The sequence below is a fragment of the Saimiri boliviensis genome, chromosome 19 (genome assembly GCF_048565385.1).
Source record: "Saimiri boliviensis isolate mSaiBol1 chromosome 19, mSaiBol1.pri, whole genome shotgun sequence".
Classification (NCBI taxonomy): Eukaryota; Metazoa; Chordata; class Mammalia; order Primates; family Cebidae; genus Saimiri; species Saimiri boliviensis.
Genome location: NC_133467.1, coordinates 33,437,624 through 33,550,614, shown reverse-complemented (window position 1 = coordinate 33,550,614; position 112,991 = coordinate 33,437,624). Strand labels below are relative to the sequence as shown.

The 112,991-nt window shown below is 41.3% G+C and overlaps 3 protein-coding genes across 13 annotated transcripts; all 3 read right to left on the bottom strand.

The window, feature by feature from the left end:
• Window positions 1-4,401: 4,401 nt before the first annotated feature.
• FCRL5 (Fc receptor like 5) lies at window positions 4,402-37,995 on the bottom strand. 3 transcript variants are annotated; one of them, XM_039460079.2, is made up of 17 exons: window positions 37,793-37,995; window positions 34,321-34,341; window positions 32,928-33,173; window positions 31,185-31,433; window positions 30,632-30,916; window positions 29,224-29,502; window positions 25,488-25,766; window positions 22,384-22,662; window positions 16,936-17,214; window positions 13,659-13,937; window positions 9,920-10,198; window positions 9,353-9,469; window positions 8,670-8,697; window positions 7,622-7,704; window positions 7,346-7,420; window positions 4,749-4,780; window positions 4,402-4,671 (listed from the first exon to the last, which is right to left on the bottom strand). In XM_039460079.2, exons 1-17 carry the CDS (start codon window positions 37,968-37,970, stop codon window positions 4,582-4,584), a joined length of 3,078 nt encoding a protein of 1,025 aa, XP_039316013.2. In that variant the 5' UTR covers window positions 37,971-37,995; the 3' UTR covers window positions 4,402-4,581. The 3 variants fall into 3 exon arrangements, with proteins under 3 accessions (XP_039316013.2, XP_074245991.1, XP_074245992.1); XM_074389890.1 differs by having other exon boundaries at window positions 31,185-31,394; XM_074389891.1 differs by lacking the exon at window positions 29,224-29,502.
• FCRL4 (Fc receptor like 4) lies at window positions 37,862-90,735 on the bottom strand. Of its 6 annotated transcripts, XM_074389899.1 has the most exons (13): window positions 83,669-90,735; window positions 81,798-81,818; window positions 75,971-76,225; window positions 74,620-74,871; window positions 74,033-74,317; window positions 72,931-73,218; window positions 66,943-67,056; window positions 65,743-65,770; window positions 64,232-64,362; window positions 63,984-64,052; window positions 60,689-60,720; window positions 57,559-57,684; window positions 37,862-37,942 (listed from the first exon to the last, which is right to left on the bottom strand). In XM_074389899.1, the coding sequence occupies exons 1-12, from the start codon at window positions 83,955-83,957 to the stop codon at window positions 57,589-57,591; spliced, it is 1,860 nt and encodes a 619-aa protein (XP_074246000.1). In that variant the 5' UTR covers window positions 83,958-90,735; the 3' UTR covers window positions 37,862-37,942; window positions 57,559-57,588. The 6 variants fall into 6 exon arrangements, with proteins under 6 accessions (XP_074246000.1, XP_074246002.1, XP_074245997.1 ...); XM_074389896.1 differs by lacking the exons at window positions 37,862-37,942; window positions 57,559-57,684 and adding an exon at window positions 57,702-60,600; XM_074389897.1 differs by lacking the exons at window positions 37,862-37,942; window positions 57,559-57,684 and adding an exon at window positions 57,702-60,600 and having other exon boundaries at window positions 75,971-76,222.
• Window positions 90,736-90,875: 140 nt separating this feature from the next.
• Window positions 90,876-104,514, bottom strand: LOC120360188 (Fc receptor-like protein 5). 4 transcript variants are annotated; one of them, XM_039460209.2, is made up of 7 exons: window positions 104,379-104,514; window positions 101,046-101,066; window positions 99,640-99,894; window positions 98,103-98,351; window positions 97,534-97,818; window positions 91,989-92,303; window positions 90,881-91,301 (listed from the first exon to the last, which is right to left on the bottom strand). In XM_039460209.2, exons 1-7 carry the CDS (start codon window positions 104,407-104,409, stop codon window positions 91,171-91,173), a joined length of 1,287 nt encoding a protein of 428 aa, XP_039316143.1. In that variant the 5' UTR covers window positions 104,410-104,514; the 3' UTR covers window positions 90,881-91,170. The 4 variants fall into 4 exon arrangements, with proteins under 4 accessions (XP_074246015.1, XP_074246016.1, XP_074246014.1 ...); XM_074389915.1 differs by lacking the exon at window positions 97,534-97,818 and having other exon boundaries at window positions 90,878-91,301; XM_074389913.1 differs by lacking the exon at window positions 98,103-98,351 and having other exon boundaries at window positions 90,880-91,301.
• Window positions 104,515-112,991: the final 8,477 nt, after the last annotated feature.

The following is a 112,991-nucleotide window of genomic DNA, read 5'->3' as shown; positions in this document are numbered from 1 at the left end:
GTTGAGTGTGATGCTATTTTATGCCCTCTTCCTGGAGCATCCTCCCCCTGACACCTGTAGGCTGTCCATATGGCCATGGAACATTTCATGCCTTTGTTCACATCACCTTCTCCGTGAGGACTTCCCCGACCACTCTCTTTATTGTTGCCGCCTCCCCTGGGCCTCCTCATCACTCTATGTGCCTCTACTTCCTCTTTTTCATGGCACATGCCACCTTCTAAATTATGACACAAGTTACATATTTATCATGTTTAGTGTTCTCTGTTTCTCTGCTAGAATGTCAGCTCCTTGAGGGCAGAATTATTTATATCTGCCTTGTTTACCAGTGTATTCCAAGTGCTTAGCACAGCAAGCCCCTGGCTCAGTTGTAGGCACAGAATATGAATACCTGTTTCATATGAATGTGAATTCTCAGTTATAGGCAAAACTGAGGATGTGCATAGTGGCAAGGTGGGTCTTCTTGATGACTTCTCAACAATTCTCAGTTGTAGGCAATGAATATGAATTCATACTAAATAAGAACACATACTTGGGGAAGGTGTTTGCGAACGGAGGTGAGAGTGGAGGAGCTCCCACGCTGCCTTGCCCCACGGTTTAGCTATTGACGGTGACACCTGGAGGAGGCAGTGTGGCGGTTAAGTACAGGGAGCACACTCTTCTTAAGGGTAAGAGTGACAGGGAGGTCGCTTTCAGAGTGCAAGAAGAGTGACAGGACACATGAGCATGAACGAGGCCTGAGAGTCTCAAGGGCCCCTTCCCGTTCTAACCTTCAGGGATTTCAGGCCTGGGGAGGTGCTGAGCTTCCTGGCCCAGGAGGCATTCCACCATAGGCTGCCTGATGTCTCAGCAGGGATGCTGTGGAGGGGCCCAAGTGTGAGAAAAGTACAAGAAGTGGGTGCCCTTCAAGGTCTTTTCTAATAATAAGACTTGAAAATGAGCCAACTCGCTCCTCTCTGACCATTCCCACACCCTAAAGCCCGAAGCCTGGAGTCCCTGGGTCAGCTGAGGAGGGTCCTCCTGAGCCATTCCCTGGCCCTCCCTACACCCCTGTTACCCCATGGTTATGGTCACAGCCCCTCCTCCTCCTTCCCTTCCCATGAAGAGCTCATTCTATTTTTGGTGAGGCCAGGTGACAGTGACTTTGACAGAGAGCGCAGCCTGGACGAATGGGAGAGAGGCCAGTGAGGGGCACCTGCCTCTCAGTCTTACTCTCCCATGTCTTCTCCCAACTCTCCCCAAGTCACCAGGTGTAGGCACAAGGCCGGCTCTGCACCAGACCTATCCATTGGGTTTGTTCTGTGGTGCTCCACTTAAAGACACAGGTAGATGTGACATTCAGAGGTGTGGGGCAAAGACAAAAGATGGAGAGAGCCATGGTGGAGAGGCGGGAAGGGAGGCTGAGGCTGGGCATGGAGGAACGACCCTGAGGCACCCGGCAGCCTGAACACTCTCATTTCATCTCTTTTCATCATAGTTCTTCATCTTTAACTGCCTGATGCCAGGAAATTGAGAGCTGCAGGATATGCTGGGTCCCACCCAGGAAATTCATATTTATTCAAAGCCTGCTTGTAAGCAAACATGTTCTTTCGTCAATAAGTGACCTGGAAGAGCGTCTCTGGGGACATCACCCCTTTGCTTTTATTTCTCTGGAAAATGACTACAGGACATTCAAATCAGAAAGATTTTATGAAGTTATATAATCCCTGACATGCTGAATGTCTGTATTCCCATACCTCCCACTCCCTTCACATTAAAAAGAAGACCAGATTCTTTTCCATCATTTTCTCCTGGAGTATGCTTTTGCAATTCAGCAGCTGCTCCACTGTAATGATGGGAGAGAAACCAACGAAGGCAAACAGAAAGCAATGCAAACTTTGTAACAAACACAGGTGCTTCCATGAACACCTGCATGGTGTTTACGCAAACCTTATCTCCTTCCAGATGTAATCCAAGCAGCTGTTAGTTCTTTCCCAGTTTTACAGACCAGGTAACCAGAGCTGAGAGAGCTTAACAGCAACGGGTAGTGGCCTGTACAGGAACCAGGCCTTCCGGCCCCAAGTCTCATGTAATGTTTTCCTGCTTCACAAATGTCTCTGCCCAAATAGGACTCAGTGGCCCATGATATCCACTGAGGACATTTGGTGAATTAATTAAGCTTGGACTCTGGGGATACACAGTTCTAGCTCTGACTTACTATTGTGTGGCCTTAGGCTAAACTAATTCCTTTAAGTCTCACTTCCCTCATCTGTAAAATAGGAATGCGGCAGGCCAATTCTCCCTGACAATCACACAGACGGGCCTGCATAGCACCCAGCTACAACAGACAAATGTCCACCATGCTGCCTTAACATGAGCAAATAGTTAAACCTAGGAAAATCGGGGCCCAGACACCAAAGCTGGAAATGAAACACAAGGTCAATAGGAGCTTTGCATGGGCTTCTCCCTAACCTGGAGCAAGCCAAAATAAAAGGAACAGTTTTACATTCCTAGTGCCAGGACCTGGCTCTGGTCAATGAAATCTAAGACGAGTCAAGGAAACAGAGGCAACTGTTTGAATAGATTCATTAGAGAGTCTATGAGCTGTAAAGGAGAGAAGATGGAAATAATCACTCTAATACCATAGGAGACAGGCCTTGAAGGTACTGGGGTCCTCTTAATCAGATTTCTATTTTTTTTTTTTAATTTTGCCTCTGACCTTCTAGTTGAAACAAAATTAGTTACCAATAGATCTAGGCGAATGCTATACTGCACATAGGCACATAACCCCAACCTATATAAGCACTAAGAAAATTGGAACACTTTGAGTTGGTCTGGTAGGATTATCTCTCGCCTTCTCACTGTATCCGGTTAAAGCAATACATTCCCTTTTTCCTACTTTATCTGCTTCTCATTATTGGGCCTTGAGATAACACAGCCGGACCCAGCTGGGTTCCAGGAACAGGGACAATAATAGATACGTGTTGCATAGGCCTGTTGTGCCTATCAGATGATTTATGCAAAAAGCCTAGCATACGGTCTGACACATTAATTCTTTAATAAGTGGTAGTTATTCTTATGGCTAGCTCTCAGCTGAGCAGGCAGTATTAATCAGGGGAGACGGGAAAAGGGGAAAGACAGTAAGGTTGGCTAGCTGAGGTGAAATTAGGAGACATGAAACAGGTCAGCCTCTCCACGGATCAGCAGCATCAGCATCCCCTGGGAGCATGTTAGAATCACAGTCTCAGGCTCCACCCAGACCCACTGAATCAGTATCTGTATTTTCTTTTTTTTTTTGAGACGGAGTTTCGCTCTTGTTACCCAGGCTGGAGTGCAATGGCGCGATCTCGGCTCACCGCAACCTCCGCCTCCTGGGTTCAGGCAATTCTCCTGCCTCAGCCTCCTAAGTAGCTGGGATTACAGGCACGCGCCACCATGCCCAGCTAATTTTTTGTATTTTTAATAGAGAGGGGGTTTCACCATGTTGACCAGGATGGTCTCGATCTCTTGACCTCGTGATTCACCCGCCTTGGCCTCCCAAAGTGCTGGGATTACAGGCTTGAGCCACCGCGCCCGGCCTAGTATCTGTATTTTCACAGGATCCTCAGGCGATCCACAAGCACATGAAAGTGTGGGAAGCCCTTCCTCTTGCTAAACAGTTTTCCTCACTCAAGCTCCTTTTCTTATATTATCTCTTATAAAGAGAAGCCAGGATACATCGTGGACTTCCTAGAGAGCACACTGGATTTTATGCCATTTTGATTACCCGCAGTTTTCTTCCTCATTCATTCAGTCAAATAGCCATTGACTACCTCCTATGTTCCAATAGTTTCCTTCCTCATTCATTCATTCATTCATTCAGCCAAACAGTCATTGAGCACCTCCTATGTTCCAATATGTGTTCTATCTGCACCCCGGTCCTCCTGGCCTTGACTTGCTAGGTTGCTTCCGTTAGCATGGGAGGTACCTGTGACCTGGTGTATGAAAGCCACTTACTTGGGCAGGTAGAAATTGGCACATGAGCAGGAGAGACCTTATTCTGGTGTCAAATGCTGACCTCAGACTTTGAGACAGGTGGAGGAGCGTAAAATACAGCCCACGTGGGGAGATCCATCACAAGTCCTGTGCGCACGGGATGTGTGCTGTCTCGTTTGACTGCACACTGCAGTAGCTCCGCCAGCCTGATGGCAATTGAGAAATGCATCCACCAAGCGCAGGAATTCTGTGTCGGAGTTTAGGCCAGCCCCGCGGCTCCTGAAGGCCCGCTCTCCGTTTGTGCATTAAGACCCCCTCTGTCGGGGTGTGATGGGAGCAACCACAGCTGAAGCCCGCTAAGGAAGCCGGGAAATGGAAACGGGCTGCACCCTGGGATGGGAGTGCCTCGCCATTGGATGAAACAACCCGCCAGGCAGGGCTGTAACCAGGAATAGACGGGAGTGGGCGGGGCCCTGCGTTCCGGTCAGACTGAGCATGAGCACATGGAAACGAAGGCCAGTGGTTGTGGCCTGGGGGGCAGCCTAAATCTTCCCGCTTCAATGCTGCTTCTCCCACAAGGGGAACTTTGGGGTGCAGAGGCTGAGACAGCAGCTGGGGAGACATGTGGGCTCATCCGTGAGGAGCTGAGGAAACGCAGAGCGGGGACCTGGCGGCCGGGATTGACGCCACCTTCACTTCGGAGTAGATGACGGGGGAACCCTAGGAGACAAGAGCACCCGCGTGAGGACCAGGGCGGGCCTGGGGGTGGGGGAGGCCAGGCGGAGGGGGAGACTCACCTTGTTCCTGAGCTGCCCGGGGTCAGAGGCCGCTGTGGAAAGAGGAACGTGGTCAGCTGTGGAAGATTGGCGTGGAGCTCTCCCGCTGCACCGGCGCCGTCAGGCCAGCCCTGAGGCTCCTGGACGCCCGCTCTCCCTCCGTGCGGTGAGTCCATCGCTGCTGTCGCTTGGTGCCCACCCTCTCCCGTGCCATTCCTAAGACCCTCTCTTCAACACCCCTTCACACTTCGTGGCCCACTCGGAGCTGCTTAGGGGCGCTCCAGAGAAAGACGTTTGTCTTTTGTTAGTTCTTTGAGCATAATTGGTGTTATGTCTTCTGGAGAGGCGGCGTGGCGGGTGCAAATTTTAGCACGCTCCATGCGGGTCTAGACCGCCTAAGACTGAGCCTGCAGCCTGCCTTGCCACCTCTGCAGCTAGGGGACGTCACTCAACATCTCCTGCCTTGGTTGCCTCATCTGTATGATGGGAATAAATATCATCTGCCTGTATAGTTTTGGTGAAGCTATACGAGTTTACACGTATGTGTGTGCTCATTTGTCTGTGCATATACTATTTCTATCATCTATCATGTGCTGAGCAGTTTTGATGTGTCAGGTGCAGTCCTGATTGCTATATTCAATACATTTTCTCTCTATTATCATATGTATGCGTGCCATAGTTCTATATATGTGCTACAGGTACAGTTCTAAGAGCTATCCATACAAATATGGTGTATTTACTTATTGCACTTATAGAACTGTACCTGGCACATAATAAGAACTGTTCAACACATGATAGATATTAGAAATTATTGTTATATTATCATCAAACTGGAGGAAAGTATGACATTCTCCAGACACAGCTCTCCCCTTTTGGGGAATGAGCCTTGGAGTGGCTTGGAATGAGCATCAGGACTCCCTGGAATTGCACTGAGAAAAGCAGAGTTTGGTCCAGGGTTTGGACTCTGGAGACAGACTGCTTGGTGATTGTCTGTATGATTTCAGGCAAGTCATTTAAGGTATCTCTTCTTTGGTTTCCTCATCTGTAAAAGGTGGGTAGTAACAGCGTCTACCTCAAAGGGGCTTTTAAGAGTGAATAAGTTCACATGTCTCAGAGGGGTGCTATAGAACCAAGAATGAGGCACAAATAATTCACTTGACTTTATATGAGAAAAATTGGAAAACCAGAGAGGGAAGCTCACTGGCTAAAATCACGCAGCACTTTTAATGAAGCAGAGGTAGAAAGAAAAGCCTGCCCCAAAGGACTTTGCTTCTCTTTCCTGCTCCTAGTAAGGAGGCAGCCAGGCTGGGATTCCCTCATTTCAAACCACTGACTGTGAGTGAGGGCTGATGACACAGCCAGACCTCCAAGCATGTAATCCTCACCACAGCTGCTCCACCCTCTGCAGTTTCAACAGCATTTCCACACGGATTTTCTCATTTTGTCCTCACAGTAACCCTGGGAAACAGCGTCGCTGTGATAATGTGCCCTCAAAGATGTCACACCCTAATCACTGGAACCTGTGAATATATTACCCTAAAAATGGAAAATAGGCTCTTTCAGATGCGATGAGGATTTCAGACCCTGAGATCGGGAGATTAGTCTGGGTTATCCAGGTGGGCCCAATATACTCACCTTGAGAAAACCTTCAAGGACTTTTCTCAGCTGAGGTCAGAGGGAGACCTGACTATGGAAGAATGGTTAGGGAAATGTGACCTGGCTACTTGGCTGGCTTTGGGGAGAGAGGAAGGGAGCTCCAGCCCAGGAAAGTGGGTGAGATCTAGAAGCTGAAAAGGCAAGAACACTTTCACCCCGGGAGCCTCCAGGGATGAAAACAGCCCTGCCAACCCCCTGTGAGACCCATGTCAGACTTCGGACCCGCAGAGCTGTAAGACGATACATTTGTGTTGCTTCATCCCACCGAATTTATGGTAATTTGACACAGCAGCAATCAGAAACTAGTACAGGTAGGTAAGTACTGTGGACTAAATGTTTGTGTTGCTCTCCAAATTCATGGGTTAAAGACCTAATCCCCAATGTGATGGCATTTGGAAGTGGAGCCTAGGGTGACAGTTACATCATGATGATCATGATGATGAGACACGAGTGACGATCTCTCCCTCTCTCTCTGCTGTATGGGGGATTCAGCAAGGAGTCACCTGTCTGGAAACTGGGAATAGGGCGCTCATGAAGAACCTGACCGTACTGGCACCTTCATCTTGGACTTCCAGCCTCCAGAACTGTGAGAAATAGATATTTGTTCTTTAAGTCACCTAGTCTATGGTACTCTGTTAGAGGAGCCGGAACTGACTAGGCAGTAGGAAAGTAGTCACAGTTTATGGATAGAGATACTGAAGCTCTGAGAGATTAAGGGAATGCCCCAAAGGATGCTTTTGTTACTCAGGTTATACTGAGGCCTCTGCAGAGAATGGAGAAAGGAGAGTGCAGGGGAGGCTTGGATTCGCCTGAAGTGGCTTAGGCGCAAATTAAGAAGCCCCATGACCCAGTGGGAGGGGCGGCTTTATGCCTGGCTGGTTCAGAGCTGCTGAGGGGCTGGAAATGGAGCTACACTATCTAAGTTGAGGGTTGGCCAGAACAAAGACTTCCTTGGGTCTTACCGGCATGTTTCTTTTTCTTTTTCTTTTGGATGCTCCGTACTTCTGAGTAAACCACGTCTTCTCTTCTAGGATTTACTTAGAAAGAAATTGAAGTTTCAGAGGCTGCTGAGGTTCTTGCCTCTTGTTAGAGATACTTCCTCCTCCCCCAGCAAGAGTCTCTTTTCTGGAATGACTAGAGCCCTGCAGGCCTAGCACAGTCCCTCCCCATCTCCTGCCCCACCCCTTTCCCACACCAGCCCTCTGGCTTCTGCCAGATGTGGGGTCCTTGGGCCTCACCATTGCTGTACACTGGTTGCAGCTCTGCCCAGGCTGGTACATTGCGGTAGGTGGGCTGCTGGGAGTCTGAGTCTGAAGGACTCCTGTGAGACAGGGAAATGTGGATGTTTCTTAGGAATCCTGACAAAGTAGCTCTAAGGATTACTCCTAGGAAGTGATTTTTTACTGCAAGGTGGCTGCCAAGCCTGGAAGCATGGAGGAGTACACAACAAATGGCCCATTGGCATTTTATCATGAATCATAATCATATTATCTATGTTTCCAGGCTTTATGCTCATCTAGTATGTAACAGGCATTGTGCTGATGCTTATAACAACATGATGTTCTATTTCATCCTCATTTTGTAGTTGAAAGAAACAGAGGCTCCAGGAAGGGACTTATGAATATCATGTAACCAGAAAGGGGATGAGCCAAGGCTCAAAGCTGGCGCCAAAGCCTGCATGCTCAGTGATCAGATGGCTCCGAGGCGCTCTGCATGGTTTGCATGCTGCTATCGTGGGCTTGCCCAGGGATAGCGGCGAGCCTTTGTGTGTCTCCTAAAGTCAACCTTTGGGATACAAGATGGTGACCCCTTCTTCGTAGGGACTATGTCCTGCTGGCAGATTGACCTCTCTGGGTGGTCAAGTTGTGTGGCTCCATCTTGTGATAACCAGTTGTTATCACAAGAGGTGCTGATGAGATCAGCATCTCCAGAGATTTCCAGGTTGACTGATCTAAAGTCATCTCAAGATAAGGAACGACTTGGTGGTCATAGTGGTCACTCAGACAACCAAGCCAAGAATGGTCCAGGGATGTGGGTTAATAAATGAAAAAGCAATTCACACTTGATGAGCAAACAGCCTATACAGCTAAGGGGGTGGGTGCAAAGGTGTTGGGAATTGCCTCGAGATATCTCCGGGGAGGTACAACAGGAAGTGGGCACAGCCCATCTCAGCAGCACCTGGCAGAAACTGTGCTCTCTGCTCTCTTGGTAATCACCAGATTCAATTCAATTTTTCCACTCTGTGGACATTTCATTAATCGCAAAGGAATGCAGCTCAGGTCTTACCTGGAGGGGTCAGAGGCAGGCTTTCTGTCTGTAAAGGAAAGCAGAGGAGTATTAGACTGAGGAAGAGGAGACCCTCAGAGGGGCACAGATCAGAGAAGGGTCACTTAGAAACTGCCAGGAGTTGCTGTCACTGAAGGTTGAATCCTTCTTTGTTATGCCCCAGGGAGGCAGCAGACTGGGCAAAAGCTACTGACCCTGCCAGAGGGGTATGTTATGATGTGAAATGGGAGTCCACATCTGTTATCCTTTAACCTGGAGGTTTTAAAGATAATGATTGGTAGCCACAGGCAAGAAAACAGACTTGATCAGCTGTAAAAAGAGTGTATATTTAAAATATCAGAAAACTACTGGATCCTATCTGGTGCCTATTTTCTGTTTCTCAGAGTTTTTCTCCTCCTCTTCCCATTCCTTGGGGGTCTTGTAAGCTTCCAGAGGAAGACACTGCAGTTTATGATGATAGATAAACTACATCTCATCAAGATTTTCCACCTTATAGGTCTGTTCTGGAAACCGTATTTGGTAAAAGCAATTCTGGAGAACCCAGCGGGAAAGGCAGAGGATTGAGGGACAGAAGGGAGGAACTCTTGTGAGCCTGGGGATGGCCGCAAAGGCAGCGTGAGGCCCGAGGGAGCGCTGCTGGGAAGGGCATGAACTCAAGTCAAGGTGTACCCAGAGTTACCCACCTGCTTTTCTCGAGAGCCAGCAGTAGAGCAGCAGTGCCCCAGCAGCAAGGCCTGCCATGCTGAGCAGGCCCCCGGTGACGCCTGTGGCAACAGAGCCACTTCTGTTTCCGGTTAACCCTGTGGGGAGACCCCACACATGAGCCAGAGGAGAGGCTATGGTCTCAAACTGCCCACCCCCGGTAGCTGCTGCCTGGGCCTGAGGGTGAACCTAGGTGAGCAGGGTCCCAGCAGCTAAGCAGGGGCCCATGTGGCACAGAAGGTGGCTCCCGCCTTTGTGAGGAAGTTGTCTCTGGCCTGAGGCAAGGGTCGAGGGTCAGGGTGGGTGGTGGCTGGCAAGAGAAGAGGCAGCCAGGTGAGGAGCTCTAAAGTCAGTGGTGCTCTTTGCCTCTTGCCACCCTGTGCTCCAGGCCCCTGCATCATCATTCCAGAAGCACTTCAGGAAGTAGCAATGTAGAGAGCCGCCAGCTGTGTTACTTGTCCCTGAGGAGTGCCGTTCTGGTCAAGCACCGTGAGGGTTATCAGAGGGTCCTTGGGTCTCTGTTTGTGGCCCAGGCATGGGAAACTTACCTGTGATATAAAGTGTCACCGCCTCACTGCGCCGGGCCCCTAGGCCATTGTCGGCCTCACAGGAGTAGTTTCCAGAGTGTTCTGCAGTCAGAGAGAGGTTGAAGGAGGCTCCTCCTCCAGAGGGAGCCGAGCTATTCCCCAGGGTGACATCCTCATAATAAAACCAGTACAGGATCGGGGGAGAGCCTCTCAGGACCTCACAATGAAGCTCCAGCAGGTCCCCCACCACAGCCTGGGGCTTGGGAACCCTGAAGGTGAGGACCGGGCGAGACACCAGAACTAGGGAGAACAAAACGTCAATAGCAGTTTCCGCTTCTAACATATTTGTAAGAAACAAAAGGTATTATCAACAAATGTAAAAAGTCATATCTCAATCTCGGAAAGTAGATTAAAATACAGATGATAAAGCTAATTAATTTCACCTACTAATAGTTTTCAGTGTACAAAAAATCCAATAGAAAACTGTAAAAAGATATAAATCACTGAAAACTTCAAATAGACAATAAATATATAAAAAGATTATCATCTTCATTACTAATTAATGAACTACATCTAAAGACAACTATACAATACTATTCTTTTCTCTGTTTTTCGGGTTGGCAAAGCTTACATGGACTAATCATACTGATGAGCTTGTGGATAAACAGGCATCGACATTCGCCCTAGGTGGTAATACAAATTTAATGAACTTCCTTGAATGATTTGTCAATAGCTACAAAATTTAAAGTGCCCATAAACTCTGACCCAAATATACTTGTAGTGGGCCAGGTGCAGTGGCCCAAACATGTAATCCCAACGATTTGGCAGTCTGAGGCAGGAGAATCACTTGAACCCAGGAGTTCAAGTCCTACTTCTAGAGCCATCTCCTTTAGGGATGCTGGCGTAAAATATGCCAATATATTTGTACAAGAATTTCTACTGTAGCATTTTAATAAGAGCTAAAAATTAGAGACAGCCTACTGGATTGGGTAATGAAATACGAACGCTATCCAAGATGTGTTTCTTAAAAGTCGAGATATATATTTCAGTTAAAAAAATGCAACTGGCATAACTATAGGTATAATATTATTCCAGCTTTGTGAAAATTAAATGCCTTTAGGTTTATAGAGTATTCCTAGAAGCATACACATGAAGCAGTTAACAATGGTTATGTCTAGAGAGTATGTGCATATGAATTGATTATGAACAGGTAGAAAGGGACCTTTGCTTTTCAGTATTGGCTCTTTTGTATTGTTTGATCTTTTTCATCATGAAGATTCATGTGTTCTTTCAGAATAACAAATTATTAGAAACTAAAAGGTTGTGTTAAAAAGTGGCCACAATGGATGAGGAAATGTCATAATGTCTCAGACTAATATTAAGAGTTAAAGAGGACCATGCTTCAACCTGGCTTTACCCTTGCTAGCTGTGCATCTGCAAGCTAGTTACTTCACTTCTCTAAATCTGTTTCTTTTCTGAAATAGGGGATAAAATGGCTTAAAATTTATCCTCACAGGTTTATCTTAATGATTAAATGAGATATTGGATATTAAGCACTAACCACAGAGTCTGGAGCCTGATGAAGGCTCAGTGAGTGTTGATGATGACATTGGTCATGATGACAATAAGAAATAATATTTCCTTTTCTGGCAGTTTCTGGTCCCTATGACCTGTGTCCTAGTTTCAGGACTTGGACACAATTTATTCAAGCTGCACAAGAAGCTCTTTAGCTGTGATAACAGCAGCAGCAGAAATAACATGCATTTATCATAGGGAATTATAGAAACAAAGGAGTGAGGATGAGCAGAAAATCATGAAATCGGAAGTACAGAATGTGGGAGGTATGATGTGTTGGCTTGCTGTGTTGCAAGGAGAGACGTAGCAGCCCTCGGTCAGTGCTACATACCTGTATGTCAGCTCTAAGGGATAGGTGTATAAACTGTGTGGCAAGAGTCCCTGCAAATCTCAGGAAAATGGGTTGAGGTTGGTGCTGCTTGTGGGGGAAGAAGAATGGGCTTACCTGTTGGGAGCAGGCCCTAAGCCTGGCATAAACAGGCCTTAAAGATACTGGCCATAAACAGGATATCTATAGCACTGTAACATCCTTGTGATGGCAGTGACACACATTGCTAGAGGTTGTTGGTTTACTGGAGCAAGGGAAAGAAAGACCTAACCCATTCTTGCTCGGGGGCTTCTGAACCACAAACGTTAGAATGAGTGACCCATGCCTTAACGACATGTTCTAGCTGCAGTAGATAAACAGACTGGAGCCTGTTTCTTGCCACTAGTAAAGAATGCTTTGTTCCCTGAGAAGAATGCTTTTAGTTAAATGATGATTATCACTTGCTTGCTGTCAATAAATGTGTGGGTCAAACGCTATTTGAGGCTCTCAACTGGGAATGCTGTGGTCCCCTGTCATCCCACCTTTTGCCTCTATCTCTGTGTCTGTTTCTTAATTCCTTCAGCACCACCTGAGTTGGGGTCTCCATGACCAAGTTGGTCTTGGCACTTACCAAATAGGAAAATCTGAAGTCATCCTCTCTTGGATGCCGATGAGATGGCTGCACTGGCTACCTTGTGAGATGCTGGATCCTAGGTTAGCATGCCCAGATCAACCTGCTTATGTGGCTCTGTCTCTATTCCTATGATACCCAGGCATCTTGCCAAGGGGAATAAAAGCATCAATGTATATTTTGCTTTAAATGACTAGTATGGGGATTGCATACCATTGTATGGTCTCCTGTTTCTCCAGGATATATTCCAAAAGCAGGGACAACCCACATTTACTTTTGTACATCTCCTTCTAGGAACCTGTAAATCTGCATAATCCATATTCCCTGTCTGCCAAAATCATAGAATTCTAGGACAGGGGATGATATGATTTTCATCTAGTCTGATTTTCCCACTTTTTCATCTAGTCTGGTGTGGAAATTGAGGTCAGTATGGGAAAGGCACTTGGCCAATGTCACACAGCTAGTTATCTTCAGAGCCAAGTCTAGAACATTCATCTCATCACCCCTTAGCATGCTTTTGCTAAACCCCAGGTCTCTCTAAACAGTTTGGCTTGTAGGAGGTCATCACCAAAAATATTCAAAGCTCACTAGAAGCAGCTTTCCTTGGGTTATTGCACTTAATTGCATGGGATCAAAGAACAGCTTTGAGAATGGAGGAGTTTGGTTGATAGGTGGCCGTTTCCATTCCATGTCATCCTGCTCCCCATTTTCTGCCCTGGTCACCTGTGTCCCTTGCCTTAAAGATCACTGAGTGTGTCTCCTGAAGAGCTGTGCACATAGCTTATGTTAACATAGGATTTTTAATGTGGAAATGTAAGGAACATTTACATCCCCAGTAATGCAAGAAACTCAAGAATAGAAGCTCGTTGGAAGTCAGTGAGGGAAGAATCTGGACAAGAAGCAGCCTAATATTTTCTAGGGCAGAGAAACCTATATTTAGAATTCTTTGGTTTCACTATCATATAATAATTTCAGTTCAGAATATAGTTTATGTTCTAAAAAGTCTTATTTGCATTTTTAGTGAGGGGCTTTGATCACATTCAAGAAGACTGCTGGGGAACTTCAGATTCCTGGAACCATACCACAAAGGATCCCAGATTTTCACAGGGAGCTTTTGCAGGCAGGAAGTGTGCTAGGATGCCACACAAGCAAACAGCCCTGAGGAGCTCTGTGGCTCCATTGTCAGCTGCGGGAGAGCAGGCACAGTCAGTTCTGGGCTGTGTGGCTGATGGGCTTGGCTCACTCACCTGCAACTTTCAGTGTCACTGTCTCACTGCGCTGGGCCTCCAGACCATTGTCTGCCTCACAGGAGTAGATTCCAGAATGTTCTGTAGTCAGAGAGAGATTGAAGGAGGCTCCTCCTCCAGAGAGGGCCGAGATCTTTCCCAGGGTGACATCCTCATGATAAAATAGGTACAGGATCGGGGAGGAGCCTCTCAGGGCCTCACAGTGAAGCTCCAGCAGGTCCCCCACCACAGCCTGGGCCCTGGGAGCCCTGATGGTGAGGATGGGGCGAGACACTGGAACTGAGGGAAGAAAAACAGTTAACCATCAGCTGCTTCTGCGGAAATATATTCCTTCATGCTAAAGATATTTGAATTGGAAAAATGTTTTTCTCAGTTTTTAATGCCCTTGCGATGTTACTCAAAACTCAGCAATATTTTCAGATCTCCAGAAAGAATAACATTTGTGTAGCACGATAAACAGTTTGGAATACTGAAATACACAAACTCAAATGTGTTTGAGGATTATAAGAACAAAGATTAAACTGACAGGTATCTTAGAAGTCAAAAGACAATTGGAGAAAGGAGGAGTCAGTCCAACAGAAAAGGAAGAACAAGAGAGACTTGCGGCTTATATCACCAGGGATGTAATTGCATTTGGGCTGCATCAGAAATAGGGCCTACAAGAGAAAGAGTATTGTCATGTTATTTGCTCATTTTTATATTCATTCACCCATCAAAAATTAATTGAACAGAAATTTTTATAAATTTGAGCAAAAATAAAAATTAATTGAGCATTTAATAAGTCCCTAGAATGATATTATATCCTAGGGAATCAATGGTGAGAAAGACAGTTCCTGCTCTCATAGAGCCTACCATATAGAAGGATTAGAGGCAGAAATTAAATAAAAATGCAGTAAGTATAGAATTAAAATTGATAATTGATAAAGGACAGGGTGCTATGAAATTTATGTGTTGTCAAGGAAAGCTTCCTCACAAAATGACCTTTGAAATTAGCATTGAAATTAGCCAGTTGAAGAGAGAGGTATAGAGTGCACTGGGCAGGCAAACTGTGTGCAAAGGCCCTGAGTTGGGAGTAAGACTGGCACATTTTAATTATTGAAATAAGGTAGCATCACACTGAGAAGAGTCTGCAAACTACCATGAAATAGGAGGCTGGAAATCTAGGCTGGACATCATAAGCCATGCTAAGAATTTTGATCCTTCTTCATAGAGCAATGGGAAGCCTATAAGTCTATCTATGCAGGGGGGTGAGATGATCAAATTTGTTGCTTTTAAAAGACCATTTTGACCATTGTGCACAAAATGGACTGTGGTGGAATCGAAGTGCAATTGAGGGGTAGAGTAGATGAATGGCATTGCGGTAGTCAAAATGATGGTGGGCTTGTCTAGATAGAGGTGGTAGAGATAAAGATTTGAGAAATATTTAGGAAGTCAAATCAGCAGGACTTAATGATTGACTGGTTGTGAGCAGTGAGGAAGAGAAATGCTGAGGAAGACTCTGTTTCTGCTCTGTGTATCTGATGAGGGGAGATGTGTTTCACAGAGGTAGGAACCTTTGAAAGAGGAGGGGAATGTCAGCAGTTCAGTTTTAGAGATATTCAGATTGACAAGCTTTTGAGGTATTTGAGTGAAGATATGTCATGTGCAGATGCTCAAGTGGAAGGTCCCCTTTAGAGACAGAAGTTTTGAAATCATTATTTATAGATGCCATATGCAGGATCATACAGACAAAGGATTTATGTAAGAGAAGAGAGCATAAGTCAAAGTTCTGGGACATGCCAATGCTTAAAAGTTTTCTATAAAAGGAGACGTCAATGAAGAAGACTGAGAAGAAGTGGCCAGGGAAAGAAGAGAACCAGAAGATGGATTCCCTAAAGGGAGGGCTTCAAGAAGGAAGAAAGGTAAACAATATGGAATATATCCGAGATGTCAAGGAAGGTGAGGATTGAAAGATGGCCATTGGATTTAAAGCCCTGGAGGTCATCGGTGACTTTGGTGAGAAACATTTTGGGAAAACCTAGCAGATTAGAGCCTAGTGGATAATGGGGACACGGGAACAACCTGGGTAGCTATTTTTGGAAGTTAAGCCATGAAGCGGTAGTGTATGGAGGTATAAGTGGGATCAAGAGAGGGTTTTCCTTGGATATGGGAGAGATATAGGATGTGAAATGCCAGTGGGAAGGATCCTACAGAGAGGGAGATGTTGGGGGCCGTAGAGGAGAAAGGGGTAATCGGTTCTATAGCTTCTGAGAATGCACAAAATGATGAAATCTAGAGTCCAGATGGAGATGTTCACCTGTAGGGAAGAGAGTCCTCTATAACTTAGGAAAAGGAGAGATGAGTTTCTGGGTGAATACAGAGCTAGACACTCAATTTGTTGGTGGCAGTGGAAGGAGTTACTGTGATGGAGTAGGGAAGGAGTAGAGGTATTAATGACCTGGGAATTCTGTTCAGGTCTGAGAATAATAGTGATAGGAGAGGTTGATGCAAATAGAAGGATAGAAGTTGTTTTCAGATAATAAGGGCTTAAATGGTCATTTTGGAGATTAAGTAGTATATGTATGTGGGAGTGGCTGACTGGTGTGGAGAGAATAGACCATGGTGTTAAGGGAGTCATACATGTGGCCATGAGAGTCATGAAATGATGACAGATTGTGGGGTAGGGAGGAAGACAAAGTGCAGTGCCAAAGCCTTCACTGAGAGTGGGCGTGACTAGGAGTCAGCCTATGACAAGGATGCATGGAAGATCATGATGTTGTTTAATGGAACAGGAAAAGGTAAGGAGGAAGGAGAAGGATGTCTTCTAACAAGGGTCTTGGGTGGGAACCCAAACCACTCTGGGACAGGGGCAGGAGAGGCTAGAGAAAAATGTGTGAGCCAATAAGAGAACTGTGTTGGTCTTTTTATTGATTGGCAGACAGAGAAAACCACAACTAAATCTCTTCTAAGGTGAAGCACATGGAACTTTATAACTTTCTTACTATCACTGTTGGCAAGAATATAGTTTGTATTTTGAAAGCCTTTACTCCTATGTTAGGGGAATTTTGGTCACGGTGGCTGGACTGCTGCTAGCAGGAAAAGTACAGCAAGAGAAGGGAAGGTGCAAGTTCCTGAATGTGTAGGATACAAAAGTCAGAGATGGAGACTGTGCAGGTGCCAGGCCTAGCAGGATGTCACACAGCAAATGGCTCTGGAAACCATAGCTCCAATCTTAGCTATTAGGAAATTTGGGGGAGGTGGTCTGTTTCTTTTTGTGCTGCTGGTTGGGTCAACTTACCTATAACACTGAGTGATACTGTGTCACTGTGCTGGGCTATCAGGCCATTGTTGGCCTCACAGGAGTAGTTTCCAGAATGTTCTGCAGTCAGAGAGACATTGAAAGAGGCTTCTCCTCCAGAGGGGGCTGAGTTGCTCCCCAGGGTGACATCATCATGATAAAACTGGTACAGGATCGGGGGAGAGCCTCTTAGGGCCTCACAGCGAAGCTCCAGCAGGTCCCCCACCACAGCCTGGGCCCTGGGAACCCTGAGGGTGAGGATAGGGCGAGACACTGGAACTGAGGGAGAAAATGAGTTAGGGACACATGTATTTTTAAAATTAAAAACAGCTGTCTGTCCTAGCCAGAACAATCAGACAAGAGAAAGAAATAAAGGGCATGCAAATTGGTAAAGTTGCTGTTCACTGATGATATGATTGTATACCAAGAAAACCCTAAAGACGCATCCAAAAAGCTCCTAGATCTGATAAATGAATTCTGTAAAGTTTCAGGATACAAAATCAATGTACACAAATCAGTTAGAACTGCTATCCACCGATAGTGATCAAGCGAGAATCAAATAAAAAAATTCAAACTTTTAAATCACACGAAAAAATCAAATACTTAGAAATACACTTAAACAAGTAGGTGAAATATGTCTGTAAGAAAAACTACAGGACACGGTTGCAATAAATCATAGATTACACAATAAAATGGAAACATCCCATTCTCATGGATGGGTAGAAACAATGTTGTGAAAATGGCCATCTACTAAAAGCAATTTATAAATTCAATGCAATTCCTATCAAAATACCATCAACATTCTTCACAGAACTAGAAAAACCAATCTTAATATTCATATGGAACAAAAAAGAGCCCACATAGCCAAAGCAAGACCAAGGAAAAAGGGCAAATCTGGAGGCATCAAAATACCCAACTTCAAACTATACTATAAGGCTATAGTTACCAGAACAGCATGGTAGTCACATAAAAACAGAAAGGAAGACTAGTGGAAGGAGAGAACCCAGAAATAAAGGCAAATACTTATAGCCAACTGATTTTGACAAAGCAAACAAAAACATAAAGTGAGGCAAGACACCCTGTACAGCAAATGGTGCTAGGATCATGGCAAGCTACATGTAGAAGAATGAAAGTGGACCCTTATCTCTCACCTTATAAAAAAATCAACTCAAGATGGGTCAAAAACATAAATCTAAGACCCAAAACCATACAACTCTAAAATATACCAAGAAAAAAAAAAAAGCTCTTTTAGATGTTGGCTTATGCAAAGAGTTCATGATCAACAAACCAAAGCAAATGCAACAAAAACAATAATAAATACATGAGTCTGAATTCAGCTAATAAGCTTCTGCACAGCAAAAAACAAAACACAACAAAACAAAACAAAAAAACAAAACAAACCAAAAAACCCAGCAGATAAACAGACAACCCACAGAGTGAGAGAAAATATTCACAAACTATACATCTGACAAGAGACCAGTATCCAGAATCAACAAGGAACTCAAACAAATCATCAATAAATAAATAATCACATCAAAAAGTAGGCATAGGGCATGAATAGACAATTTTCAAAAGAAGATATGCAAATTGCCAACAAACACATAAACATGTTCAACATCACTATCAAGGAAATGCAAATCAAAACCACAGTGTGATACCACCTCATGCCAGTTGCAATAATGGTGTGTATGAGTTTCTGTTTCTTCTTTCCCTGGTCATTTATGGTCATATCAGTGCACAGGTTTATTTTTGTCATTTATTTTGTCAGTCCTAATATCTATGGTTGCTCCACTTGAAGAATTCACTTGTTTTATCCTATGTGACCCTACAGGCTGCTAGTTGGTTTTCCATGAAATTTTAGTGAAGTATAAACTATTAATGATGAGTTACTGTTAGCAAATTATTCACAAACGATTTACAAAATGGATATTTTGAAATCTGTCATTAATTTTTAAAAACTGTCAATTCTTTTTGAATTGTGAAATAATTCACAATTTACTCTGAAATAATAATCATGAGAAAATGATTGTTCCTTTACTTACTCTTCTTCCTCCGACCAACTGATTTTTCTTTGTTACAACTTTTTACATCTTCAGTGTTTACACTAGTTACTTTCTATTCTGTCACCATAATTCTCACAATTGATTAGCCTTTGTTTCTATATCTAAATCAGTGGTTTCCAATCTTGTTCACACAATATTCTCACCTGAGGATGTGTCAAAAAATATCAATTCTGTGGCCCCATCTGTGAGATTCTGAATGAATTAGTCTGGAGAGGGGCTTAGTAATGTGTCTTTTACAAAGTTTTTGGGTGACTCTAATGTACAGCCAGGGTTGAGAACCAGTCATCTACATAGATTCAGAACTGGCTTTTCATAATGCTGTTTCCTCATTATGAGTCCTGTATGTTCATTTGCATCTTGTTGGGCTGGATTTTGTCACTAGGTGATTTTTTCAAGAAGGCTTAGTGCATTCTCAGTTTCCTGAATCCCTGTATTTTTGATAATGCTTTTTTGATTTGATATTAAAATCTGTGATTCCTCCCTCTGAAGGTCCAAGTCTGGATATCATTGCTCTCTTTGGCATTGAGTGCTCTGCAAAATCTAAGACTAACTTAATATTTTTATTTCTGAGATGATTGCATTTTTCCCTATAATCATACACACATACATATATATATATTTTGTTGCACTTTAGGTTCTGGGGTACATGTGAATAACATGCAAGATTGTTGCATAGGTACATACATAGCAATGTGGTTTGTTGCCTCTATCCTCATCACCTATATCTGGCATTTCTCTCCATGTTATCCTTCCCCAACTTCCTACCCTCCACTGTCGCTCCCCTAGTCCCCTGCAACAGACCTCAGTGTGTGATGCTCCCTTCCCTGTGTCCATGTGTTCTCATTATTCAACACCCACCTATGAGTAAGAACATGTGGTGTTTGCTTTTCTGTTCTTGTGTCAGTTTGCTGAGAATGATGGTTTCCAGGTTCATCTATGTCCCTACAAAGGACACAAACTCATCATTTTTTATGGCTGCATAGTATTCCATGGTGGATATGTGCCACATTTTCCCCGTCCATTCTATCATTGATGGGCATTTGGGTTAGTTCCAAGTCTTTGCCATTGTAAAGCACTTGCTAGTGCTGCAGTGAACATATGTGTGCATGTGTCTTTATAATAAAATGATTTATAATCCTTTGGATATATACCCAGTAATAGGATTAATGGGTCAAATGGAATTTCTATTTCTAGGTCCTCAAGGAATCGCCACACTATTTTCTACAATGGTTGAACTAATTTACACTCCCACCGACAGTGTAAAAGTGTTCCTGTTTCTCCACATTCTCTCCAGCATCTATTTTCTCCAGATTTTTTAATGTTTCCCAGTCTAACCAGCATGAGATGGTATCTCAGTGTAGTTTTGATTTGCATTTCTCTAATGACCAGTGATGATGAGCAGTTTTTCATATGTTTGTTGGCCTCGTATATGTCTTCTTTTGAAAAGTGTCTGTTCATATCCTTCACCCACTTTTGAATGGGCTTGTTTTTTTCTTGTAAATCTGTTTTAGTTTTTGTAGATTCTGGATGTAAGTCCTTTTTCAGGTAAATTGCAAAAATTTTTTCCCATTCTGTTGGTTGCCAGTTCACTATAATGATTGTTTCTTTTGCTGTGCAGAAACTCTGGAGTTTCATACATCTTCTGATCTACATATTCAAGTGTTCTTTACTTTCCAACAATGTCTACTACATGTTAGAGTTTCATTTTACTCTTGAGTTCAGGTTTTCCAGAGTCTCCATTTTAATTATCCATATAAGTGGATAACTGGGGGGCTCCACTGTCTGATTTCCATATTATAATTCTTTTTTTTTTTTTTTTTTTTTTTTTATGAGACGGAGTTTCACTCTTGTTACCCAGGCTGGAGTGCAATGGCGCGATCTCGGCTCACCGCAACCTCCGCCTCCTGGGTTCAGGCAATTCTCCTGCCTCAGCCTCCTGAGTAGCTGGGATTACAGGCACGTGCCACCATGCCCAGCTGATTTTTTGTATTTTTAGTAGAGACGGGGTTTCACCATGTTGACCAGGATGGTCTCGATCTCTTGACCTCGTGATCCACCCGCCTCGGCCTCCCAAAGTGCTGGGATTACAGGCGTGAGCCACCGCGCCCGGCTGCCATATTATAATTCTTGCCTTTATTTCTCTGCCTTTCTACTTTGCATTCTGTATTATTTTCTCACACTGATTTTTCATTCAATTAACTGTTTTCAAAGGTTTCCCTTCTATTGTTACTGCTTCAAATTGGTATTTCATTTCTAAAGTAGCTTGTTTTTGTTTCCTCTTGGGCTTTGCTAGTTTTTTTTAAATCCCTTCTTATCATCTTGTCATATCATCTGTTTACTAAATTACGAATGTTGACTGAGGATCTACTGTGTGCCAAACACTGAGTAGGCACAGGGAGGTTATGGAGACCCAGATGGATGCAGTTCTGTTCCCATGAAGCTCACATTCTGTTGGCATTAAGGGAGACAGTCAAGAAACTGAAAATAAAGAGGCTTAAGATGCTGCCAAATATGAGAAGAAAGTAAAGCATGGATAAAAACCTGGTAATGGGATAGAGAATGCACGAAGTCAGGAAGCTTCCTAGATAGATTGCACTCTGACTTTGGAATAGTCTCAGAACATTTACATTTTAAAAATAGCCTCTTTACTCAAAATAGCCTCTTTACTTATACTAGGGGCATGTCTGACACATCAGGCTCAAGATTTTTCTATCATACCATTTTGCTTCTCTGTAAAGAAAATAAACTTTCACTTTCTACTAAATAAAGATTCAATTAAAAACGGAAGCCAAATCATACACATGTAATTTGCACGCGTTTCTTGAATGTATGTCACACTTCAACAAAAGTTTTTAAATAATGCAACAAAATGATACTGATTTTAGTGAGTTAGACAACAAGGGATCATAAAAACTCCGGAGGTTTGAGGAGCTGGTTCCTAGGGAGCCATTTCCTCCTTTATTCACAAGCAGCCTTCTCCAAATCTACTGTAAGAGTTCTAACTGTTTGGAAATCCTTTGGAGAATTTAAGGCCTTGACCAATATTTATCTACAAGACTGTGCTTGTAGCTGAGTTAATATGTAAATGTCAGTAGAGAAATAGGACACACTCTGTGCATCAAGATAAATTGGTGTACTGATGGAACACATGAGGAATGAGAAGAAAATACAATCCATAAGTTCATTTGGTAAAACTTGGGGAATCTACTGAGCTATTTGGGGGGTCTGGCTGAGCCAGGACTGAATGAGGACTGAGAACCCCAGCTACTTGTTGATGAAGAAGCCAAGAAGGGGAGAAAACTGGACAGTGTAAGCAGATTTCTAAAGGAATGGGTGAGAGAGAACTCAGCCAGGGGTGGGTGATTGGCAGGAACCCAGCACTTACCGGTGACAAAGAGGCTCACTGCCTCACTGCGCTGGGGACCAAAACCATTATCAGCTGTGCAGTAGTAGTTCCCTGAATGCCCTGCAGTCAGAGAGAAGCTGAAGGACACTCCTCCCACAGAGGGTGTTGAGCTGCTCCCTAGGGGCACATCCTCATGATAAAACTGGTATAGGATCCGGGGAGAACCTTTCTGAACTTCACAGTGAAGTGTCACAGTGGCTCCTTCAAAAGTCAGGGCCTCAGGAGAGCTGAGGGTGAGGACAGGACGAGACACAGGAACTGAGGAAGAGAAAAAATCAGCCAAGAGTTGCTTCTGCCTCTTACTGTAGATTTCAGTGCTTAGCCATGCAGATGCCCAGTCTCCAGTCCAAGGTCTCCAGTCTTTACCTGCTCTCAGGGCAGCCAAGCAACTTCCCAGGCTACTCTCACCAGCTCCCCTACCCCCATGCTGGTCTTTCCATGTCTGTTCATTTTCCACCAGACCTCTAGTCTCTTCTTTTCTCATGGCTCCCCTTGTGTGATCTGCCTTCCTTTTGCAGAGGAGATGATAATTTCAAGGAAGAAATTCCTTGTCTTGCCACCACCAGACTCACATGCACCAGCTCCTCACTCCTTCCTGCAACCATGCAGGGTGTCCTGCAACCATGGAAGAGCCATGCCTGGCCTGCCCAAAGGGGATTTTCCTGTGTCTTTTGACCTTGTACATACCTGCCTCTGACCTAGACATAGAGTCCTTGCCTCTATTGGCTTCTTCCAAATACCATTTTGATGTGTTTAACTATCTCCATATAAGAAAAACTATCAGACAATACAAATACAACCCTATTTGCATTTGAAGTTCCTCACAGTCTGTTTCTCTACTTTTCTGTGGTCATTCTTCTGGAAGAAGTGACCTACATTTATCATCTCTACTTCCTTATCTCATATCTCATGTGCATATTTTGTCCATTACAACTTGGTTTTTAGCCCTAATAATCTACTAAAGCTGATTTTTCTTGATTACAAATGTAGTTACAAGAATAATGCTGAAAATAAAATAGATGTTTGTTATAATGACACTATAGTGTCCGTAACTAAGTTCTGCTGTGTGTATATTTGTCACATATAATATGTAAACCTTTGTATGTATGCAGAGACTAATTTAATCATCACAACAATTCATTGAGGTAGGTGCTATCGTTGTCCTTGTTTCACAGATGAAGGTGCTGAGGTCCTAAGTGGTTGAGTCACACAGCTAGTAAGTGAAGAGGCAGCACCCAAACCGAGGTATTCTGGTCCTAGTCTGTGTATTTCTGCCAAAGAATACTTTGTGGCTAAATTGACTGGCTGTGATTCAGTTTTTATCTGTGATCATCTTGTAGCTTTGCCTTCTCCAAACCAGCTCACTCTCTCTTACTCAGACCACATTCTGGCCTTGGTGACAGTGGGACACACTCTCATAGTGTCTCTTTTCTCGGCCAGAGTCCTTCCTTCTCATATCCCATCTCCTCTACTGGGACTGGCCTAGGGGTTCTGTCCAACTGGACACTCTCTTGTTGGACCATCTCCTTTACTCCTGGCTGCTTCCCAAACTGGCTGCTCTATGACCCGTTTCTCACTGTGCTGCTGGAGTGGTTTTCCCCAACAATGAAACCATTCATGGAGCCCAGATTCCCCTGCAGATATGGCCCCAGCCCTTACTCTGCTTCTAAGTATGTTCTAACCATGTCTTCTTGCCCAACCTCATCCTGCATTTCTCCACTGTTCAGTCTATGCTGCAGTCATCAAGAACTGACCCCTACTCCAGTTCCTGGCTTGTGTCCTCCCTCCGTCACCACAATCCTCTTCTCCTGCAGGTCTCAATTCACATATGAGCTCTTCCAAAAATTTTTTTCTCACTTCCGAACTCAGGCTGGTGTGCCCCTCCATCTGTTCCTGCAGCCACCAGGGACTTCTATCCTAATGTTGATGTTTTCTCTATTGTCTGCATTTGCTATTAGCCCCGAAGAACCATGTGGGCCGGGGTGGGTTGGTCTAGTCTTAGATGCATTCTTAGATGTCAGTATAGTCTGGTCCATTGAATATATGCAATCAGTATTTATTAGGTAAAGAAATGAGCCATTGAATAGGACTTTGTACATCTCTGAGTGTGTTTGATCATGATGTCACTGTCTCCACTTAGGCCTCTGAATGTTAGGGGCACTGTTTTCTTTCTATGTTATTGGATGCCTCCCCCCAGCCTCCCAAGTCCTCTCTTTTATAATCTCACACATCCATGTTGGGGGGGTGGAGAGGGGCAACTAGATTCTTGTTTGTCTTCCAATCTGGTATTATTGTTTTATCAGAGAGAAAACTGAGGCTGCTTCTTTGTCCAGCTAAGACTGGACACTCTGTCACCAGCATAGGCCCAAATGACACTGTCTCCTTAAAACTTTGACCTGGCATTTAGCCATATATGGATGGTCCAAAACAGATCCAAGCTCAACAGAAACCTTTTTGACGTCCTATTTGACAGCTACCTGAATAGTCATGAGAGCATTAAGCCAAGCAAGCAGACGTAAAGCTGTCTCCTGGCCTGCCCCCAGCTCACCGCTGTCTGTGCCTTTCTTAATACTTCCCAATCAACCCTAAGGAAAAGCTTGAGCAAGAGGGATATGCTGGAGTTACTGTGATCCAGCTAGTTGTTATTGTATCTTACATGACTTTGCAGATGGTTATTCATTAATGTCTGATATTAACTGGACAGGGGACATTTCTGTGCTCCTGGGAACTGAAGCTGAGTCTATATCTACTAAGAACAATTTAGTGAATGAAAATCAGGCATCTAGTGGATGTACAGGACAAGTGGAGAGCACAAGAAAAGTACTTGGCCGCTCTGAATTTGATGAGCAGGGAAGAGAAAGCTGCTGCATCAATAGGAAGGGATGGGAAGGCATCCAGACTACAATGGGACAAGGCTCAAAGGGGCAGACAGCTGGTTCAGTGAGCCAGAGGGTGAAGGAGGACATTAGGTTGTCCCAAGGAAGAAACCCAGGAAACTGGAAGGTACGTGCAGAATTCTGAACGGCTGGGTGAGAGAGGACTCTTGGCCAGGGGTGTATGATTGGCAGGAACCCAGGGCTTACCAGTGATGAAGAGTTTCACAGCCTTACTGCGCTGGGGGCCACGGCCATTGTCAGCTGTGCAGTAGTAATTCCCTGAATGCTTTGCAGTCACAGAGAAGTTGATGACCACTCCTCCTGCAGAGTGGGCCGACCTACTCCCCAGGACGACATCCTCATGATAAAACTGGTACAGGATGGGGAGTGAACCTCTCTGGGCTTCACAATGAAGTGTCGCCTTGGCTCCCTCAAAATTCAGGTCCTCAACAGAGCCGAAGGTAAGGACAGGACGAGATACGGGGACTGCAAGAGAGAAAAAATTAGTCAAGATTTGATTCTGCCTCTTGCTATAGATCTGGTAAAAAGGTAAATAAATCTTGGGAGTCCCAAATCACTAAGCCAGAGAGAAAAGTCAAGCTGGGAACTGTGTCAGGCAAATCTGCCTTTCATTTTATTCCTTAATAGGATTGCCACAAAGACTTTTTAAAAAGCTACATACCTCCCTCACAATTTGTCCACTAAAAAATTTCTTTGTGGACCCCAAGATCTTTACTGTAAATGGTTCTGTCTTAACTGGTCCTGTTTTACCCTAACAATGTAAATTGAGAGCTGATTTTCACAGGTACAGGACAAAAGACAGAACTCTAAGTCACCCCTGCTGACAGGAGACAAATACATGCTGGTTGTTTCTTTGATTTTAAAATGCAGACTCACTGGGCTAGAGGAAGACAGAAGTGACTATTCCTCTACCCTCTTGTTAAATATAAATTGTGTATTCTGCTAAAGGCTTATCAAAGACTCAAAAGAATGAACACTTTGTCTCCTATTTACTCATACCTTTAAAAATTTCTCCAATGTCTGTCATTTCTCCTTTAAATATTAAAGCCCTCAGAATCATCTTTGGAGAAGGCAGGGGGCTGAATCTGCGGCACATGTCCTTAACCATGGCAAAATATACTTGACAAGTTGACTGAGACCTGTCTCAGATAGTTTTTAGTTCACACATTCAATATTTAGCCAGTGCAGATGATCAGTCTCCAGGCCACAGTCTCCAGGCTCCACCCACCCACAGGGTGACCGAACCACTTCCCAGGCTTCTCTCACCAGCTCTCCTGTCCTCCATGCTGCTCTTTCCCTGTCTGTTCCTTTTCCCTCAGACTTCTGTCTTTTCTCCTCTTCCAGCTCCCCTTGTTGTATGACCTGCCTCTCTTCTGCAGAGGAGATGTTGCTTTCAAGGAAGAATCCCCTTGTCTGGCCACCAGCCGACCCACACACCCTTACCTGCACCAGCTCCTCACTCCTTCCTGTGTCCTGAGACCACGGAACAACCCTCCTTGGCCTGCCCAGGGGCGGGGATCTTCTGTCTCTTGACCCTGTGCACACCTGCCTCTGTCCTAGATATAACATTCTTACCTCTACTGGCTTCTTGCAAACTCCATTTGCATGTGCTTAACCCTCTCCATGATAGAAAATAAGCAGACGATAGAAAAACAACCCTATTTGCATTTGAAGTTCCTCAGTCTGTTTCTCCACTTTTCTGTGGTCATTCTTCTGGAAGAAGTGAGCTGCATTTATCATCTCTACTTCCTTATCTCATATCTCATGTGCATAGTTTGTCCATTACAACTTGATCTGTATCCCCAACAATGTGCTATAGCTGATTTTCATGTTTCTGAATTTAATTATGATAATGATAAAAATAATAAAATAGACATCTGTTATAATGACACTATAGTGTCTGTAGCTAAGTTCTGGTGTGTGTGTATTTGTTGGATGTAGTTCATAAATATTTATGCGTATAGAGACACTAGTGTAATAATCACAACAATTCATTGATGTAGGTGCTATTGTTGTCCCTGTTTCACAGATGAAGGTGCTGAGGTCCTAAGTGGTTGAGTCACACAGCTAGTAAGTGAAGAGGCAGCACTCAAACCCAGGTATTCTGGTCCTAGTCTGTGTATTTCTGCCAAAGAATGTGGCTAAATTCACTGGCTGTGTCTCAGTTTTTATCTGTCATCATCTCTTAGCTTTGCCTTATCCAAACCAGCTCACTCTCTTCCGCTTAGAACACATTCTGGCCTTGGTGACAGTGGGACACACTCTCATAGTGCTTTTTTTCCTGACCAGAGTCCTTCCTTCTCATATCCCATCTCCTCTACTGGGACTGGCCTAGGGGTTCTGTCCAACTGGACACTCTCTTTTTGGACCCTCTCCTTTACTCCTGGCTGCTTCCCAAACTGGCTGCTCTATGACCCGTTTCTCACTGTGCTGCTGGAGTGGTTTTCCCCAACATTGAAACCATTCATGGAGCCCAGATTCCCCTGCAGATATGGCCCCAGCCCTTACTCTGCTTCTAAGTATGTTCTAACCATGTCTTCTTGCCCAACCTCATCCTGCATTTCTCCACTGTTCAGTCTATGCTGCAGTCATCAAGAACTGACCCCCACTCCAGTTCCTGGCTCGTGTTCTCCCTCCCTCACCACAGTCCTCTTCTCTTGCAGGTCTCAATTCACATATGAGCTCCTCTAAGAAATTGTTTCTCACTTTCCAGTTCAGATTTGCGTGCCTTTTTATCTGTTCCTGTAGCCACCAGGTATTTTTATCCTCAGATTGATGTTTTCCCTATTTCTTGTCTGCATTTGCTTTTAGCCTCTGAGAATCATGTGGGCAGGGCCAGCTTTGTCTAGCCTTAGATGCATCCTTGGCTGTCAGTACAGTCTGGTCCATGGAATATAAGTATCAGTATATATTAGGTGAAGAAAAAAAATGAGCCATTTAATAGGACTTTGTACATCTCTGAGTGTGTTTTGATCATGATGTCACTGTCTCCACTTAGGCCTCTGAATATTAGGGGCACTGTTCTTTTTCTGTGTTATTTGATGCCTCCCCCGGCTTCCCTGGTCCTCTCCTTAATCTCACACATTCATAGTGGGGATTGGATTCTTACTTGTCTTCCAAGTTTGTGTTAATGTTTTACAGGCGAGGAAACTGAGGGTGCTTCCAGGCCCAGCTGAGACTGGACTCTCTGTCTCCAGCATAGGCCCAAATCATGCTGTCTCCTTAAACATTGGACCTGACATTTAGCCACCCATGGATGATTCAAAACTTTGATCCAAAGCTCAGTGGAAATCTTTTTGATGTCATAACTATTTGACAGCCACATGAATAGCTGTGAGGGCATTACGCCAAGCAAGCAGAGGTGAAGCTGTCTCCTGGCCTGCCCCCAGCCCACTGCTGCCTGTGCTATTCTTGCCTACTCCCAAATCAACTCTAAAAAAGGCTTGAGCAAGAGGGACATGCTGGGGTAACTGTGATCCAGCTACTTGTCTTTGTGTCTTACATGTTTTTGCCCCTGGTTTATTGATTAATGTCTGATATTAACAGAACAGGAGATACTTCTGTGCTCCTGGAAATTGAGTCTGTATCTATTGAGAATAATGTAATGAGTGAAAATCAGGCATCTGGGGAACCACAAGACAAGTAGAGAACAAGAGAAAAGGACTTGTCTTCTCAGAAATTGGGGACCAGGGAAGAGAAAGCCACCGCACCATCAGATAGGGGTGTGAAGGCACCCAGACTGCAGTGTAACAAGGCTCAAGAGGCAGACAGCTAGTTCAGTGAGCCAGAGAGTGGAGGTGGACATTAGGTTGTCCCAAGGAAGAAGCAGAGGGAACTGGAAGGTGCATGCCGTTTTCTGAAGGGCTTAGTAAGAGAGGACTCTTGGCCAGGGGTGGATGATTGGCAGGAACCCAGGGCTTACCAGTGACAGAGAGTCTCACAGCCTTACTGCCCTGGGGGCCACGGCCACTGTTAGCTGTGCAGTAGTAGTTCCCTGAATGCTCTTCAGTCAGTAAGAAGCTGATAGATTCTCCGTTTGCAGAGCGGGCTGACTTGTGCTTCAGTAGGACATGCTCATGATAAAACTGGTACGAAGTGCCCTGAGAATATCCCTGGGTTTCACAGTGAAGTGTCACGTTGGTTCCCTCAAAATTCAGGGCGTCTTTAGGGCTGAGAGTGAGGACAGGAAGAGACATGGAGACTGAGGAAGAGAAAAAATTAGTCAAGAATTGCTTTTGCCTCTTACTGTAGATTTCAGGGCATGGTCAATGCAAATGCCCAGTCTCCAGTCTCCACCCTTACCTCACCATCATCAGAATCACACACCCTTACCTGTACCTACATCTGCTCCTTGCTCCTTCCCTCTGCCCTATGACTGTGGAAGGTTGTCCCTGGAGTGCCCGATTATTCCGAGTCCTCTTTCCCATTCCTGTTCATTTCTCCCTTGACTTGTGTTGGCCTCAGAGATTGATTTGCCATTGACAGTTTTTCCTTAAAGATTAGCATAGTCCTCTAGAGCTTTTTCCTCAGCTCCTACTCTCTCTCTTGGCCCAGACTGACTTTCTTTATTACAGGTGAGAAAACTGAGTCAGACAGAGACTAGGAGAACTGCCTGTGTAGGTTTTCAGGGCCAGCCAGGACCAGAGTTAGTGTTCTGACTCCTGGTCCGGTGATGATCACATTGTCTCCTTAGAAGTGGGCTTGGAGTTTGCCATGAGTGGAGGGGTGACACAGGGCTCCACATAAACTGTTTTGCCCTCATCACCATAATTACTACAGTAGCTTTGAGGTAAGGATGGTGCTGTATACTAGTAAGGGAGGTGATGTAATCTGGGATGCATATTTATAACCCGTAACTAGGGAATGGTAAGCCTCCAGAGTTACATATTTGGAGTAACTGTGATGTTGCTATCTGTTTTTGTATCCTACAGAAATTTTCACATTGGTTCTTGCCAGTAAGTAATGTTAATTGGGACAACAGATACCTCTGTACCCCAGAGTCAGAGAGCTCTGCCACAGCCCACAGCTTATCCCTGTGGGCCTAGAAGAAAAAAAAAAATGATGTCAGAGAAGAGAGCCCTGTGAGAGAAAAGAAAGAGTAGTATTCAATGGCATTGAAAGAAATAACATAGACCTTTCTTTCCTTGGATTTTCCTGGGTCTAAGCTCTTCTAAGATGTCCATAAGAGTAGGGGTCTCTTTGCTTGCACAACTCCCATTATTGCAGGTAAGGGTTCTTTCTACAGAGGCTGCTGACCCAAGCTGATGTACAGCTCTGTCCCACTTTTCCAGCCCTATCCTCAGCAAGCCTCAGGTCCCACCAATACTTACTCTGCACCTGTATCCAGGATCCTAGGCTGTCAGATATGATGCTGTGATTCACTGTTGCTGCCTTACACCGGTAGAACCCTGAATCTTCACTCCACATGGTAGCAATCTCCAAGTTTGGGGATCTGCTCCAGCCTGATCCCAGGGTCTGGCCATATCTGAAGAAGCGGAACTGGAGCTGGGCGTCTGACCTCTCTAGAGAGAGCTGGGTCTCACAGGTCAGGGTCACTGGGCTCCCACTGATGGGCTGGGAGGAGCTTGCTCTCAACACTGGGCGTGAAAACAGCTCTAGAGAGGAGAATCACAATAGTCCCAGAGCAATGAGGTTGGAATAGCTTTGGAGAGAAACACATTTCAAGCAGCAGCACATCCAGAAGTAGGGAAAGACAAGGATGCTATCAATCCCTAGCTTCTTTTTGCCCAAAGCACTGCTGTACTTCCTCTGGTCCTTGCAGGAATGTGCCCTGTGGCGCATCCTTTTCCTCCTCTTCTACCTCTATGAACCCAGGGAGTCTCCTTTTGACCAACTCACTTCACAAAATAATGAAGGCTTTACCTTGGACTTGGATTTCGACTCTGTTGGAAGAAACAGAGCAACACCCTCTCTTATGTCCAGTACAGCGATATTCACCATTATCCTTGAGACTTGCACGAGGAATATGGACATCAGAGCTTTTCTTAAGAAATGCTAGGACATTATCATCCTTGTAAATAGTATTCGGTGTTACTTCTTCCTTTGCCCGGCACCTCAGAACCACATAGTCTCCTTCAAACACAGAAAACGGAGCTTGCAGGATCAGCGAAGCTATGGGAAACACAACCGCAGTTACTTGGTTCATCTCATTGTTTCCCTTTTTATTGTTTTTCCAAGTAGATTTTATTTTAAAAGATGGGTTGGGAAAAAGAATTCTTAAAGTAATTATCATTTCATTTTTTTTTTCTGATTTAAAAATGAATGCATACACATTGAGAAAAGTTGAAAAGCAGAAATGTAAGTAAAATCACCTACCACCTCACCACCTGTATTTTGGCACATGTTTTTCCAGTTTTCTCTTCCACTTTCAAGTATTGAGAGTCCCTGTGTATTTTTTTTTATGAAATAAAAATTGTACTTGTAGATTTGATGACTTTCCTTTCACTTACTATGCTATGAACACTTTCCTACGTCATTAGTATCGTTACTGAACCTGATTTTTAATGTTCACAGTTTTTCTTCACTGGCGGTAACATAATTTTTTTAAATGAGTATTCTTTTTTTTTTTTAAACCAATTTAGGGTCTGCCGTTTTCAGGGATGTATGTCTATGATCGTTTCAGTAGGCAAATTTTTGAGAGGGTATGTTAAGTCAAAGAGCTTAAGCATTTTATTTATTCCTTGCTAGTACACTGCTTCTACTATGTTCAAGGATGCTATGACTTCAGTTTCAAAACAGGTGGCTTTAGGGCAAAAGAGTAAATGTCTCTTACTTCATCTTTCTTTCTCTGTATAGTTATCTGCCTGTGCATTATCTACCCATAAGAGTGAACAACCCTTCTGCCACATATTATTCCAAGGAAATAATATGACTTAAAACTATACATAGAGGCCGGGTACAGTGGCTCATACTTTTAATTCCAGCAGTTTAAGAGACCCAGGAGAGCAGGTAGCTTGAGCCCAGGGGTTCAGATTAGCCTAGGCAACATGGGGTAACCCCGTCTCTACTAGAAACACAAAAATTAGCCAGGCATTATGGTGGGCTCCTGTAGTCACACCTACTAGGGAGACTGAGGTGGGAGAATCACTTGAACCAGGGAGACGGAGGTTGCAGTGAGCCAAGATAGTGACACTGCACTCCTGCCTGGGCGACAGAGCGAGACTCCATCTCAAAAAACAAAACAAAAAAACTATACATAGATTCAGGAACCATTCAAATGAATTACTCCTCAGACTTTCTGTTACCTGAGAAGCTTGTAAAAAATACAAATTGCTGGGCCCCACTCCTATAGATTTTGATTCAATAAACATAGGGTAGGCCCTGAGTATCTGTATGATTAAAAAGCTGCCCAAATCAATCTTTAAGAACCACAGGTTTAGAGACATTAATCCACTCAAGTAAAAATTTTCTTCATTTTAATGTTTAAAGTTAAGCAGCTAATCCCATTCCCTGTCTGGTTGTATTCCAAGTTTTTTACTCTCTCCCTGTCTTACCAGAGTGTGAAATAAAATTGTCCACTCACGAAGGGTCTGAAGTCATAACAGCTAGAGAGAAATATGGGCTGAATTGATTTCTCAAGTCGGTGCGTCTTTCACGCTCTCTCACCTGAAGAGAAGACCAAGTGCACAGGGCTACTGAGCGAGGAGCCCTGGGCCTGGCATCTGTAATCTCCAGATTCTCGAACCTTGAGGGTATTTGCTAGAGTTTCTCTTGTTATTTCTTTCCCAAGGTACCATTTTGTTTTCTGTTGTGAGTAGAAGGGAAATCCCTTGCAAGTCAGAGTCACTGTCTCTCCTTCGAAGACTGTGGTCCATGGAGGCTGGAGGGAAATAATGGACTTGTGTGTCCTTGCTGAGGAGGAAAGAGAAAAGGAGTCTAAGGTGGAGGCGCCCGAAGGCCCAGCCTCAGGGCCTCCTGCTGCATAGCCTGGCCCTCACCTCACCTAAGGGAGAAATTGCCCAGGGGATGACAATGAGCAAAATGATTTCAGGAAGGTGACACCAGCTGGATTCACCATCAAACGTCACAGTTAAGTAGCCTTACATGGAAGGGGGTCCCAGAGAAAACCACCACTGCACTGCCATTTCATCATCTTCATACACTCACAAGAACCTCCAAAGGTGATGTTAAAATTACAATTTTGTACTTTCCCTAAAAGAATAAATCATATTATCTTAAGATTTGTCACTGAAAAAACCTTGGCAGCTCAACTTACTTAACATCTTCGTTTTGTAGATGATGATTCAAATGCCCAGAAAAATCCCATCATAGCTAATTGTGGCAGAGCAAGGAAGGGACAAGTCACTCACTGGCATCCAGAGGTGAGCAGGACAAGGTTACAGCTTTGGCACTGATTTGGACAAGGAGAGGGATTGTAGAGGGTTCTTGCTCTTCATAGGTTCTCAGTTATTCACTCTGAGCCAAAGGAATGGCAGGAAGAGCCAGAACTAATTAAATGTGGGATGCCAATGACTTGTCTTCTCCCCTATCTCCCCTTTCTGTGCCTTTCTTTTTTTTCAAGGACCCAATTGTTGGATTTTCTGTTCCCCACACATTTCCTGGAGGATTTTACTCCAAAGCTATAGAGAATGCAGCATTCCTGCTGACATCAGCACAGTGGGATGTTTTCAGAGGGATTTTTCTGGCTTGCTGATTGGAGAGGATCCTATCTTGAGTCCAGCATAATTGCCATGGAGTTGAAGATGTCCTTCCTGGCTAAGTGGAGTCTGTTGGCAATAACAGTAAATGCAGAGCCTAGCAAAGGCCAGGAGCTGCTTGTGCATTCACCACTTCACCCAGGAAGGGTCAGAGAGTGACCAGGCACTATCCTAGCCCTTGAGCAATGCCAAAAAACCAGGCATCACTTTGAAATCCCTGCTGACCTCAGCAAGAAAACAGGAGATATTAGAGAACTCAGGCAACCGTCACAGATGTTTTCTGTTCACTAGGAAGAGATACTCTTATCCAGAGACACTGAAGTGCTAAAGACAGAACTCACCAAGCTGTCTGCTGACAGGAGCTGCAAAAAAACAAGAGCCAGAGATGAGCGCAGAGCCAAGATTCTTTTGCTTTAAGATGATTCTCTTTTTTCCCCATGCATATATTACTTCTCCCATTAAAAATGCATTTTTAAAAAATCCAATAATTTTTCATCAAATGTTTATATATAAATACTAAGGTATGGTGCTTGGACCTTTAAAATAAACTTTAAAAATGGTATCTGCTGTTGAGAAGTTGGCTGGTGGAAAAATAGAAACACGATGTAAAGTAATATAATTATATCACAGGGTGTAAGTGCAATAACAGAAATACACAGGGGTATCTTGAGGGCATAAGGGCCACGTAGTCTAGTGTGTAGGATATATGTGTGTGTGTGTGTGTGTGTGTGTGTGTATAGAGTGTATGTTTGTTTGTATGTGTGTTGAAGAGGGCGGATGGATCTTGGAAGGTATCTGAAGGAGATGATACTTCAGAAAACTGGGAGTGAGAACATAAGAGTCTGCAGGTGGATGTTAGCTTTTGTGTGTGGTGAGAGGTGATGGGAAGGGCAATCAAGGCAGAAAGGGCACAGAGGTGGAGAAATGACATTGGTCCTCAGGAGTTGGGAGTGTTGGGGAAAATAAGATCAGAGAGACATACAGAGCCCCAGTAAATGGCTCTAATTTTATTTTAAAAGCCATAAGATGTCATGGAAAGGTTTCAAGGAGGAGATTGACAGGGTTAGAAGTTGAACTTTGATGGAACACTCTGTCACAGGACAGACTTCAGTGGGATACAATAACAAGGAGGGAGATTGATTAGAAGGCAGGGCAAGGAAATGGTCATGCATTACTTTGAGAGGCCCAGGTGAACAGATCACTTGAGCCCAGGAGTTCAAGATTAGCCTGGGGAACATGAGGTAACCCCATCTCTACTAAAAATACAAAAATGGCCACGCATTATGGCAGGCTCCTGTAGTCCCACCTATTAGGGAGACTAATAACAGAGTCCAAACTATACTCTCTTCATGAAATCATTGACTCCAAAGGCTTGTTATCCTGCCTACATTTTTTTTTTTTTTGAGACGAAGTCTCACTCTGTCACCCAGGCTGGAGTGCAGTAGCATGATCTTGGCTCACTGCAACCTCCGCTTCCCAGGTTTAGGCAATTCTCCTGCCTCAGCCTCCTGAGTAGCTGGGATTACAGGTGTGTGCCACCACTCTTAGCTAAGTTTTGTATTTTTATTAGAGACAGGGTTTCACCATGTTGGTCAGGCTGGTCTTGAACTCCTGGCCTCGTGATCCACCCGCTTCAGTCTCCCAAAGTGCTGGGATTACAGGCGTGAGCCACCGCACTCGGCCAATGCCTAATTTTTAAACAATCAACTGAGGCTTAGGTCGTTTAGACCTGATGCTCTGACCAAGAGATGGTAATGTTTAATTTTTTTCAGAGTATTTATCCAAAATGTTCTTCATTATCTGTTTATTTTCCCATCTCTAGAATGCAAGCTCACCATGTTGGTCAGGTTGGTCTTGAACTCCTGACCTCATGATCCACCCGCCTCAGCCTCCCAAAGTGCTGGGATTACAGGCGTGAGCCACCGCACCTGGCCCATGCCTAATCTTTAAACAATCAACTGAGGCTTAGGTCGTTTAGACCTGATGCTCTGACCAAGAGATGGTAATGTTTAATTTTTTTTCAGAGTATTTATCCAAAATGATCTTCATTATCTGTTTATTTTCCCATCTCTAGAATGCAAGCTCTATGAGACCTAGAGCTTTTCTTGTGTTCACCATATGTCCTCTAGGACCTGTAACAGTGCCTGCTATAGAAAAGATATTCCTTTAATATTCCCTAAATATATTTTTGTTGTATAATGAATTAATTAAAGAACTAGGTTAGTAATACAGAGATAGAAGGATGGAGATTTGAGAGCTGGATAATGAAGAGAGAGAGGACAGAAAACTGGCAGGTTTATAAATTGAGTAGATATTCTGCATAAGATTCACGTTTGATTTATTTATTCAGAGATTTTTGGAATGCCAGTCATACTCCAGGGCAAGGCAATAGAAATCCAGCAGTGAGTGAGAGACACATCATCCCTGTCCACATGAGACTGTTGGAGGCTTATCCAAACTTAAGTGTTTTACCGAGAACAAATTACTCACCATTCACCTGAATATTTTGATTTCCTTAGTCTTTGTATGGTTTTAAATGAAGCTACTATTTTTGTGAGTGCTGTCTATATGGTATGCATTTACATAGGTTATTTTATATAACCTTGTCAATAACCCTATGAGGTAAGCACTAGGATTAACCCCATTTTACAGGCCAGGAATCTGGTAGCTAGCAGGTGGCAGATTGAAGTTTTGAACCTGGATCCTGTTTGACCCCAGAGCCCATGTTATAAACTCTGCCCTCTCATTGAAAGGACCTGGCTAATGCTCACATTATGTGGGTGCCACACTGAGATGTGTTCCTACCTCAGGAATTATAGTCTATGCACTTTACAACTTTGGGGTCCTCTTTTCTTGTATCATGCCCACTCCATTTCTACTCCTCTAGCTCCTAACTCACCTCTAAGTTTCATGAAGTCTTTACTAGCTATTTTGCTTATAGTTTATTGTCTGCCTACAGCATTCATTGGTAACTTGTCCTGAACAATTATTTAACTGGGATCTTGTTGCATAGCTGTTTGAAAACACACTGGCCTTGTTGGGAGCCCTTCTATGTCATGACCTTCCTGAGCATAGACATGGTGCCTCCTATGGACTCTTACTGTTTAGCACCTGGTACAATACTGCGCATAGCTATTACTAAACATATTTGCTGAAAAAATATACATACTTAATTCTAATATTTAAACTTTCGTAAAAACCAACCAGTTGGCACCTATGAATTGATAGAGACTTATTCATACCCACAGGCACAAAGAGAAAGTCATATGCTTTAGATTTGTCCTTGCTTTGCCCACCTACCCCTCTCCAACCTCCCCCACTCCGTTTCTTAATCAGCCAGTCGCTGCAGTGGTTTGCGATTGTGTCCAAAAGAAACAGGTGTCTTTCCTGTTAGAAACCTTGCCCTCTCATGCTCAGGGCCAGGATCTGGCCTTGTCATACAAGAAGTAAATCCATCTCCTCTGCGGAGAGGAGAGTAGGCTCTTCCATAAATGAGACAATATGAAAAAACAAACATGAAACATTTTCCAGCCTTTATGAAGTACTTTTTGAAGAAAAAAAATTAATGAAATTTTAAGTGTCATGGTTACTATGGTTTCCTCTGCTGTAAGATTGAAGGTTTCTTCCAACTGTGACCATTTTCTTCACCCTCAATAGAAAGCCCTGAGCTACAGAGTAAAATTCAAAAATCTAGTCTCTTCCTGTAGGAAAGATTCTATCAGCAGGGGTTGAGCCCCAAGAAAGAACCAGACCTGCGGTGGAGAGAAGCTGTCTCAACCCCACTCAGGGCCCATGTTGAGCCCGTTTACTCACCCAGGAGCAGTAATGTCACCCCCAGCAGCATGAAGACCTGGACCACCAAAGGCTGAGACCAAAAGAGAAGTTTCATCAGGAATAACCGGTTTGGACTTGATCTTACAGTCAGGACACGGCACACCAGCTCCAGGGAGCATATCTGAGAAGCTACACTTTCAAAAAGAGCAGAATGCATTAGTGAATTAGAAAAAAGGAAGTGGAAGTACTCATATTCAATTACGAATCAAAGTTTCCTGCCCGATGATCAAAGAAGGAAAAAAGAAGTTAAGGTTTTAAAAAATCACATACCCTTGACCCCACATTTCTGCTAGTGGGAAATTACCCTGAAGGAAGCATCTGAAGAGAGTTCTCTAAGAACTTTTATTATAGCGTTCATTATTGCCCAAACACTGGGCACAAAGCTTAAAAACCATGCTACGGGAACTGTTTAAGAATATTCTGATTCATCTGTGCAATGACAAGCAATCATTAAAAAATAAGGTAAATCAGGATATACTAAGAAGGCAAGACCACCCTGTTTGATGTGAAGAGGAAAAAAGTGATATATAGATTGGTTTTGTAGTATTATCCCATTGGGTAGATATAAAAAATAGGATACATGTATATATCAACTCTTTTAAGTATACTTTCTTCTTTTCCTGGAAAGTACACCCAAAAATATTGATTATGCTTGAAGAGCAATAGGTGGGAAAAATACATCTAATTTTATATATTTCTGTACTGTCTGATTTTTTTTAAAAAAATTACCATGTGAATGTATAGCTTTTATAATTTTCTTAAAGTCAAGTTTCCATCCTGGTATACTGGTCAACAGAGGTTCCTAAGACATTAGCTGCCATGAGGAGTGCCAGTTTCTTTCTTTCAAAAATTTTCCCCACCCTTTCTCTCTGGGCCCATACGTTGGTCTTCCTAAGGAGGCATTTAATTTTATATCTACAAATTTTACATCACCTTAAGTGTGTTATGTCACATCTAATCCACTGCATCCTGAGGCAAGAAAACCATACAGGGGTTACAGGGGTGAATAGAGTTGAATCCATCTAAGTCCAGGAGGAGAACTTCAAAGGGAACACAGAGTCTTTACCTATTTCTGGTGCTAAAATAAATAGTGCTGCTATGAACATTCTTGTATACATTTCTTGGGGCACGTGCACATACAATTCTATTGGGTATCTACCTGGGAGTGGAATTCCTGGCTCATAAAGAATGGATATTTTCAGTTTAGCAAGTACAACCAAATTATTTTCCAAAGTGGTTGTGTCAATTTACACCACACCCGCCAACCAATGTATGAGAGTTATCATTGTTCTAAAATTCTTGCTGACACTGATATTATCATCTAGTAAAATCCGGCCATTCTGCTAGAATTATCTCAATGTGGTTTTAATTTTTATGTCTGGTGAATTTGAGACTGAGCATTTTTTCATAGTCCAATTAGTGATGTAGATATCCTTTTTATGTGCAATCTCTGTTCAAATCTTTCCTCATTTTTCTCTTAACTTTACTCTTTCTTTTCCTGTTTTGTAGGTATTTTAAACTGTGAATATAAACCCTTCGTTGGATATATGTATTGTAGATGTCTTCCCTCAATCTGTAACTTGCTTCCTTGCTCATCGATAGTGCCTTCTGATGAACAACTGTTCTAATTTTGACATAGTTCAGTTTATCAATCTTTTCCTTCATGGTTAGAAATTTTTGCATCCCTTTTAAGAAATTTTGTCCACTCCAAGGTCATAAAGATGTTCTCTCAGGTTATCTTCTAGAAACTTTATTATTATTATTATTTTTACCATTGAGTTTATATTTATAATAGCATTGCAATTGATTTTTGTGTATAGTATGAATATTTCTATTCACTTTTAATGTAAATATAGGTAATTTCCCCAGCCCTATTGATTGAAAGTTGATTTTTTTCCCACAGTACAGTGCCATTTCACCTTTGTCTATAAAACAAAAAGCCATGCAAGTCTATTCTTGGAAACTCCTTTCTTGCTCATTATTCTGTCTATCCTCATGCCGATATGACACTGTTCTGATTATTGTTGTTTTATAATAACTCTTATTAACTGGTAGTTAAAGTCATAACTTTTATTAACTGGTAGTTTAAGTCATAAAATGCTGTTCTTCAAAATTGTTATGGCTATTTTTGGCTCTTCGAATTTTTCTATGCATTTGAAAATCACCTTGTAAATTCCTGCCCCCTCTCTCCCAAAAGCCTAGTAGACTTTTAATAACTGGGATTGCACTGGATTTATAAATTAATTTGCATAAATTAGAAAAGATTGAGTCTCCCAGTCCATAAACATAAAATATACCCTCATTTATTTAGGTCAACTTGACATTCTTTCAGTAATTTTCTGGAGTTTTGTCTGTAGAAAGTACATTTTTTGTTAGGTTTATCCTTAGGTTATTGATATGTTTTTGATGAGATTGTAAGTGACATTATCAGATTTTTTTCTAATGTATATTGGTATGTAGAAATACAGTAGTTTTTTGTTTTATTGACCTTCATTTTTATTTTTTTGAGATGAAGTTTCCCTCTTGTCCCCCAGGCTGGAGTGCAGTGGCACGATCTTGGCTCACTGCAACCTCTACTTCCCAGTTCAAGCAATTCTTCTGCCACAGCCTCCAGAGTAGCTGGGATTACAGGCATCTGCCACCACGCCCAGCTAATTTTTGTATATTTAGTAGAGATAGGGTTTCACCATGTTGGCCAGGCTGGTCTTGAACTCCTGACCTCAAGTGATCTGCTCACCTTGGCCTCCCAAAGTGCTAGGATTACAGGTGTGAGCCACCATGCCTGGCCTTGCTGACCTTTTAATATCTACTATAATTGCTGAATTTATTTATTGATTCTAATAGTTTAGGTTCTTTTAGATTTCATGCATACACAATCATATCATGATAGTTGTATTCATTATTTTTAAAACTTAAATGTCCTTTTCCCTCACTTATTGTACTGACTAGGCACTCAAACATGATACTAAAGAGAAGTGGTAATATCAGGCATCCTGTTGTAGTCTCACAGAAAAAGCTCTTTATATTTCAATATTAAATATGGTATTTTTGTAAGTTTTTTAGGTAAATACTGTTTATCAGGTTAAATACCTTTCCTTATATTTCTAATTTGCTAAGATTTTTTCATTTTTTAAAAAATAATGGATGCTATTTCAGTAACTATCTTTATTGCCTCTATTAATATGATCATATGATCATTTACTTTTATTGTCAATGTGGTAAATTACATTGATGATTACAAATATAAAATCAACTGTGCATTACAACTTGGCCATGATGTGTTACCTTTTTTATATATTCTTGAATTTGACTTACACATTTGCTGTGATTTTTAGCATTTGTGTTCATGAGATAGATGGACCAATTTATTTTCTTGATGAATTTTAGTAACAAAATTATATTGGTGTCATAAGCAAGCTCCTCTTTTTCTATTCTTGTGATGTTTGTTTAAGATTGATGTTATTTCTTCCTTAAATGTTTGGAAGATTTTACTGGTAAAGATACTTAAGCTTGAAATTTTCTCTTGGGAGGGGCAAATTATAGATTTGATTTTTAAAACTGATATGAGATTATTCAGATACTTTATTTCTTCTTGTGCCAGCTTTGATATGTTGTGTATTTTTAAAATTTGTTTATCAGTATTTCCAAGTCTATTGACACAACATTATTTTACAAGGTTCTCATTTATTTTTAATATCTTTGAGATCCATAGTAATGATTTTTATTTTTTCACTCATAATATTAATAACTGTTTTCTCTTTATCATTCTGTTTTTTTAATTATTCATCAGTCTCTAGAGGGAATCATCAATTGAATAACGTTTTCAAAGAAACTTTTGGCTTTGTTGATTTTTTTCTATTGTATGTTCATTTTCTCTTATTAATTTCTCCTCTTTAATATTTTATTCTTCAAGTTATTTTATGAAGTGCTTACACATTTAGAATTGTTACCTCTTCCTGATAGTTTGACACACTTGCTATTATTAAATATTTCTCTTTATCTCTGTTTCTTGTCTGAAAGCCACACTAGGAGAGTCTCATCTACCTTTAGACTTGATTCAGTTGATTGGATGCTATACTTAAAAATCCAAATCTGATGCTGTGTTTGCTGTAATTTTATTAATGACCTTTAGCTAACCTCAGTGTCTAGTTGAGCATGATCCATTTGGGTTTTTATTTGTTTGTTTTTTGTTTGAGACTGAGTCTCGCTCTGTCACCAGGCTGAAGTACAATGGCGTGATCTTGGCTCACTGCAACCTCCATCTCCTGGGTTCAAGTGATTCTTCTGCCTCAGCTTTCTGAGTAGTTGGGACCACAGGCACGTGCCACTACACACAGCTAATTTTTGTATATTTAGTAAAGACGGGATTTCACCATGTTGGCCAGGCTGGTCTTGATTTCCTGACCTCGTGATCTGCCCGCCTTGGCCTCCCAAAGTGCTGGGATTACAGGCATGAGCCCTTGAGTTGGGCTTATTCTATCATGCTTAGGAATGCTCTTTTTATCATTAAGTAATAATACAGTTGTCTCTAGTAATGTTTGTTTTAAAATTTATTTTTCTTATTAGATCAAACTTGTGACTCATGTTATTCAAATACACATCTTTTCTAATTTTAGTCTATCTCAACTCTTGATTTCTTTTATAGCATAGCTTTTGCATGCTTTAATTTTATCTCCTTCTTTGCACTTTTTGTAATTGTATCGTTTTCTTTCTCTTGACTATTATCCATTGGCTAGTACTATGCAGTAAAGACATTTACTGCTCACGGAATAGCCATGTGCTCCACATTTTCCAGCTTCCATATAGTAGGGAACCATATGACTAGATGTGTCTTATAGGCTGTTAGTGGAAGTAGTATAAGCTACTTCCAGGATGACATATCAAGAGCAGGCATGAAATGCCCATGTATCACTTCTCTTGCTATTGGCACCAGATAGCCTATGTGATTCAGGTGGTACAGGTACACAATGGTGAAGCCTGGGTCAGGTGCCAATTCATGTTGGGCATGTAACTTGAATTAAAATAAGCTATTATGTGTTGAGTTGCTCAATTTTTAGAGTTGTTTGAAACTGTCTTCTTTCCACTAAAACATACTACCAGAAAAATTCTAAATTACCATTTTTTCGGCCTTACTGGAAACTATTTTGGTGCTCTTCATTAAATGCAAATCTAACTTTTGGCTTGAGATACATAATTGTTATCATATTAAGAAAAAGATCCTTCTAGTTTTAATTTTTGTATGCCTCAGGACCATTTAAGCAGCTTGTAATTATTCATTCTTTGAAAGTGAGAAAGATTTATCTGTGAAACTATCTTGTATTGATAGGTTTCTTAAATTGGATTGTTCCTTGGAAACTGTTTAAAATTCTGCTATGATAATTTATCTGTTTAAATTTTCTATCTTATTCCAGGACAATTCTGTTTTCTGTTCCTTGGCATTAAACAAAAATAGCTCTTTAATTACCAGTTCTGTTTTTTTGTTTTCTAATATATACATTTCTGCTTTTCTTAAGCATGTTTTTGCTTATCTAAATTATTAAATGTTTATGTATTTTCTGTTTTTTCTACTTAGAAATTTAAATGTTCAAGGCTATGAATTTTCTTCAGCGCTTTAATCATGTTCTATAGGTTCTGATATATTCTTTTCATTACAATATGTTGCATATAGTTTATTATTTCAGTTCTGATTTCTTTAATGCAGGAATTTTTAAAATATGAAAAAATATCTAGATGATAGATTTTTCTTTTTCTGATTTTGCTATTAATAGTGACATTTTACTGTGCATTGCATTTTAATACAACAACGTGATATATGTAGTTTCTGGAATTTACTACTTTCTGGAATTTATTGAGATTTTCTTTGTGAGCTAATATGGTCTTCTCCCCCCTCTTTTTAAATAAGTATTCCATGGACCTTTAAAAAGAAAAGAAGGTATATTCTTTATCTTCAGGATAGTATGTTTTGCCTATATTTACTTCAGGATAGGGTGTTTAGCCAGTTATTGAATATTAAATAAATCTTTTATCACCTCATGTAATATGTATTTTTCACTGATTTATAAATTTTTAAAGTTCAGGATCTGATGTACAGAAATTGACACCCAATATTTGTTGCAGATTGTATTCTCTGTAATTATAGAGTCATTTTCTGGGTCTGATTTAATACTTTATTATTCTAGCCAAATTAGACTTATTTGTTATTAATGTGATGATTCTCATTCTTATTTGTTTGCTTGTGGTACGTTTTGTCATTATTTTATCACCTCTTAGGCTACTTTGTTTTAGAATTATTTCCTGCATATAATATATGCTTGGGTTTTGTTTTTACATTACAAATAAATTTCTTTGATACAATTATCACATTTCCATATTCATAAGACAAAAGTGGTTGGTCTTAACTCTGTTATCTAATTCATGTTATCAAACTTATTCTTTTAAGTGTTTTATTTTCTTTCATTCCTTTGTTTGTATTTTAAAAAAGGGTATATAGCATTGCTCATGTTTTAAAAGAATTATAGTTTGTTCTTAGTTAATCTCATAACTCTAGTATTATTATAGCTATCTTTCTTGATTTGACAATATCTACTTATTTCCTATTAAAAAAGAAAGGAATCTGCCTGCCATTACTTTGTTCCATGTTTTCATATGTTCTGCGCCCCCCCAATTTTTATTTTTAGAAAATATAATTTCTGTATTTTCATGGCTTGTAACATTTACACTGTGTTCTATAATCATAATACTCATAATTGCCTAATTTTAGTGTTATATTTAATTGAATTAAATACTCATAGCTTTTAAGTCATGTTTTGTCTTAAGGTGGCACTGTCATGGAGTTCTTACATGTTAGAAAGTATGGCTTTGCTTTATTCCTCAAATATAGCTGGATTTAAAATTCTTGGGTTAATCTTTCTTCTCCTGAGGGTCTTTAAACATTATACTATTGCCTTCTAGTTTTGAATGCAGCTATGAGTTTAAAGACAGCTTTCCCCCTTCTCCACATAACTTGACTTTTTCCTAGCTGCGCACCAAATTCTTCAAATTTTTTTTTTTTTTTTTAAGACAGGGTCCATCTCTTGTCACCCAGGCTGGAGGGCAGTGGTACCATCTCAGCTCACTGCAACTTCTACCTCCCAGGTTAAGTGATTTTCCTGCCTCAGCCTCCCAAGTAGCTGGGATTGCAGGCGTGTGCCACCACACCCAGCTAATTTTGTATTTTTAGTAGAGACAGGGTTTCATCATGTTGGCCAGGCTGATCTCAAGCTCCTGACCTTAGGTGATCTGTCTACCTTTTGGCCTCCCAAAGGAAACCAAATTGTTTTTTAAAAAATCTCTGAAGTACAGTAACTTTATTCAGATTGTCATGTTGCTAATTCTGTATGAGTTTTCTGGATGCTTTCTTGTATTATCTCTTTAAATGTTTTTCATTTGCATTTATTCTGTTGGCTTCTTTCAGAATACCACTTATGGGAATATTGAATATGTTTTATGTGTCACTCATATCAATTATTTTCTCTTTAATAATTTAAACCTTTGTTCTTTCCTATTTTATTTTGTTTAGTTTTATCAAATCCATCTTTCATTACTATATTTTCAGCAGATTTTATTCTTTTCCTGTTTTCTGATTTTATTATGGTTGATTTTCCTCTTCTGTTTTTTGAGCTTTATTAACTTACTCTCAATATTCTTCCATTTCTGCTACATTTTTTCAAGCCCAAAGTGTCATTATATGAAAAGGAGACTTTATTTTTAAAATTTCTCTGATGTCATGGATAAGAGGTTATCTGATTTTTTCTGGGTGGCTGGGTAGCGTTATGCTTCTTCTGTCTATACTCTCTGCCTGCCCATGCTTTTTCATTCTGTCTACATGCCCAAATCCCATGCTAGTGACAGTCTGACTATGGCTCATCTCTCAACAAGGGTCACACTTTCCCAGCTCTCTGTTGACTGAAGAGGAGTGTGTGGGACAAACTGGGGTGTGAGCTGAGACAGCAGACAGTTCAGACTTAGGTATTTTGCTTCTGAACATTTCCTCACCATCTCTGCCGTGTTTTCTTTCTTGAGAATCAAGAGGTGGGCTTCCTGGCTGAACATGACGTCCTGTATTTCACGGATTTTTCCATGTGGTGATTTAGCATGTACTTCTCTTCAGCGAATAATGTTCACACCTGCAGAGTCGAATTGTGTACCATCTCTCTTCATGTCTGCGAAGTGCCTCATTCAGCCTGGATCTTCCTGCTTTTCTGAGGGATTCAGTGGGACTTGAGGATGCTCCTACAGTCTCCACATTCCCACACCTTGTCTTCTGAGTATGAGCTTACTGGTTTGGAGCTTTAGGGCTTTGCCCCTTACTTTGGAAAACTTGGAGCTTTTCCTGTAAATGTGTATTGGAGCCTGTGTTTCCCATCACCTCATTTCTTCCCTTGTTTGGATTTGAATTTCCATTTCACTGTGATTAGAAGCTGCTCTCCAGAGTTTATAAATTGAGGATGTAACTTTTCAAAAGTTTCACTGAAGATAGAATTTCTTTTTTTCTTTTAGTTTTTTTTTTTTTTGTCATTTGTGGTTGGTTTCAGAAAGTAAAATGTGGTAGATATGCCTTTTTCTCAACTGAAGGAGATCCTTATCCTTATTTCAATAATAGTACCATACATTGGAAGATTACTGTAACACAGCATCTCACCAGGTACTTCATAAATATGACCTTATTTAACCTTTGAATCAACGGGGAAAAACACAGGCAATATTCTTTTGGCAGATATTTTAATCCTCATTTTATAGATGAGAAAAACCAAAGCTCAAGGAAATTATATACTTGACTTTCAAGCACCTTGTAAGCCAAAAGATACAGTTAGTGGTAAGAGTGGTCTGACCATGAGCCTAAAAAATTTAATAAAGAGATTCAACAGTCACAGACATCTAAACAGGAATCTAGATGCAAGGGCTTCCTACAGCCAGCTGTAGCAGCAGCAGGGACCATGGTTTAATGGTTACCTCTCAAGAGTAGTTACTAAGGGCCTATTCTGTTGACAGGAAGTGGAAACTTAGTATTCTGAAGTTTATAAATAAACACTGTGCTATTTACAGCACAGAAAGACCAAAACTAAAGGTTCTTGGAGGGCATATTTAAACAGGCAGTGGGGAATTAATCACAGTAATCTCATGATCATGGAGTGGGCTTGGAATAGCTCTCCGGCTCTGTCAGTCAGTTTGGAGAGTGGACAGAGCCTCTCAGGAGCTCCAAGGGAGACATGGAGAATTTTGTGTGCTGACAAGCAAGATGCTGTGGCCACAGTAATTAGGAGAAAAATGTCCTATGGTAAATGGGGAGAGAGAGCTGATACAAGTGAAGAGAAAGTGTTGGCGGTGAAAACAAATCTGGGCAAAACGAAGATTTAACTTCTTAAATGTTAATATTAGATTTTCCTGAGGGACAGTTTTAGGGGCAATGCTCTGTCACAATGGAGAGGTGAAGGAGCATAGGCCCTGTTACCAGAAAAACTCAGGGCTCTGCCACTCATCAGTGGGGCGACCCTGAGCAAATTATTAAACCTGAGCTGAAGTTTCTTCATCCTTAAAATGCAGACCTTAATGCCTTTCTCATTAGGCTTGTGTAAAAAAATCACAGGACATAATTCAATATATTCAAAACCCCAGTCTGTATGACACCAAAATCTGTTGCTTTTTTAAAGTTCTGTTCACTTTCTACACTTTGGCCTTTCTACCAGTTATCTTTACTTGCGGTAATGGATGCTTATTAAAAACCTCTGGGTGACTGCCTATACATTTAACAGCTCTATTGAGGTACAATATTTAATGATAGTATTCACTTGTTTATTGTCATAACCGAATTTCAGAACATTTTCACTACCCCAGAAAGAAATCTGTCATCCATTTGCAGTCCCTCTCGATTCCCATTCACAACCCCAGGCAACCGATTGATTGCTAGTTGACTTTCTTTCTCTATAGAGTTGCCTATTCTGAACACAGAAATGAATTCATATAATTTGTGCCCTTTTGCAGCTGTCTTCTTTCACTGAGTATAATGTTTCCGAGGCTCATCCCTGTAATAGCATACGTCATTACTTTGTGAATTTGTATTTTGCAGTTTAAATCTTCTAGAGCAGTATAATAAGGTTTATTAAGAATCTACTGGAGGCCAGGCACAGTGGCTCATGCCTGTAATCCCAGCACTCTGGGAGGTATAGGCAGGAGGATCGCTTGAGTCCAGGAATTTGAAACCAGCCTGGGCAACATAGTGAAACCTTGTCTCCACAGAAAATACAAAAAGTAGCCAGGCATGGTGGTGCATGCCTGTAGTCCCAACTAATTGGGAGGCTGTGGCAGGAGACTCACTTGGGCTTGGGAGGTTGAGGTGGCAGTGGGCTGAGATTGTACCACTGTACTCCAGCCTGAGCAACAGAGGGAAATCTTATCTCAAAGGAAGAAAAAAAAATCTACTGTAATATTTCGCAATTTTCTTAGGGTACTGCCTATACCAACCTGAGTGTGGTAAGTAAAGGGCAACAGCTAGCGATAATGAGGAAAGATGTCTCGATGTCCACCATAAGCAGCAGCTCAGACTTCCTGGGCAAGCCACGCATGCTTTTGGGTTACTTTGCATTCTTGCTACTAATTTTGCAACTACATTCAAAAGGAATATTTGATCTGATTACATTTGCCCCTTGACCTTTGACCCTGAATGCTGGCCCCCCTCTTTTTGTGTGCTGTGGCTTTGCTTACTTGCGTAGGGTTCTAGGAACAAAAGCGCTTCAGCCTTCAAACTCTGTTAGTTCTCCAATACATGCCCATTTCTCCACCTAAATCAACTCCTGGATATCTCCTGTTATTTTGTTTGTATCGATTTTTTTCTTCCATATTAATTTAGCTATCTGCTTATATTTAGGAAAACAATAATTGAAACTGGGACCTATCATTAGGTTTGTTAAGCAAACCTCCTCCCGTCTTAGGATACATCCTGGGCCTGCCAAGGTGATTCTCCTCTGAAGTCTCTGCATTAAGGCTCTGCTCTTCTTTGTGGTCCTTTTCCCACTCAGCCGTCTCAGTTCAGTATTGGCCTTGTTTATTCAGACTCTGATCCTTGGCAAGGGAGAAGACTTGTTGTATGGAAAGAATATAGGTATTGGTCGGGGAAGGCATGTTAGCCCATGTCTGTAATCCTAGCACTTTGGGAGGCTGAGGTTGGCAGATTGCTTAAGCCCAGGAGTTCAAGACCAGCCTGGGCAATATGGCAAAACCCCATCCCCACAAAAGTCTTAAAAAAATAAACAATTAGCCAAGTGTGGTGGTGTGTGCCTGTAGTTCCAGCTACTTGGGAGACTGAGCTGGGAGCATCACTTGAGCCCAAAAGGTGGAAGTTGCAGTGAGCCAGGATTGCACCACTGCACTCCTGGGTGATAGAATGAGACCTTGTCTCAGAAATAAATAAATAATAAATAAGAGCATAGATTTTTGAATCAGACAAACATAAAACTGAACCTTAGCTCTGTCACCGTCTGGGTGACTATGGGAAAGTTTTTGCAAAATTTTGATCCCAGTTTTTTCATCTTAAAGCAAGTATTAGTTATACTTGCCTTCTAGTCGTTGTCAGGATTAAGTGGAATGTTTGTAAAGCATGTATTACAAGCACATAGCAGAAGCTGTGTAAATGGCAGTTATAAAGTTTATCAGCCCACCACCCTGAACTCTGGGCTCAGCTCTTTTTTACATTCACACAATTACTATTTCATCAAGGTGTTCTTAGTCCAGGGCTTTCAGACTTAGTCGCTCCCTAAGCCCTGCACAGTCATGGCCAGAAATTCCAATGAGAGATTGAAATAGTTACAAAGAATTTATTAAAAGAGAGTAAGAACTTGTTTGGGGCCAGTTTGATTCTAGAAGATCCATTCTCCATTAAAGAGCCCTCCTTCATCAAGTCTCTTGTGACTTGATGAAAATATCCGCCTACAGCTGGCTTCCTGGGATATGATCGGTGTGGTCACACAAGGCCCAGCACCCAGAAGGGCCCTGAGCTTGGTTTAATGCTTGGTTGTTGCCGTGTTGAAATTTGTAATAATTATATCTTTGAACTTGTGTTTGGTATGTAAAGTCTAATGGGACAAGAGTCTGTGCATGAGCTGAGGAGGTATTTACAATAGGCCTGTCTACATTTTCAATATCACATGATCACGGAATTCCAAGTGCATCCACAATGAGTGGGACTTCAGTGAGACTCAAAGCAAGTACAAAGTGAGTGTGTGACATCAATGACTGACAGCTCCAAGAAGGCATCACTTTCCATTTGATGCAGATCTTGCTTCTCATATAGGAAGAAGGCAGTGGTGTTCTAAGAAGCATGAATAGCCAAGGAACTCTGTCATATTTCTCTTATGTTATGTCCCTATATTAGCTAATCACTTTTGTTGAAAATAACAGAAGGAAAGGGAAAGACAGGGCAACCTGGAGTTGTTTTACCTTTCACTGCTTCCATTCTCATCAATAAACCAAAGGTAGAAAGTGTGGTAGAATGTGCACATATCAAGAAATGAAACAAATTGCATTTTAAAAAAGATTTTGTAGCATTTCCACTGTTCTGATAAGAACAAAATGCATGCATGTATAAGCTATGAAGTATGAATTGTCTAATGTTAATAATCCTGCATATTTAAATGCTTTTATAGGGCAACTTATAAAGATAAACAACACAATCCACACTGATAATTTATTATGTCATTTTTTTCTTCTTTTAGAATGACATTAAATAGCAAATAAAAAGCATCATGACAAGTCAAGGGAGAGACTATGGAATAAAGGAAAAAGTACCTTTAATGGCACTTTTTTCTTGCTTTTTGAACAAAAGGCCTTGCATTTTCTTTTTGCGCCGAGTCTCACAAATCATGTAGCCAGTTTTGCATCTAACTGTTCTCTATTCTGTAGTCCCTGGGTAACTGCCGGGGGAGAACTTTGGCTTTTTAAAAAGGTTGTAGGATAGATGTGATCTCAGAGAAGGAAGGCCCTATACATATGAACTTTCTTCCTTTTGTAATGAAACCCCTCATTATTAAACCAGAAAATAGAAGCCGACTGGTTTGAGGCTTTCCCCTTGTCCCCTCAGCTTATGTAAATGTTTGAGGTGTTACTTTTCCATGCATCTGGGAAGTCCGATGACCCAACACACTTTTGCATAAACATAAATGATATATTTATCTTGAGGTTCCTCTTTCTGCAAGTCTAGAACTAACATTTGGGTGGGGGCTGTTTTTAAATCTTATCTCAAGTTCATGCCAGCATTGGAGATTTCATTAAACATGACAAGCGAGAATCAGATGGAGCTGATGTGTACTGAAGGCTGATGGTGTGCACAGGGGAATCACGGAATATGTGGCACAGGTCACAGAGATTATATGGGTAAACTTTCTACCTTGACTCAAGAACAAAGGCAAGAAATTATCAAAGGCAGTTTTTTGTTTTTAATTCAGACACAAAGTGATATTCTGGGAGAAAGAAAGCCGATATGAATCTCAAAGTTTCTGGAAATTGTTTTGGGAACAGATTTGGAAAATTAAATTCTGGTGTATAAAATGCAACATTAATAGAAAAAGGATGAAACCTCAGTATGGCCAAGGAGCTTTTAGATTATGCTACAGTCTCTTGCCACTTACGGCACATCATTCCCCTTGGTTCCACTAAGCCAAATTCCTGGGAATCAACCTAGAAGGTCTCCTTCGCTCCCAATCAATCACTAATTTTACTGAGTTTTCTACAAAACAAGTTTTGCACCCCTCTTCTCTAGCACATCTGTGGCTCTGGCCCTCTTTACCTAACCTAGATGATAGTCACAGCAATCAATCACTCTCCTAGTCTCTCCTACCTTAAAGTTATCTTTTACACAACCACCAGGAGGATCTATCTGAAACACAAACCTGAACATGTTGCTTGATTAAGCACGTCAGTGGCTTTCAGCTGTTACAAGATAAAGCCCCTGATTATGGCACCAAGGCCTGCTAGTGTCTCACCCTCCCTGGACTGACATGATTTTCCAGTAAATAGAATTTTATTCTGCAGATATACTAAACTGCTTGTAATTTCTTGAACACATATTATTGTCTTATGCCTCTGCATATTTTCTGCTTCAGTCTAAAGCCATTTCTTCATTCCCCTGCCCATCTTCTCTGTGTCTAGTCTTCCAACTCCATCTCCTTTTGCTCTTCTTCCTGTTCCCTCCTCCCTTCTCATATTTCCTCCTCTTCCTGAGCACTGAAATTTACTAAATGCTTACTACCTTCCAGATGCTGTGCTTAAGATTTCACACATGTAATCCTCATAAGTTTATAGATTGAAGTTTATTATATTTTACTGCTATTCCCACTATTCAGAGATTGAAAATAGGTTAGAGAGTGTGAGTGACTTAACTAAGGTTACATAGCTACTAATTCTTTTGTGTGTGTGTGTGACAGAGTCTTGCTCTGTTGCCCAGGTTGGCGTACAATGGTGGAATCTCGACTTCTGGGTTCAAGTGATTCTCCCGCCTCAGCCTCCTGAGTAGCTGGGATTACAGGTACCCATCACCACACCCAGCTAATTTTTGTATTTTTAGTAGAGACAGGGTTTCGTCATGTTAGCTCGAACTCCTGACCTCAGGTAATCCACCCACCTCGGCCTCCCAAGGTGCTGGGATTACAGCCATGAGCCACCACGCCCGGCCCATAGCTACTGATTCTTACTTGAATTTGAACTCAGCTTTTCATGACTCCACATGTCACTGTCTTAATGTCTGTGTGCTATCTCCTCCAGTAAAATTTCCCTGAATGTTTCCCTTTGCTGAGTATGGTAGTCACTTTCCAGGATGATAACCAGATCTGTATCCTCTGCTTCTTGGGCCATAGCTAGACTATTTTTCTCGCCCCTTGAGATAGGCAAGGAACCGTGACTGAATTCTGGTAGATGAAAGGTGGGAAAGATGAATGCATGCCACTTTCAGGAATGGACCCTAGAGCCTCCTGGATCATTTGCCGCACACTCTCTCCTTTTGCAGAGAATTTGGAAGCTCTGAAGATGGTGGTACCATGAAATGTGAGGAGCCTGGGATCCTGAATGACCATGTGGAGCAGAGCCTTGCCCTTTACCCTAGGAGCAAGAGGTGGGATGTTTTGTTTTGGAGAGCTCCTAAGATTTCTAGGATCATCTGTTAGAACTGCTAGTGTTATCTTCCCTAGCACATAGGCTTAGTGCCTATTAGTTCTAATGTTGCCTTCATATTATATGGAAATTATCTCTTTATACATCTGTCTCTTCCAGGATGTTACTGGGGAAATTTCACAAAGAGAGACGCTGTTACCCCTAACCTGTGTGTTAGTCAAGAGAGAGACACTTTTTCTGATCAAACTTTGCATTTGGTATACCAAGTGCTCAATAAATGTTAGTTGGCCTAGAAACATATTAGTAGTAAATACTAATACGAATTAACATATATTGAGTGCTCATATGAGAAAGGCACATTATCAGGCACTTACACTTATTGCTTTATATAATCCTTATGACTCATGAATGTTACTTAAGTGCTTACCATATATTGGTTTCTCTAAGATGCAGTGGGCATACATTAGTGAACAAAACAGAAAAAAGTCCCTGCCTTCCAAATGGAATCTAATTAAACTTCAGAACTTCTGTACAGCAAAAGAAACAGTCATTAAAGTGAACCATCATCCAACAGAATGGGAAAAAAATTTTGCAATCTACCCATCTGACAAAGGGCTAATATCCAGAATCTACAAAGAACTAAAACAGATATACAAGAAAAAAACCCACTCAAAAGTGGGTGAAGGATATGAACAGACACTTCTCAAAAGAAGACATATATGAGACCAACAAACATAAGAAAAAATGCTCATCATCACTGGTCATTAGAGAAATGCCAATGAGGTATCATCTCATGCCAGTTAGAATGGTGATCATTAAAACATCTGGAGACAACAGATGCTGGGGAGGATGTGGAGAAATAGGAACACTTTTACACTGTTGGAGTGTAAATTAGTTTAAACATTGTGGAAGACAGTGTGACAATTCCTCAAGGATCTAGAAATAGAAATGCCACTTGACCCAGCAATCCCATTACTGGGTATATACCTGAAGGATTATAAATCATTCTGTTATAAAGACACATGCACATGTATGCTCATTGTGGCACTGTGTACTATATAGCAAAGACCTGGAACCAACCCAAATGCCCATCTATGATAGACTGGACAAAGAAAATGTGGCATATATACACCATGGACTACTACGCAGCCCTAAAAGATGATAAGTTTGTGTTCTTTTTAGGGACTTGGATGAATCTGGAAACCATCACTCTCAGCAAACTGACACAAGAACAGAAAACCAAACACCGCATGTTCTCACTCATAGGCAGGTGTTGAACAATGAGAACACATGGACTTGGAGAGAGGAGCATCACACACTGGGGTCAGTTGAGGAGGACTAGAGGAGGGACAGTGGGGAATGGAGAGGGCGGGGAGGGATAACATGGGGAGAAATGCTGGATATAGATGAAGGGGGAATGGAGGCAGCAAACCACCTGGTTATGTATGCACCTATGCAACAACCCTGCATGATCTGCACGTGTACCCCAGAACCTAAAGTACAATAATTTAAAAAGAGTCCCTGTCTTCATAAAGCATAAATTATAAGTGAAACAGTCAGATAAATAAATGAGAAAAAATTTAGAATATCAGATGGTGACAAGTGCATTGGAGAAATATGAAGTATATAGTAGGGTGAAGGAGGGTGATAAGGGTTGGGGCATGTTGCTATTCTAAACAGGTGGCAACAGAAGACCTCCTAAAAAAGTTGGCATTTGAACAGGCACTGAAGGCTGTGGCTGCCAGGGGAAGGGCATTACAGCCAGAAAGAATAGGAAGTGCAAAAGTCTGGGAGAAGAAATGTGCTCACAGCAGCTGTACAAGGTAGGTGTTACCTTCATTTTGCACAGAAGAAAATTAAATCCAGAAAATGTAAGTAACTTGTCTAAGGGCTTATACTAATAAGTGGCACGTTACGGACTTGAACTAAAATCTCCCGAATTTAAAAATCTATGTTCTATTTCAATACACTCCCTCTGTGCAACTTTTACTCATTACAATAAAAGAATACAAAAGGAATACACACACGCGCACACACACACACACACACACACACACACACATATTCTAAAAGAAACATGGTGGTAGATACTGAAGAGTAACTGTTTCCATAGCAATTCAGGCTCTTTCTAGAGTGACCTCTTGTTCAGTAGGAAGTAGAGAGGTAAAACTAGGGTCTTTGCTTGTAGCCTCTTTTCAACTAAACAGACCACCTACGAGACTCAGAGGTAAGCTTGAGTCTAATGAAGTCATGACAGTGTGGCTCTTTGGGAAACTGGGTGATGCCAGTGGAAATGTTGCTTCTTCTAAGCTATGGCCTTTGGTCAGTCTAATCTTGTAGTACTGAGTGGCAGTTATGCAGCTTTCTGACTTGGGAACTTTTGCAGTAGTAGCAGAGGCCCTGTGGATCTTGTCAGCTGTGGTGACAGCAGCTGCCCTCTTTCTCAGGCCAGTTTGGCATTTCACTTCTAGAAGTCATGCCTAGAGGCTCAGCCTAGAGCCTTACTCTCTAGTCTTTCCACTAATACCCTAAATAAATTCCTTTCTTCATAAATTAGTTAGGATGGCCTCTGTTGTCTGCCACTGAACCCTAAATAGTACAGCAACTGGCATAGAAATGGGGTGAATACGATTCTCTTTGATGATTTTGAGCAGGCTTCCAGTTTACTTTCAGTTGTATGCGTATGGCCAGCTCACCTGTTTTGTTCCCATGATCCACATTCTTGTCCGTTGTAGTTTTGTGAGTACCATTTTCTTATTATTGTAGCCATGCCTTCTTTTGTCTCTGCTACTCCAAGACTCCCATCATAATCCGGGAGTCTACTTCTTTTTTTTTTTTTTTTTTTGAGACGGAGTTTCGCTCTTGTTGCCCAGGCTGGAGTGCAATGGCGCGGTCTCGGCTCACCGCAACCTCTGCCTCCTGGGTTCGGGCAATTCTCCTGCCTCAGCCTCCTGAGTAGCTGGGATTACAGGCACGTGCCACCATGCCCAGCTAATTTTTTTTTTTTTTTTTAGAAGAGACGGGGTTTCACCATGTTGACCAGGATGGTCTCGATCTCTTGACCTCGTGATCCACCCGCCTCAGCCTCCCAAAGTGCTGGGATTACAGGCGTGAGCCACTACTTCTGATGCAATGTCTTTACCTTTGTCCTTGACCTGTTTCTATTATACTTTCCAAAGGTGCTGGTACTTTCATCACTAAAGTATTTTTCAATGCTCTGTGGAAATACCCTTTCAAGATATAGGGTACATGTGAATGTAATGTGTGATGAATCTACTGCAGCAATCCCATCTCTAGAAATCTTTGAATTCTTCCTCTACATCATACCAAGGAATTGTTATTCTCTCAACTTTATTTTTCCAAGGCCATTGTTGCCTACAGATTTTGATCCACCAAGAGAGAAACTAATTAGAATCACTTCCAGCAGCCTGATCTAGTCCACTGAGTTGAGAGTCTCTTCCAAGTGTATCTGCATCAATTTATTTAGCTTCAAATGGAATTATGTTCCTCTATCCTTGGTCTACCATTCTCAGCAAAATATACAGATTTGTGCATTAAAATTAATAATTTAAAGAAATTCTATTAAATCTAATTCTTCCTTTTTTGGGGATTTACTGTGCAATTGGCTGTCTACAACACATTGGGATAGTAAATTAAATTGTTGCTTCTATACTTTTAAGGAAGAAGCCCAACATTTGATAGGCCTCAGGATCTTGGAAGCATCAGACATCACATTTTGTTGCCTTTTCTGATTTAATAACTGAATAACTCATAAACCTACCATCTTTGAGTGGGCCCCTGAGCAACCAAGGGGTCTTTAGTTTGTCTAGGCTACAGTGCAAGCAGCACTGACCTTGGCTTTTAGGATCCAGCATATCTAAAGAGCCCAAAAGTGTTGTGGCTGATCAGCGTGTAGTGTAAAGGTTACAGTAAGGCTCTATAGGAGAATCACAGTTGAGAACTGCAGGATTTTGAAGCGAAGCTATGTTCTCTTCAAGCAGCTTTTTTTTTTTTTTTTTTTTTCACTGAACACTTGAACATGGCCCACCAGAGACCTGAGCTGTTCCCCATGAACTGAAAGCTGTCTGATTCACTAAGCAAAAATTTATGACATATTGAGGATTATTCCATTATTAAGTGGAAGTGATTTGCAGGAGGTCTCACTCCAGAATCATCTGAAAGCAATGGTAAGTTGAATAAACATTGAATAGCTCGTATCCTGCTGCTCTTTCACCTCTGTCTCTGAACCAGCAACTACGACCTGGTGGTGAGTTCCCTAAGACCAATTGAGAGAGGAGGAAAAAAACTATCTGGTTTTATATATGCCCTCATATCAGCTAAGGGCAACAATTGCAGCACTGCAGCCACATTCGGGAATCCCTGGAGGATTGTGACAAAAATGGGTGTTCCCAGTGTTCCACTTTGCCTGGAAGATGAGATGTCCAGAGGTGAGGATCTACTCTGATTCATGAGCAGTGGCTAGTGTATGGAGCTGTATGGCCAGGAATTTGGAAAGAATAAAACTGGAAGATTCGGGAAGAATCATATTGTTGGATGTCTTTGAATGGATCCAGAGTACAAGAATATTTGTGTTTTATGAGAATACTCACCCAAAGCCTTACTGAGGAAGATCTCAGTAATCAGGAGACTGTGATCACCTGCTCTGGCTGAATGTCAGGCAGCCTTTTTCTCCACTTACTCCACGGATTGTTCAAAGGGCTCATGAATGAAGCAGCCTTGGTGGAAGGTGCAGAGGTTATGTAAGGATTCGGTAACATAATTTCACCCAGGCCGCTCTGACCACTGCTGAGTGCCCAATTGACAGACATAGAGGACAAATCAGATCCTCAGAAACCCACGTGCTCTGTGGTAGTAGATTGTTTGCATTGGATCCCGTTCATCCGGGAGAGAGCAATGATTTTCCCCACTGACACAGATGATTCATTCATTTAAAAATATCGATTAAACACCTACTGTGAAATAGGCAGAATTCTGGGTACCTGTGGTATGTCAATGAACAAAGAGAACAAAGGTTGTTGCCCTTAAAAGTAAAAAGTAAATCTGGGTAATAGAGACTGGAGGCACTGAAGATGGGGGGGAAGTAGTTTCCAAATTTACATGTGACTCAAAGCCTTGAGTCACCAGGGCAGACCTCAAAGCCTTGGTGGTTATCTGGGAGGAAGAGCATTCTAAGGAGAGAGGAGCCCGTGCAAAGACCTCAAGCAGGCGTTTTCCTGGTGTGTGTAAGAAGCAATGTAGAAGGCAGGGCTTCCTCAGTGAAGTGCTAAGGGGAAGAGTGGCAGGAGACTGGAGGCAATGGGGGCAACTGGGTGGAGACTTGTGGGCACCTAGGGCCTCTGGCTTTCACCGTAAGAAAGATGGGAGGCACTGCAGGGTTTTGAGCACAGTGACCGCAGTGCTGAGAACGGGCTGTAGGGAGGAAAGGGATAAGGAAGGGAGACACACAGCCACCGCTGTGACAGAAGTGAGCAAGCGGCACCTCAGATGGGTAGAAGCCTGGGGTGGTAAAATGAGGTGGTCTTCTGGGTGTAGATATTTTAACTCTTTATATGGAAAATTAAAAGCATCCAAAAGTAAAGACTAGTATAAGCCTCCTCTTCTTCCCATAACATACCCATCACCCAGCTCCAGAAATGGTGCACACATGACTGATCCTGCTACATCTATACCTATCCACTTCCTACCCACCCTCCACCCTCATCTCATCGGGTTATTTCAAACCAAATCACACCATTTTATCTACTAATTTAATGTACAGTGAATCTACATTAATAACCTTTCATATAATACTTCAGTAAGCTCTAAAAATGAGTATCCTTTTGTTTTTATGAAAACATCACTAAAATAAACTATCACATCCAAAACATATGACAATTTCTTAATATTAGTGTACCAAGTTTCCTTAGTATTTCATGGGTGATTTTTTTCTTAACTCGATTTGAGTCAGGATCCAAACAAGGCCCATGCATTCCTTTTGGTTGATATGTCGCAAGTCTCATTTAATTTATATGCCTTCTCCTTTTCTTTTTCTCTTTTCTTAGAGTGATACATGTGACAAATTCATACATTCATATGATTTGTAAAGATCAAATCAGTGTAATTGTGATATCTATCACCTTAAATATTTTTATGTCTTTTATGTTGGAAATATTCTAATTAACTTTCTTCATTTTTCTTCTCTCTCGCTTTCTTCCTCCCTTTCTTCTCTTCTTTTTTTTTTTTTTCATGTATTTGTTCAAGAAGCCAGGTCATTTTGACCTATAGAACTTTTCCTCGGTGTGTGTTTTGCTGGTTGCAATCCCATGATGTTACTTAAACAAGTTCCTTTTTCCCTATGCATTTTCTATAAACAAGTATTTAGTGAGAACGATTTGAATGGATTCAGTTTTCATACTGGGGGCATGGGTACTTTGTAGGTGGTATTGCACACTTCCATCAGGAGACCTATAACATTGGGCTGCTAGTTTTTGTCAATTATTCAACCAGTAGGTGTTATCATGAAACATCTATACGAAATTGTGATTTCCTATTTCTTTCATTCTTTCTTCGTTTATTGCAAGAATTATTCTCACATAAACTAATTAGTAACTCAAAGACACAGTTCCCACAAGAAAAGCAACTTTATTTCCTTTCAGTAGGGAATGGTATTTAGAGAATAAAACCTCTGCAAGGAGTGCTTATTGCTAATGGGTTGGTAATTATTTCTAGGCCTTTTCAGTGAACAAATGTAAGAAATACTTATCTTTTTTTTTTTTTTTAAGGCAGAGGTCATTATGAGTTTATACTAATATTTTCAATTCAAATTTAGGTTTGCAGAGTTGTTACTTAAGTTTTTAATTTTATGTGTATGTCTCTTTTCTCTAATGTTGCAAGTCTTTGCCCCAATGACATTAACATGATTATCGTTTGCTTTTGGAAACGCAGCCTTGAGCTTGCATCTCCAGCTCTTCTGATGTCCTCTTTTAAATTCCTCTCTCTGTAAACCATTTCAGGTGGGTTCTTTTATCTGCAACTGAATCCTGACAGTGTAAGCTGTGAGGGCAGAAGTGAAGGGGTTTTGCATTGTCTGTGCAGTACCTGTGCAGCCACTCACAGTTAAACAAACGGATACAATTGAATCTCCAGTGAGAGAATTCTTGTAGATGTATTAAGCAGAGATCCAGGTCACCCAGCCTTTTTCATCTCTGCGCAAATCCTAGTTCACCAAAATTTGTGCTTCTGTTTGTCAAACCAGTCCTTCTCTCTATGCCTCATCTCTAAAGCAGACTCTAGGAAATATATTACGTCAGACCCATAGCAAGTAATACAGGGTCTTCTCTTAACTGTGGATCCTGGTCATTTTAGTGAAGTCTTTCAGAGGCCATCCCATCCCAACTTCAGAGTAGATGAATGAGTACTCCTGGGAGTCAATGTATATGGGTGAGAAGAATTGGAAAGCTGGAATGAGTTGCTCATTCCAGGGGCTGTGAGGACTTCACTGGGCCTGGGGCTTTGGATAAGGGACAAATCACATGAGTAGGACATTCTCCTAACTCTTCATTCTCATAACATTCTTCGTCCTTAGAGCTGACCTTTCCAGCTGAGTTATCTGGGTGTTGTGCCTTCACCTTAGTGTAGACAACTGAGGCATCCTGGAATGGAAGAAAGAAGTGGAAACAGACAGGGAGTGTGAGGCAGCAAGTGATGGTGGAGATAAAACAGTGCGGAAATAAAACTCACCTTATCCTCCAGAAGTGCCCTGGAGATATTAGCTGTGGAGAGAAAGAGAATCACTCAACTATGGGCATAAGGATGAAGTTAGAACTCAGTCTGTGAGCTGATTCCCTAGAGTCCTGGAGCCACTGGGCCCTGTCCATTGATTATCATGTTTCCCCACCTCATCCCTTGACATGTCCTTCAATACATTTGACTTTCCATTCTATCATTTCTTAACCCAGCCCTCTGCAAGTTCTTTTCAAGCTCCATTGATCTGTTAAGTCCTCCCTTAGTGCCACGCTAAGAAACCTCACACCCTCCTTCTGCCAGATATCGAGAGATTCTTTTTCTCTTAGTTTTAGTTCTTGCTTCTCTTAGCTTACAATACTGTCATCTCACTACCCCCAGTGGTTTGGCAAGTTCCCTTTACAGTGCTCCATATGCATGCCCTGTGAGGAGAAACTCTCTCCTACATTAGCCAAGTTCTAGTTCTTGATTTTACTCCCATGGTTTCCTAGAGATGGAGCCAGAGTGAGGGGAAAGTTCAGCAGATATGATTTGTTGAACCATCCCTATGAGAAACTAAGAGTCTCAGAGTAAAAGGTAGAATGATCAGAGCAGTGTAGTAATTTTATGGAGAGATAGAGCCTGAAAAAAACATACACTCCGGGGCACTTGATGTTTCTCTGTTTCTTACTGTATTGTTACCATATTCTTAACCCAAACCTTTTGGGATTACAGATATTTTTAATGATATGAAGAAAACTATGTACTCTCCCCAGAATAATGGTCATATGCACAAAACTTTGCGTGTGATGTCAGGGGCGTCATGTAAACCTTGAGGAACAGGTGAGGAAACCATTCTACAGGTCATTAATACTTCAAGTTTCTGAAATATAATGAGTCCATTCACAGAATGCTTGGCTTAAATGGTGTTTTGATAAATATGTCAAGGAAAGAGTGTATTTTGTATTTCTACTAAAAATACCAAAATTAGCTAGATGTGGTGGCTCATGGCTGTAACCTCAGCTACTTGGGAAGCGGAGGCACAAGAACTGCTTGAACCTGAGAGGCGCAGGTTGCTTTGAGCTAAGATCGCACCACTGTACTTTACATTGTAATGTCTGTACAATCCAAGAAGGAATTAGACATAATCCATACTCCAAATCCTAAAACTGAGACACTGACATAGAAAGAGGAAGAGGGCTGTATTTTCCAAATGGAAGTTAAGGTCATAAAGTTTAATGAGTATATATGTATGTATGGTGCAAAAAGAAGATTATTAGAAATATAGACTTCCCTGGAAAACCTAGAAAATTTGTAGAAAATCTGGTCTGTAGTCATTGTATACATAGTTACATGAACACATTGTCTACCTTAATTATAGGACAAGAAACATGCTGTGCCAACCCAGAAAATTTGTAACCTTTGGTATTATCCATTTAGATGAACAGACTAATGAAGAAGAGCAAAATGATCAAGATAGCTCTGTAAGATAAGATGTACTCAATCGACCCAAGAAAGGTAGTGGCCATTCTAATTCTCCCATTCAAAGGGGATCCTGATTCATGGAGGTGGCTCAGGGAACCAAATGAAAGACAAACCAGGGGATCAGGTGATACATGTTGGTCAAATATAGTAATAGACTGTTCATGCAGCAGATATAGCAAGACAGAAGACTTGGTCTTAGCTTTGTCTTTTGCTGGCTTTGTGACCTTCAGAAAGTCCTTCACCTCCCTGAGTCTTATGTATAATATTTCGTTTCCATAGAATAGCTTCAGCATCAGGTTACAACTGAAGTTCCTAGGAGATTTTAACTTCCCAAGCGAGGTGCCATGGGCTAGATTTATACAAGAAATAGAATTGTTTGTTTCCTTGACTCATAAGGACCCAGGTTAATCAATCAAAGCAAGGAAGTGTGGGGATGAAAATTATTAAAAGGTTTGTTGAAGAGATGTCTTTAGAAGGATTGATCAGTTGATGTCCACTGCGTCTCTGCTTTGGCTTTCTGAGATGGCAGCAACAGGTGGAGTTTGCTATTTTATGGCTGCAGCCGGGTGAAGGAGGTCTCAGAAATTCCTCTTGAACTTCTGAAGTGATTTTGAAATGATTTCCCTGATACTGGGATACAGTCCTCCCACCTCAGAAAGCCAAAGTGGACCATCAGTTGCAGTTACTTAGAGTGGTATTTTTCTAAAAACAGATCTCAGTTCGTCAGTGGGTCTTAAAATGGATCTGAATAGGATTAAAGAAGTGAAGGAGAACTTCAAGAGACAACTCAGTTTATTCCGACCAAAATGGACCTCCAGGGACTGGATATATCTTCCCGTTTTAAACAATGAGAATAAAGGACAAAACGGTGGTTTTCACATATTGCACCAGTTTACCACCGAGGTGTGCATGGACTGGGGAGTTCAGACAGATCCTGGCTTCTGGCTTGAAGCTTTGCTGACTTGAAGCAACAGAGACCAAGAGTTCTGCTTTACTGAAGCAGCTACAATTTGCAGGACAGTACCAGAGAGACAGGAGGAATGCAGACTGAAAGCTCCAGAGGTCTGCAGAGAGTTCTCCTTAAGTCTTTGGTTGAATACTGATAGGCATGTTTGTAAGAGGAAAGTATCTTAGGTCAGGGTAAGAACCGCCAGAAAAGAAGAGGCAAAATAATACCAGAAGCTGATGCAGATTTTGTAATTCATGGACCATCTGATGTAGAATCCCCAGAAATGCATCGCTTTACTATCAGGCTAGATTAACCCTACTGTAAAGGTTGTTTGAGACTCACCCTTATAAAGCTTAAAAGCAAGCCTCAAAAGGATCCAATTCATTCCAAATAACTTACTTGCTCCAGAATTAAATTTAAAATTTGACAGTAATTAGAGGAATATAATACTATAAAAATCACAGTTTCCAGCACTTAATTTAAAAATGCCACGCATATGTACATATATATGATATATATGTATAAATATTCTCAGCACAATTGCCTACCACATAGTAGACCTCTTACAAACATTTATTCATTCAGACCTCAGGGCGACCTTAGTACATACACTATAGTGATCACAGTATTTATCAGAAGGATGCTTAATTTTCATCCTGATCATCAGCAAAAGTATGCCATGTGTATTTCAGTGTCTATCTGTCTATCTTTCCTCCTTAGAATCTAAGCTCCCCACTGCAGGGATTTTGGTCTGCTTTGTTTGCTAGTTAACTACCAATACCTGCAATAGTACCTAGCACATAGGAGGTCCTCAGTAAATATTTGTTGAATGAATGAATGAGTGTAGTTTGCAGCCAGAACCTCTTCCCAGAGACGTACCTTCCCCTTCTTCTCCCAGTCGAATAATCTGGATCTTGGAGTATAGCAAATCTTCTTCTTTGGGATGTACTGGAAAGAAAAGGCATTTTCAAGGCTGTTTCTGTTAGTATTAAAGTGCTACAGATGCCTCTTCCTAAGCATCACCTCCACTCTTCTTGGACACACAGTGGAACAATTATCTGGGAATATCTGGATTTGGGACACTTTAGGGAGTCCAGGGGCATTTCCCAGGGCTGAAAGCATATTACCTTTCCATGGCTGAGGCCAGGAACAGCTTCCTAGAGGGGAACCCTCACCATTGACATACAACCGCTGAAGCTCCACCTGAGCAGGGCAAATGGAATGGGAGGACTCTCCTGGCCCCAGAGTGGGAGGGATCCTGTGAGACACAGAAACACATAAAATCCCTGGAACATTGTAACATGCAGGATAGTGAGATGCCCAGGGAGAGAGGCAGAGGAGAAACAGGATTTGGGGAAAGTCAGCAGCCAAGAGGGCACTGGAAACCCTGGATCGTTTAGAGTTTCAATAGGTATATATAGAGTGAGATTGTTCTTTTGAAACAAACCCTGGAGCCCTGGAAACAAGGATAGAGAGTCTCCGATACCATAGTAACAATCGTCGTCTCATAGTTGGAATGATCACTCTTGGTTGGTTAAAAAATAGTGGCTTCCCAGCCTGGGCAGCATAGTGGGATCTTGTCTCTACACAAAATAAAATGAAGTTGGCCAGGCATGGTGGCAACTATCCTAGTTGGCAAGTATCCTAGATACTTGGGAGGCTGAGGTGAGAGGATTGCTTGAGCCTGGAAGGTCGAGGCTGCAGTGAGCTAAAACGATGCTATTGCACTCCAGCCTGGGTGACAGAGCAAGATCCTGTCTCAGATATACATACACTGCCTTCTTCATCATCAGGAAAGAGTGATTAAATGTCTTTACTTTATCGTTGGCCTGGTGAGGTGGCTCATATCTGTAATCCCAGCACTTTAGGAAGCTGAGGTGGGCAGATCACTTGAGGCCAGGAGCTCCAGACCAACCTGGCCAATATGGTGAAACCCTGTCTATACTAAAAATACAAAAATTAGCTAGATGTGCTGGCTCATGGCTGTAATCTCAGCTACTTAGGAAGCTGAGGCACAAGAATTGCTTGAACCTGAGAGGCGCAGGTTGCCGTGAGCTAAGATCACACCACTGTATTTTACATTGTAATGTCTGTACAATCCAAGAAGGAATTAGATATAATCCATATTCCAATTCCTAAGACACTGGCATAGAAAGAGGAAGAGGGCCGTATTTTCCAAATGGAAGTTAAGGACATAAAGTTGAATAAGTATATATGCACGCACGGTGCAAAAAGAAGATTATTAGAAACATAGACTTCCCTGGAAAACCTAGAAAATTTGTAGAAAATCTGGTCTGTAGTCATTGTATGCATAGTTACATGAACATATTGTCTAACTTAATTATAGGACAAGAAACATGCTGTGCCAACTCAGAAAATTTGTAACCTTTGGTATTATCCATTTAGATGAATAGACTAATGTGAAATAAGAAATCTACTATTTTGCATATTGCAAACTATGAGCGGACAAGCACAGTTCTAGAAAGCTTCATTTTTCACCAATTCAAGGAATGTGAAAATGAGGGTATCTAGCCACAGGGCCCAAGAGAAATAACTTGACCTAATTTTGTAACCCCACAGTTTTGCATATTGTGTACTTGGGAAACAAAAAAGGAACCAGTAGAAGCTGAGATCTCACCTGGTTTCATCTCCCAAGAAACCATCTCCTGCAAAATAAAGCAAAGATGCATTTGTGTCAACAGAGAAAGCCATTTCTCAAATACTTCGCATACAGGAGCTATCTAAGAGAGGTCATCAAGAAAGTAAATTCAGACACCTGCCCAGTCCTGAATTTTCTTGAAAATGATGTGAAGAAAGATTGAACAAAGCAGATAACTTGTTGAGGCCAGGATTGCACACTCCTGAGTTAAATATACAATTGTTTGAGAATTTATTAAGACTCAAGTCTGTGCTGAAATCCCTCAGGAAATATTACATATAACCAAATTGTTACTTGCAGAGTAGTGAGCTGTGGGTGAACTTTGAGGAACATCTGTGGCAATGCCCAGAGGAGCATCAAGGTCTGACTCAGGCTCACTAAGGAGATTTGGCCAGAGATCCAAAGCTCCCTACCTCCAACCCAATGCAGGACACACAGAAGGTGCTGTCAGGAATCTGGAAAGTTGAAATTGAATTAAGTGACAGAGTTGAGGATGTGGGTAATTATTCTAGAGCTGAAAAAGGTTCTGTGCTTGTCTTCTACACCAGGTGTCTTGGCATCCAAAGCTAGCCTGAACTGGGCTGAGGTGAGAAGCCTTTGGAAGTATGCAGCAGACAGTGCCTGGGACAAACGTCTCCGTAAGGCAGGGGAGGCTGACCTGGGGAGAGGGGCTCTTGGAGCGTAAGACAGCAGGCTCAAGCTCCGACCCAGAAAAGTCTCTTAGGGGAGAGAAGGATAGAAATTAGCCAGCTCTTATTATTCTCAGTCATTTCTGCAGAGCCCTTCAGTTCATTTGGAATCTCCATTTATGGTGGATTTAGGATAGGCTGAAGTATTCAACTGGCCAGTCTGTATGAACCAAAGAAACTGCCTCAGTAAATAGTTCAGATAAAGTTTTTCGAACTTTTCATTACAAATTCCACTCTCCCTCCCTTTCACTTGATACTTAATCAATCAGACTAGATATGAGCAGCTCTCATTCACAGCCCCTATTTTTTTTTTTTTAATTCACGGACTCTATTTGCAAAACTACCCCTTAAGGAAGGGGCAGACGTGAGTGTGTGTGAGTGATGGGGGTGGTGACTTGGGAGTGGTGGCCTGGTGGCTACTGAGGCTGGCGCATGCTGAGTTCAGGGGGAGGGACGGGGCAGGAACTCTGGCAAAGAGAAGAGCACAAACCTGACTTCCTCTGGCGCCAGCAGTGAAACAGCAGGACCACAGTCAGGAGAAGAGCGCTGAGCAGCCCCCCAATGGCTCCCGCGGTGACAAGGCCATCTGTGTTGCCTGGAGTCACTAAGGGAAAAGGACCTGTGTGAACCTCAGTGGAGAGGTTCAGGGCTCGGAATTGCCTTTTCCTCAGCTTGGTTGGGTACTGAGCCCTGGAAGAGAGAAGAATCTGAAGGACTAGGACTCATAAAGAAATCTTGGGCCTGGTTATGGCCAGAAAAGCTCACTGTGGGTGGGTCAGGGCCTGAGTGGAAAAGGAAAGAGCTCCCTCTACCTTCAGTGAATCATTTTAGAAACTAACAATTTTGGGGAAATCCTAATGTATTCTGGTAACCTGGCTTCCCACGAATTTCCCCCAGACACCTAGAGAGCTACCATGGGACTGTGGCCTGGCGGCACCTAACTCAGAAAGTGAACTGTCCGAGAAAGAATGAAAATTCATCATTGATTAGGGCGCCAATTGAACCAACAGAGACTCTGTTTTAAAGCTCTGCATTAAAAAAGCACATTGGAACACACGATGAAATGACATCAAGCTTCCTTCCTCTTAGAAGCCTGTGCCTTGTGTGCTCTGAAGGGCAGGAGAGAAAAGAACTGATGGAAAAGTACAAACAATAAATTGTTAGGGGCTTTTGATATTTCCATGGGGTCTATTCTATCCTTTCATCCACAGAAAGGGAGGTTTCCTTCAATTTACTCATTTATACAGCAAATATTTACTGAGGCTACCCTGTGCCAGGCACTGACCTAACCCTTGAAGATATAGCAGTGAACAAGACAGTAAAATCCCTGTTCTTCTGCAGTTTATAACCCAGGGAGGGGAGACAAGCAATAAACAAATAAATAAATTTATACCATGCCCTGTGGTGATGAGCTAAAGAGCAAAAGCAGGAGAGAGGAACAGAGGCTGAGGGGTGGTGCTTTTCCTACATATTCTTGGTCCCCAGGTAAACTAAATTCAGACCTCAGACACAGGTACCACAGAATTGACAGACAGCTTGCAGATAGGAGAACAACAGCAACACTGACCGTGATTTCCATTTATCTTCATCTATGATTTCTGGCACAGAGGGGCCATTGGACAGGAGTGGCTGGTGACATTTCTGAAATTATCCTTCTCTTTCTGGCAACACCAACAAACCTGTCCTTTGACCTATGAGTGGTTCTACCTATAGACAGTGTTCACTGGGCAGCTAGCCCAGCCTCCCAACCACAACAGCTGAAAGAGTAGGGTGGAGAGCAGGGGAGAAATCTAAGGACAGAGAAGCTTGGCCACTACATCCTGTATTGAATCTTTCCCCATTGCCTGCTGGGGCAGTCTTTCCCCATTGCCTTCTCTGCAAAATCAGAATCAGCTATGTCCAGGTCTAGAATTCTGGACTCAATGGGCAGGAAGCAAGTTACTCTATCTTCCTGGTAACCCTGTTTCCTAGAATAAATGGCTACTTTGGGGAAAATAATTGAAATCTGCCTCAGTTAGAAAGGCACAGATTGTAAATCCAGATTGTTTGGTTCGAATTCTACCTCCTCCATTTACTCGCTGTGTGGCCAGAGAAAATTATTTAATCTCCCTTTGCCTCAGTTTTCTCAGCGAACTGGGGATAATTGTGACTATTTACTGTTGTAAATGAGTTAACGCATGTAAAGTGCTTTGAACAGTGCCTAGCACCTAAGTGTTATGTCTAGGCAAGTACTAGCTCTTGTTTATTGTCCTAACACCATGCCCTAGGCTCTCAGGAACTTCGGGCTGCTCTCTGATTAGCTTAGAGGACACCTTCATAGGTTAAGCTTGCTCCCCATAGTCCTACCCCAGACAACCTCAGTCCATGAATTGAATTGTGCCCTTTCCCCCCAGATTCATGTGTCGAAACTCTAACCCCAATGTGATGGTATTTGGAGATGGGGCCTTTAAGAGACATTAGATTTAGATGAAGTCATGCGGATGGGGCCCCAAAGATAGGATTAGTGCCCTTCTAAGAAGAAACACCAGAAAGGTTGCCCTTGTCCTGCTTTCTCTCTCTGCCACTTGAGAACATAGCAAGCAGGTATCCTTCTGTAAACCAGAAAGAGAACCCTCACAAGAATCCAAATTATGTTAGTGCACCAATCTCAGACTTCCAGCCTCTAGGATTATGAGGAAATACACTTCTGTTGTTTAAGCCCCCAGTACATGGTATTTAGTTATGGCAGTTCAAGCTGACCGAGACAGCCCACCTTAGCCCAGTGCATGCGGCTACAGCAGGAGTTTCTCTCTTGTTATAAATTCTTCTGTTTCTAAGCACAGGGATTTTGCATAAAGTCCATGAATAAAAAAGATTTAGGATGCTCATTCTAAATTCATATTCATATTCCAGTAATATTCCATCAAATATTACTGGATCTTTGATGTCCGTTTAATCTCTGAGATCATCTGTTTTCTTGACAGATGATCATTAAATGACATTAAGTCATTAAAATGACATTAGCTCAATCTCAGTCCTTCTCTGCTAGGAATTATACCCATTGCTGTTCCCAGACTGAGAGGCAGACTGCTGTGGCACTTAGTTCTGGGGAAACACCTCAGATACCTACTTTCCAGGGCTGCCATGGGAATAAAATGAAACAATATGTGTGGAGTGGCCAGTTCACTGCCTGGATCGGGAGAAGCTGATCCATTGTAATGACCTTAACCCCCAAGGGGAAGAGGAGTAATTTGTACTTACCAACAGATTCACCATTATCTCCTCAGAGATTATAATCTTTGAGCTTCCTGGGGTAAACTTTTCAGAATAAGAGCCTTCCTGCAGAAGAAACACCCTTTACCATCAGTGTTATTCTGGATTTCAGGGCATTCGGGAGTCTTCAGAGGGTGCCCTTGGCAGCTCGCAGTTTTGCTAATGCCTTCTTTTCCTCCCCTAATCTGATTCTTGAAATGCCATTGAGCCCTGGAATTCAAGACCAGACTGGGCAACATAGAACGTTTCTCTATGAAAAAATAAATTTAAAAATAATAGCTGGGCATGGTGGCACATGCCTGTAGTCCCAGCTACTTGAGAGGGTGAGGTGGGAGGGTCGCTTGAGCCCAGGAGGTCAAGGCTACAGTGAGCCAAGATCATGCCACTGAACTCCAGTCTGGACAACAGAGGGAGACCTCATATTAAAAAAAAAAAATCATTAAAATGACATTAGCTCAGTCTCAGTCCTTCTCTGCTGGGAATTACACCCATTGCTGTTCCCAGACTGAGAGGCAGACTGCTGCGGCACTTAGTTCTGGGGAAACACCTCAGTCTCTTAACCTGGTGGGGCCTGCTTGATCACAAGACTTGCCTTGAGGGAGTTGAAGGGAAAGTTGAGCAGCATCTGGGTCATTAGCATAGCAACCCCTTGCCAGAGCCTCTGACTAAACTGTTCAGGTTTCTGTCTCTCACCGTCAAAGCTGACCTCGTATAAACAGTGCGGCTCTCTGCTTATTTAGCATGGTTGACAGTGGATATTTGACTGCGTGGTATTTCTTTGGAGAACTTTGACATGGCTCTCTGTATCTCTGAGCTAAATGACTGCATCAGGGTTCAAATCTAGGCTGCCGTGTGTAAGCTCTGTGGCTTTATACAAATCACCAAACCTTTCTGAGTTGTTATTTCCCTTCTGTAGAATGGAGATAATAATATTTTCAGAGGATTGTTACGATGATCAGTAGAGATGATATGCACAACACTCATTTATTCAGCAGACGTTCACTGAATGCCTGAGTCAAGCACTATTCCGGGCACTCAGGATACAACAGTAGTAAAAAGAAGGATCCACCCGCATGAGGCTGATATGAGACACCTGGGAGAAGGCAACAAACAGCTAAGGGCATTCATGGCCTGGGAGTTGGTGATAAGTCCTGTGATGGGAGAATTAAGCAGGACCAGGAGAGCGAGAGCTGCAAAGAGGACTGCCATGTTACAGAGCTTGGTTGGGAAAAGACTGACAAGTGAGTAGAGTTCTGGAGGAAGTGAAGAAGTGAGCATGAGGATATCAGGGAGGTTGCAGTGTAAAGGCCCTGAGGTGGGGTTGAGCCTGGAAAGTTTCAGGAAGAGACAGAGGGTCAGCATGGTGGGAGTAGAGAAGGCAAGACAAAGTGGTAGGAGATGAGGCCAGGGTGACAGGAGGGTTAGATCATGCAGGGCCTGGATGATCTAGGTGAGTCATTGAGAGGGTATTGGCCATCTGCTGAAGGACATGGGAAGCCAAGGAAGGATTCTGAGCTGAAGAGTAACATGACCTGACTTATTTTTAAGAGTTCCCTCTGATGTTGCATTGAGGATAGACATACAGAAGACCGGTTAGGATGTCATTGCCATGATCCAGCCAAGGAATGCCAGTGCCTTAGACCAGGTGGTGGCAGTAGAGATTGTGAGAAGTAGTCAGATTCTGGCTGTATTTTGAAGGTAAAGCCATTAACACTTGGAGGTGGGTTAAATATGGGGGATGAAATAAGAAGAGGCAAGGCTGATGCTTCGATTTTTGGCCTAAGCAACTAGGAGAAGGGAGTTTTGTATTTACTGAGTGGAGGATTTAGGCAGGAACCTTCTGGAGTAAAAACTAAGAGCTTGGTTTTAGATGAGTTGTTTGAGCTGCTCACTAGCTGTTCTTATGCACTTGATTTAAATACTTGAATATATGAGCCTCAAGTTCAGACTAGAGGTCTAAGTTTCAGTTCAGTTTGGGAGTCACACATAGGTAGAAATCATAAATGCATTTAAAGTCACGAGACTGAATGAGATGTTATGGAAAGTGGTCACAGCTTGTCTGAGGACAGATCCCTGGTAGTCCCCAAAATGTAGAAGTTGTAAATATTATAAAGATTGGGAAAGAAAACTTTAAAAAGTGTCTGGTGAATAGGTAAAATACCAATAGGTTATGTCCCAGAAATTGAGGAGGAAAATGTTTCAAGAAGGAGGGAGGGATTAATTCTATCAAAAGCTGGAGGTAAATCAAATAAAATGGAAACAGTTTTCCACTGGTCTTAGAAACATGGAGATCATTAGTAAATTTGGTGGAATGAGGCAAGCCTGGTGGTCATGGGTTTAAGAAAAAAATAGGTGAAGTAAGGAGAATGAATAGAGACAACTCTTTTGAGTTTTATTATATAGGAAAGTAGGGACATTTAACTTTGCAGTAACTTAATAAAAGCTTGCTTTTTTTTCTTTTTCTTTTTTTTTTTCTTTTACTTTACTTTTGTTTTTGTTTTTGTTTTTTCAGAGCCAGGGAATGCTACTAAATCTGAGATTGAGAAGGGATTGAAGCCCAGTAGAGACCATTCCCTTAGTGCCAAGGTAGCTGAGTGAGAACATAGCTTGGCCCAGTGTGGCTTCTTGGGGATGGAGGAAGAGACGTAATTGAACTAAAACTGTGAGATCCCAAAGTAAGGCTTCTCTTTTCAATGGACAGAAGTGGGCTCTGTATCTGCTCTCCATGCTTTTGAGTTTCCTGACCTATATACAATTTGGCTGCCCAGAATCCTTCAGGATTCTATTACAGTAATGAAGTCAAGGAATGCCTTGTGCTTTTGGTTCTGTGGACCTGAAGCTGCTGGTCTTATGTGTGTGGATGATTGACTGAAAGGAGAGGTGTAGTTGACACTGTGGGGTGACAGAGCTGTGCCCCACCCAGAAACACTGCTGACGAGATAAGGCTCCTCCTGAAGATTAACACGCAATGGATCCGAGCACAGAGAAACAAAATGACCTCCAAAAGGCAAAACGGCTCCTGGCCAGGCCAGCATTACCTCACTACAGGACCTTACTCTGACCTGACCGAGTTATTAATATTCTAAAGAAATTGTTTATCACAGTGGAGCATGGCAAAATGGAAACACAAAAAGCAGAGTCACAGGGTAATGTTCTCTATCCCCACCCTTCATTTGAGGAAGTCTGCTGAGAGTAAATAATTAGGTCAGTAGAGATAAAAGCTCACCTCTCACAGTGACGTTCAGCACCGCACTCCGGACAGGGCCGTAGCTGTTGTCTGCTGTACAGTAGTATCCCCCCGCGTGGCTCTCTCTGATGGCTGGGAGCTCCAGCTCTGCTCTTGGGGAACGCTGAATTTTCTTCCCCAGACTCTCCTGTGTGTCCTCTCGGTGCCAGGAGAATGTGGTGTCCCCTGTGCCTTCAGCCATGGAGCAGACAAGGACCAGTGTCTCCCCTTTAACAGCCTGGCCCCCTGAGGGCTGGGTCTCCAGGAGCACTCCAGACACAGGGATCCCTATGTGAAAATGAGACCACAGGTGGGGGCCAGGTGTGAAGGAGGGCAGGGCTGGGTAGCTGGGGCGTTGAGCAGGGTCACTTTTTATGTGACTTCAAGATATACTCTTCAGCAGGTACCAGCATGGTGGCCAACAGACTATGAATTTAGGGCTGAGAATATCACTAAATGTGAGAAGCTTTCCATCCTGATATACAAGGCTCCAGGAAAGAAAAAAGGACTAACCCAGAGGAAGCATTTGGGTTTTGTCTGACATCTTGGCTGGAGGTCTGAGTTGTTTTGAGGGAGAGGTAATAGCAATAGTGGCCATCATGGCACTTGGCTGGACCACATCTGTTTTTAAAAGTCCTAATTTGGTACCTAAGTGATATTTATTGGGTCCGTCTATCTCCCCTTCTCTTCTGCTGTACACATCATCAGCACTCACATTGTTCGTAGCTACTGAGTAGGAAAAGGTAGATGCTTGCCTTCTAAGTAGTTTCCCCCAAGATCTAGCATTCTAGAATCTGCCAACTCCCTAGCAGGGAACCTTGTCTTCCTGTTTTGTTTTGTTTGCCATAGCTCTCAAACCTAACACCATGAGTCAGCTGTGATTCTGAAGTGATAAGAGTTTCAAAGGAAGACTGAGTTTTTAGGAAAATGGAGGTAGAAAAGAAGTCATGGATTTCTTGTATTATAGTACTTCATTTTTTGGCCTAAGTCTGGTGCCTCTCTGTCAGGATGATAAAATCCATCTCTTCTACATAGTCCCCATGCCTACAGAGCCCAGGGGGCAGAGAGAGGCAGGGAAGATGCCTGGCTCTCCAACACTCACGTTGCACATGGATCTGTAGCGAGGGACTACGCTTGTGGATGCTACCGATCACCGTTTCAGCACCACACCAATAGGATCCCGAGTTTTCTCTCCAGATGGTTGGGATCTGGAGTTCCGGGGACTTGCTCCAGTTTGACAGGATGACCCTGTCATCTCTGAAGAAGATGAAGTGAAGTGGGGTGTCCGCCCGCTCTGGAGGAAGCTGCGTTTCACAGCTCAGGGTTACAGAACTCCCCTCTGTAGGCTGAGAGTCTGTGGCTTTCAGCTGTGGATGTGGAAATAGTTCTAGAGAGAAGAGGTAAATCCATTTCTGAGCACAAGAGTATTTAGCACTCTGTGAGAGACAGGTTTGAATGCTCAGATCCAGGAAACTTCAGACACATAGCAAGACAAACTTATCAAGCCCTCTACCACATTTTTCTTCCACAGGTTTATTCACACCCAATTACCCTACTTTCTCTGCCTTTTAGAGGACTTGTGCCTCTCATCTATTCAGTTTCAATAGTAATCCATGAATTCCTGCCTTACATGCCCAGTTTCCTAACCCTGACATTACTAACAAAATTTATATGAAGTGAAAGATTTACCTTGAATTTTAATCACTTTGTTACTTGATATAAATACAAGTTTGTCTCTATATCCAAAGCATCGATAATTGCCACTGTTATTTGAACTTGCTTGTGGGATAAGAAGATCCGAGCTTTTATTAGATTTGAAAAGAATTTTTTCATTCCGAGTGTATTTCACAGCAGTCAATTTCTCATTCCTCCTTTTCTGGCATCTCAGAACCAATGTGTCACCTTCAAACACAGAATATGGGGCCTGCAGGATTAAGGGCTCTGGAAAAGACACAGAGAGAAGAGATGGTCATTCAAAACACTCCTGCTGCCTCCTTCCTCTGTGTCTCTTAAATTACAAAGGTTTTATTGTTTTCTTCTTTCTTCCACAGGATACAATCTCCTGATCCAAGCTCAAAAATTCCTTCTAAATCAGTATAACATGCTTCAGGTACAATTCCTAAATAAATCCCAGACACGTCTATTTAAGCATTCACAGTCAGATTCCAAATATAAGGATTCTAATGTGGAGAATAAAAGCTGAGAGGAGGTGTGATCAGAATCCCTGACATGATAGAGTATGGCAGAATTTAACACCATCCTGCTCACCGAGTCTCAGAGCAGGAGCTATGAAGGAAGTCACACTTGGAGAACTATGCACGGAACTCTTCCCATGCATATTGGAGTGTGTTTTATAGCAGGATTCTTGTCAGAGACACAGTCTAGGTATCAGGGACAGTGGATGTGGTCCTATGGAAATTCCATGCTGTTCAGATTGTAATAATTTTAATCTAAGATTAGCTATAACCCTTCTGTCTTAGATGACTGTGTTGATGGCTACTACTGTAGACCATGCCCTTGGAAGTGACAGAAATCCTTATCAATCAAGTAAAACTGGACAGGAGGAGATGTGGGAATTTGATGCCAAGCAGAAGGAAAACCAGGAATGAGGAGGGCACACATCACAACGGGTGGGGATGAAAAACCTCAGATTGGAGATTTCCCACCTCTGAGCTCCTTTGATGGTACTTTTGTCCTCAGAACATTTATGTATGTTTAATTTCTCCCTATGAGGCTATTAAAGCCCTGCAGGGCAAGATCTGAGACAGCTTCAGTTTTGTGATCCCTAAAGCTAACTCATTTCCTTGACTGTGTAAGTGTGTGGGCATGGTGTGTGGGGATGTTGATTAATATTAACCATTTAAACTCAAGTTTCAATAGTAGTTTGAAAAACATTTGTCGGCATTGAGGGAGAATGTGAAACTGAAGTAGCTGGGATTGAGTGTTAGAGAGGAATAAAAGACCCCAGTTTGTAGAACCTCCAGGGAGTTAGGATCAACCGAACCCATTTATAAAGTTTCAACTAATTCTTCCTTCTCACCTGAAGAAAAGACCAAGCGCACAGGGTCACTTTGTGGGGAGCCCTGGGTCTGGCATCTGTAATGTCCGGATTCCTGAACCTCAAGGGTGTTTCCTGGGGTTAGGGTCAAAGTTTCTCTCCTAGGGTACAGACGATGCCATTTTGTTTTCTCTGTTGCATTGAAGTGAAATCCATTGCAAGTCAGAGTCACTCTGTCTCCTTTGAAGACTGTGGTCCATGGAGGATGGAGGGAAATCACAGGTTTCTGTGCAGCTGCTGAGGAGGAAAGAGTAATGGGTCTGAGGTGGAGGTGCCTGCAGTCCCAGCTGCAGTGGCTTGTGTGGGTTACACTGAAAGACATGGCATGGGAGATCCCTAAAAGGCCCAAGGACAACTTCTGTTTCCCCAGGTTGCAGGTGAGCTGTGTTCACCTTCTCCCGGGTACAGTGGCTGCTCAGTGGTCTACAGCAGCAGATTGGCCTTTCAGAGGGAGGGCAGCTCTAGCAGGATCCTCTCAGCAGTGATGGCTGATGGGAGGCTCACAAACTCTCTTACTTGTTTCAGGGAACCAGGTCCTCAGGAAGATAGTTGGAAATTGCATTTTTCCTGGACTCCCACCTGGGATCCTCGTGTTACAGAGACCTCTCTAAGATGAGTTCTTGTGTGTGAAGGGTACCAGAAAATGCCATCTTCAGGTTTGTCTCTTTGGCATATAAATTATTTTGAGCTAAAGGCCATGGAGAATCACCAGAAATAGGAAAAGTTCTAAAAAACAAGGCACACATTTTCCTTTATAAATGAAAAAAGAAATTTTCACTTATAAATGAAATTTCCTTTCGTAAATGTGTCTCCCTCTCCCATACCGGGAAGAGGACTACACTTAACAACTTTCCTCAATAGAGAAGGCATTCACTTTAATATTGTTTAAACCTTGTTTCACTTAAACATTCACTTAAACCTTGTTTACCATGGTTTTCCTAGTCAACCTGCCACACCTTTCCCCCGCCACCCGGAAGCCCAAAACTCCTTTTCCTTTGTTTAAGACGGTGTACAGGCTGAGTATACCTTATTCAAAATACTTGGGAACAGAAGGGTTTTGGAGTTCGAGTTTTTTTCAGATTTCGGAACATATGCATAAACCAGAAATCTGAAATCTAAAATGCTCCAGTGAGCATTTCTTTCGATCCTCATGTCAGTGGTTAAAAAATTTCAGATTTCGGAGCATTTTGCATTCCAGATTTTTGAATGAGGGATATTCAACCTGTGTAAATCTCAATCATCTGGCTGCCTCCTTGAGCCATGTTTTTCTTTGCAAACTCCCCTGTGTATGTACACTTGTTAATCTGTCTTTTAGCAAGATAATTTATGGACCCCAGAAAATTAACCTGTAGGAATCAAGAGAAAACTTTTTCTTTGCCCTCTTAAGGTCTGCTGAAAAATCAACTGATGAAAAGCACATTCATAGGAGAAATGGCCTTCAAATTTATCAACATGTACAGGGAAGAATTACAGAGTGATTCCCCAAATAATGCCAGTGGGGCCCAGATACTTACCCAGCCATTTTTAGAGGGGTTTTGGGAGAGGGGTAATGTAGGTAACTCTTTTGAGGGGCAACACATAATGACTAGGGTGAATTAGTGGATAAATGGTTTTATTTGGAAGCTGAATGAGCCTGAAGGATAGACATTTTCTTATGATAGGGTCTGTTCATCTGTGGTTACACCCTTCAGCCTTCTTTTCTACATTAGATGATGATAGCAGGGAGGGGAGGAAAAAACAACTGTTCTTACTGGTGGGTTGGTCTTTAGGTAGATGGGGGAAAGTTTCTTCTGTTGATCTTTAAGGGCCTTTAATTTAAAATACGCATTATACCAGGTGGCTGTATTTGGGGGTGAAATATTTTGGTTCTCTTCAAAACTAAGACAGGTAGAGAGAAATTTATCCCTTCTCTACATATAGCATGAACATGAGATGGGATAGGAGCTGTAGATGGAGTAAGTATAGAAATTTGGGGGTCAATTAGACAGTTATGAGAAGGGGCTTAAGTAACATTTTTACTGACAAGAAGTCTGTATGGGAGAGGTGGGCAGGCTGTATCTGACATAAGAAATATATCCAGATAGCTGCAGAAAATAAGACTACAAGGAGCTAGATGCTTCTAACTCCCCAGACCTCAAAGACACTCTCCCATGACAGTAAAATACTAACCCTACATGAAATTAAGCCCTACAATCTTTGAAGCATTGGTGTATAGAAACTGAAGAATGCAAGGATAATACAAATTAAAAATAAGAGGCTTAATTCTCCCTGCCAAAAGTAAGAGACTTCTCCTCCTCTTTCAGAATTTCTTTCTCTGTCCTTTTCAAATGCATATAAATGTTTACATTGGTTAAATAAGCCTATTGCCTGACTCCCAACCCAGGAAAGTCCTGGGAACCACCTTTTTGAATACAAGCATCTAGAGAGATAGTTACCCTGTCTCTCAGTTCCCGTGGGAGGGCAAGAACCTAACTTTGATGGGCTTTCTCCAATGTGCAAAACTACCTGCTGTTATAAAGATAGAAGTTTGTTTCCGCATGTTTTCACTCATAGGCGAGTGAACAATGAAAACACTTGGGCACAGGGAAGAGAACAACACTCACTGGGCTATGTGGCGGGGGTGTGGGGGAAGGAGACAGCAAACCACCATGGCATGTATGCGCCTATGCAACAATCCTGCAGGATGCAGGATGTGCACATGTACCCCAGAGCCCAAAGTACAATAAAAAAATTAACTCAAAATAGATAAATGACCTAAATATAAGAGCTCAAACCATAGAACTCTTTAAAGAAAACACAAGAATAAGTCTTTATGACCTTGGACTTAACAATGTGTTTTTAAACATGACACTAAAGCTTAAAGAACAACAACCACAAAGAAGTTTGTTTCCCTTCAGTTACTTAAGACAGGTTGTCTCCCCAGTAACCAGGATAAAGTTTAAATGAACTCGTGGGAGGAAAGGTGTTCTCAGGCCCTCTTCCTTGAGGCCTAGTTATTGTTTATCTTGAAAACACATATGAATGGGCTGTATCTAATTGGCTGTATGAGGGGGTGGAATTCCTTTCTGTCTTCGCAGCTTCTCAGCGGATTGCCTGTGATGCTCATCATATTCTGGCTTATTGCTTATTCAATAATACAAATGTTTCCTTTCTCTACTACCCTTGTGGAGAGGATTTCTGAGTTGGGAGAAAATTCTGTTTTTAATTATATATCTTCTAACAAGATGCTGTTGCTGAGGCTCTTTTTAATCTGAATGTTTATTTTCTGAGTTTTGTAGCTCTGACTTTGTGCCGGCTAACAATAACAGCAATTACAACACAGATTATTCACTGTTGGAAACATCACTCAAACAACCTGCCCAATTTAATACTACTATCTAGCCTTCTCCAAGATCAGTGCCTTGGTAGGCTAATCTTTCAATGGGTATACAAATGAAAATTGATTGCTATTTTAGATTCTGCTGAAGATGCAATAATTCCTAAACTTGGTAAAAGTTATGTGGAACCACTGCTCTGATGACTCACAAAATCACTAAAGAGTATGGCAGAGTAAGACCTATTAACAGTTACAAAGGAGAAATCAATCATAGGGAAAACACTCTTTTGGCTTTCAAAAGTCGGTCCCAATGCTCTTCTCTCTAACCTGTTGTTCACTAACGTGTTTGAAAAAATGAAGTACTAACTTTCCCACCTACAGGATCTAGGTCTGAATAAAGGAATGTCAGAGAAGTGATGTAAGGGATGGACTAAGGAATAGGGATTCTGGGAAAAGGTTTTTCTTTTATTTGAAAGAAGATGCACACTGGGAGCTCTTTCACAGCTTCACTTCCCTACACCATCTGCCTCCCCACTTCTCCCCACTTTCCTTCTTAACAAAGGCATGATGGCTGGAGCTGTGGCAGCTACCACATTTTTTAAAAAATTGATATTAGATGCATGCTTTGTCCTACAAATTGCCTACAGTAATGTAACTTCTGTTTTCATTTGTATTAATTTTAAACAATAAAATATTTATATTTCGTTTGTATTAACCTTAAACAATACAATCTCAATTTTGGGAATTACTATTTACTACAAAATTTTAAATAGAATAACCTTAAATTATTTTCTTCTTGGAACCTTTTTTACTTAGACAAGGACTGTCTACATTTAAGAACTTATAGAAAATTGCTTTTTCAAGCTTCAAACTTTAAACCGTCTTGCCTTTGTCCAGAAGAACTTCCCAAATAGATCTTTTAGTTACAGCTAAGTGTGAAGAAAATGCCCTTTCTCTGTTTGGGAGTAGAAAAAAAAAAAAAGAAAACTAACATAACCCGACTGCATGTTTTACATGAAGAAGCTAAATGTTCTGTTGGGTAAGGTAAAACATCTGTGTGTCTCTGCAGACTTTCTTTTCTTTTTTTTTTTTTTTCAGACAGAATCTCACTCACCCAGGCTGGATGCAGTGGCCTCATCTCAGCTTATTGCAACCTCTGCCTCCTGGGTTTAAGTAATTCTCTTGCCTCAACCCCCCAGGTAGCTGGGATTACAGGCACACAACACCATGCCCAGCTAATTTTTTGTATTTTTAGTAGAGATGAGGTATCACCATGTTGGCCAGGCTCGTCTTAAATTCCTGACCTCAAGTGGTCCACCCGCCTCAACCTCCCAAAGTGCTGGGATTACAGGCATGAGCCACCATGCCCGGCCTCTGCAGACACTTTTTAAAAATAAAAATCTGTCCTTAAAAATTTGGACTGAATACCCTATGTCTTCAGTGGGGATGGGGCTGTGTTTCTGCTGAGAGACTAGAAATCCCTACCAGCTATGTTCCTGAGAAGCAACTGGATGTGGGGCAGTTGGGACTTAGACAATGGGTCTTCTACTGGGGGGAAGGAGAATTGATTTCCTTTGTTGTGTGCAACTAGACTCTTCTTTGCTCTGAGGAAGCTGTTCCTGCCATGTGCACGTGGCCGTGTGGCCAGGAAGGGACATAACTTTTCAGAGCCTTTGTGTGTTTGGGACTGAGTTGGTGGGCTCCGAGATTAACCACATCTGTAACTGTAGCTAATACCAGACACTTGTTTTGTATTTCATTTCCCCATTCTAAAACAATTAGCAAAGTCTGCCAGGTTATAATCTTGTCCCAGGAAGGATGTGTGGGAAATAGTCTGTGTCCATGGCACCGACGAGGGGAAGAACAGCAGAGTTAGGAGCTGCAAGTGACAGTGTGCCTCAAGGGGACCAAGGTCCTTGCTTGGCTCCAGCAGCTCCCAGGGTGCTCTACAGGAATGGCCAAAACACCCATGAGGTGGCTTCCTACGGAGGATGGGACTTTCTGCTGACCAGTAGGATAGATGGTGACTCAGAGTCGAGCCATTAACAGAGAAGTGTGTCTCCATGGGATACGGAAGTTTGGGGTAAATTTGTGACACATGGTTAGCAGCAAAGCGGCTGGAGACCCCGCCTGCCCCTCTGAAGTATTGGTTCATGTCTTCCTTTTTCCTCTCGATGCTATGCATTCCATCAGGTTTGGCCAGAATCCCACATCAGGTGGGGTGGCAGCTTCTCCTCCTGTGGATTCTATGATGCATTATCTCAGACCCTGCCATGTTTATCCAGCACAATGGCAGTTTTCATTTAAGAGAGTGACTCCCCAAATAACCTGATTCTTAGAGTCCGAGTCACCACATCAGCAGGTGTTTCCACATCTCTGCAGCCCTCAGGAAAAGGATGAAAGGGACAACAAGGACTCTTGTAAGAATTTGAGATAAAATATAGTTATTAGGATATCTAGAGACACAACAGAGCAAAGAAAATAAGGACTTACCAGATTGGCCACAGACTGGAGCTGCAAGAGAATCAAGAGCCAGCCATCAGCACAGGCAAAGAGTCCCAAACTATTCACCCTGAGGGCCCCATGCTCATATGCTACTTCCAACCAAGAGAAGGAGAAACATGCTCTGTTCCACCCATCCCAGAGAAGTCGGGGATCACCACGACCAGACACTCAGGCTGTGGACCCAAACAGTGTGGTTTGAATTTTAGCTGTATGACCCGGGGCAAACCACATGAACTTTCAAGTCTTAGATTTCTCATTTGAAAAACAAGGCTCATAAAAGCGACCTCATAGTATTACTGTAATGAGTTAGATTAGTAAGACTGTCATTAATTTTTTAGTATGGGGCTGCTGCTGACCCCTCTTCTCTTGATTCAGAACACTTATTATCATAGCTAATTTGGAACTCAAAATAAGATAGACAGTAGGAGGTAGTAGCCAAAAACATAGTTTCCAAAGTTAGATTATGGGTTTGAATCCTGACTCTGCTACTGTCCTAGCTGCATAAATCTTAGGAATAAGACCAACATCTTTGTGCCTTCATTTCCTCATTTGTAATTGGGAGTTATAAGAGTTCCACCTGATCAATAGTTAGAGAATTGGATAAATTTATACGTGGGGTACCCTTAGAAAAGTGAAATGTAAGGCCAGGCACGGTAGCTCACGCCTATAATCCCAATGAAAGGTCTAGGCGGGTGGATCATAAGGTCAGGAGTTAAAGACCAACCTGGCCAAGGTGGTGAAACCCTGTCTCTTCTAAAAATACAAAAATTACCCAGGCATGGTGATGGGTGCCTGTAATCCCAGCTACCCAGGAGGCCGAGGCAGTAGAATCACTTGAACCCATGAGGCGGAGGTTGCAGTGAGCCGAGATCATGCCACTGCACTCCAGCCTAGGCAACAAAAGTGAGACTTTGTCTCAGAAAAAAGAAAAGAAAAGTGAGATGGAGTCAGGGCTCAGCAAAAATTAATTGACATCCTCACACATTAACTATAACTCTTTGTGTAATATTATTCTCATATTGTCAAGACAGATGTTCTTGCAGGTGTAGGTTGATGTTCTATTGAGAATGTCACCTCTTGAGGGCAAAATCTGTGTCTTTCAGGTCTCTGTCTTCTCTGTGGTACCCAGCAGTGTGGTATGCCATGTATACCCATCCATTCACTCCTTAGTTCTTATCATGTGCCAGTCACACTAACAGAACCTCCCTTAGTTGGGGTCTGGGGATCAGGTGGGAACTAGACAAATATGCTTAATAAATATTTAATGTACAACAGACTGATTGTTCCTTAATTCCCTAGCTTGAGCTACTAGGAAATCAGTGCCTCATTTGGACAAACACTGACAAGTAGTACAAAAGCAGGAAGAAAAGCATCAATGGAAAACCTTCTTACTTCTCTTCTCACACTCTTTGCAAACATCAGAGCAGGTTTGATCTCAGAATACAGAGAAGGAAATAACTATTCTCAGCAGGTGATCCCTTCTACCTGAGTTCACAATTAGGATATGGTCCTTCACAAGGAACTCAGTTAATCTTTTCCTCTGGGTCCTCATGATCTGTGTGACTTATGAACTGAACCTAGCCATAGGTTTCTTTTTACATAAACAAGCCCATTTTGGGGTAAAAATGATTTTCCATAGGCAATTAATAGCAAAAGCAGATGAGAAGTTCATCTTTGGAAATCAGTTCTTATCATTTTCCCCCTTCTACCAGTAAATCATTATCTTTCCTTTTTGTTCATTTTCTGCTGCTCTGAAATGGGAGTAAAAATTCATGATTTCAGCAGCTCAGAAAAGAGGCCTTTTGCTCATGGCAAGGCTCAGCTTTGCAGCAAGCAGAGGCCTCTTCTCCATTACTTACCAAGGACCAGCAAGGACGTCCACAGCAGCATGGAAGCCTGCTCCAGGTGGTCAGAGAAGGAGTTCATAGGAGACAAGGCAGGCCAGCCCAGATTGCCCAAGTAGCACTTGGCTACACCTGCACCAGGCAGTGAGTTCAGTAAGCTTCTTCTTTGCATAAAGCTAGGTGAAGTGAAAGGGGAAGTGGAGGAATCTTTCTGAAAACACCAGATAGCAATGTTGTCCAGTGTGAGAAAATCCAGACCACGACAATCAAATTTAATAGAATTATTTAAGTACTGCTGTGACATTCTAGTGCGAATCACTTCTGAAGGCTAAAGTCATTATATTTTCAGAACTCTCTAGCCTCTGTCTTTCAAGGAAATCACAACCTATTCTCACTGCTACCAGAGATAATGTGAGATTGCAGGCCTGTTGAAATGCACATAATCCAAGGATGTCCCTGAATCTCCCTGGAGGGGAAGAATTTTTCATTCAAACCAGAAAAGCCCTCCTCTGAGCCCTGATCCATCTACTGGAACACCTCCAGCAGGCCATCTATATACCTGATGAAACATCTCAATCATGAGACAACTCACACATTGTCTGACATTTATGAAAATATCCTGACTAATCAGTCTCAGGGGAAGCCACAACTTTTGATCTGAGTAGAAGGCAAGCTGAGTAGTAAATTATAGCCCCATTATACTCTTCCTAGATAATATACCATAACATTTTTACTTAATGTCCTAGAATACAAAATTTGCTACAGGAATGTCTTGGCAAATATATATTGATTGAAATATGTGGGCCTGGTATCTGGTAGCAGAGAGAATAAGTTGTGATTTCCTTGAAAGAGAGAGGCTAGAGAGTTCTAAGAATATGATTTTAACTTCATCACTTACAAGCTATGTAAGTCAAGGCAAATCCTTTTGTTACTTGGAGACTTTAACATCAAAACTTAAAAAAAAACAAAAGTTTCTCAGCTACTTGGAAGGCTGAGGCAGGAGAATCACATGAACCCAGAAGGCAGAGGTTGCAGTGAGCTGAGGTCGCACCATTGCACTCCAGCTGTGGTGACAGTGCGAGACTCCATCTCAAAACAAAACAAACAAAACCTTGACATCTCTTCTTTTGCACCAAGAAATCAATGGCAAAACGTATATTTCACAGTGTATGTGCAACACAAGATTCAGCTTTGTATCCTTTGAATGGTGGCAATATTTAGTTTTATTGTTTTATAAAGGCAAACTGCTATTTGCAAATGTAGGCAATCTGACCATGGAAAGAAACTTTGCACAATAGTTTTATATTTAGGATAACTTTTTCTGAGATATTTGTAGAATTCTGGCATTCCTACATTGCCATATTGTTTTTCAGTATTGTCTTCCCTACTTTAATTATTGCTATTTGTAACTCTTCAGCCCCGCTCTCAGCATTAATTGAAAAAAGCCAATTCAACCATGCTGGTTTATTTTTAGATTTTTACTTTCTGAATTCACTTTTCAATTCAGCAATTTAGGATATGCAGTTCAATCCATTCCTTTTATTTCTGGAAACTGATTTCAGTGAATAGGATTATGATTTTCAGTAATTACTCATAAATGTTTATCTGATAAAGATTCAAAGTATTTAAATTGATTTTATTGTTCAATAAAAAGGCCAAGTATTTGATCTAATCTTTGGTAAGGAGCCAAGGCTAAGAGTGTTCATTGGATGAAATGAACAAGTTATTTTCTTTTCATTCACCATGCCACAAGCAAGCCATCTAAAATTCATGTATAGCTGATCGCCATACTTTGCATCTAATTCATCAAGTAAAGTGTTAACCTGTCTGTGCTTCTAACCTTAAAACCTATCTAACTCATCATTTTAATTACTGCATTTGAGATATGTTCTGTTTTTAACTCTTTAGCACAGAGTGATTCTGATAAATAATATAATGAGATTTAAGTTCTCCGTCATTACAAAACATTACCATCTAGAATTTAAATTTCAAAACAAGTTCAATGTTAGCACCAGTCACAATAGGGTCACCTCTTTATTCTGTGTAAGAAGTTGTCCAGACTACATTCAGTTCTTCAGGACCTGTGGTAGATTACAAAAATGGCCACAAATTCTTCCCTTCCCAAAATCCATATATTTGCAATGTGACTTTGTAGCTGTTTATATAGAGAGGTGGAATTTATTTCTCTAGCTTTTGAATATGTTTTGGCCTGTGTCTTTGTGACATGATAAGCAATATGTCTTTGATCTCTGTCTGTGGTAATCAACTTTGATGAGTGAAATCAATATCGCTTATTATTCTAGTCCTGAGAAAATCAGCAGGGCTTAAGTGGTAAGCAGACTCCTCCAGTCCTCAACCCCTGGTCCCTTACCCACATGTCTTCTCCCACTTGGGTCTAGATTGGAAACATCAACCCAAAGGAAATAATTATCATTGCAATACACTGGCTACAGCTGGGCTAACTAGAATAAACAGCTTAGAGAGGAATATAAATTCCTCTCTAAATAATGTTTTGTATTTAAATAAATATAAAGATAAAAATCTCAAGCTGAAAAACAGCACGAGAACTTCGCAAAGCATACACAAGTTTCAACAGCCAAATCGACTAAGCAGAAGAAAGGATATCAGAGATTGAAGACCAATTCAATGAAATAAAATGAGAAGGCAAGAACAGAGAAAAAAGAGTGAAAATAAATGAACAAAGCCTCCAAGAAATATGGGATTATGTGAAAAGAACTAATCAACATTTGATAAGTGTACCTGAATGTGACGGAGAGAATGAATCCAAGCTGGAAGATACTTCAGGATATTATCCAAGAGAATTTCCCCAACATAGCAAGGCAGGCCAACATTCAAGTCCAGGAAATACAGAGAATACCATAAAGATATTCCTCAAGAAGAGCAACCCCAAGGCACATAATCATCAGATTCACCAGCGTTGAAATGAAGGAAAAAATGCTAAAGGGAGCCAGAGAAAAAGGTTGGGTTACCCACAAAGGGAAGTCCATTAGACTCACAGCAGGTCTCACCACAGAAACCCTACAAGCCAGAGAAAGTGGGGGCCAATATTCAGCATTCTTAAAGAAAAGAACTTTCAAGCTGGAATTTCATATCCAGCCAAACTAAGCTTCATAAGCAAAGGAGAAATAAATAAATAAAGGAAATAAAGAATAAATAAAAGAAATAAAGGACAATTGCTTGTCCTTTATGGACAAGCAATTGCTGAGAGATTTCGCCACCACCAGGCCTACCTTACAAGAGCTCCTGAGAGAAGCACTAAACAAGGAAAGGAACAACCAGTACCAGCCACTCCAAAAACATACCAAATGGTAAAGAGCATCAACACAATGATGAAAATGTGTCAACTAATGGTCAAAACAGCCAGCTAGCATCAAAATGGCAGGATCAAATTCACACACAATATTAACCTTAAATGTAAATGGGCTAATGCCCCAATCAAAAGACAAAGATTGGCAAATTGGATAAAAAGTCAAAATCCATTGGTGTGCTGCATTAAGGAAACTCGTGTGCAAGGACACACATAGGCGAAAAAGGGATGGAGGAAGATTTATCAAGCAAATGAAGAGGGAAAATAAAAAGCAGGGGTTGCAATCCTAGTCTCTGATAAAATGGACTTTAAACCAACAAAGATCAAAAGAGACAAGAAGGGTATTACATAATGGTAAAAGGATCAGTGCATCAAGAAGAACTAACAATCCTAAATATATACACACCCAATACAGGAGCACCCAGGTACATAAAGCAAGTTCTTAACGACCTACAAAGAGACTTAGATTCCCACACAATAATAGTGAGAGACTTTAACACTCCACTGTCAATATTAGACAGATCAACAGGACAGAAAATTAACAAGGATAACCAGGACTTGAACTCAGATCTGGACCAAGCAGACTTAATAGACATCTACAGAAATCCACACAAATCCACAGAATATACATTCTTCTCAGCACCACATCATACCTACTCTAAAATTGACCACATAATTGGAAGTAAATCACTCCTCAGCAAATGCAAATGAATGGAAATCATAACAAACAGTCTCTCAGACCACAGTGCAATCAAATTAGAACTCAGGATTCAGAAACCAACTCAGAACCACACAACATCATGGAAACTGAACAACTGGCTCCTGAATGTTGACTGGATAAACAGTGAAATGAAGGCAGAAATAAAGATGTTTTTTGAAACCAACAAGAATGAAGACACAATGTACCAGAATATTTGGGACACATTTAAAGCATATCTAGAGGGAAATTTATAGCAATAAATGCCCACCAGAAAAGTGAGGAAAGATCTAAAATTGACACTCTATCATGAAAATTGAAAGAGGTAGAGGAGCAAGATCAAATAAACTCAAAAGCTTGCAGAAGACAAGAAATAACTAAGATCAGAGCAGAACTGAAGGAGATAGAGATACAAAAAAATCCTTCAAAAAATCAATAAATCCAGGAGCTGGTTTTTTGAAAAGATCAACAAAATAGACCGCTCAGTAATTAATAAAAAAGAGAGAAGAATCAAATAGATGCAATAAAAAACAATAAAGGGGATATCACCACTGACTCCACAGAAAAACAAACTACCATCAGAGATTACTACAAACAACTCTATGCACATAAACCAGTAAACCTGGAAGAAATGGATAAATTCCTGGACACTTGCACCCTCCCAAGCCTAAACCAGGAAGTAGTTGAAACCTTGAACAGACCAATAACAAGGGCTGAAGTTGAGGCAGCAATTAATAGCCTACCAATCAAAAAAAGTCCAGGTCCAGACCGGTTCACAGCTGAATTCTACCAGACGTACAAAGAGGAGCTAGTACCATTCCTTCTGAAACTATTGCAAACAATTCAAAAAGAGGGAATCCTTCCCAAATCATTTTATGAGACCAACATCATCCTAATACCAAAACCTGGCAGAGACTCAACAAATAAAGAAAACTTCAGGCCAATATCCATGATGAACATAGATGTAAAAATCTTCAATAAAGTACTGGCAAACCAATTACAAAAGCACATCAAAAAGCTTATCCATTACGACCAAGTAGGCTTCATTTCAAGATGCAAGGCTGGTTCAACATACGCAAGTCCATAAACATAATTCACCACATAAACAGAACCAAAGACAAAACCCACATGATTATCTCAATAGATACAAAGAAGGCCTTTGACAAAATTCAACAGCCGTTTATGCTAAAAACTCTCAATAAACTAGGTATCGAGGGAACATATCTCAAAATAATATTTAAAACAAACCCACAGCCAATATCATACTGAATGGGCAAAAACTGGAAGCATTCCCTTTGAAATCTGGCACTAGACAAGGATGCCCTCTCTCACAAGTCCTATTCAATATAGTATTGGAAGTTCTAGCCAGAGCAATTAGGCATCTATTACAATTTTTTAGCACGCAAGTGATAATGCTCAGTGCTCTACTCCAAATAGATAAAGCCACATTATGCCAACAAAAGGCTTGTCGTCTTGGTAACCAGTTACAGTTTTTATGTTCCATGTTCCCCTTTTGTATTCTATTGTGTTGAAACAACCCCTTCAGTTTCTTTCTTTTTTTCTTTTTTTTTCTTTTTTTGAGACAGAGTTTTGTTACCCAGGCTGGAGTGCAATGGCGCGATCTCGGCTCACCGCAACCTCCACCTCCCGGGTTCAGGCAATTCTCCTGCCTCAGCCTCCTGAGTAGCTGGGATTACAGGCACGCGCCACCATGCCCAGCTAATTCTTTGTATTTTTAGTTGAGGGGTTTCACCATGTTGACCAGGATGGTCTTGATCTCTTGACCTCGTGATCCACACGGCTCAGCCTCCCAAAGTGCTGGGATTACAGGCTTGAGCCACCGCGCCCGGCCCCCCTTCAGTTTCTTTATTGAAAATACTCCTAATCATCTCTGGATCTGTGTAGACAGTAAAGACAAAGTGAACTTTTGGTCTAACTGATCCAGACAGACAATCCTTTGAATTGCTCACAACCTAGTTGTTCATTAGACCACATGCAGAGCTTTTAAAAACACAGATGCCTGGACCCTATTTCCAAACTATGGATTATCTGTCTTTCTTAAAAAGTCAATATGTAATTCTCATGAATAATTGCATTTGAGAACTCAAACATTTGGTTTTTATGGAATCTTCATAAAATTCAGATGGAATGTATGTGTCAAGGAGAGGCCAAGAGCCTGTCTTTCAAGACAATCCTTAGCATGTCTTCAGTGTACAGCACAATAATTAATGACTGAGGAAGAAATGAATGAATGATGAGACTCCACTGGCCTTACACAGGCCTGTTCACCAAAGTTCTGAGTCTGACCCTCAGACTCAGCCTGAGCCTAGTGGCTCCATGTTCCATCAAACATTGTCCAAAGCTGACTTGTGTTGGGGATGCAAAATCTTGGTAGCAGACATCATAAACTATGAATAGACACGTCCAGAATGCATATTTATTAATAGACAGTAATAAGTATACTTGTCAACTGGACTGGATATTCCTGTTACCCTGACCAGTGCACCCTCTTTCCACATGTGAAACCGAGACTCCATAAGTTGCTTGGGGAGCTTGGAGTCAGGGCCCGTGAGCAGATGCTGCTAGTGTGGATTCTGCTGGCAATCTGGAGTCTGAGCTTTTCTTGTACATTGTAGGACTTACCAGATCAGGGCAATAGTCTTACCAGATCAGGGCAAAATAATCTCCAGCTTAGCAGATCACTTCATTTGTCTCTGTCACTTACCTTTCTTTGTGCTTCATTTCTTATTGTCTATCTTTCTGATTGACATACTGTTTCTTAGGTCACGTGAGGTTAAGTCTTGCCCTGCATGGTAAACTAGAATTTCTATATCTCTCCTGTGATCTGGGTATACAGAATTACATTTAACTGCTAAAACACAAACAAACAAACAAAACCTCCCAAACTTACTTCTCTTACTTCCCAGTTCTTAGTAGAGGGAATGGAGGAAGAGGACATCCCTCAGTATACCACATTCTGGGTAGTACCTGCTGAATCGCCAAACTGCATTGGTAGACAGATCCAGTGAGAATAACTGTGAACTAGTGAATGAGATTCTGTAGCTCTTAAGGTTAGAATCTTCACCAAATGTATCACTTAGCCTTTCAGCAAGCTGCTGTCACATATGAAATAGCAAAACAACAACAAGAAAAAAACTCTAAAAGATATAATACATAATTAACATCTGTTTAATTTAAAATATTCACTAAATGCACAATTTCTAGAAAAACATAAATTATTTACATTGATTTACATGTGTGTATAACCCTCAAAAAACCAACACAGGAAATATTGTAAAATATATATTAGTCTTTTTTCTTTCAAGGGCTTAAGGATCAAATCCTATTGACAGTGGATTCACTCAAACTAGTAATGAATAGATCATTTTCGTAATAACAAATACAATGTACATCTTGGCAGAAGATTGAAAGCTCTCATTTGTGGTTCAGAGAACCTGACAAAAAAGGAAATAAAGTCTGCTTGGACAGTTCTCACTTCCCTTCCTCTGCTGGAAATTTTTTCCTGGTGAATTCAACTCCCAGCTTTCCAAGGAGCCCAAGGAGCAGAAGGCCTTTCACAAGCATCGTACACAGTAATGGGAGTACAAGTGAAGTTCCAGTCCCTGTTGGGTCAGACACAGAGCAGGGAGAGAGAGGCCACTGGGTGACTGACGCCTGGGGCGGCTGCGCTTCCTGCAGGGGGCTAGCTCGATGCCAGATACTCTGTTCCACCTGACAGTTTGTGGCTGGGAATAAGCCTATGTGACTTTGTCAAAGAGAGTTACCTAGAATCTAAGAATGTGCCATTGGAAGGAAACTTACCATAGAGTCCTGCCCCTCCTGCACTTACAATACCCCCACCAAGCGGCTATGGCTGTGCTTACACCCCACCAATGGCTGGGACCTCACTGTTGTCCTAAGGCTTCCATTCCATTTTTGTATGACTCTGACTTTAGAAAGCTCTTCTCTAATATTATGAGTCAAAACTTGCCTTTCTCTAACTTCTTCATGTTTCCCAGTTGAAATCACTTGCTACAAATATGACTCCTCACACACTCAGTGGCTGTTCAAGTAGGATTCAGAGCAGAGCAGAAGTAAATGCCTAGTATAGCTCTTCTTTTCTCTTCCTAAAAATCTCTGATTCCATCCCTTCCCTGGATAGTTTCCTGGAGCATATGCAAATTTTTACTGGATCTTCCCAGCTTGCATTTATTGTCAAGAGGTGGCAAGATTGGCATAGGATGCTCAATACAACTCCCCTTCCCCCAATCTCCAGGAAAAGAAGTGTCTTCTGAGCTGAGCATACTCACCTTGCTGGACACTTTTTTGAGCCCAACATACTTCCCCAAGGTCTTTGGTGGCAGTTTTCTGGTCCACATTGTTGCTGACCACACAGGTGAGGCTGGCATTGCGCTGGCTCGGGGACAGGCTCACAGCCAGAGTCCATGAGTTGGGGGATGGTCCAAGTGTCCCTCTCTGCTCCAGCTCCCTGGGGAGACCCTGGGTCTCCCAGATTACGTCCAGGTCCTCTGTGGTCCCTAGAACCCTGCACTTCATGGTGAGGTTGCACCAGGCTGCTGAGATGGATGATGACTCAGTCAGGATCTGTGGGAGGGGCACAGGCTCTGGGAAGGAGGAAACAAAATCACGATAATTATTATCATAAGGCATATTCTCTATTGATTATCTAATTTAGTTTCAGAGCACTTTGCCAAGCAGACAAGATATTTCACAGCCAAAGAAACTGAGATTTGAAGAAGTAAAACAGTTTGCCCAAAGTCATATCCTGAGAAAGTGGTAGAGAAGAATCCCAGATTTAGAGAAGGGGTGGCAGCCAGAGTCTCTCAGCTTCCTCCACCACTTGTGTGTCCCCTGCCTGTACTATATGAAGCCAAACCCACATTCATTGCCCTTCACACACCTCATCAGATCCTTACAATCCCCAGAGAACTTGGAGGGTACAATAAAACCTCTTGGGAAAATACCTTTCACCAAAGAATTTGCAAAGCTAGTTCTGAACACTAGGTTTGAGACTCAAGCTCTCATTTATACTGAAGGCATACAAACTTAGGATCTGGAGATCAAGGGAGATTAATTTCTTTATAAAGAGCTATGCTGTGAGTCTCCTCCATACCTCATGCATACCTGCCCTTCACCTCAAGCTTGGTGAGAGGGGCATCAATTAGACCATTCAGAGAGCTTGATGTGTGCTCCCTGCAGCTTGGGGATGCACTGGACAGGTTCCTGACTCACATCTGAGAAACCCAAAGTGGGAGATGTTGCTGAAACAGCCCATGTCCGAAGAGTCAGGATGGCCAGTAGGGAAACTGCATCCCCACTGAAGAGTCAAAGGAACCTGGTTTTCATCTGCTGGACATAGGACCTTAAAAGAATTTGTCAAGAGGGCCACTTGGAGGAGCAATAGAACCCTAGTAGGGAAAGTCTGGATGGAAATGGACCAGCCAGGAAGCAGGGGCCAAAGAGAGAGCCATCAATGGTCTCCCTGAGAGTGCGTTGTGAATGACAAAGTAAGTGACAGATTCCTACTGTCAGATAAGAGGCTCTCTATCCAGAGAAGCTATGAAAATGCCCTGGGGGAGAAAGAATCAGCCTGGACACTATCAAGCTCAGAGAATCCACCGATGCCCATATAGAACTACTCAGGAGAGACTTTCCCGTCTTTTCTACTCCATCCTCTTTACTGCTTCTCCCTGCCTGCCCTCATGGATTTGGGAAAGGAGTTCCATCTTCTGGCTTTTCTGTCACCTTTGTAGGTGTTTGCAGGGAATTTTCTCCTGATCTTTGGGTATGGTTCTCCACATCTGTTGCGGATAGGACTGGTCCTGCTTGTCTGGGGCTGGGGTGGGCACGTGTAACTGACAGGTGTGGTTCCTGCCACAGCCTCTGTAATGAGGTCTACACACCCTGACCTTCCTTATTTTGGCCTTGGGCATCTTCTGGCCCATGTCCCGTCTCAGTAATTCATTTCCCTATGGAGGCCCATGAGAACTGCAGAATCTCCCAGCATCAATGCACAGGCTGAGGAGAGCTTGTAGCACTTAGACGCCCTTGTTCTGCTGAAACATAGTATGCCCCAAGTTCTGCTCAACAGGGCTCCCTGGGAGGAGGCCCTGCCCTCCCTTGTTCAAAGGTAAGTGGGACCTAATTCCCCTGCCTTTGTTTTTCTAGTCGACCTATCTGGAGGTCCTATCACTTGGCCTGCTCTGCTCTCTTCTGCCTCACAGCCCCCTCTGTTGAGCCCTAGGAAATGGTGATATCAAGTCCCTTCTAAGTTGTAATCAGTTTCAACTTTAGGCATTTCTTCAATGCTTACTTAGTTCCAGAGTGTTATATACAGATGGTGGAAAATTACTCACGTATCTTACCTGGCATTTTTTTAGTTTGTGACTTGGAAGAACTCTATCCTCTGAATCTACAGTCTTTGATTTGGAACACACAAATCTATTTTTTTTCTAGCAATACAGTTTGGTTCTTGCCTATTTTGGCAGTCAAGAGGCGAACACCGCGTTCTGCATTCTCAGCAGGGTTCTAACCTCTGCCTGAAGTAATAGCTGCCTGCACCCCAAATGTCAGGCGTTTGTTGGCAACAAGAATTACAGAAAAGGAAAAGATACTTTGGAAACTTCCAAAGAAGAAGGCACTTGAACTGACTCAGCAAGCCTCTCCTAACACTCTGACCACACAAGAGTGCTTGATAAAAACATAACAAAAATATTTTAATTATATAACTTAGGTTCAGAAAAACTCCAGGAACAGAAACAAGAGATAACTCAATGCTGAGCAGGTGAGTGGGATTTGAAGTTCTGGAGACCCAAGAAGTTATCAGAACCAGAAACCGACCTTAGGGGCCCCCGTTGTGATACCCCTACATAAGGATGAAGTCTAGGCTGTGCTTGTGCCTGTAGTGAGGCTGCACAAAGCCAGATGAGGGGTTGGGGTGGATATAGTCTGTCTTCTCATTTAGGAAATTAGGTTGGGGAATGCCACCTGTCCTGTCTTAAAAATGGGATCCGTGAGGAATTGGAATCCAATCCTGCACAGTGAATTAGTGTGGACATTAACTCTCACTCCGTGCTAGAACTTTGAGCTTAGAAACAACCTTAAAAATAGATGAAACCTATAGGACCCCAGCAGAGGAAACAATAAATCCATGAGGAGACTTCCTCAGCTCAGGGCGCAGTTTGGACTCTTGTAAAGAACAATTACTGCTGAAAATATGATAACAGTAAAAAAAAATTACCAACATGTTAGGAAATGCACAAGCTTCTGATAGAGAGCAAAGGCCACTAACCAGAAGTCACAGTCTGGGAACCACAGTTAACAGAGAAATTTGCAGTGTAGCTTCAGAAAACTATGCTTAAACTCTAGAAAGAGCTAAAGGGAGAAGTCAAGACTGTAATACAAATCAAAACATTTTGAAGAAACAACAGGCAGGAAGAAATGAGAAGGGAAAACCTTAAGCAAAGAAGCAGGTAAAAGACATCAGCAAATATAAGAAAGTATAAATTATATATTTATAGCTATATAGTCAGGTAATATTTTAAACTTACTGCGTAGGAAAGTAAATCCAGGGAGTTATAATCTTGGGCGCCTGTGCCTGTCAGGCGTGGACCTCCACTGACTAAGACTATCTCATTAAGGGCCACAGTGGGAGCAGGTGCCTTCAGGAACCACTGGGGCAGGAGATGCTCTATCCCCAGCGGTGGAAGCAGAAGGCTTGGTTAGCCCCAGACACCTACTGTAGACATGGGCTGCCCACTTTCCCCAAAGGTCTTTAATCGTTTCTTATATATATTATTTTCTTGGAGGCATTGATTGTATCATCATTATTATATTGTTAATTTTCTGTTTTTTTTTTTAATTTATTAATTGGTCTAACTCAGATCTTCATTTGGCACCACTGATGCCTGTGACTGGGTGAGCTATCAACCCGAATAAATGTACTACAAATTTACCACACACTAAGGTAAAGATAAAATGTTACAATAAGCAGAGGTAGAAAAGATGGATTATCTACAAAAGAATGAAAGGAAAATTACAACACAGCAGGATTATTAACTATTAATTAAATCATTAATTGATTTAATTAATCGTTGAATTATCTATTCAATGGAACTGTTATTCAACAAGGATAAAATAAAGATATTTCCAGGCAAATTCGAACTGAGAATGCACGCCACCATTAGACAAGCACTAAAGAAGTACTTCATGAAGAAGGAAGATGGTCCTGGAAGGAAAGTTTGAAAAGGGATAAGAAATAGTGAGCAGAGAAATTGGCAAACGGAATAAATCTGGACACTGATTTCAATAAAAAACAGTAACTTATAATTGTGGTTGTGGAAATATAGAAAAATAATATTGGATAAGACAAGAAGAAGAAAAGTTTGAAAGTGCATAAAAGCCCTTTAATTTTTAGGAAGTAGATATAAAGAGATACTTACGTAGGCTTTGTGTTAGATAAACATGTAAAAATTTTGAGTCAAATCTCTACATGAATAGAAATACAGTGTATAAATTCCAAAAAAGTAGAGAAAAAGTGGAATAAAGATTTAAACTTTGAATGAAGGAAAGAAGAAACTAGATTAAACACAACAAATAGAAGGAAATAATAAGGTGATAGAAATAATTCCATATACATCAGCAGTTACATTTCCTTAAATGGGAGAAACCTCACCAATTAGATACTAGAAATGAAGAGATTTGAGAGAAAGCTAAATCCAGCTAGTGTTTATAAGAGACAAGACAGGGAGAAAGGAGATTGTCTGAGTCCATTTGGGCTTATGGCATTTTAGTAATAAAATACCATGGACTGGGTGTCTGATAAACAACGGAAATTTATTTTTCACAGTTGAAGGCTGGAAAGTCTAAGGTCAATGCATCAGTAGATGCAAGGTCTGGTCAGGACTTGCTTTCTGTTTCATAGATGGTACCTTCTCACTACATCCTCGCATGATGAAGAGGGGAAGCAGCTCTTTAGTGTCTCTTTTACAAGGGCACTAGCCCCAGAGATGAGATCTCTGCATGACCTAATCATCTCCCAAAGACCCTACCTCCTAATATCATCATCTTATGCAATGGGTTTCAATGTATGAATTTGGGGAGGGCACATATAATTTAAACCATAGCATGGGTCATATAACAATTCTTCATCTACTAGCAATGTGTAATAATACTTTCAATCACATACCCTTATAATATATAACATGAAATTGACAGAATTGTAAGAACAGAAAGATAAATCTATTTTTATAGTAGGAGACCTTAGTAGGAATCTCAGTAATTGAAAAATACAGACAAAAATACGTAAGAAGAAAAATTCTAATTTGATTTAATAAAGAGCAAACCTAACACTCAATAATTAAAGGATGGATTTAATTTTCAGGTACAAATGGAACATTTATAAATGTTGACTATCACTACTACTGCTAGTAGTCCACAAAGAAAATTTCAATGAATATTCAAGAGTACTCTCTTTTCCACCTATAATGTGAGTTGTTTCCTGCCTCTAGGGATAATGCTTCAAAGATCATCTGTGTCCTCCCCAGCCTCTATTGCACAATTACAGACACCCAATAAATATCTGATTATTTTGCAACATCAAAGGGCAAATTTAGAGAGATTTAGCAAAGATCCAGAAGTCTTGAGACTTTTTGGAGTCTACTGATAATTATTCCACTCCTAATGCACTAGCAGAGAGAAGACCTCAAGATAGCACCAGAATCTAAGATAGACCCCTGCTCACCACTTCAAGGAAAAAAGGAACTAAGTTGTAAGCAATGTCCCTACTCTACCTTCCTTTTTCTGGCTCCAATGTCCATTTTTACAAAAACTTACTCTGCACACGAATTAGGGATCTCGGGCTTTCTTTTTTGACGGTGTGAGCCACAGTATCTATCTCGCACCAGAAGGACCCTGCATCTTCACTCCACATGACAGTAATCTGGAACTTCGAGGAGTTGGTCCAGCCTAATCCCAGGGTCTGGCCATCTCTGAAGAAGCAGAACTGGAGCTGGACATCTGACCTCTCTAGAGAGAGCTGGGTGTCACAGGTCAGCGTCACTAGGCTCCCGTTGATGGGCTGGGAGGAGCTTGCTCTCAACACTGGACGTGAAAACAGCTCTAGAGAGAAGAATCACAACAACAGTCCCAGAGCAATGAGGCTGGGATGTGCTCTGGAGAAAAACACACTTCAAGCAGTAGCACATCCAAAAGCAAGCAAAGAAAGGGATGTCATCAACCCCTAGCTTCCTTCAGTCCAAAGCACTGTTTCTCCTCTGGTCCTTGCAGGAATGTCCCCGTGATTTAATGATATTCCAGCCCACTCTTTTCCTCCCATTCTACCTCTGTGACCCCGGGGAGTCTCCTTTTGACCAACTCACTTTACAAAATGACGAAGGCTTTACCTTGGACTTGGATTTTGACTATGTTGGAAGAAACAGGGAAATTACTTCTATTAAATCCAGTACAGTGATATGCACCATTGTTCTTGAGACTTGCATGATAAATCCGGAAGTCGGAGCTTTTATTAAGGAATGCTAGGACATTATCATCCTTGTAAATAGTATTTAGTGTTATTTCCGCCTTTGCCCGGCACCTCAGAACCACGAAGTCTCCTTCAAACACAGAAACTGGAGCTTGCAGGATCAGTGAAGCTAAGGGAAACACAGCCGCAGTTACTTGGTTCATCTCATTGTTCCCCTTTCCTTTCATTGTTTTTCCAAGTAGACTATATTGCAAAGAAATGTGTTGGGAGAAAGGATTATTACAATAATTATAATTTCTTTTTTTCTGTTTAAACACATGAGCCTTGAGAAAAGTTGAAAAACCAGGCACATGTTGGCATATGTTTTTCCGTTTTCTCTTCCTTCTTCAACTACTTGACAGTCTGTGTATGTTTTATGGAATAGAAATTATATTTATAGATTTGATAACTTGCTTTTCAATTTGTATATTACAAACACTTTCTTGTGTTATTAATATCATTCCTGAACCCGATTTTCAGTGGCCACAAAATGTTCCCTTAATGGCAGTAACTTAATTTATTAAATGAGGCTTATTCTTGACCATTTAGGGCCTGCAATTTTCAGGGATGTATATCTATGATTGTTTCAGCAGGCAAATTCTGAAGAGGGATTGTTAAGTCAAAAACATAAGCATTTTATTTGTTTCTTGCTACCAAATTGCTTCTTTTTTCACTAAATTAAAGGACTTTAGGATGCCATGGTTTCAATTTCAAAACAGTTGGTTTTCGGACAAAAAAAGAAATACCTCTTCCTTTGGCTCTCATTCTCTCTCAAATGCTGTATCATCTAACTCTCTCTCTTTTTCTTTCTCAAAATAGAAAAGAATATTCCTTCTACTTATTATTCCAGACACATAATATGGCTTAAAACTATAAATAGATTCGAGAATTCTTCAAATAAATTACTCCTCAAATATTCTTTTACCAGAGCAGCTTGAAAAATACAAATTCCTGGGACCTACTCTTATTTTATTCGGTAAACATAGGGTAGGTCTTGAGTATCTGTATGATTAATAAGCTGCTCGGGATATGTGACTCAAATTGAATTTTAAGAACCACAGGTTTAGAGACATTAATCCACTCAATGGAAATTGCAGTGTTTGTATGGTTCATCCAAGCAACCTTTAGTCATTATTTGTGATAAGTACGTCCTCCTAGATACACTGCTTGAAGTCACTGTCCCTTGGGCTGAATGAGTTTTATGCAGAGAATTTAAATTTTCTTCATTTTAGTGTTTAAAATTAAGCAGCTAATCCCATTCCCTGTCTGGTTGTATTCTGAGCTTTTTACTATCTCCCCGCCTTACCAGAGTGTGAAATAAAATTGTCCACTCACAAAGGGTCTGAAGTCATAACAGCTAGAGAGAAACATGGGCTGAATTGATTTCTCAAGTCGGTGCGTCTTTCACACTCTCTCACCTGAAGAGAAGACCAAGCGCACAGGGCTACTGGGCGAGGATCCCCGGGCCTGGCATCTGTACTCTCCAGATTCTCGAACCTCGAGGGTATTTGCTGGGGTTTCTCTTGGTATCTCTTTCCCAAGGTACAAACGGAACCATTTTGTTTTCTGTTGTGGGTAGAAGGGAAATCCCTTGCAAGTCAGAGTCACTCTTTCTCCTTGGAAGACTGTGGTCCATGGAGGCTGGAGGGAAATAATGGACTTGTGTGTCCTTGCTGAGGAGGAAAGAGAAAAGGAGTCTAAGGTGGAGACGCCCGAAGGCCCAGGCTCAGGGCCTCCCGCTGCATAGCCTGGCCCTCACCTCACCCAAGGGAGAAATTGCCCGGGGGATGACAATGAGCAAAATGATTTCAGGAAGGTGACACCAGCAGGATTCACCATCAAACGTCACAATTAAGTAGCCTTACATGGAAGGGGGTCCCAGAGAAAACCACCACTGCACTGCCATTTCATCATCTTCATACACTCACAAGAACCTCCAAAGGTGATTTTAAAAATCATAATGTTGCACTTACCCTGAGAGAATATGTCATATTATCTTAAGATTTGTCACTGAAAAAACCTTGGCAGCTCAACTTACTTAACATCTTCATTTTGTAGATGATGATTCAAATGCCCAGAAAAATCCCATCATAGCTAATTGTGGCAGAGCAAGGGAGGGACAAGTCACGCACTGGCATCCAGAGGTGAGCAGGACAAGGTTACAGCTTTGGCCACTGATTTGGACAAGGAGAGGGATTGTAGAGGGTTCTTGCTCTTCACAGGTTCTCAGTTATTCACTCTGAGCCAAAGGAATGGCAGGAAGAGCCAGAACTAATTAAATGTGGGATGCCAATGACTTGTCTTCTCCCCATATCCCCTTTCTGTGCCTTTCTTTTTTTTCAAGGACCCAATTGTTGGATTTTCTGTTCCCCACACATTTCCTGGAGGATTTTACTCCAAAGCTATAGAGAATGCAGCATTCCTGCTGACATCAGCACAGTGGGATGTTTTCAGAGGGATTTTTCTGGCTTGCTGATTGGAGAGGATCCTATCTTGAGTCCAGCATAATTGCCATGGAGTTGAAGATGTCCTTCCTGGCTAAGTGGAGTCTGTTGGCAATAACAGTAAATGCAGAGCCTAGCAAAGGCCAGGAGCTGCTTGTGCATTCACCACTTCACCCAGGAAGGGTCAGAGAGTGACCAGGCACTATCCTAGCCCTTGGGCAATGCCAAAAAACCAGGCATCACTTTGAAATCCCTGCTGACCTCAGCAAGAAAACAGGAGATATTAGAGATCTCAGGCAACTGTCACAAATGTTTTCTATTCACTAGGAAGAGACACTCTTATCCAGAGACACTGAAGAGCCAAAGACAGGAGAACTCACCAAGCTGTCCACTGACAGGAGCTGCAAAACATAAGAGCCAGAGATAAGCACAGAGCCAAGATTATTTTGCTTTAAGAAGATAATTCCCTTTTTTTCTCATGCATATATTACTTCTCCCATTAAAAAATTCATTTTAAAAAAATCTAATAATTATTCATCAAATGTTCATATATACTAAGGCATAGTGCTTGGACTTCAAAAATGGTATCTGTTGTCAAGAAGTTGACTGGTGGAAAAACAGAAACATGATGTAAAGTAATATAATTGTAACACAGGATGTAAGTGCAGTAACAGAAATACACATGGGATATCTTGGGAGCAGAAGGGTCACCTAGTCCAGTGTGTAGGATATATGTGCATGTGTAGAGTATAGAATGTGTGTTTGTGTGTATGTATGTTGAAGAGGGTGGATGGATCCTGGAAGGTATCTGAAGGAGATGATACTTTGGAAAACTGTGGGTGAGAACATAACTGTGAGTGAGTCTGCAGGTGGATGTTAGCTTTTGTGCGTGGCTAGCGGTGCTGGGGAGGGTAATCAAGACACAAAGGGCACAGAGATGGAGAAAAAACATAGGTGCTCAGGAGTTGGGAGTGTTGGCGAAAATAAGATCAGAGAGGAATGCAGGGCCCCAGTAAGTGGCTGTGATTTTATTATAAAAGCTGTAAGGAGTCATGGAAAGGTTTCAAGGAGGAGGTTGACAAGGTTAGAAGTTGAACTCAGTGGAGCAATCTGTCAGTGGTCACACCTCAATGGGACAATACGAAGCAGGGACACTGATTAGAAGGCAGGGAAAGAAAAGGGACATGAATTATAAGCCTCCCTTGGGCACCAAACTCCAGGCTACACCCTTTTCATGAAATCATTAGATTCAAGGGCTTGTTAACATCTTGTTTTAAGTTTTAAATAATTGAATTAGTCTCAGATCATTTTGCCCCTCGTCACAGAGACAGAATGTTACAAAGATAGGATAAACCTCATTGTCTCTAAAGTTTAGTACCATGCTCTTTTTATTCAACTATGCTCTCTGTTTGAGAAAGTCTGAGAAAGAGACCCTAACGTTAGATAGGCTAGCAAAAGCCTTATATCTTGTTCGGGGATGGCCAAGGAACCAGAGAGTACACATGCTGCAGGGTAGTTATGGGACTTTCTTCATATGATTTCTTATATCAGGGTCTTAAATTGATCAGAACAAATAAGTAAATATTTGGGGATAGAATGTTCCTTACTTACATCAAAACAGCTTCTGACCCTTGTGCAGACTGGGGGCTGGGAAGATGAAACACAGTATCGTCAGTATCAAATACTGACTACTGGGCACACTGCTAGGTTTGGAGGATAAGCAATGGGTTTTACGAAGCCTGCAGGTCAGTAAGCAGCCGTTACGGGGAGTGTTTGTGTATTCTATAATTCTGCTTTTTTTCCATTTACCCAATAATATTTTCAAGTTTTTCTCGCCAATGAACATGAATTCCTTATATCATATCTCAATTATTTGGCTTACTTGCTACAAATATCCTAATACAACATTAGTTTCTATTAAGTTGGGTTATTATTATAATATCTAAGTTTTTAACTTTTAGATTTAAAATCTCTACTGCTTCAATGTTTAGGAATCATATTAAAAACAGCCTTAATTTTATTTTCCATTCGTTTTTAATAATTAAAAAATATAATTATCTAGACTTTATTTTTAAATTTATAGCAAATTGAAAATATCTATTGTTTTATAATGCCTATTTTTATATATTAGATAACATGTAATTAGATACATTTATGGGTTTCTATTATTTTCCATTGACCTATATTTACATGAAATCTATTTTTTAATGTGTAAATTAGATTTCCAACATTTCCGTTTTATTTAGAAAATCTATCCTTTGGCATTCTTACCGATATATATATTTTTCTAGGTATATTTTTGAACATTTTAGTGAGTTTCATGGAAAATTCCACAGGTAGTTTGAAATTACACAGCATCTCCAAATCCACTTGGAGAGAACTGATCTTTTTATAATATCTCTACTTTAGTACTCCTATCCAGACTGATGATATGTCCTTATTCATTGAAGATTCCTTTGTACAATTTTATATATCTCCTTTTCTAGGTTAAAAAAAAACTCTATTCCTATGCTTTCACTTTTATTGCTATTTTAGATGATTTCTTCATTATAATCTCCAAGTGGTAATTCATAATATTCCTGGATTTCATAATTTTGGATACTTATCTTGAATCTTCCCAATTTATGAATATTCATACATTTCTAACTACACCACATAGATGGTATGATAGCACATAGCAATAATAGCAAACAAGCTGGCGACAAATAAATGCCGTGGGAATGAATAAAGAATAAATAATACTTTTTAAAATCTTGGCTGCCTATTTTTGCTACTAATTTAGTGTGTTGGCAAGGATTTAAAAACTATTGCAAATTATGATGATTGTAGTCATCTTGGTTCTAGCTCCAATTTGAATGGCAATTTTAGTCCTGTTTTTAATGTGTAATATTGCCTGTCAATCTAGAACACATATTCTTTATCATGTTAAGTAAGTATTCTTCTGGCTTAAGAATACTTCCTTTTGGAATGGATATTGATTTTTAATACTTATGTCAATACTTTTGACACCCATTGTCATCATATGATTTCTTTTTCTGTTTGTTTGTTTTTTGTTTTTATTTTGAGAGACTGAGTCTCAGTCTGTTGTCCAGACTGGAATGCAGTGGCATGATATCGGCTCACTGCAGCCTCAGCTTCCCAGGCTTAGGTGATCCTCCCACCTCAGCTTCCCAAGTAGCTGGGACTACAGGTACGAAACACCACACCCAGCCAATTGTTTTGGTAGAGATGGGGTTTCACCATGCTGCCTAAGCTGGTCTCAAATTCTTGGGCTCAAGCGATCTGCCCACCTCAGCCTTCCAAAGTGCTAGGACTACAGGCATGAGCCACTCTGCCCAACCCATATGATTTCTTTTATTCAGCATTTTGATGTTTTTTAAATATAATAAAAGTGAATTTCCATATAGTCTTCAGTTCTGTTATAAATCCTATGTGGCACTATTTAGTGTAAAGATTAAAATGAATTAACCCATGTAAATTACTAGTGAGCACTCAATAAATATTAGCATTTCTATTATCACCATTTTTGTTTTGATGTGCTCCTAAATTCTTATTTAAGAGGCCAGGGGCTTATATTCCAAAAAAGCTTGCCCATCCCCCTCTAAGCCTAGAGACTGCCGTAGGGCAGAGCACAACAGAAGCTTTTATGAGCATCTGAGGTTAGTGCTCAGCCCCTGCCCCCATCCAGGTCCTAATTCATAGTGTCCACTCACCTAGAACCAGCATCAAAGGCCACAGCAACATGGGGACCTGTTCTGGGAAATCCAAAGGAAGTTTATCCTGGAGATTGACTGTACAATTCAGGTCTGAGGACAGATGCTCTCCACAGTGGCACCCATGAGCACTGCCTAGGAGATTTTGGAGAATTTGAAAAAGGGAAGCCAAAGATACTGCTATTAGCTAATTGGCATTTCCTCTCCTGTGGGTCCTAAGGAAATGCTTTCTTTTTTTTTAAGTCTTCCTAAATACAGGGTGACATTATGGTTGGACTAGACAAGAAGCTATCCAGGGACTTTAAGACATGCTGTCCTATTGGAAAGGCTCAAGTCTCCTTAGCTTCTGTGTCTAGGGGACTTCATTCACTCATTTAACAATTATCTATTGAGTATTCACTGTGTTTCACTGGTTGCACAGTTTTGAACAGAGGTGACATGATCCTTGTCTTCATGTAATTTCTAGTCTAATGAGGGTAGAAAGACTTTATAGAGAATAGCATGTCCTCTATTTCCTATTAGGCTCTAAAAACTGATCTTTCAACAGAGTACTTCTTATCTGCCACTTTTTATATACCGTGTGGTTCCTTACAGATTCTATTTTGCCTGTACCCTGCAAGCACTCTCCTATGCTCTAAAGGCTATTGGCTCTCACCTTGAGCAAAAATCCCAACTTCTTCCTCACTATTAAATGAGTTAAGAGGCAAAAGCACTTCAAATAGTGCCCAGCATATATAATACATAAATAAATGAAAAATAGATGCCTATTTGTCTTGAACTTGGCATGCACTAAATTGCTCCAGTCCACTTCCAGAGTACATACTGCCTAGCTCTTTTTCACCCAGTGGATCCTTAGTGCTCCATAGATTTTACAAGTATCCCAAGTTTTTTCCATGACAGTTCCACAGGTGAGTGTGTGGCCAGTGCTCTGAGTGACAATAATACCATACAAGTGTCCAGGAAGCTTCCTTGGTAAGAAATATCTCTGGGGGGGGTGGTTCCCTGCTTTAGACACCAGTAAAGAATGCAAAAGGGTCTTTCCCAGTAGTGGATTCTATGGTTGAAAGACCCTGGGACTTCCTGTGACATACACAGGTCCTGGAAAGTGTCAGAGAGACACTAAGGAACACTGTTCAGGAGCAGATGACTACCTCCCTCCTTCACCCAAATCTTCTTCTTTCCTTTCCCCTCATTCTCATTCCAGGTCCATCCACCACTTCTTTTGACTGCTGCATTCAAGACATTTATTCTCTTTTCCAAAGTAGAGATTAGTTGTCTATTAGGGAGGGCTTAGCCCATAGAAGCTCCTAAAGACCTAGTTCTTCTAGAATGAAGGAGGGTTAAGTTCTTCAATCCCAAAGGCCTGTTTATCTTCTTGGAGGTGGAGGTCACTGTTCCCCGAGCCCTTCTCCATGCCCCTCCCCCCACTACAAGTTCACACAAACATATACAGTCATTATGGAGTGAAGACACTTCCTGTCATATTTTTGTTAAAAAACATAAAGCAGTCTAAGGCTTTACTGGAACATATTGCTACACGTAAAATGATTCAGCACATAACAACTGTTTGCACAGATATAACTGGCTTCTTGAATTTCATATCCACTCTATGAAGAGTTATAGATACAATTACCTTTACCTCAGATGTTATTTCTGTTCTTTTTTGACTCTGCTAATTGCAGTATGTTGTAGTTGGGAGGTGAAGAAGGGAAGTTTTCAGAAATCCGAAAAGGCCTTCTCTATGCCATCTTGCATAAATTTCAAGTATAGTAGTAATAGTAAACATAATCGTCGTCATCATCATCATAGCTCATACTTATTAAGCACTGACATAATGTCACATGTTGGGCTAAGTAATTCATTTTCTTCTCACGAAACCCCTGTAAGTTAGATTATGCTGTTATTCACATGTCATAATGTCTTCAAAGTTAGAGCAAATTGTTGTATCTTGTACCTTCTTATTACTAAAGAGGCACAATACCTGGTGGATATCTTTGGAATTTGGATGCAATATAGCCTCATTTAAGTTTATCACTCTTACCCGTTTGCTGAGGAGCCCATAACACTATCGGTTTTGAGTGAGGTTCAGGGCGAGAGAAAACGCTGCAATAATTCCAGATTGCTTTGAAAGCTGTTTGACCACTTGAGACTTGTGATGCACTAGATCCAATCAAGCCTGAAATGACTGTAGCAAATATGGACATTGTATGGTGCTTCTAAGCCAGAAAAGGAAAATTAAAGCACAGAATTCTAGGATTTTAGAGAAAAGTTATACCCTCTTATGGAGATAAATATTCTTTTGGGAGATAGCATCTAGTTTGCCTAGACCTTACTAAAAATACATAACATGGGACATCAAATGACCATGCAATCTGAACTGCTCATCATGAGTGGGGTTTTATCTAGCCACAATATACACACACAGCAGCAATCCATCCTTAAAAAGATATGTGCATGTGTATATATATAGTGTGTGTGTGTGTGTGTGTGTGTGTATGATGTATATATGACTGAGTATAACCAGGCAAAAGTAAGTTCTATGAGCAGGTGGCTTAGACTCCTAAGGCACCAACTTTTACTGCATTCCCTCCTCTCCTGCAGTTCATATCTATAGCTTCGTATGGAATTCCTTTTAACTAGATAACTACAAAAGGAAAACCAGGGCTTGTTTCACAGATGATTTTGTCTAATATGTTAGCAAAACTGGAAGTGGACTGTTGTATCATTGTAACTGCAATTAGTATTGTTCTTGAAAGAAAGTGATGAAGGAAATTCCTCAAAGCCGGCAGAACTTCCAGTAGTATCAGTAGTAATGGTCATCTACTCAGTCTGGCTTCAAACTAAATGAATCTTGATTGATTCTGCCTTATAGTTGAATCAGTGGGCTCCCTTCCACCGGCTAGGAAGTCTGGCTTTTAGCTATGGAGATAGAAACCGCACTGGGAATGAGAGAGTGTTACAGCTTTCAGAGCAGAGGTACTCAGAGGACTGAGTCAGAAACAGGCTGAAAGTTCTCTGCTCCAGCAAAAGGGACACGTGGCAGAACACTAACTGCCTTCCCTCTACTGAGGGTGTGATAAACCTTAAATACTAGAGGAGAAATCCCATGCTTTACAAATAAGCAATTAGGTAAGTAAGACAATTTCAGAGAGTGGCAAATTCTTTAAAAGAAACAAAATAGAAATCAACATATGTGGGCAGACAGTATAAAACAACCAGCAACAGTAACTAGTATTTGAGTGATTAGTAAATTTTAGACACAGGTTCAAGCTGTTTACCTGTGTTAACTCATTCAATCCTCACAAAAATCTTTAAAGGTAATTATTGTTCTTGTTTTACAGATGAGGAAGCTGATGCATAGGGAAGTTGAGCACTTTGTCCAAGGACACAGATGGCAAGTAGAGAAGTCTGTCTGATTGCAGGGTCAAGATAGTCCCAAGGATTCCAACAATCTCCCACTTTCTGATTCCAATTTGTTTATGACCTTCCTGCTTAGCATTCTAACAGCTATCCATTTTCCTTTACAACAAATTCCCATTTTTACTTAAGGTTGCATAATCGGTCCATGTTTCCTGCTACCAAAAGGGTCCTATCAGTATTTATAAATAAAAGAGCAATTTCCACTCTCAGTAGATTTAAACCTGCTTGGAGAGCAAGGCTCTTCTCTTTTCCATGTTAGCCCTAGAGGTCTTTATTTCCATCAGTTACTGAAGGACAAAAAGAGATTGTATGAAGAAATATTTGAAGGATCTGGTGAAGCTGAAGCTGAAACTAAATGGCAGTGTTGGATATTGAAAACAGATAATGATCATAGTGATACTGCTCTATTCTAGACATGGAACATGGGTTTATCTGTAAAATTCCTTATGTTCATATTTGTTTTCAGGGTCCATCTCAATGGAGCTAAATCAACTACTGCACCCTAAGAAGATTTATAGCACGGACTTCAGTCCACCAGCAACCACTTACAAAATCTGCCCTTCCCTTTGAAGATCTCTTCTCCCTCTCTCATTGGCATTTCTCAGCAGACATGTTTACTTTTTAGGGCAGGACCTGCTCATACAAAATGGAAAGCAGGTGACTGAAGTGGAGCTGAATGTAACTATTGCACTTTCTTGGCCCGAGATGATAGAAGACCACACTCTTGCAACTGTTGGAGAGAAGGGGCTTAGATAGATATTGATGCACTCTCCTGTGCACTGTTCAAAAACCCAGTCTTGCCTGGAGATCATGAAGAAGGCACAGAAGTCACAGATGATTTTTTCTTCTGCGTGGAGCTGCCAAAAAGGAGAAAGAGATGAGCATAAACCTGCTAATTTTTTAGTTTTTCAGTTTGTAACCTTTGGAGAACTTTCTCAAGAACCCACTAACCACTGCTTCCTCTTTTTGTGACTACTTCCCTCTGTTCTTTTTTGACTCAGCACACTGTATTTAAAGCAGCCCTATCCTAGTGGAAGGGCTGAAGAAACAGTCGCTGCTAAAGGAGAATCACAGAAATTGTCCATGGACAGGAAAGAGGATAAAGATACATTTTAAGAGTAGTTTGTTTAGATAGTTTCATTCAACTTCCTTCAATCCAAGGAAGAGAAAGAGAAGAATTTATAATTGTCAGGAAGAGAAGAGTTTGTAAATATAATTTTACCTACAAAAAGCAGAGTAGGCAGAGGAACCTGAGGCATCAAAGGGATGTGTAAGAGCCTCCTATGTTGTCAGCATAGTCAGTTACATTCTTTTTTTAAAAAGTATAGGTGTGAGCCACTATGCCCAGCCTTTTGTCAGCTATGTTTTTGATACACATATCTCTTTATTCATCAGCAAGGCACTGCTTTTGTCTTGGATATTAAGAATTTTCTCCTGTAAATGTGTAGCACAGAAAAGAATTAATACTTTAATCTATATACCACCATATTCACTTTGGCAAAAATGAAGCTGCTCTCTAGACTGAGTGGCCCAAGGGTTATAGTTCTCTTGGACAGTGACCCTTAGTCCGTGATTCTGAAATGGTCTTTTTCTGTTAGCAGTTCCCATTTCTTATTCTTTCTCTCCTGGACCTAATTTTAGGAGGTCATGACCATCAAGACACTACACTTTAAAGAACGTAATTGGAGAAGTGACTTGTCTTCCACATTACCTGTGATAACTTCTTCTCTTAATCTCAAACTGAGATGAAATCTTGGTTCCATATTTAGAGAAGTTTCAATAAATTAGCATATGTTCATAATCTATTAGATAACCTTGGCATGTTAAAAATACCATAAACAGAAGTAAAAAGCAAAAGACATACCATGGATAGCTACATCAAACATAATTAATAAAGGATTAATATCCTTAGTTCATTAAAAAAAAACTCATATAATTTATTAGGAAAAGAGTATCTTAATTTGTTGAAAATGTGAAAAAAAATTACCCTAAATGGACTATTGATTAAAAAAAGTACACTCTCCCAAACACATAAAATTATATTCTACTTCACTAATAACCAAATAAATTAAAATTTAAACAATAAAATATAATTTCTGTTATCATTTTTGCAAAAACAATAAAGAAGTTACAGCATCCAGTGTTGGAACTCATAAACTATTTCCTGCTGGTACCATACAATGTAAAAACTTTCTGGATTATGAGACACCAAGTTCCTTATATTCCTTTCCCCAATAAAAGTTTATTCTGAGGAAGTCATCAGAGAAAAAAAGATTTTCTCTCAAACTTTTTATGAAGGTAGAAAAACAAAAATATCCAGAAGAATGGCAAATTACAGTACATATATATAATGCAGTATTACAAAGCTATTAAATTCATGTCTTAGAAGAACATTTTTAAAGCATGAAAAGGGTTTGAATATGTAAAATAAACAAGCATTTAATACAATTACAGTCCAAGTACATAAAATGCATATATACGCATATGTAGATATATCCTGAATAATGCATACCTTAGTGACCAATGAATACAAATATGTCCGTTTATTACTTAAGCTGGACATTAACTTCTGGAATAATATTGTAAATTCCCTACAGACAAGCCATCTAGCTGGTAACAATTATATGCTACATAAAATACAGAAAATGACTACCAGAGAATTCCGAAGAGTAAAAGAGCAGCCAGGGTGTAGTGGGGAGATGAAAGTTGGAGCAGTGACTGGCAAAAGTTTTCCATTTTTATTATAGATTTGATTTGTGGATTTTTTTTTTGTAGCAGAGGAGGCATATAGTAGGTGGGTAAAGTTTTGATAGCTCACTGTCTTTCTGGCCAGACGATCTAAAAAGGAAGTCTGATTAATGGCAGTTACTCGAAATGAAGGGAGGATTCTGGAGAGGAGAGAGACAGAGAAGGAAGTCCCTTAATTTTCTGTGTGGTTAAATACACAAGTTCAGGCTGACACCTGAGCCAATATAAGCACAGGACTGTCTCGAAGCAGTACAGCAAGGAGCTAAATAATTGAATTAAGATTTAAACCGCCAACTACAGAAGGAAAGGCAGAGCATACACAACCCCCCAACTGGGCTAAATGCCTGCTAAGACAAAAAAATCAAAACCCAAAACAGCATGATGGATGTCACAGAACACAGAATCTATACAACACAACATTAAATGTCCGAGATAAAATCCAAAAGTACTCAACATACAAAGAAGCAGGAAAATGAACTCAATTTTCTAGAATAAAGATAATCCGTAGATGCCAGCTTCAAATTCATTTGATATTGGAATTGTTTGATGAGAATTTTTTTAGTAGCCACAACAACTATACTCAATGAGATTTAAAAATATATATGTAAAATGAATAAAAAGGCAGGAAATCTCAGCAGAGATATATAAATCGAGAACCAAATAGAAATTTTTGAAATAAGTCTATATTTTAAAAGTTTACTGAATGGACTTACAGCAGAATGAATAGGATAAAGGAAAGAATCAATAAAATTAAAACTATATCAATTATTCATCTAAAATATAAGTAGAAAGTTTGAAAAAATAAACAGAAACTAGGGACATGTGGGACAATATCAAATATATCAAAAACTATAACATATATATATTTGGAATCCCAGCAGAAAAGGAAAGAAATTGAACATAAAATAATATTTAAAGAAAATGCAGCTGAAATCTCCTCAGATTTGGTGAAAAACGTACATTTACAGGTTTGAGAAGTTCAGTGAATTATACACAGGATAAATTCAAAGAAAACCATGCCAAAAAGATAATCAGACTACTAAATATCAAAGATAAAGATAAAATCTTGATTGTAGACAAAGAAAAATGCTACAGTATTTATAAAACAGTAATTCGGATGACTAGAAACTTCTCTCAGAAACCATAGGCACAACAAGACAGTGGAACATTTTTAAAGTAAGGGGAAAATTTTTACAGAAAGGGCAAACGATTATCAAACTTAGTTTTTATATTGAATAAAAAATATCCTTCAACAATGAATGCAAAGTTTCTTTTAAAAAATTTAAGCAAAGCAAAATGTGGAGACTAATTGTCAGAAAACACTGCAAGAGATTCTAAAGACGTCCCTGCTGAAGACCAGCCTGGCCAACAGGGTGTAACCTGTCTCTACTAAAAATAAAAAATGTTCTGGGTGTGGTGGTGTGTGCCTGTAATCCCAGCTACTCAGAAGGCTGAGGCAGGAGAATTGCTTGAACCTGGGAGATGGAGGTTGCTGTGAACCAAGACTGTGCCACTGCACTTCAGTCTGGGCAAGAAGAGTGAAACTCTTGTCAAAAAAAGAAGAAGGAAGAAGAAGAAAGAGGGAAGAAGAAAGAAGAAGAAGAAGAAGAAGAAGAAGAAGAAGAAGAAGAAGAAGAAGAAGAAGAAGAAGAAGAAGAAGAAGAAGAAGAGGAAGAAAGAAGAAGAAGAGGAAGAGGAAGAAAAAGAAGAAGAAGAAAAAGAGGAGGAGGAGGAAGAGGAAGAGGAAGAAGGAGGAGGAGAAGAAGGAAAGAAGAAAGAAGAAGGAGAAGGAGAAGAAAAGAAAAAGAAGAAGAAGATCAGCTTAGGCTAAAGGAAAATAAAACTAGAAATAATGGGGATTATCAGAAAAAAAAAGTAAGAACATTGTAGATGGCAAATATTGGGGGGAAAATTTGAAAGACTGCATTTTTCTGTTAAAGTTATCTAAAATATAAGTATTTAATCCCACAATTTTGTGGGATTTTAAAAATATACATTGATATAATGCCTATATATCCATCCTATAAATGATTGGACATTTATGGGATATAAATGAAAGGCTAGGACAACCATCTGATGAATGATTGAAGGGGTGGACATATAAATATACCTATTGATTTCAAGATTCTACATTTCCTGTGGAGAGACAGAGTATCAGTTTTAAGTAGGCCATTCTTAAAGGTTAAGAATAACCTTGTAACCTCTAGATCAAGCGTCCCCAAACTTTTTACACAGGGGCCAGTTCACCGTCCCTGAGACCGTTGGAGGGCCGTCACATACTGTGCTCCTCTCACTGACCACCAATGAAAGAGGTGCCCCTTCCTGAAGTGCGGCGGGGGGCCGGATAAATGGCCTCAGGGGGCCTCATGCGGCCCGCGAGCGGGCCGCAGTTTGGGGAACGCCTGCTCTAGATCAACCTTTTAAACAATATAAGAATGTATTTCT

What these genes read in the sequence shown, in the direction of transcription:
- FCRL5 (XM_039460079.2), bottom strand. Translation starts at nt 37,970, where the DNA reads ATGCATTCTGCTCTTTTTGAAAGTGTAGCTTCTCAGATATGCTCCCTG. An exon ending in TCCTGTCAGCAGACAGCTTG is followed by an intron (nt 33,174 to 34,320) that starts GTGAGTTCTGTC and finishes TTTCCTCCTCAG; the next exon opens with CAAGGACACACAAGTCCATT. An exon ending in ATCCTGGATACAGGTGCAGA is followed by an intron (nt 29,503 to 30,631) that starts GTAAGTATTGGT and finishes TCTCTTCCTCAG; the next exon opens with TCTCCATGTCTCTTCCTGTC.
- LOC120360188 (XM_039460209.2), bottom strand. Translation starts at nt 104,409, where the DNA reads ATGTTGCTGTGGCCTTTGATGCTGGTTCTAG. An exon ending in ATCCCTAATTCGTGTGCAGA is followed by an intron (nt 92,304 to 97,533) that starts GTAAGTTTTTGT and finishes CCTCCTTCCCAG; the next exon opens with AGCCTGTGCCCCTCCCACAG. An exon ending in TCAAAAAAGTGTCCAGCAAG is followed by an intron (nt 91,302 to 91,988) that starts GTGAGTATGCTC and finishes CTGACCCAACAG; the next exon opens with GGACTGGAACTTCACTTGTA.
- FCRL4 (XM_074389896.1), bottom strand. Translation starts at nt 83,957, where the DNA reads ATGTCACAGCAGTACTTAAATAATTCTATTAAATTTGATTGTCGTGGT. An exon ending in GACGTCCTTGCTGGTCCTTG is followed by an intron (nt 81,819 to 83,668) that starts GTAAGTAATGGA and finishes ATTCTCTTGCAG; the next exon opens with CTCCAGTCTGTGGCCAATCT. An exon ending in GCTGAACGTCACTGTGAGAG is followed by an intron (nt 67,057 to 72,930) that starts GTGAGCTTTTAT and finishes CTTTTCCCTTAG; the next exon opens with TGACTCCAGGCAACACAGAT.